The 144,179-nt window shown below is 37.6% G+C and overlaps 2 protein-coding genes and 1 long non-coding RNA gene across 30 annotated transcripts; all 3 read right to left on the minus strand.

Moving 5' to 3' along the window:
- Positions 1–23,128: 23,128 nt before the first annotated feature.
- Positions 23,129–44,902, minus strand: LOC107769226 (uncharacterized). 21 transcript variants are annotated; one of them, XM_075252302.1, is made up of 8 exons: positions 44,702–44,902; positions 34,349–34,470; positions 32,994–33,737; positions 32,802–32,874; positions 27,189–27,365; positions 25,981–26,157; positions 25,646–25,861; positions 24,767–25,564 (listed from the first exon to the last, which is right to left on the minus strand). In XM_075252302.1, exons 5-7 carry the CDS (start codon positions 27,363–27,365, stop codon positions 25,676–25,678), a joined length of 540 nt encoding a protein of 179 aa, XP_075108403.1. In that variant the 5' UTR covers positions 32,802–32,874; positions 32,994–33,737; positions 34,349–34,470; positions 44,702–44,902; the 3' UTR covers positions 24,767–25,564; positions 25,646–25,675. The 21 variants fall into 21 exon arrangements, 8 of the variants coding, with proteins under 8 accessions (XP_075108403.1, XP_075108399.1, XP_075108397.1 ...); XR_012708874.1 differs by lacking the exons at positions 24,767–25,564; positions 25,646–25,861; positions 32,802–32,874 and adding exons at positions 23,129–24,221; positions 24,318–24,694 and having other exon boundaries at positions 33,224–33,737; XR_012708873.1 differs by lacking the exons at positions 24,767–25,564; positions 25,646–25,861; positions 32,802–32,874 and adding exons at positions 23,129–24,221; positions 24,318–24,703 and having other exon boundaries at positions 33,224–33,737.
- A 2,147-nt stretch (positions 44,903–47,049) lies between these two features.
- Positions 47,050–93,667, minus strand: LOC107797340 (pentatricopeptide repeat-containing protein At1g10910, chloroplastic-like). Of its 6 annotated transcripts, none has more exons than XR_012708887.1 (10): positions 93,267–93,667; positions 92,659–92,743; positions 82,723–82,986; positions 82,217–82,519; positions 67,310–67,414; positions 52,311–52,410; positions 51,479–51,798; positions 50,303–50,479; positions 50,087–50,223; positions 47,050–47,823 (listed from the first exon to the last, which is right to left on the minus strand). XR_012708887.1 is itself a non-coding variant. In XM_075252305.1 (10 exons), the coding sequence occupies exons 2-10, from the start codon at positions 92,713–92,715 to the stop codon at positions 47,593–47,595; spliced, it is 1,686 nt and encodes a 561-aa protein (XP_075108406.1). In that variant the 5' UTR covers positions 92,716–92,743; positions 93,267–93,667; the 3' UTR covers positions 47,050–47,592. The 6 variants fall into 6 exon arrangements, 3 of the variants coding, with proteins under 3 accessions (XP_075108406.1, XP_075108405.1, XP_016475706.2); XM_075252305.1 differs by having other exon boundaries at positions 50,087–50,215; XM_075252304.1 differs by lacking the exon at positions 93,267–93,667 and adding an exon at positions 92,927–93,050 and having other exon boundaries at positions 50,087–50,215.
- Positions 93,668–136,271: 42,604 nt separating this feature from the next.
- LOC107795849 (uncharacterized) lies at positions 136,272–140,582 on the minus strand. Of its 3 annotated transcripts, none has more exons than XR_012708387.1 (4): positions 140,408–140,582; positions 139,061–139,301; positions 138,332–138,393; positions 136,272–138,071 (listed from the first exon to the last, which is right to left on the minus strand). It is a non-coding gene; the product is annotated as an uncharacterized LOC107795849 (long non-coding RNA). The 3 variants fall into 3 exon arrangements; XR_012708386.1 differs by having other exon boundaries at positions 136,272–136,511; positions 137,766–138,393; XR_012708385.1 differs by having other exon boundaries at positions 136,272–138,393.
- Between the last annotated feature and the right edge of the window lie 3,597 nt (positions 140,583–144,179).

A 144,179-nucleotide genomic window follows, 5' to 3' on the forward strand; every position in this document is an offset into this window, starting at 1 on the left:
ATAATATATAAATAGCCATAAGGCTCGTTGTGGCGTACAACCCGATCCATATACATATACAACCCTACGGCTCGTTGCGGCATGCAACCCGATCCCATAAATGTAATCAATATATCATGCTGCGACGTGCAACCCGTTCCCATAAAGTATAATATAACATGCTGCGGCGTGCAGCCCGATCCTATAAAGTATAATATAATATGTTGCGGCGTGCAGCCCAATCCCAAAATGTCACTCTCACTCAGGCCCTCGGCCTCACACTCAGTCATCAATCTCTCCAGTCTCACTCACGGGCTCACAATATCATGAAACTAGCACGACAACAATGATATGATGTATCAATAAATAATATCTGAGACTGAGATATGCTATGAATGCATGGATATGACGAAGTATAAAATATCAATAAAATCAGTGAGATGACAGCAAGAAACAACCACAATGGGTCCAAACAGTATCAGGATAATGCCTAAACATGATATCTAGCATGATTTATAGCTTAACTACTTTATCACATGGTGAAAATACGGATATCAACAAAGTAGGACCACTATACAGTGCCATGGAAATAACAGAGTCCCAACTCACATGGTGCACGCCCACACGTCCGTCACCTAGCATGTGCGTCACCTCAACACTAATCACATAACACGTATTTCAAAGTTTCATACCCTCAGCTCTAAGATTAGAAGAGTTACTTACCTCGAACAAGCCAATACTAATGCCGAGCAAGCCAAGCGATGCTGCAAAGATTCCATCACGCGCGTTCCGACCTCCGAACGACTCGAAGCTAACCAAAAACAACTCAAATACATCAAACAATGCTAAAGGAACCAATCCCGATCGAACAAGATCAAATCTTGAATCAAAAGCCCAAAACCGGCCAAAAGTCCAACCCGGACCCGCACCTCGGAACCTGATAAAATTTATAAAATTTAACAACCCATTCAATTACGAGTCCAACCATACTAGTTTCACTCAAATCCGACCCCAATTCGATGTTCAAAACTCAAAAATTCATATTATGAAACTTTAGGCCAAAACCCCCAATTTTCTCTTTAAAATTCACAATCCCATTACAAAAAACGAAGATAGATTCGTGAAATATAACCAAAACCCAGTAGAGAACACTTACCCCAATTCATATGGTGAAAATTACTTCAAGAATCGCCTCAATTCGAGCTCCATAGCTCCCAAAATGTAAAAATGGCTGAACCCCTCGAAATAGAGTACTTTATAATAACTGAGCGAATCAATGTATCGCGATCGCAGAAATACCTTCGCGATCGCGAAGAAGAAAATGCACTGCCCCTGAAAATACACTACACGATCGCAGAATAAACTATGCGACCGCGAAGCACAAACTGCTCAGTCTCAAAAAGAACCTATGCGAACGCAGCCCCAGGCTCGCGAATGCGATGAAGAAGACCCGAAGACCTGCCCAGCTCAGCTCTACAATGCAAACGCGTGCACACCTACGCGAACATTCTTCAACACAAAGCTACGCGATCGCTTATGGCCAATCGCGACCCTGAATAAGAAACATCCCATCTCCATTTTCTCTTTACGCAATCACATCAACTGATACGCGATCGCAAAGAACAATCCACGCACCAGAAAACCAGAACACACCAGCAAGGCCAAAATGGAGGAAAATAGTCCGAACACAATCCGAAACACGCCCGAATCCCTCGAGACCCCGTCCGAATATACCAACAAGTCCAACAATATAACACAGACCTATTCGAGGCCTCAAAACACACAAAACAATATCGAAACGACGAATCACATTTCAATTCGGATTCAATGAACTTTGAAACTTCAACTTCCACAACCGATTCCGAAACCTATCAAATCACATCCGATTGACCTCAAATTTTGCACGCAAGTCACATTCGACATTATGGATCTTTTCCAATTTCCGAAATCAGAATCCGACCCCGATATCAAAAAGTCCATTCCCGGTCAAACTTTTCAAAATTCCAACTTTCGCCATTTCAAGCCAAAATCAACCACGTACCTCCAAATCGAAATCCGGACGCTTTCCTAAATCTAAAATCACCCAACGAAGCTAACGGAACTATCAAAATTTTAATCCGAGGTCAAATGCTAAAAAGTAAAACTTGGTCAACTCTTTCGAATTTAAAGCTCCCTAGTTGAGAATCATTCTTCCAAATCAGTCCCGAATAGCCTGAAAACCAAAACCGACGATTCACACAAGTCAAAATACATCATACGGAACTACTCATGCCCGTAAACTATCGAGCGAAGTGCAAATACTCAAAACAACCGGTCGGGTCGTTATATTTAGCTTTTTTATTATTATGATTTTTATTCAATCTATGTTATGAACTTACCTGTATAACACAATATTATTTTCAAAATAAAAAAAAAGTCAGAAATAGTAATCAAGCATATAAGTTAATGACGTCCAATAATAAATAAATGAGCAGGATAAAACTTTAGATTAAAAATAATTTGCTTGTATGAGTAACTTTATTAATAGCAATCAATTCAAAAATATATATATACATTATTGAGAATAAAAAAGAGTGAGAACTTTATAAACATATACTCATGCAGGTAATATGAAAAATAATTAATAAAACTAAAGGTAGATTTTATAATAAATCCTAAAAGATTATCTATTTATCCTTTAAAGAAAATTTCAATATAATTTCATAAAATAATTTTATTAATAATAATTAAAAATCAAAATCTATATATACATATGGAATACGAGAGAAAGTAAACTTATACATACATATATGTAAGTACTTAATGCACATAATAATAAAATAATTATAAAAACAACAATAAATTTATGTAAAATTATTTATAAATTAGTTATATTATATATATATATATATATATATATATATATATATATATATATATATATATATATATATATATACACACACACACACACACACACACACACACATACATACACACGCACATATACATATTTTCTTAATGAACTTAATTTAAATATAAAATTATTTTTATTATAGATAAAATACTTAGATAAAAAATAAAATATCATATATAATATAAAAAGAGATTACATAGATAAGTTTTTAAAAATGTCAAGGGCAAAATAGACGTTGCCTGCGATAGGAGGAGAATGATGTTTCTTGTTCAAAGTTGGAGGAAAAATTTGATTTTTAAAGCGAAATTAAAAATATAAATGATTTACGTTTCACAAAAATCATAGTTTTATAATTGCGAAAAGGTATTTGACAATGACCAATACTAGTTCTGATTGTATCATTGACTTTAAAGTACTAACTAAATTAAGGATTTTTTTTTTCTATAGATACAAAATTAGGATAAAATTTATTCGCACTAACTGGATTTTTGGATTTTCAAAAAGTAGCTAGCAGAATTTTTACTATATATATATATATATATATATCCGATCAAAATGTATAACTTACATATAATTTGCATACAACTTATTTATTTCTTCCTATTTGAGTTTTAATATGAAATTCCAACTAAAACCTACTCTAATCTTCCTAAAACTCCCTAAAACCGAGATATAAGCTTTAAAAGATATTTACAATCGCTCATAACAACACCTAATCCGAACAAATAATAAATTCACAAAACCCGAATTTCAAATTCAAAGTTTTGAAGCCAACCCACATTACTGACTAACGGTGGATAATCATATTTCTTAGAGGTACTAAATACAACTTCATGAATGAGCAAAATAAAGGTTGCATTAATGATAAAGATCTCTAAGTAAACCGTTAAAAAAAGATTGAAATTTGGTCACGTAGATCTTCTATTTTGCCGGAATTCGTTGATTTCTCCGTACGAATTTACAATAAAAAAACTCCTGTTCGTTGTAAGATTACTGAAGAAAAGGTTGGTCATAAATTTGGAGAGTTTGCTTCTACACGGAAATGAAGACTTTCGAGAATAAATATTGGACCGGAAAGAAAAAAAGGAGAAAAGTAAAGTCTAAACTCATATGGCACTATTTTTAGTGATTGTCAATGAAGTTTAAGCTCCTTTCTTCACGTTTCACACCCCAAACAGAGTTAAATCTTTTTTAACTTCTCATACACGTATGGTGGAAAAACTAAGAAACCAATCAAATTTAAAAAGAATCGTAACAAAATTTAATCACATCAAGTCATGGTGTTCAATCAATGATGAACAAGCAGGACGAAACGTTAGAAGAGGATGACAAAAAATATATAGACAATGAAGAAAAAGAGGAAAAAGTATTGAATACTACTAATCGAAATCCATCGTAAGCTGGGTGGAATGCGAGAAAGAGGAGAGATGTCATGACCCAAAATTTACTAATGGCTAATAGCACCTAATACACTGGCTAGACGAAACAATCTCAAATCACTAAATAAAGCAATAGAATAGATATAGCAAGTCTAAACAGGTGCAGTAATATCATAGATAAGGTTGTCTTATAAACAAATACAAAACAACGCAACATCGCCGAATCTGGTATCATTGAGTACATGAGCTTCTAAGAGTAGTAAAATACGAGGGCCTGGAATAAGTACAATACTATCTGAATCAAATAATAGTAGATAGATGTGAATAAGGTGACTTCTAGGGCCTGCGGTCGAACAAGCAACACTATCTTGAGTAAACGGGATTAATAACTAAGCACCTTGCTGTGCTCCACTGGTACCAATGCTAGAATATGCACAAGAATGTGTAGAAGTATATTATGAGTACAACCAATCTAATGTACTTAGTAAGTATTAAATCTGACCTCAAAGAAGTAGTGACGAGACTCTGACCAACGTGATACTTACTTACATAATCAGATAATCAACAAGTATAAATAAAGAGAAGAAACAATTCTGAAGCAGTGAATAACATTAATATAAATCACAGCCAAGAAGATTACATGCATGTTTCACAGATATAATACTAAAAGCTTGTAACGACCCAACCGATCGTTTTGAGTATTACAACCCCGCTCTCCTATTTACTGCTCAATTTATACTTCACAGTCGTTTTAAGACTTACCGGGTTAGTTGGTCGGGTCCGGAAGGAATTCAGAGTGAAATGAGACACTTAGTCTCATAATTAAAAAATTAAGTTAGAAAAGTGGACCGGATATGGACCTATGAAGAAACGACCTCGGATTTGAATTCTGATAATTTTAATAGCTCCGTATGGTGATTTTGGACTAAGGAGCGTGTCCGAAAATTTTTTTGGAGGTCCATAGAGGAATTAGACTTGAAATGCCGAAAGTTGAATTTTTGGGAAGTTTGACCGAGGGGTTGACTTTTTAATATCGGGGTCGAAATCCGATTCTAAAAATTTTAATAGGTATGTTATGTCATTTATGACTTGTGTGCAAAATTTGAGATCAATCGGACGTGATTTGATAGGTTTTAGCATTATTTGTAGAAATTAAAAATTTTAAAGCTCAATAGGCTTGAATTGGGGCGTAATTCATGGTTTTAGCGTTGTTTGAGGTGATTTGAGAATTCGACTAAGTCCGTATGATATTTTAGGACTTGTTGATATATTTGGTTGAGGTCCCGAGAGCCTCGGGTGAGTTTCAGATGGTTAACAGATCAAAAAATTGAACTACAACAGCTACTGCAATTTTCTTCTGTTGGAAATTTCTTATGCCAGATCCAGGCCTAGAAAATCTCTCAGAATCGAGCCCAGAACCTGCCAGAATCGAGCCCAGGGTCGAGGGCCACAATCGAAGCCATGATCGAGCCCAGGGTCGAGGGCCACGGTCGAAGGCAGGGTCGAAGCCACGATCGAGGCCCAGGATCGAGGCCTAGGATCGAGGACCAGGATTGAGGGCCAGGATCGAGTCCCAGGATCTAGGCCTAGGATCGAGGACCTCGATCGAAGGCCAAGATCGAGGCAGAACCGAGGTTGTATGGGCAGAATTATAAAAATAGGGACTTCATCCTATTCCCCATTTTTGACAAATTGGAGCTTGAGGAGAGGCGATTTTTGATATATTTTCAAGGAAAACTTGAGGTAAGTCCTTTGTGATCATTTCTACTCCATAATATTGAATTATCATCGAATAATCCGACTAGATTACATGATTTTGAGGTATAAATCGGAGATTGGAACTTAGAAATTTGGAAATAAGATTTGTAGATTTGAGGGTCGAGTTGAGGTCAGAATTTGGCAAAATTGGTATGGGTAGACTCATGGTTAAATGGACTTTTGGATTTTATAACTTTTGTCGAGTTCCGAGATGTGGGCCCCACGAGCGATTTTTGAGCTAAAAATTTGGATTTTTATGGAAAATTAGCATTTTCTTATGGAATTATTTCCAATAAATTTTATAGACTGAAACGAATTATTTGTGACTAGATTCGAGGCATTCAGAGGACGATTTGTGAGGCAAAGGCATAGCAGAGTAAAGAATTTCACGCTCTGAGGTAAGTAACAGTTTTAAATCTGGTCCTGAGGGTATTAAACCCCGGATTTTGGTACCATGTGATTATTTTGGAGGTGACGCACATGCTAGGTGATGGGCGTGTGGGCGTTCACCGAGGGGATTGTGACTTGGTCCGTCTCGGGAAACTGTAAAGTCGAATAATTTGTTGTTAGCTATATGCTCTCTATGTGTTGATAAAAATTTGACTGTAAATCATGTAAGAAATCATGCTTAGGCTATGTGATAGTACTGTTGGGACCCACAAAGGTCGCGTACTTGTTGAATTACCTGCTAAATGCTATATGTACTCAGCCTCAGCTTTTACTTGCACATTTTATCTCAGTCTCTGTTATTATTATTGATACATCATATCATTGTTGTTTGGGCTGATTTTCTGATTATTAAGAGCCTGAGAGACTGGAGAGATTTATGACTGAGTGAGGCCGAGGGCCTTATTGTAAGATTGATACTATAGCACGTGAGTTGTCCGTGCAGCATGTGAGTTGGCCGTGCAGATTCTTATATTATACTATATCGCGTGAGTTGGCCGTGCAGATCCTTATATTATACTATAGCACGTGAGTTGGCCGTGCGGATCCAGATAGTTATATTATGGCACGTGAGTTGTCCGTGTTAATTATAGCACTTGGGCTGTAGGAGCCCCTCCGGAGTCTGTACACTCCCAGTGAGCTCGAGTACCCATTGAGAGTGAGCGATGAGGGCTGGGAGCCCAATGAGTGATGAGGGCTGGGAGTCCAGTGAGTGAATGTTGTCTTTAGAGGTTGTACTTGATTTCCATTTGTTGTTGCACTTAGTTGCTATCTGTCATTGCTGTAAAATCTCTGAAAGATTTTTATCTACGGATTACATGAAAAGGAACTGTATAGAAATTGATTTGACATTAAACTGCCAGATTTGATAGTATGTCTATTCTTTGTTGGAATTACTAGAAATGAACCATAACTGTGTAGCTCGTTTCTATCTTTAGTTCCTTATTTATTATTGTTACTTGTTGAGTTGGTTGTACTCATACTACACCCTGCACTTCGTGTGCAGATCCAGGTATTCTCGGACATAGCGGGTGTTGATCCTTTCGCGCAGTTGATTTTCAAGAGATTTTGAGGCAGCTGCCGTGTTCCGCAGACCTTGTCTCTCCTTATCTATCTCCTTGTTTACTGTATTTGGTCTCAGACTATTATAGACCATATTTTCCAGACTTGTATTCATATTAGATGCTCATGTACTCAGTGACACCGTGTTTTGGGAGTATTTATATTTGTACTTATGAGATTTACTTCCGCTAAAATTAATCATTATGTTTTCGTATTTAAAAGATTTGTGGTTTATTAAGATTGTCGGCTTGCCTAGTACTGAGATAGGCGCCATCATGACGGGCTAGGTTTTGGGTTGTGACAAGTTGGTATCAGAGCCTAGGTTACGTAGGTCTCACGAGTCATGAGCAGGTTTAGTAGAGTCTTGCGGATCGGTACGGAGACGTCTGTACTTATCTTCGAGAGGCTGCAGAACACTTAGGAAAATTTCCCTTCTTGTATTCTATCGTGCGGAATCGATTCAGCTGGAAACATATCTCTTTGAATTCTTTTCACGCACTTCGTATGAGCACGTGAGCGCTCGGTATCAGCTGTGAATTGCTAGGGTGTGATTCTATGAATGATGTTTGAGATGTATATTCCATGTTTTGGTGATGGGCCAGTCTGGAGGACTTGAGGCCAGGTTTAGACCGTAGCTTAGTAGCTTCAGTTGTAACCTGTACATTTAGACTCATATGTCCGGTAATGTCCCTATGAGTGGAATATGTGGCTCGATGAGCGGTGGAATGGCTTTGTGATGAGTATGATGTAACTGCGGGATGTGTTAAGACGATTTGAATGTTCTTTTATTCCAGCTCAGTATATGATTTTGAGACTGTGCACGGGTTGCTACGATGGCTATGCATTGTTATCATACAATATTGGTGTAATGGTAAGGTGCTCGTTATGTGTTGAGGCGGTGAATGGCTCGAAGAGAGGATTTATCAGTACATGATTAAGGGGTTCAGCAATTAATTCAAGCGGAGGAAAGGCAGTCAGACTATAGATGTCCAAGTTGGTTGTTAAAGTTATAAGACTTGGTATTTGCGAGCATGGTCGAATTTTTATTGTGATACTGTATCGCCGTCCTTGTTTGAACGCATTATGGTCCTCCGGTGTTACGGTGTTCCTGGATTTTGCCTTCGGGGCAGGGTGTTATGAAATGGTGCATGCGGGGCAGTTGCCAGAGATAGATGTGTGCAAAGGTTCAGAATCGAATGTGTATTTCTAATATTGATAGCTCGATAAAGATGATCTTCATAGAGGCTTAGAGTCGGTAACAATTTATTGGTTCAGGTGAGACAAAGATGCATTTTGATTTGATGCAACAGTTGGGTAGCAAAGTGTGAGGGAAGACATGATGGGAAGTGTTTCACGGTGGTTGAAGTACTAGCAGGTCAAGTAGGAGAAGTAGAGGTTGAGAAGTTACTTAAAGGAGATGGTTTAACCGAAGTAAGAGTGGCAGATTAGCATATGAATTATGTGGTAGGGTAGTCGCGTGCCTTGAGAAAGTGTAGAACGATTTGGAATCGTGATAGAATGTGATTTGTCCTACGGACTTTATTTGGAGTAAGGGTTACTGTACGAAGAAAGATTGAAGATGGCAGAAAGGATTTTGTTTGAAATAAAGAGGGATATGAAGATCTGATTATTGTTTCAGGTGCAATATGACTTGAGTTTGGAAGGTATTATTGAACTTTCAATTGATGTCAAAAGGGAAAGTGCAGACTTATACAAATGGTGGGTGAGCATTAGCTCAGGAGAATTTGCTGATTATGTAGTTGTTGCACCTAGTGTAACATCGTTGGAAGATGTCAGTAAGGAATTCCACATGTGGGTTATCTCCTGTGAGTGGTTAGCGGTGGCGTGATATTGATGAAACTTCTATGAGGAATATTACTTGCTACCTGGTAAGAGGTCGAGTACGTGACTGTAGCTGGTTATTCAGAATGTTCATGAAAATCTTAACAAAAGACTTCGAGAAGTTTGGCGGGTTAACGGTGCGAGATCTTGGTAATTGAGAAGGAGAAATCCTTACGGGTTCTAATTTTATATAATTGCAGTTTAAGGCTAAGTGGGGGAGCCTGCTATTGACAATTTGATTTCATGGTTATGTGTTAAATTTTTGTTTTGGTCGGAGGCATACATGTGGATCAGTTATGACTCGCAGAGATGGAGATCGAGGATGACTCGAGTAAGGAAATTCCTGAATATGGATTATAAGGCACTTTATAGGAATATGAAATGTTTGGAATGATTAAGTTGTTATTTTGAAGGATGTAGTGCATACGAAGTATGAATCTGGTTGGTCGTGTTAAGGTAGGGTTACTTATTTGAGTGTTGACTATGTTAAAGGAGCACATGTCTTTCGGCCCGTTTGGGGCGGAGTAAATTAGATTCGAGCAGAATGGATGACTATCGAGAGGGTTCTAATGGATTCAAAATGTATATGTGAAAATTGAATTTTTTTTTGAATTTGTATATCACTAGAATCAGTTACTTACATTGGATGGTATCGGGACGTGCGGTAATTTTGTTTGACTATAGATTCTATATTTTAGTATAAGAAAGGAAAGAGGAATAATTTTTAAATTTGCAAAAGGTATTTTCAGAGTGGGTATTTCGGTTGTGGTATTTATAGGGGTAATTATGATGTGGTGAGACTCCACAGATATTTTGGTGGCAATATTCTTGGGTTTGGTGACCTACGTGGTTTGGTCAAGTTAGAGGAATTTAGTTCTAATAGCTTGGTTATGTGTAGATGGATTTCAAAGTGTTCTTGATGGTTTCTACCATGGTTTGAACCGAATATTTTATACTGGTGTGGGAAACGTGTTGTGTATTGTGATTTCCTCCTGGAAGGAAGCAAGAGGAAGTTTTCTAATTAACCAGGTATATAATTTGCTGGTGACTCAGAGTTGATAATGGGATTCTTATGCTTGTCACATGATGGCATAATAGATGTGGTGTGTTGTGCGGGATTAGGATTTACATGTACAAGGTGACAGTTCAGTCTTGAAGAGAAGGTAACGAATGTTGGACAACATGGTCAGTTTCAAATATTTTGATGAATGTTATAACTGCTCGATAATTCCTGATAAGAGTACGCATTTCAGAAGGCGCGTTGTGTTTTGACTTATGGATATTCATCGGTATTGTAGTACTCACCTGGTTGATAGACTGTTGATATTCAAATTATTGCTATGTGGCATAGAAGAATTATGAAAGTATTCCTCATGGGATTATCGTGAATGGAAGATGTGTTAGTCATTTTAGTGCTGGAGTTGGGATGAATTACGGTGATTCATGTGTTCGATGAATTTGGAGACTGGGAGTTCTTAGAAGTATATTGTTTCGGGGTTGCAACCCTATTTGAGGTGACTATTTTATTTAAAACTCGGTGGAGGTACTAGTTGCGTTAATTATTTGTGATAGCTATGCGCTATGAGTGCACATATATGTGAGGTTTGAGCCCATGTGCGGTCAATAGAGCAAGTATTCATACTCGGAAGAATGTTGAGGCTATTATATGCCTAGAGTTGACTGTTAAGCGTAAAGTTATAACGTTTCATGTATTCGTACCTTTGTTGAGAACCATCTGGGCTATACTTGAGGTTACAAAGAAGATGATTCCCTAAATAAACGGGATAAAAAAAATTCCGATTTGAACTGTGATAGCAGACTTTGCACGTGCTTACACTATGGCGTGCTATTTCTACCAATCCAGGAGCATGGGAATCTTATTTCATTATCATATACAAGTGTACTTGTTTAATTGCTCCTGTATGATATGCTGGGACTGGAGACCTGTGACCATGCCAGGCGATTCATATTATTGGCACGTGAGTTGTCCGTGCCGTGTATGGGAATTCTATTTCTATAATAATTTATCTGATCTATTAATTTTCTTCCTCTACAATTGTGCACATATACCTACGGTTATCTTCTTCACGAAATTTGAGGAGTTGGTTGTAACATTGCGGTTGTGGTGGTGCTTGTTGAACTTGCAATACGGTTCTCTTCCTTAAGACATCTCCCATATTTGGGTACACAGATTGCGCACTTGTGGCTTGAGTTATATTGATGTGGCGTGTCTGTGGGATAGTTGTGTTTAATAATATAAGGTCATTGGACCTAGAATGGGTACTATCAGGCTTGATTATGGTATATTCGGGAGGATAATATTGAAAGTAGGCTTAAAAGAAGATTATGGTTATGGCTGGATACAACTTGTTCAGGCTTATACAGTGAGTAGATGTGAGGTTTGGGTCTTGAAAAGAATTCTGGATATTAGAAATTTGGCTCCATGGTTTTTGGGCTAAGGTTAAATTAATGATTTTCAGTTATGTTGTATGGTCAGGCCTATATAGAATAGGGTGACGTGAGATCACCCCGGGTATGTGCGTGGTAAGGCGGAATAGAGATTTGAAGGTTAAGAACAACTCTTGGCACGTTTGAGGACGAAGGTATGTTTATGTGGGGGAGAATGTAATGACCCGACCGGTCATTTTGAGTATTACAGCCCTGTTCCCCCATTTACTGCTCAATTTATTCTTCACAGTCATTTTAAGACTTACCGGGTTAGTTGGTTTGGGTCCGGAAGGAATTCGGAGTGAAATGAGACACTTAGTCTCATAATTGAAAAATTAAGTTAGAAAAGTGGACCGGATACGGACCTATGTGTAAACAACCTCGGATTTGAATTCTGATAATTCCAATAGATCCGTATGGTGATTTTGGACTTAGGAGTCCGGAAGAATTTTTGGAGGTCCATAGAGGAATTAGACTTGAAATGCCAAAAGTTGAATTTTTGGGAAGTTTGACCGAGGGGTTGACTTTTTGATATCGGGGTCGAAATCCGATTCTGAAATTAATAGCTATGTTATGTCATTTATGACTTGTGCGCAAAATTTGAGGTCAATCGGAATTAATTTGATAGGTTTCGGCGTTATTTGTAGAAATTAGAAATTTCGAAGTTCAATAGGCTTGAATTGGGGCGTAATTCATGGTTTTAACATTGTTTGAGGTGATTTGAGGATTCGACTAAGTTCGTATGATGTTTTAGGACTTGTTGGTATATTTGGTTGAGGTCCCGAGGGCCTCAGGTGAGTTTCGGATGGTTAACAGATCAAAAAATTGAACTATAACAACTGCTGGAATTTCCTTCTGTTGGAAATTTCTTCTGCCAGATTCTAGCCCAGAAATCTCTTTGAATCGAGCCCAGATCAAGCCCAGGGTCGAGGGAAACAATCGAAGCCATGATCGAGCCCAGGGTCGAGGGCCACGGTCGAAGGCAGGGTCGAAGGCACGATCGAGGGCCAGGATCGAGTCCTAGGATCGAGGGCCAGGATTGAGGCCTAGGATCGAGGGCTAGGATCGAGGCCTAGGATCGAGGACCTCGATCGAAGGCCAAGATCTAAGGCCAAGATCGAGGCAGAACCGAGGTTGTCTGGGCAGAATTATAAAAACAGGGACTTCGTCCCATTCGCCATTTTTGACAAATTGGAGCTTGAGGAGAGGCGATTTTTGATATATTTTCAAGGAAAACTTGAGGTAAGTCCTTTGTGATCATTTCTACTCCATAATATTGAATTATCATCGAATAATCCGACTAGATTACATGATTTTGAGGTGTAAATCGGAGATTGGAACTTAGAAATTTAGAAATAAGATTTGTAGATTTGAGGGTCGAGTTGAGGTCAGAATTTGGTAAAATTGGTATGGGTAGACTCTTGATTGAATGGACTTTTGGATTTTATAACTTTTGTCGAGTTCCGAGATGTGGGCCCCACGGCGATTTTTGAGCTAAAAATTCGGATTTTTATGGAAAATTAGCATTTTCTTATGGAATTATTTCCAATAAATTTTATTGACTGAAACGAATTATTTGTGACTAGATTCGAGGTATTCAGAGGCCGATTTGCGAGGCAAAGGCATAGCAGAGTAAAGAATTTCACGCTCAGAGGTAAGTAACAGTTTTAAATCTGGTCCTGAGGGTATTAAACCCCGGATTTTGGTATCATGTGATTATTTTGGAGGTGACGCACATGCTAGGTGATGGGCGTGTGGGCGTTCACCGAGGGGATTGTGACTTGGTCCGTCTCGGGAAACTGTAAAGTCGAATAATTTGTTGTTAGCTATATGCTCTCTATGTGTTGATAAAAATTTGACTGTAAATCATGTAAGAAATCATGCTTAGGCTATGTGATAGTACTGTTGGGACCCACAAAGGCAGCGTACTTGTTGAATTACCTGCTAAATGCTATTTGTACTCAGCCTCAGCTTTTACTTGCACATTTTATCTCAGTCTCTGTTGTTATTATTGATACATCATATCATTATTGTTTGGGCTAATTTCATGATTATTAAGAGCCCGAGAGACTGGAGAGATTTATGACTGAGTGAGGCCGAGGGCCTGATTGTGAGATATTGATACTATAGCACGTGAGTTGTCCGTGCAGCACGTGAGTTGGCCGTACAGATTCTTATATTACACTATAGCGCGTGAGTTGGCCGTACAGCAGGTGAGTTGGCCGTACTGATCCTTATATTATACTATAGCACGTGAGTTGGTCGTGCGGGTCCAGATAGTTATATTGTGGCATGTGAGTTGTCCGTGCAGATTATAGCGCTTGGGCTGTAGGAGCCCCTCCGGAGTCCTTACACCCCTAGTGAGCGCGGGTACCCATTGAGAGTGAGTGATGAGGGCTGGGAGCCCAGTGAGTGATTGTTGCCCTTAGAGGTTGTACTTGATTTTTATTTGTTGTTGCACTTAGTTGCTATCTGTCATTGCTGTGAAATCTCTTAAAGATTTTTATCTACGGATTACATGAACATGAACTGTATAAAAATTGATTGGACATTAAATTGCCAGATTTGATAGCATATCTATTCTTTGCTGGAATTACTGGAAATGAACCATAACTGTGTAGCTCATTTCTATCTTTAGTTCCTTATTTATTATTGTTACTTGCTGAGTTGGTTGTACTCATACTACACCCTGCACTTCGTGTGCAGAGCCAGGTATTTCTGGACATAGCGAGTGTTGATCCTTTCGCGCAGTTGATTTTCAGGAGATTTTGAGGTAGCTGCCGAGTTCCGCAGACCTTGTCTCTCCTTCTCTATCTCTTTGTTTACTGTATTTGGTCTCAGACTATTATAGACCATATTTTCTAGACTTGTATTCATATTAGATGCTCATGTACTCAGTGACACCGAGTTTTGGGAGTATTTATATTTGTACTTGTGAAATTTTCTTCCGCTGAAATTAATCATTATGTTTTTGTATTTAAAAGATATGTGGTTTATTGAGATTGTCGTCTTTCCTAGTACTGAGATAGGCGCCATCACGACGGGCTAGGTTTTGGGTCGTGACAAGTTTAATCCTTTCCCCGAGTCCATACAAGATTATGATGTTCATGAAATAGCAGGTAAATGAATGCTCCTACATGAATGCATGATGTATAATCTATACACACACTCAGCACACCTCGTGTGCCTGGCAGAAGTGTCTGTCATAATCACACATATTCGGTGCTTTATAGGTGCCTGACATAAATTTCCCTCACTAAGCACAAATTCATGTGTCTGAAACTCATAGGGCAAAGGTAAAATGGGTAATCACCTGACTCCGGAGGGATAGATCCATATCTAAGTGTCAGTATAATAAGAAAAAAATCAGTATCCTCAATCTGCTCATATATCTCAATGTGCAATCTATCTCACAGTATCATAACTATATCAATCCGCATGGAAAAGTACCATCCTGTCCTAACTCTGCTTATATAATAAATGTATGGTGCACAAAGATATAGAAATAAATATACGAATGTATGTTCATGATAATGAAGTTTGACTACGACTAAAGCAAACAACTCAATGCATCAAAAATGCGTCATCATGTCCAATTAAGGAACCATAAGCCTAGACATGATTTTTAACTTAATTATAAAGGCCACATAGTCACAATCAAGTAAACATGTGTCATGAAGGATGCATAATCAAACAAGGCATAAAGAAGCCTCAAACTACTCCACACATGACATAATCCTTGATTCGTATATATACGCTCGTCACCTTGCACATACACCACCCCAACTTAAGTAACACATAACAATCAGGTCCATTTTAGGTGAATTCCCTCTTAACAAGGAGAGCCTAGATACTTACCTCTTTCCAGAACTGCTTCAACCTTCCAAAACTGCCTTTTGTTTATAATCACCTCCAACCGGCTTCAATCTAGCCAAATAATACTCAATAAGATCAAATAAAATCATAGAAATCAATTCCAAATAATAAAACTTTAAACTTTTATCAATTCTCAAAAAGTTAACAAGAGTCAATTCGGGCTCGCATGATCAAAACCTGAGTCTAGGACTAGAGCCCGTTGACACATAACCTCAGGAGTCCAAATATGTATCTAGGTTCTAAATTCGAATCCAAATCGGTATTCAAAACCTCAAAATACTATCTCTTAAGTTGTAGATAAAAATTCTATTTTTTACTTTAAAATTCCATATTTTAGGTGTAGAAAATCCATGGAAAATCAAGATATATGATCAAAATGAAGTAGAAATTACTTACCCTCAAGAGTGTAGTGAAATCCCTCTTCAAAATCTCATCCTCTCGTTCTCCAAAACTCAAAAATATGAAAATGGGTGAATTCAGGAATTCTGGATTTAAAATGCCTCTGCCAACGAAATGTTCTTCGCGATCGCTGTCACTACCCACGTGATTGCGACTTACTACTAGCAAACCTTTGTGATAGCGGTCCAACCACACTCGATTGCAATGCACAAGCCATCCCACACCAGACTTATGTCACGACCCAAAATTCCACTTTAAGGATCATGATGACACCTAGTCCCTAGGACTAGGTACACCTAACACATGCTAAATTATTAACAAATTTAAACCATTTAAACATTAAACATAAACCAGTAAATGATATACATAGCTAAAAATGATCAATAGTTTTAAATTTCCCAAAACCGGTAGTAGGAGTCATAAAATCTACTGAGTACACTAAAATATCTGAATACAATACTGTTCCAGAATGAAAATAAATAGTAGTAATGAAAGACAATAGAAGGTGACTCCGAGGCCTACGAACGCACTGGCAGATATACCTTAAAGTCTTCGCAGCAAATCACAAGCAGCTAACTAACGTCCGGGATGCTCTGAGGTACCTGGATCTACACAAAAATGCGCAGAAGGGTAGTATGAGTACACCACAATAGTACCCAATAAGTATCAAGACTAACCTCAGTGGAGTAGTGACGAGGTTCAACTCAAGACACCTTCTAAACAATAACCTGTGCAAAAATATTAATATAAAGCTAACAACGGAAAAGCAATGTAAATAAATGGAAACAAAAGGGAAATCATGTGATAAACAACAAAATAATCAAGACACAGATAATATACAAGTGAAAGCAATTAAGGAAAAATAGTGATAGTTCTAATCATCAAACCATTCCGCCACAGGAATTACAACTAGAATCACCTCGAGGTACCACACCTCAACTATCACAAATCACGAATCATATACATATGATATCTCGTGCCTACATTATCGATCACAACTACACATACAACTCACGTGCCGATAACATCAATATCTTGGATCCACACGGACAACTCATGTGTTGCACGGACAACTCACATGCCAATAGTAACAATATCGCATATCCGCATGGATAACTCACGTGCCAAAAGTAACAATATCTCATATCCGCACGGACAACTCATGTGCTACCAGTCCAATCCACACACAGAAGGCATATGTGCAAGAATACATGCAGATGATTACTAAACATCAAGATTTATATTCCTGGACTGGTATAAATGACATGTTATAGTGTATGCTTGTGAAAGTGTACGATCACAGCTCAAATCAACAAGTAATATCAGAGACACCGAGTAGCACATTGAAAGTAACACAACAATTCACGTAATATGCATGACACATACAAGAAAGTCACATCACCACACAAATATCATCAATAACAGTGCCCCAGGCCATCACAAATCATCCCCGACATAGCACGCGCTGTCTCGCCGCATGCATAATAATAAAGTAAATGCCCGCCTTATCTCGCCACACGTGCATCAATAATTATCCCATCTTGTCTCGCCACATGCGCAAAACCAAATATATATATATATATATATATATATATATATATATATATATATATATATATATATATATATATATATATAGAGAGAGAGAGAGAGAGAGAGAGAGAGAGAGAGAGAGAGAGATAGCACGACAGAAACCTCGTGCAAACACCCGAACAATCCGTTCAACAAGTCCACAAGAGCCAAAATCACAACTATACAACAAATCAACTCGCATCACACATGCCCATATGCCACAACATTGCTAGAACAACAATACCAACATTACAACAAGGCATAGCCAACTACTCAACAATAACGTATACAAGAGTCTCAATAGCAACACAATGAAATAGGAGAATAAACTTAATAATGAAAGATATTCCATATAATAACAACTTCAATCTAATGCATATGAGAATAAACTCAACAATGAAAGATAGAACAAATAGTACAACTGACGAGCTCGAAACACTCACTTAAATTATGCTCGCTAGTCAAAGATAGTATAGTATAATATCGTATCCACAAGGATTGCAGTTAAACAGTATTTTCTTAGTTTCTAGCTTGATTGCTATCCAGGAGAATCAACAATTGAGATTTATATGATTAATAACTAAAATTAACTAAGAATGTAAAGCTATTGACTAATGACTATCGCAACAAAGGTAAACAAGGAAGTTATCAGTGGGAGAAAATATGGTTTTAATAAGATAGGTGCAAGATAATTATTTGGGATCTAACTCTAGATAATTCACTCCTAATGTTCAAGTGAGTCTCTCAAATTTGCTCAATTATTAGTTCAAACGTTCAACAAAACCTCCTCTCTCGATTAAGGTTTAGCCTCACAAGATGAACCAATTTAAGCATGTGAAGATATACAAGAATGCGTAATGGATTGGTCTTTAGGAGAGCCTCTCTTGATTATCCTCTTAATTAGGTTTAATCAATGATTCAACTAGCCTCTTTCGATTACTAAAAAAATTTAATGAACTCAACCAACAATATAATGCAAAGATATCACAAGTTATGCCTCTCTTGATTACATGAACAAGTGAATATATATGCAACAATTAAATCATCCAAAAACGCTTCAATACATAAAACTAGAGTTATAATCCACAAACAAATATCAATACACCAAATCCATCAAACTCTAAAGGGAAATACTCCATAGATATGGAGTAATTCATCACAAATATGTTTAAAGTAAAGAAAAACATAAAACAATCCAAACTCGGGTCTTGAGTGAGGATTGAATGATCATCTCCTTGTGTTTTTTCTTCTCCAACTCTTCCTTAGCCTCCCTAGGTCTCCAATGTGTAAAGAATCCAGAAAATAATATATTTTATATATTTATACCAAGTAGGGTCGGGCCCAGCCAAAATCACCTTCTCCTAGCCGAAATTGGATTTTCACTCTGTAAAATTTGCACAAGCATGCCGCATGGGGCGACGCGCCATGTAGGGCATTAGTGGAGAAATCCAGCGAGTATAAACAATAGTAAGGATTTGTTTGTGCGTTTTGACATCCATACTTGGTCCTCGACCCCCGAACGCGATCCCGGCTTAATCCCTTGGGCTTTTACTCAACCTTCAAAGCTCCAAATAGCTCGAATTCATTCTGTAACATCTACATAGCTCGGAATTACTCCTACAAGGCATAAAACACACAATAAGTACAAAACAGTAGAGATTAAAGCTCAAACATAATAAAAGTGCAGTAAATTGAAGTGCAATAAGTGACTAAAACATGAGATTATAGCCTACCATCAATAACTTCAATTAAATCATTTAAGAGTAAGTTCGACAACGAAAGATATAATGTGATATGACAAGTTCAATTAAATGCATATAAGAAATGTAATAGTCTAAACCAGTCAATTTTTATATATAAGACCTTGTACACACTCATCACCTCATGTACATGTCTTCCACATAATTAAAACAGTGCAATTAAGCCAAATCCTACGGGGTAGCTTCCCCCACATAAAGTTAGGCAAGATACTTACCTCAAAAGCCCTCAATTAATCTTGAAATGCCTTTCCTCTAAAATTCACCTCCACTCGGCCCAAATCTAACCAAAATCTACTTAATAATATCAAATAATGCAAGAGAAATCAATTCCAATAAATAAAGTTAAAATGTTAACACAGTTCCCCAAAAATCAGCAAAAGTCAACCCCGGGCTCGCCCGGTCAAAAGACTGTGTCCAAGGGTAGATCTTGACTACCCATAACCCTACGAGTCCATATATGTATTTTGTTTTCAAATGCGAGTTCAATTCAACTCTCAAATATCAATTTTTTATTTTTCAAAACATAGATAGAAATCCCCAAAATTTCTCTTCAAATCTCATGATTTAGATGTTAAATCTCATAGATAATCATGTAATATAATTGAAATTAAATCAAAATCACTTACCCAATAGTTGTGTGTGAAAGTACATCCTCAAAATCGCCTCCTACGAAGTCTAGGATTCCAAAATATGATAAAATGAAGCTAAGTCCCTCCTCAAAATCGCCGCATACCAAGTCTAGGGTTCCAAAATATGATAAAATGAAGCTAAGTCCCGTTTCCAGCACTTTTGTTCTGGTGCAGAAGTCGCAAATGCGACTGGGGTTCACAATTGTGAACCCTCGCAAATAAGTACATCCCACTGCAAATGCGACACCTGACAAGCCCAGGGAATGTCGCAAATGCGACACTGACTTCGCAAATGCGAAGTCTGCTCCCTTTTGCAAATGCGTCCATTTGGTCGCAAATGCGAAATACCTAGCAAAGGCCAACCTTCGCAATTGAGATCCAATTTTCGCAATTGCGATAGTTGAGATTCCTATGCAAACTTCGCAATTGCAATGCTGGTGCTCGAAATTGCAATAACTGCAGCACCAACACACCAGCAACCTGGAATGAGTTCAAACTAATCAGAAACACGTCTGAAACTCACCCGAACCCTCCGGGGTCTACACTAAACATCCACACAAGTCTAAAAATATCATACGAACTCACTTGCATGATCAAAATACCTAAATAACACCCAGAACTCCGAATCGAACATCAAAACTCATGAAATTTACAATGAAACTTAAGAACTTCTAAAAACACAACCACGCGTCTGATTCTTATCAAATCAACTCGGAATGACGCCAAACTTTGCAGACAAGTCATAAATGGAAAAACAGATCTATTTCAAGTCCCGAAATCAAAATTCAAACCCAATAGCCGATAAGTCAAATCATGGTTAAATAATTTCTAAGCCTTCAGATTTCCAACTTTTGGCAAAACAATTCAGATCCACTTAGGTACCTCCGAATACAATTTCAGACATACGCCTATGTTCAAAATCACCATCTGGACCTAATGGGACCATCAAAACTCTGACCCGAGATCAATTACATAAAATTTAAACTTGGTTAACTCTTCTAACTTAAGGTTTCAAAAATGAGAATCATGTTACACCCCATGTTTTTGTACGTAAAAGTACGTCGTAAGTCAATTGATGTAAGTTCAAAAATGAGATAATCTTTTAAAGTACATAAAGTAAGTTAATCATATTACCTTGTAGGTTACAAATAATTAAGATCATTAACTGCAAGAACCAAGAGGATTGGAAGGTTTAGAAGCTAAACGAATCAAAGAAAATAAGTTTTGTCGAAAGTCGGCAAGTTGGGAATGTTATAACCCATACTTTTGGGGTGAGACTAGGGTTCTTAAAATGATAAGAAGGTGATTTTATAAGTTATATTAGTTATATTATAGTTTTGTGCTAATTTTTGAAGTCAAGTGAGTTGTGAAACAAAAGGCGACGAAAGTCGTCACAAGTTACGTTCATAAACTATACTGAAATTTGGGTCTAATGTCACTTCATTTTACTACCAATATACTTGGAGTTATGGGGTTATCCACACACAAAATTGAATATTTACGAGTCTAGTTTCCAACGCATTAAACCGTTTGTCGATACAATATCAGAATAGAGATATATTCGCATATTTGGTAGACTGCGAAAGTAGCTCCCTTTGAGACCTACAAGTTCGGTTGAGAATTATATTGCTATATAAAGTGTTGGACTTCGTCTCCAAGCCTTATTTTCAATCCAAATCAGACCTAAAACTCTCTCTAGACATCCTTAAGACATCCTTAGGGTTTTGAAGCAATTCCATCGTACGAAACTCAAAATCAAGAGGCGAGCACATCAACACGATCCTTACGACATAGGTAAGACTTTTCCGTCCTCCTTTATCCTTATAACTCGAGGTTTGGAAAGAGATTTGTGGATAAGAAATTTTTTAACCTCTGTATATTAGCTATAAAAGCATAAGTAAGTGTTACACCCCACGTTTCCGTACGTGGAAGTACGCTTTAAGTAAATTAATGTAAGTTCGGGAATGAGATTATTTTGGGATTATAAGTATTACGTTATATCAAACAAGTAATAAGTAAATTCATGAAGGTGAGAGGGTAAGCAAATTGGAGAAGATGATTTTTGTCGAAGTGTGACATTTTGGGATAAAATACGGCCCGAGCTAAAATACCTCGTATTTATGAACTAGTGCCACACAAGGTACCACATTGCCATGATAGTAAGGTGTATAAAGTGTATTAAAAGTGAGTATCATTTTAAATAAATTGAGATAATTCTTAATTATGTGAATAATCGGGTAATTAATAATTTTTGGTGGGAGATTAATTAAGTAATTATAAAATTTTGGATAAGTTTGACCCCTCCTTAACGTGGCAGCCCATGTAGTGACTCTTAGGGGTCATTTGGTAGGAGATATAAGAATAGTGCTGAATAGAGTGTATTAGTAATGCTGGCATTAGTTATGCTGAGATTATTTTTTATCCACTGTTTGGTTTGGTGTATTAAAGCATTGCATAATATTTTAAAAATTAGGTGTTTACAAAAGTACCCTCTATAATTTTTAACTTTAGCTATAAAAATTAACTTTATAGATAACAGAACAAGAAAGGCTGGGGCTCTTTTAAGTGATCCATTAACCTATATGGATTAGTACAAAAATAATAATGCAAAAAAATAAATAAATTAGTACTATCAAAGAATCAAGCTATAACAAGTTTACTTTTGATGCTCCGTTTTCACAGTATGTTGCTCAATGAAGTAAATCTAGGTAAAGTTATGACGTTAATTCAAAGTTAGATGTTTCACACTCTTGGGCTACATTCTGTGCATAATAATCACTTGTTTGGAACGATAACATGGTCTGTCACATGGAATTCCCATTATTTACACAGATCATGTAATAGTAAAACTTTTCATTACTGAATTGAAGTTGGCGGCCTCTTTTTCTTTGACTTCCAACCTCCTCAAGCAAACAAGAATATATAGCTCTAAAATGGAGCAATCTGCATCAATAAATTGAGAATCATGTTTTTTTCAGCGATATATTCTTGGCGGTGGCTAAGTTGTGGAGAGAAATTCATCACTTCTTCCGTCACAAGCAACTTATCAAATTATAGAAAAATTACCAATGAAAAGTAAGATTGGAGAGAAACAAAAGAGAAATTAAAGAACTGTCATAACAGCTTTACATAATTACATCATAGAATCTCAAAGTTAAACGACTACAAAGAGTTTGATAAACATATGCATTTAACATTTACACTGGAGTAGAGCTATTTAATAAACATTAGTTACACAAAAAATCAAGCATCCTCCTGCCCACACCAATAACTAGAGGTATCAAACAATGGCACTACCGTCAAACTTTGAAGTTGTTAGCCAAGCAAAAAACTATCAAACTAGTGCCACCACTTATATCCACATGTTTACCATACTTTTAAAGTTTATCATTGACGAGCATCGACATCATTGTATGACGCTCAAATTCACCCATACGTTAAAACAATTCCATCTTTTTGTCATCATCACAGAGAATCATTGAAGCTTTGTTACGTTGCTCTATGGTGTATAACTCAAATACGGGAGATTCAAGGATAGAATATATCTGTCCACGAACATTGGATCGGTCACGATCCCCAATCTTTTCAATCAAGGCACCCATTCTTTTGTCTTGACTTTAAGTAAAGTTTTTCATAATTTCCATCATACCTTTGAGAAATGTCTCATTATCATCCTCTACTATTTTTTTTCTTTGCTTGCTTTTCTCTTTTTCGTTTACATTAGAAGAGGACCTTTTATCATACGCACCTTGTTTATGAGTTTGTTGGGATCCAGGATATTCATTTTCAGACGCTCCGGCACTAGGTCCAGTGGCATTTTCAGCTCCAGTAAATGCGCTAGGTCCAATGACATTTTCAGCTCCAGGAAATGAACTGGGTTCAGTGGTATTTTCAGCTTCAGTAAATGCACTATATCCAGTGGCATTTTCAGCTTCTCCAGTAAATACTTTAGGGCTATGATAAGCGTCAGCTTCTTCGTCTTCATCAATATTGATAGAAAATCCCAAACTCATATCATTACAAACTTTTGGAGCTTGACTCTTTTGAATTTCCTCAGAAGCATCTAGCGGCCCTTCTGCGAACTCTCCGGTTGCTCTATCCTTGCCAAAAATTTCCTCCCAATCCTCAAACATCGGCCATTTCTAGTATTCATATATTTGGCTAGTGGATCAATCTAGAAAATAATTTAAAAAATATAGCAATGTCATATTAGAAAAATACATATATGACGTAACAAAATTTTAATAATTTTAAGCAAAGTATTAGTTACCTTTATAAAGTCATCCCAAAATTTTGGATCGTCAACTATTATAGCTCCATCACTATATTGAAATCCCAAACCACTTCAATTTTTTAGCGAAGCTATACTTCCATAACTTCTCTTCCAATATTTTATTTTATTTTTGATATGTGGATCACCTTTCAATCCGCTTTTAGGATGTTGTTTGCGTATGTAGCGCTCTAACTCCATCAAGTGCCCCGGCCTAAAGGTTCCATTATCTTCTCTCCAACCCTTAACACACAACTCTTTCAACCCATCTAAAAGAGTGTGTTCTTCTTCTGGAATCCACATCCTTCGTGTTGAAGGTGTTGAGTTGCTTGATTTTTTTGACACCTTGTTTGAAGATGTTTGACTATTCATTTTGCCTGTAAAATCTTGTGAAATACATTACCAAGAAAATCAGGAAGAAGAACAAAACATTATAATAGCTTCAAAAAGATTTCAATATATCAGAGATGCATTTCTATATTAATATACTTTACAACGATAGAAGAATGAGCAATTAAGCTCACAAACGTCAACTGATTCAACTAGTCTTCATTATAGATTAAAACATACAATATCAAGAGATGTAGAAAGTACATAAGGATGTGCAATTAAGCTCACAAAAAAATTAGAAGTGTCTAGCAGCTATACAATTTATACCAGGCCAATTCAAAAGAGCTAATGAAGTCGAAAAAGTTTTATATAGCTAACAGGTTGTATTTTAGACCAATAAGCACTATACGGTGAAGTAGCACATGCCCAATGCTCTCAACTTCCATTTGAAACAGACAATTTTTTTTTTGTGATAATTGATCAATTGTTAGATCTTGCATTCCACATTGATTGAGCCAACTCATCCCTCCAAGTGGTCCACTCCTCGGACGATTCAACAACATCAATGTTTTGGTGTTGATACTCTATTTGTTCTTTCATATCAATGTCTAAGGGATCCACTTCCATCTCTCTGCAAATAAAGTTGTGAATCAAGCAACAAGCACTAATGATCCTGTTATGAACCTTAACTGAGTAGCACGAAGAGCTTCTAAGAATTCCCCAACGTCCTTTCAGCAGACCAAATGCCCTTTCAATAACATTACGAGCCCTAGCATGCCTCATATTGAAAAGCTCTTCTTTACATCGAAGCAATGGATTGTCACCTCTCCAATCCTTTAACCAATATCTATATCCTCGATAAGGTGAAAGAAAATCTTTTCCGTTCGTATATCCTCCATCGCACAAATAATAATTACCTATAATGTAGACATACAATTTAGTTACTTTCATATCTAATTCTTTTTGTGATGTAACTTGAAAGCATAGATATGGCATACCCTCGTGGATTTTCAAACCATTCCTTCTTGCTACAACATCTCGTAATACATGGCCGTCGGCAGCTGAACCTTCCCAACCAGGTAACACATTAGTAAAATTGAGGTTTCTATCCCAAACTCCCAATACATTAGTTTCTTCCTTGTCCTGTATCTTGGTTTGTACTGGGATGGAACTCTAATTTGTATATAAGTACCATCTAATGCACCTAAACAACCCTATAAGATAAATTATGGTGTTATCTCTAAATATAAAAATATCTTTGTAAAACTGTAAAAACTGCATTTAGTTAGTTTTATACATAAATTAGTAGATGCCAAACTGAATTTTTACCTACCTTAAACCATTTCCATCGATCTTCAATCTCATCCTCAAGCACCGGTTTAGGATCAACAAGTAACAATGGAGTTAGTTTGAGAATATCACTCAAACATTCATTGAAAGCCTGACTTACGCTCCACCCCGATTTAATATAATCAACCTTGATAGATCTATTCTTCTCATGATGAGCCATCTAAACAAACACAATTGCATATCATGAATACAATGATAATAGACTCATCCAATTAATGAAATCAATATTTTAACAAAATTTCGAAATTTGCCCTAAAAAGTCAACCCGGGCCCACGTCTCAGAATCAGGTAAAAATCACAAAATATGAACATCCATTCACTCACGAGTCCAACCATATAAGAAATACTCAAATCCGACCACCAAATCCCCTTTCAAAACTCGAAATCTTTATCGAAGAACTTCTAATTTTTCCCAATTTCAACCCCAAAAATCCAAAACTAAATGGAGAAAACAACTATAGATTAATGCAATAAAACCAAATTTGAGTAAGAAATCGTTACCCATAAGATTCCTCTGAAAATCCCTCGAAGAATCGTTTTCTCCCGAGCTCAAAATCATAAATGGAGTGAAAATGAAATAACCCTCGATTCCAACCCCTTTCTGCCCAGCGATCCTCGCACCTGCGCCTACCGCACATGCTGTCTAACTAGTCGCACCTGTAGAAGTCACTAACTCCCACAGCCTCTACAACTGTGAGTCTTCTGCGCATATGCGGGCATCGCAGATGAGGAACTTCCTCTCACCTGGGCAATGAAGGCCTTCCTTATAAGTTCTCGCTCGATCGAAAAGATATAACACATACGAAACCTTAGCTTCGCTGACTTTATGAGGTCTTATTCTTAAACCACTTCCCGTTCAGTTGCTGAAAGATAGAGATCAGGCTTTCTAAATGAGATTGAGTTCCACGAATATGCAGGCTAGAAAGATGCTATTTGCTGCTATTCTATCTATTTGTGAGGTTTCTATCCCAAACTCCCAATACATTAGTTTCTTCCTTGTCCTGTATCTTGGTTTGTACTGGGATGGAACTCTAATTTGTATATAAGTACCATCTAATGCACCTAAACAACCCTATAAGATAAATTATGGTGTTATCTCTAAATATAAAAATATCTTTGTAAAACTGTAAAAACTGCATTTAGTTAGTTTTATACATAAATTAGTAGATGCCAAACTGAATTTTTACCTACCTTAAACCATTTCCATCGATCTTCAATCTCATCCTCAAGCACCGGTTTAGGATCAACAAGTAACAATGGAGTTAGTTTGAGAATATCACTCAAACATTCATTGAAAGCCTGACTTACGCTCCACCCCGATTTAATATAATCAACCTTGATAGATCTATTCTTCTCATGATGAGCCATCTAAACAAACACAATTGCATATCATGAATACAATGATAATAGACTCATCCAATTAATGAAATCAATATTTTAACAAAATTTCGAAATTTGCCCTAAAAAGTCAACCCGGGCCCACGTCTCAGAATCAGGTAAAAATCACAAAATATGAACATCCATTCACTCACGAGTCCAACCATATAAGAAATACTCAAATCCGACCACCAAATCCCCTTTCAAAACTCGAAATCTTTATCGAAGAACTTCTAATTTTTCCCAATTTCAACCCCAAAAATCCAAAACTAAATGGAGAAAACAACTATAGATTAATGCAATAAAACCAAATTTGAGTAAGAAATCGTTACCCATAAGATTCCTCTGAAAATCCCTCGAAGAATCGTTTTCTCCCGAGCTCAAAATCATAAATGGAGTGAAAATGAAATAACCCTCGATTCCAACCCCTTTCTGCCCAGCGATCCTCGCACCTGCGCCTACCGCACATGCTGTCTAACTAGTCGCACCTGTAGAAGTCACTAACTCCCACAGCCTCTACAACTGTGAGTCTTCTGCGCATATGCGGGCATCGCAGATGAGGAACTTCCTCTCACCTGCGACCCCAGCCCAACTCTCAAATTCTCGCATCTACGCTTCCATCTCCGCACGTGCGAGTCCGCTGATGCGCACAAATTCACCGCACCTGCAGAGACTGCCAAGTTTAGCTCTTCCCGCACTTGCGCCTCATTCTTCGCACCTGCGACCATCGCACCTGCGACCATCGCACCTGCGCCTAGGGTCTGCAGCTGCGATTACACAAGAACTCAGACCTCCCCAAAACCATGGAAATCATCCGCAACTCGTTCGAAAAACACCCGGGGCCCTCGGGACCCCGTCCAAACACACCAACAAGTTCTATACCCTAACACGGACCCGCTCGAGGTCTCAAATCACATCAAACAACGTCGAAACTATGAATCGCACCATGAATCGAACTTATAAATTTCAAATCTTATAACTTCCAAAACCCGTGCCGAAACCTATCAAATCAACCCGGGATGACATCAAATTTTGCAGGCAAGTCCCAAATAACATAACAAAGCTGTTCCAACTCTCGAAATCGCATTCCGACCCCGATATCAAAAAGTCCACTTCCGGTTCAAATCTCCAAAAATTCGACTTTCGCCATTTCAAGCCTAAATCAGCTACAGACCTCGAATTTACAGTCCGGACACGCTTCTAAGTCCAAAATCACGCAAGGAGCTAATGGAACCGACGGAACTCCATTCCGGAATCGTCTTTACATAGTTCTGACTACGGTCAAAATCCTAAGACTTAAGCTTTCGTTTTAGGGACTAAGTATCTCAAATCACTCCGAATCATCCGGTAACTGAAATCAACCATGCACGCAAGTCAAGGCACATAATACGAAGATGCTCAGGGCCTTATGCCGCCGGATAGGACTTAAATTCTCAAAATGAATGGCCGGGTTGTTACATCCTATAGCCATGATTTCTAGGCGAACCATTGAGAGAGAGATATTAATGCAAACAGTCTTTATAACCCAAGTGATATCCTATAGGCATGCTGTCTATAGAAGTGAAACGGGCTAAGCAAACATCGGACGAACTCGATTTGAATCCTATAGTCATATTTTCAAGATATGTTACGAGTTGGAAGGATCAATACTAAGGTCCTATGTTACTATTTCTAAATGATCATGCAAGATTTAAACCTATAGGCATGGTGTCTAGCAATATATAAGAATAGAGCATGTTGAGCAAGTAGCAAATAAAGCATTTTTTGATCCTATAGGCATGTCTTCTATACATTAATGCAAGCATTTAGATCCTATGCGGCTAAGGAAAATTTAACTAATCCTTATGCAGTTGGGATTGATGAGGAAAGTAAGAAGGAGTCAACAATATAATGGGTTCGCAGGAGATTTGGCACAAGAAAGGAAGATATGAGGGATCTTAATGTCATATTTATCACTCATGTCAGAAGATTCCATCGCAAGCTTTTGAGGATTCTGAAGACAGTGGTGTTAATAATGAAGCTAATTCTGGTAAAGTCCTATGGAGTGATGAAATGGAGAAGATGGAGGGTAATACAACTACTAAAACTAGTCCTAGAAACAAGGAGTAAAGGGGCGGCGTAATGGAGAAACTGCAGCTAATTTGTAGCCCTAGTGCTACAGTAAACCCTCGGATTTCACAAACTATGGTTGAAACTGGCCAAGGCTCTACCAAGAAACAAGCAAAGCTATCACTTGGAGATGATGAAGGAGTAAATAAAGAACGAAATATCAGTGGTGATCCAGTAGTTGAGGCTTCAGCTAAGAAGAAAACCAATGGAATAGTAAACCCTAAGGGCATTGTCTAGGTTTTGGCCAAGGTTGGAGGTTATCCGGTGGAGTTTTCTGGTGATGATTAGGCTGGGGGTGATAATGTTGAGGTATTAAAGGATATTGTGGGGTCACACCATCAAACAATTGAAGGTAAGATGGGAACCCAATAGAACATTAATTCCTACAGTGTTTGCTACAGTAAACCCTAGCTTTGGTGATGTTTATGAGGTTCAATTCAAGGAGATCCAAGAGGCATTGGGAGGTAAGAAGCAGAGTTCTATGGTGTTGAAGGAGGCTACTAGACAGTCACATGATCAAATTTATCTCACCACAAGGTCCAGTATTCCTGAAACTGGGCAAAGTAACAATGCTATTCAAATTATGACTCTTGCATTTGATGATCCTGGAATCCTGGCTGGGAAAACTTTTAGTGGTACAAGTGGTATATTGGCTAAGGGAATTCTCAATAATAACAGGGGCTAAAATGCGTTGGGAATTATAGCCAAAATCATGAACCAAATCTTTTGGCTCTGTAGGTGGTGGATGATGGCAATGGTGAATAGAAAGACCTAGGTGAGGATATTGAGGAAGAATCAACGACTGCCAACTTTCAACAGGTAGCTACGGGTGGGGACATCTTATCCAGGAGTGTTGACACTAAAAAATGAACCGGGAAACATGCAAGGAAACAAAAGGAAAAGATAGTAACTGTAAGGGTGCAACCAAAGAGAAATGGGATCGCTATGACCAAATAATCCTATGGATAATGCTTTATTTTGGAATGTGAGGTCGATAAACACACAAAAAGCTTTCAATAGGTTACTTAACCTTCACAGAAAGTACAATTTTTATTTGATTGGGTTGATGGAGCCTTGGCAAGATATTAACAAGCTTGAAGAGTATAGAAGAAAGCTGGGTATTCATTCTGCTTATGCAAACATGAATGGCAAGATATGTGCATTTGTTGATGAGGATATTGATGTAGACATTATTATGGATATGGAACAAAAATGAATCTAAAGTTGTTTCATAGAAGTCTAGGGAAGGAATTGATTACTACACTTGTATATTCTAAATGTGATGCAATAGAGAGAATTGAACTGTGGGACTCTATGTATGATTTAGATTCCGACATAGAATCTCCTTGGCTTGTAGGAGGTGATTTCAATATCATCTTATCGTAGGAAGACAAGTATGGTGGCTTTCAAGTCTACCTGAGTGAAGTTGAAGACTTTGCTCATTGTGTTGACACATGTGCATTGTATGATCTTGGATTCAAAGGGAGTCTTTATACATGGTGGAATGGGAGGTCGGATATTTATTGCATATTCAAGAGGCTAGATAGGTTCTTGTCTAATCAACAATTCCAAGATTTATTCCCAGTTCTGGAGGTTGAGAATATGATCCAGTATGGGTCAGACCATGCTCCACTCTTATTATCATGTAATGTTAATAGTGTACAAGTAAGGAAATCATTCAAGCTTCTTAACTTCTGAACAAAGCACGATTCTTTCTTGAAAGTGGTTAAGGAAAATTGGCACTCTGGTTGTATTGGCAATCCATTCATAGTATTTCAAAATATGATGAAGAAGGTGAAGATAGCATTGGCAGCTTGGAGCAAAGAAATATTTGGTGATGTTTTCAAATAAATTGATGCCTTAGAAGATGTGATAAAAGTTCATCAAATTGAGTTTGAGCTTCATCCAACAGCTCAAAATAGAGCTAAATTGCACAAAGTGGAGGCTGATCTTACCAGGTACTACCACTTAGAAGATGAATTTTGGAGGCAAAATACAGGCATGCAGTGGTTCAAAGATAGAGATAGAAATACTAAATTCTTTCATGCTCATGTCAAAGGAAAGAGGAAGAGGCTACAGGTGTCCAGAATTCTTGATAATAATGGTAATTGGATTGATTCACAAGAAGAGATGGCTAAGGAGGCAGTGGATTTATTTCAAGCTCAATTCAATGAGGAGAGGATTCTAATAGATTTTGACATAGTGAACCATGTTCCTAAAATGGTCATTTATGAACAAAATTATAGACTGTGGGCAGAACCATTATTGGAGGAAGTCAAGCTTGCAGTTTTTGGCTTGAATGGAGATAGTGCCAGTGGACCTGATAGATTCACTGAATAGCTTTATCAATCTAGCTGGGATATTATTGGTGATGATGTGTTGAATATGGTTAGGGCATTCTTTTGTAGTGCTGAGCTGCCAAAATTCATTGCACACACAAATCTTGTGTTGTTACCTAAGAAGAAGAATGTTGCAACCTTCTCAGATATGAGGCCAATTAGTTTGAGCAATTTCTCAAACAAGATCATCTCTATGGTGATTCATGAGAGGTTGGTAGACTTTTTGCCTACTCTTATTTCTTCAAATCAAGCAGGCTTTGTAAAAGGAAGGAGTATTGTGGAGAACATCTTATTAACACAGGAGATTATCACTGACATAAGGAAGAGAGGCAAGCCATCCAATGTGGTGATAAAATTAGATATGGCCAAAGCATATGATAGGGTTTCATGGTTATTTTTGACAAAAGTGTTGAGACATATGGGATTTGGGGAAACATTCATTGATATGATATTCAGGTTAGTTTCAAACAATAGGTATTTAGTACTATTAAATGGTCATCCAAATGGTTTCTTCAAATCTTCAAGCAGTGTAAAGCAAGGAGATCCATTGTCTCCTACATTGTTTATATTGGCTGCAGAGGTGATTGGTAGGGCATTGAATGCTTTATTTGATAACCCTAATTTCATAGGGTTTGGAATGCCAAAATGGAGTTACAACATCAATTATCTCTCATATGCTGATGACACTATCATTTTCAGTTCTTCTCACTCTGGGGCAATCCAGTTGATCATGAATGTACTAGGGGAATATAATGTAGCTTTAGGTCAAAAAGTTAACAAGGAGAAGTCAGATTTTTATATGCATGAAAATGTTCCTGAAGAAGAAGGCAATACAGTACATATTATCACTGAATTTTAAAGGCATCAATCCCCCTTCACATATTTAGGCTGTCCAATATTCTACAGTAGGAGGCAGAAGGATTTTTATAAGTCCATCATATTCAAAGTACAAGAGAGGTTACAAACATGGAAAGGCAACCTGCTATCTATTGGAGGTAGGACTGTTTTAATCTCACATGTGCTTGAGAGCATGCAAATTCACCTCCTGCCAGCTGTGAACCCACCCTTAAATGTCATTACTCTATTGCATAAGATGTTTGCTAGGTTCTACTAGAGTAACCCTAGAAATGGTAGGGCAAGATATTGGCTGCTTGGGATTATTTGTGCTTACCTAAAGATGAGGGTGGTCTTGGTTTTAGATCCCTACATGATGTATCCAAAGCACTTTTTGCAAAGCTCTGGTGGAAATATAGAACTAAGTATACATTATGGTCTACATTCTTGAGGAATGAAGTTTTGGTACCTTGGAGAGATGGATCTCAAGTATGGAAGTAGATGCTTCAAATGAGAGATCAAGTGGACCATCAAATATGGTGGCAACTAAAAAGGGGTAATACTCACTTTTGGTACGACAACTGGTCTGGTCTTGGAGCTCTTTATCGTGCCTCTGGGCCATATCATTGGTGTGATGAATCCATAGTGCATGTAGATGAGGTTGTGGAGAATGGGGAATGGAATGATGTGCTACTAATGGAGCTACTGCTAGGTGAGATAGCTGATCATGTTCTTGAATCTATTGCACCACCTTCATGTGATTATTTGAATGATAGACCATGGTGGAAGCTTAAAACTAAGGGACAATTTATAGTAAAATCTGCTTGGCAATATACAAGGAGAAGAAGGCAAGAAAGCAAGCTATATAAGTTCATTTGGGTGAAAGGGTTGCCATTTAATGTTTCCTTATTTATGTGGAGATCGTGGAAAGCTAAATTGCCTCTAGATGGTTTCTTCTTAAGGCTAGGTTATTTTAGAACTTCCAAACGTTGGTGTTGTAGATTTCCAAAAGAAGAAACACTTCCCCACGTGTTTTTCAAGTCTCCAGTAGCCAGATTTCTTTGGAAATACATCTCTTCACCTGCAGGGATCAACATAGAAGGAAAACAATTAGTACATGTAATTAACGAATGGCGGAGAAGGCCAGTTAATAAAAGTTTGAAAGTTGTGTACTATGCCATACCATGTCTAATTGTATGGCATCTTTGGAAGAGAAGGAATTCAGGCATGCATGGGAAGAACATATCAATCAACATGTTCATTTTTCTAATCTCAAAGGATATACATATGCTGGTAAAGGTGAGAAGACCAAGTTTTTCAGGAGCCAAGTGACCAGATTTGTCATGCCCCGACCTTGGGGAGCATGGCCGGCACTCAACTGAGATATCCTATTCAAGAAAACCTACTCGATGCCTTCTATCCGACCTTACACATGAATAAAGTGAAGATGAATATCATGAATTAGACAATAGGAGGATGACATGTACCACACCAATTTCGTTACCATTAGATACTTCATTACAAATTTCCAAAATACATTACACATTCGTAGTTTTAGAAGTGGAAACATGTGTTACAAGTATATCATTTCAAGTTTGACTTACCCAAATCAAAATACAACTCACACTTTGTCTACGAAGACTCTACTTGAAACAAAAGAGGAATATGATGGTGCTGGAGCCATGTCTATACCTCAAAACACTATACATAAGGAACAAAAGGCACAAGACCCCGATATGAAGTGGGGCTCACCAAGTCAGCTGAGAAAAGGGTGTACCGCTATCACTGATTGATGCCGCCTACTGTGAAACCACCTGCATCCATTAAAGACGCAGAGCCCCCGGCAAAAGGGACGTTAGTACATATGGAATAATACTAGTATGTAAGACTAAACACCCTCTCAATTAATCGAGTAACAGTACAAGGAGAAACAAACATGGAATTAATGAAAGCCTCAAACAATGTTAAAGCGCCAAGTTAAGAGAAAAATAAAGTTTCAAGTAAATATCGATATTTTTAAGTTGGGAGATCTTTTATTCCGATACACCACCGTGCTATTAGCACGGAGTCCGATCTAAGCCAGATCGGCTAAGCCGTCTCACCCTAAGACATACAATCACAACACCTCCATGTCCGCGGCATGGCGTCAGATCTCGGCCCGATCGGCTAAGCCGTCTCACCACAATGCCATGTGGGTCGACATCACTTTCTGCTAGAAATCATCTCATCTCAATTAAGGGGAATAAATCTCAACACATCAGTCTCATCCCATTTTAGGGGAATAATCTCAACACATCGGTACGGTGATCTATCCCTCAATCACTCCTACACAGGCACGTATAGTTTCGGGGTTAGATTATTTCAACCTATCCTTCCTCGGTGACTAACGATACTCCCAAAATATTTGTTATATTTCATTATCTTTCACACATCCTTTCATTTCATTGGCACTATTGGCCACAAGTGTAGTTTTCATTCCTGGCACGATGGCCACATTATATATGTCATACTCTTTCACTTTCAAGCATCATCATAGGTTATCAACAATAAGAGAATTTGGAATCAAGACTTTAAATATGTATATGAGCAATAGGAGTCTTAAGCACATTGAGTTTTCTTTCCAAAATTAAGCATAATAAACATGCATTTGAAACATGAATTGAAGTCATAACATTTTGATACATAAACCATACTTAAATACATTGCCGAAGCAGAGCATAATCTGATAGGAGTAATTGAAACACATTTAGAGCATAAATGTTCTGACACAATGCTTATTTGGAATAATTGAATATATTAGGAATGACCCGGATCATGAGAAAATATAAACTTGGCCAACCATGCTTGAAATATACAAGGACATCATGGAATTTGATTCTATGAGAGAAGATTAGCCATTATAACTCTCTTGAGTTTTCCTTATGCTACTAAAACATTCCGGAAATCCTAGCGACTTCAATCTATTAGAGACATGACAAAGTTGAACTATAATTAGGAAGAGATTCATGGGTTCAGCTCACATAGGCATTTCATTAGGCACTAGGTATACAAATTTGACCACAAGTTTTTAGTGTAAGATTTCCTTCAACCCATAACCCATATCAATAAACAATTCATCCTGGGTAATTCAACAACTTCCAAGACCCATCTATCGATACATGCATGCCATATCTTCTTCTCCCCGACCCACTTAGACTCGAAACAAACTTGCATGGATGATGTAGGACAAGAACTTACCCGGATAGGTGGTGGCCTAGTGAGTGATTCCCTTGAATCTTCAAGATTGGGGCAAGGATTGATGAGCAAAGAACTTGGGGATTCCTCCTCTCTCTCTAAAGCACTCCCCTCTCTCTAAAATAGCCGTTTAAATTAGCCAAAATAACCCCCAAACTTGTTTAATAAAAATGGGGTCGGATAAACTTTCCTCAAACTTAACCCCCGAACCGGCTCTGTGATCGCAGACCGGACTGCAAAAAAAATATGCGGTCCGCAAAGTGAACAACAAACATTGTCCCAAAAACTGGGCTGGTCTAATCAAGTCTGCGGCCGTTTCGCGGCCCGCAGAACAGTTATGCGATCGTATAATGCACCGCAAAATCTACCTCCGAAATTTCAAATGCTGGACCTGCGATGGATATGTGGCCTGCGAAATGATTATGTGGTCGCATAATGGACCGAAAAAATGACCTCATGTAAGGCCACGTAAAGTTTCGCCTAGAACCCTGGGTTTCGTGGCGCCGGGGTAGGCTAATGTGTTTGAGGATTGTAGAAATTCTTCGGTTGTACAGTATGTCAGGGAGTTGAAAGAATGTTTTTGCAGAAGATGGCGTTTCTGCGGTCCACTATGTGACCACAAATCGTCCGCAGAATGCAACAAAACTTGAGTCAATTAGAGGCCCCCGGGACCTCAACTAAATACACCAACAAGTCCTAATACATACCATGGACCTACTCGAGGCCCCAAATCACACCTAACAACATCAAAACGACGAATCGCACCTCAATTCAAAATCAATGAACTTTGAAACTTTAACTTCCACAACCGATGCCGAAACCTATCAAATCACGTCCGATCGACCTCAAATTTTGCACACAAGTCACATTTCACATTTCGGACCAATTCCAATTTCCAGAATTGGATTCCGACCCCGATATCAAAAAGTTACCCCCCGGTCAAACTTTTCAAAAATTCAACTTTCGTCATTTGAAGCCTAATTCCACTGCGGACCTCCAAAAAAAAATTTGGACACGCTCCTAAGTCCAAAATTACCATACGGAGCTATTGGAATCATCAGAATTCAATTTCGAGGTCGTTTGCACATAAGTCGACATCCGGTCAACTCTTTCCAACTTAAGTTTTCCATTATGACACTAACTGTCTCATTTCACTCTGAAATCCTTCCGGACCCGAACTAACAATTCGATAGGTCATAATACAGTTATAAAGCACAAATAGAGCAGTAAATAGAGGAACGGGACTGTAATACTCAAAACGACCGGCCGGGTCGTTACACCCCCAAATAGTATTAGGCAAGATACTTACCTCAAAAGCCCTCAATAAATACTCTAAAAATGTTTTTCCTCTAAAATTTGCCTTCGCTCGGCCCAAATCTAAGCACAATCGACTTAATAACATCAAATAATGCAAGAGAAACCAATTCCAATAAATAAAGTTAAGATCTTTATACAATTCCCCAAAGTCAAAAGAAGTCAACCCCGGGCTTGCCCGGTCAAAACCTGAATCCAAGGGTAGATTTCAACTACCCATAAACCCACGAGTCCATATATGTGTTTTGTTTTCAAATCCGAGTCCAATTCGACTCTCAAATTTTTATTTTTCAAAACATAGACAAAAAATATCCCCAAAATTTCCCTTCAAATCTCATGATTTAGATGTTAAATCTCATATATAATCATGTAATATAATTAAAAATGGATCAAAATCACTTACCCAATAGTTGTATGTGAAAATCCCTCCTTAAAATCATCTTCTACCGAATCTAGGGTTCCAAAATATGATAAAATGAAGTTAAGTCCCGTTTCCAACCCTTTTGTTCAAGTGCAGAAGTCGCAAATGCGTCCCAAGGTTCGCAAATGCGAACCCTCGCAAATACGGATAATCCATCACAAATGCGGCGCCTGATGAGCCTAGAGAAAGTCGAAAATGCGACCCTGATTCGCAAATGCGAAGTCAGGCCCTTCGTAAAAGCGATCATTTGATCGCAATCGCAATCAAGCCTGCCCGGGTCCCCCATCGCCAAAGCGAACAAAATGTTCACAAATGCGAACTAGTCAGTCCCCAGCCCACCTCGCAAATGCGACCCACTCCTCACAAATGCGAGGCTTGACAATGTGAACAGTGTCTCACATTTGCGAGCCCTGCAAGATCTGCCCAGCACCAGCAACCATAAACATGGCCAAAACAATCTGAAACGCGTCTGAAACTTACCCGAGCCCTCAGGGCTCCACACCAAACATCCACACAAGTCTAAAAATTTCATACGAACTTGCTCGCGTAATCAAAACACCAAAATAACATCCTGAACCACGAATCTGACATCAAAACAATTGAAAATCACAATGAACTTCTGGAACTCCTCAAAATACAATCACGTGTCTGATTCCTATCAAACCAACTCGCAATGAAACCCAATTTGTAGAAGGGTCACAAATGACAAAATGAAAATATTCCAAGTCGTGAAACCAAATTTCATACCCGATAGCCATAAAGTCAACCTACGGTCAAACTTAAGGAAATCCCTAAACCTCAAATTGCCAACTTTCGGCAAAACAAGTCAAATCAACCTAGGGACCTCCGCATTCAATTCAGGGAATATGCTCAAGTCCAAAATCATAATACGAACCTATCGGAGCCATCAAAATACTGTTTTGGGGTCGTTTTTACAAAGGTCAAACCTCGGTCAACATTTTCAACTTAAGCTTCCTCCAAATCAATCCAGAATCACTCGAAAGCTAAAACCGATAATGCAAGCAAGTCATAATATACAATATGAATCAATTCAAGACCTTGAACCACTGAACGGAATGGTAAAGCTCAAAATGATAGTCGAGTTGTTACAATCTCGTTCGCAGGCCTTAGAGTCACTTTCTTATTTCTGGCGTATTGTTTCCATTTTTTGGACAGTGTTGTATTTTCTTTTAGAACAGTGTATATAGAAAATTCGAGAAGCTCATGTACTTGTGTCACCATATCTTGGATAGATTGCGTAGTTGTTGGTTTTAGACCTATCATGTTTATTTTACTTTCTTATTATCATGTTGTTAGTCGTAAATTACCTTTTCTTCAGTATTTTCATTGTGTTGGCTTTCCTAGCAAGGGATGTTAGGCGTCATCGTGGCCTGTGTTGGGATTTTGGGTCGTGACAATTTATAAGAGCAAATACTATTATTACGTGTTACTAATATTTTACTGAAACTAAGATGTATAAGATCAATAAAATTCTATCTGACCATGATTAGCATCATTTGATTTCCAAATTTGGTTTTAAGGGAGAGAGGTATAGATATATCATATATTCTTTCTACACATTTGCATACAATCTCACTTATACTTGTTCCTAGGGGATTTTCTACATCCTGAGACTGCATTCCACATTCGCAAATGATTTCAGTTATACTTCTCTCTTTTGGATTTTCCTCATCTTGACATTCCACTCAATCTTTCTTTTTTAACTCATCACAAGATTCTATAACATTTGTAAGCACAAAATAGTTAAGATTTGTTATGTTATTCAATTTTCCCAATTCTAATGCACATATCAGTTTCATCTTCTAGATGCACATATGAATAAAAGCTTCCATAATGATCTTCATTATCGTCACATTGATCATCAACTGCATCTTTGCTATTTAATGGAACACTAGGTTCTCTCTCTTTGTTCCTTTCATTTGGTTTCTCAAGAAGCTCTAATAAAGTATTAATCTTCGACTCTAGGTTTCTCTTTAAAGCCTGTGAGAAAGTATTTAAAATTAAAATTAGTATTATTAGCTGCTTATAAATTCAGGACAGTTAGTCCTGAATTTAAACTTAGATGCAAAAAAAACTCAGGACAGTTAGTCCTTAATTTAATGTTAGAAGCTCAAAACTTCAAGACAGTTATTCCTCAATTCCTAATTAGAAGCTTATAAGTTTAAGACACTTAGTCCTAAATTAAAAATTAGAAACTCAAAAATTCAAGATAGTTAGTTCTGAATTTAAATTTAGAATCTCAAAAATTCAGGACAATTAGTCCTGAATTTAAAATTAGAAGTTCAAAATCCAGGACAGTTAGTCCTCAATTCCTAATTAGCATCTTAGAAATTTATGACACTTAGTCCAGAATTCAGAATTAGCAGTAAAAAGTTCATGATAACATGTAAGCAAGAGTAACAAATTATTTTCATGTTACCTTGATGTCCTTTTGAATTCTTTTTCTGATAAAGTTATTTTTTGATGAATTTTAACACATTCTTCCAGCAAATCCTTTTTAAACTTCGTTGATAACCTCTAAATCAAAAACCATAAAACAGAAAAGTCTCTTAAGCAAAAATAAGCAAACAAAAAAACTAAATGTATTCAAAGACAGAAAACTTACTGTAACAATTTCATTAACTAAGCCTTCATCAAATTGTGTTGAAGGCAATGAACTTTCAACTCGAGATAATTGTGGATGCACACTAGTGGGCTCTACTACTTCATTAGAATAAACAAGTGGTACCATCTCGAGTATCTCAAATATCTATTTTATAAGAAAATAAAGTATGTATTTGTGACGATACAATAGGTCGTTTTGAGTACTAGCCTTTATTTCTGTATTTCAGGATCTCCCATAACTTCATTTGATGTTTCTTGATTTGCGTTCGTGGTTCGTATCTCTTTTTAGAAAGCTTTTACGTAAATGTTTGAAGAAAATGAGATTTTTGACTTAAAATGAGGCTAGAGTTGACCATGGTCAATATTTTTGATAAACGAACCCGGATCGATATTTTTGCAATTCCGGTAGGTTCATATTTTTGGTCTCGTACGCATGTTTGGTTGGGGTCCGGGGTGACCCGAGCGCATTTCGGCACATTATGTGAAAGATTGTGAAAATTGAGTTTTCAAGTTGAAATCTTGAGTTTTGAGGATCGATTCTTGTTATTTGGTGTTATTTTGATGATTTAAGGTAGCGAGCGAGTTTGTATGATATTATTACACTTGTGTGCATGTTCGGTTTGGAGCCCAAGGGGCTCGGGAGAGTTTCGGGTGAGTATCGGATGAGTTTGGATGGTTTTAGAACTGCTGGTGCTCAGCAGTTGCTGGTGCGACCTGCAAATCTCGCATTTGCGAGTTTCTCTTTTGCGGTCACGTGATCGCATTTGCAAAAGGCACTGGGACTGGGGAATTTCTCATTTGTAAAAAAGGGACCGCAATTGCGAAGGCTGGGAAATCACAAATGCGGCTAAACTCTCGCATTTGTGACTCTGGCAACTTTGGGGAAACTTCGCAAAAGCAAAGCTTAGTTCGCATTTGTGGAAGGAGGGACCTTCGCAAATGTGAAGGTTTTGTCGCATTTGCAACTTCTATGTATCTGATGTACTGTTCACATTTGCAACCAGTGTCTCGCATTTGCGAAAAAGTGTTCGCAAATGCGACATTTGCAGCTGGGTAAAAGATTGAGAAATTGGGACTTAGCTCATTTTACACCTTTTTTTCAACCCTAAGCTCTCTAGAGGTGATTGTTGAAGAACTTATTCTTCCCAAATTCATTGGTAAGCATCTCTAGTTACTTTTCAATCAGTTTCAATTACTTTTCATGAATTTTTAACATCAAATCTATGAATTTCATGGCAGAAATTAGGGGGTTTGGGAAGAATTTAGGGATTTTATAAAATTGAGATTTAGACCTCAAATTGAGGTCACATTTCGAAACAAATCACATAACCGGACTCGGGAGTGAATGGGTAATCGGGTTTTGAATTATTTGATCTATAATTGGCTAGATTTGATTGATTTGGAGGCTTGTTCAAAAGGCAAAGCCGTGGTTGATTGTTGATATGGTTGCGGAGTGAGGTAAGTGTCGTGGTTAACTTTGATTTTAGGAAATTAGGACTTGTTTGGTCTATTTGCTATATGAACTAAGTGTGGGGATAGCATATATGCAAGGTGACTAGTATATATATGTTGTCATGGGTTAAAACATGCGGGTGGAATTTGTCTTGTTTGTACCATGTTGATTCATTTACTATGCTTTCCATGTCTTAGCTAGATTGTTTATTCTTTAATTGTTCGCTTTCATGTTCATCTCTCAAGTTGAGATTGTTGTGATATTGAAAGTTGAATTTGCTTATTCTAGCACCATGGTTGAAGTTGAAATTTACTTCCCACCTTGCTTGATACTTTGGGTTATTATTATTGCTTGGTGAGGAAGAGTGAAAAGCACGAAGAGTGTTAACGTGCCATATTTTCATATTATTATCATTGATTGCGTGAATGTGAGGCTCAAATCACGGAGGGTGGTGTCGTGCACTTGATTGCTCTATTATTATCATGTGAGGATGAGAGTAAAAGCACGAATGGTGATGTCGTGCACATGCTTTATTCATTTATATTACATGGTAAAGATGAGAGTAAAAGCACGAAAAGTAATGCCGTGCAATTGCATTTATATTATATGGTGAGGATGAGGGTAAAAGCATGAAGGGTGCTGCCATGCAATTTGATGATTTCATTGCTTTTACTTGATACTTGGATTGTAACTTTCACTTGGCGATTTTGTTGCTTATTTAAGAAAGAGACATACTTGGTAATTCTGTACTTAATGTTCTTATTGTTGCCCCCTTTATATGTCCCTACCCCGTTATTACTTTTAATGCTTTACTTGTTATTTCTAATGTTTTATATATACATCTGCATAGGTTTTTAGTATGTGTCTTATCTTAGTTTCGTCACTACCTCGTCGGGGTTAGGCTCGACACTTACTGAGTATATTGGGTCGGTTGTGCTCATACTATACTTTTGTACTTCTTGTGCAGATTTTGATGTTGGTACCAACGGAGTCCCAAGAGGCGCTTAGCATATACCAGTTAGTGACTCGAGGTAGAGCTGCATCCCATTTGCATGCCTTAGAAGTCACTTTCCTATTTTATTGTATTATTTTTATTTTATTTCGGACAGTATTGTATTACTTTTGAAACCTTGTATTTAGATAGATCTAGATGCTCATGTACTTGTGACATTGGATCTTGGGGTGGTTTATGTTATGTTATTGACCAGTATCAATCTTTTATTGCTTTTCCTTCTCTTGAACTATATGTTGTGTTGGCTTTCCTGACATACGGTGTTAGGCGTCATCACGGCCCCGCGGTTGGGATTTCGGGTCGTGACAGTATTAGAACCAAAACACATATACAAAAGGATAGCCATTAATACTATTAACTTACTTTTTCGTTATGGAAGTAGTTTTTACAAGGGCTCTCTTAATGCGGAGATTTCATATCTAAATAACATAACATCCTAGGAAACTCGCATTCTCTGAATTTGACAAAGTCTTTTTTGCCTGGAAAGCTGGGAATAATTCCATTATCCAAACATAGAAGGCAAAAGGAAAGCCAAGTATAGTATAAGTGTCCTTCTCTTTCTCATTCTCATTGTCTGAAGTATTTTGTTTGGACTTCAAGCAACTTTTCAGTGAGTTGACTAACTTTTAAAAATAAAAAGAGCTCCAATGGAAAGAAGAGCAGAGTTGATCATCATCAATGATTTTCATTACCCGCTCAGATACATTTCTAGTCTTACGCTTACCCATCAACACATACTCAACAAAATAGATTGTTGCCAGCTTCATTACGTAGTCGTCGCTGCCTACAAATGATGCAAGTGTGTAAAATGGGCGAGTAGCAATAAAATGTCACAAATCCCCTAAATCAATTCTTTCCTTACTAGGGAAGTAAATTAGAAAGTCTATTCTCTCTTTCATTCAAAAAGTTGAAGTCTCCTGAAGAAGAACATTTCAACCCAGTAATTATATGGAAGGCTTCACTTATAAACTTCACTTCGTGATCAAAAACCTTAAAAGTCATTGAATTTATATCATTGCTTACAATTTCATAAATCAACATACAATGAATTAATTTGCCACATAATTTAACATTTTTCAGCCAGAAAAATTTTTCAAAAACACCCTCTCTCAATTTCTTCCATTACGCTTTCGACAAGAAATTTTTTATTGTTTCCTTATAATGAAAATCTCCTTTCGAATAACTATTCAGATTACGCCAATCGTCAAACTCGAAATATCGATCTCCTTCCATTACCACAATACTCAGAGCCTGTATTTATAACAAATTCAGTTCACCAATAAATAATATATTAAATATATCTACTAATCTACAAAGAAAGAAATAGCAGGTATACTTCGGAACTATTTTTCTATAATGTCTTGAATATTTAAAGTAAAAAACTAATATTCAGGACCTAATTTTAGTCTAATGTCTGAAAGTGCTAAGGTCATATCTCTGAACTTAGAATCAACAGAGAAGGAAATAGGAGGTAAACGACCATTTTTCTGAAATGTCCTGAATATTTAAAGTAAAAAACTAATATTACGAAACAAATGAGAGTGAGAAAAGATTATCAAAAAACTAGTAAGCAACAAACTCTAATCAGGCAATCGCCTAGTACACTTTGTTCCTTCTCACTCGGGTAATAGTACTTAAATCGATAAGCAATGAAATTTTTAATACCAACTCACATCAATATTTTATATATGGCTCCAGAAATTGCAGGGTCCTCCATCCTCTGATTAAACCTTAGTAAGGATGGAGTAAATTTTCGAGTTTTTTTTTTTAAATAAGGGATCTAAAAATGAAAATAAAAAAGGTTCAAAGATTGAATAGTTGATAACATTAGGATTCAAGTTCAGCATCATAAAAATCAGAATGTAATAAACAACCAAGTAGAGGAGGCACAATATAAGAACATGAAGCATGTAGTAGCTAGTGCCTAGAAAGTGAAAATCGAAGACGAAATCATGGGGAAAAAACAAGTTTAAACAGAAATTATACCTACGTATAGGACGTTGATGAAAATTGATGAAAACTTTTGTGATTTTTTGGAAAAATTTACTACTGCATATTGGGAAATCAAACGAGGTTCAGTCCTCTCTCCAGAAGGGAAGAAACGAGGGTTTTGATAATGAAAAGGGTTTGGAAAAGAAAAGAGACGAAGAAAGGATAAAAAATCTCTTAATATTAATTATAACAGATTAGTAGCTATTTTTGCTCAGCATTAAAATTGATAGCTAAACACTAAATAGCAGGTTAAAAACGGGCCACCTCACGTCATTTCCACAATAATAAGCCCTTCAAACTAGGCCCACATGCATAGGTCTATAACCATCTATTAAAGGGGTGATTTGCACAAACGTGACACTTTCACTAGTATTTAAATTTTGTTACCGTTTTGAGAGCTATGCAAAAAGGGCCTTATTTTAGCTGAATGAAATTTGTTTCGACTAAAACACCCTAAAACGCAACACTAATCTCTTTCATCACCCAAATTGAGCCAATATTCCACAGCTTTTTGGCTTTTATCTATGGCTGCTGCTATTGCCACTGCTAGTATTAATAAGCTTATCATGCGAATGACTATTAGCTTCTCCATTTCCGTCTTGTTTCTAAAAGAAATAGGAATTCTTAGGATTGATTAAAAGAAAGAAGATATATAAAGATTAGTTCTATAGAAAGATAAATCACCTATTGGAAAGTTATGTTTGCCACTTTGGTTGTCATATTAAATCTGAATAATAATACTTTTGGCTGGCCAAAAAACTAATAGCCCGCAAATGTATATATTTTGTATATTTGAATAAATATACATATAATATATGTAATAAGTATATTTTTATGTATTTGGGCTACCGCCTGTAATTATTTTTGGTTGTTGGGCCAAAAATAAAAATAGCCCAATCAGAAACACCCTTATCAATATCATTGATTGAGAAACGAGTTTATCAATCTTAATTAAATTTATTCCAACCAATAGTCGGAGACTTTGAGTGTTCAATTATTCACAAAATTCTACCAGGTTGGCATAGTTTTGTGTTTATTCTTTTTACCAATTTTGTTTAATTATTCATAAATTTTAATGATTTGCATGACTTTGCTAGTTCAATTGTTCACCAAACTCTATCATATTGACATGATTTTGGTGCTATATCTATTCTATCTATCTCGTTCACTGGTCACAGTTTATACTGGATTGTCATGACTTTGTGCTATATTCATTCTACCTATCTTATTCAATTATTCATAAATTCTACCGAATCGTCATAAATTTATGCTATATTCGATCCAGTTATCTTGTTGGATAACTCAAACTCTACCGACCTGCATGACTTTTGCTTGTCCAATTATCCACCAAATTAGCATAACTTAAAGTTATATGCATTCGACTTATCTGTCAAATTGTTCACAAATTCTACTCGATTAACATAATTTATATGTACTGTTCAATAAAGTGTTCTTCAAATTTGCAATTTAAAATTTTTAGCAAATCTACTCCAAATGATCTCAAATTTGAACAAAGCCTCCAAACACCAACTCAAATGATCCACAATCACCAATAAAACAGATCACTAAATCACTATTTGAAATAAAAATTTAAACACAAATAATCAGCACTTAAACGATTTTCACAATAATCAACCATTAACTTCAAATTTCAATCACCAAACCAAAAAAAAAAAAAACAAGATTAGCATAACTTTAAGTTATCTGCATTCGGCCTATCTATTAAATTGTATACAAATTCTACTCAATTAGCACAAATTTATCTGTGGTGTTCAACAAAGTATTTTTTAAATTTGCAATTCCAATTGAGACCTACTCTAAATGATCTCAAATACTAAACAAAACCTCCAAACAACAACACAAATGATCCCCTATCACCAATTTAGTCAAATAACACCAAATCAACAAAGACTCACTGTCTTCTTCAACACTTTCTAAGGACTAATAATGGAGTTTTAAGATTTTTAAAGCAAATCACTAAATCACTATTTGAAATAAAAATTTAAGCACAAATAATCAACACTCAAACGATTTTAACAATAATCAACCATTAAGTCCGAATTTCAATCACCAAACAAGAAATTCAAGCTTCTAAAATTTAAGAACTATGATGGTCTTAGTGAAAAACAAGAGTTGGAGAAGAAACATAAGAATGGACGGGTAAAAATGTCAATTATGTGTATATTAAACCAAAGAAGCCTACTTTCACAACAAAATCAAAAATGGGGATAAAAAATGAATACCAGTCCCTCGTGAGGGCAATCTGTGTAATTTCGTGCTAATAAAGCATATAAAAATAAGCTAAATAAGCCTTAAAATGTGCGACCATCATGTGTCACTTCTTATTGTGTATAAACCAAAGCTTAGCTTGCACAACAAAATCAAAAATGGGAACAAAAAATGAATATCAGTCCCTCATGAGGACAATCTGTGTAATTTCATGCTAATAAAGCATATAAAAATAAGCTAAATAAGCCTTAAAATGTGTTAATCATGTGTCACTTATTATGATAAGTTCCTAAAAGTTCAATTAAAAGAACATGGCCAATTCATCTCAAGTCAGCAAATGTCGGGCTTTTCTTGCTCGCAAGCCCAAAGCAAAACAATCTTGAATCTTCTTTCACGCTCCTTCATTGGTCCAAGGAGCTTCATGTCTCCTCCATTCATGGCTTCTTTGGTCTTCTTAACTCTAGTTCTTGTAATTGATCTCTTTGTTTGCAACTTGATCGAGCTGTCTCATATCACATTGCCATAGATGTCCTGAAGCTGAGACAATGGAAGCTGCTTCTGCAAATATAGGTTGCCTTAGCAACGTAATTACCAGCTTAAGACCTCAGAGCTCTCTATACAAAAAATTACTGCTCAACTTTGCTATCCAGTTTATGTTATCTTGCATTTTCCTTGCGAGGTTTCACCTTTTTTGACACCACAAGCTGCTTGGACAATGACTCAGCAATAAGTTGATGGCCAAACAAGTGAGAGTTCTTCAGAATCAAATTTCTTGTTGATGAATCAATAACATAGCCTTGACCAGACATCCACTCCAGTAACTGCAGAAGTAGTTCCTTCTTTTCTGGTTTTGGAACGTAGCGTGATATAGCCATATTAAATAATTCCTGAGAAGAGTGTTTCAAGAGAGGAGATTTTAGCATCTTTGCTAAAGTACGCTCCTATATAAATGCTAGAGTTATGTTTGCCTCCAAATTGACAACCAAAAAAAGCCAACAACCAAATTCTGCATGTCAAATAAGTGCCCGATACACAAGGTATAAGTCAGTGCAATCCAAATTCTTGACGTGGAAGAGAGGCTTGGTTTTTGCCTCTCTTTTCTTCTTTTCTCTCTTTCGGACAAAGACCGGCTAAGAAACAGAGTTGAATCAGTGAAATATCAAAAATCATAAAATAGAGTTTCTTCTTTCACTTAATAAAATAGGAATCGCCAGTCCATAGGAGTAGGTGAACACGTATATGGGACAGCGTTGTTTGAAATGCTCAGTGACAGTCTATCTGAAACAGGTTTGGCACCCATTGTGGTTTGCTCCTTTAACTTTTTAAAACTCAGATACTTGTATAAACCATTTTGGATGTTTGTATTTCTTCTATTGGACACCGACAGGACATCACCCTGCTTTGCAACGGGTCGTGTCTTCTCTGGTGGAACTTGGCTTCTCTGCTTTCTCAGGCTGGCCACCTACTTTGTCGTTCATTTTGAAAGTTAACAATCCACTACAATCAAGAGCGGATGATGTTAAAAATAATGAAGTAAGGTTGCTTGATGCCTATTTCGCATTAATCTTACGTAAAACTGAGTAACATTAGACAGATGTTATTACTTTTAATTTTATTAGTTTACATTTAGCCATTTCGTACTACGTTTTAAGATCTTGTCGGTACTATTTACGATATTTTCTTAATCTTCATTGAGATGCCGACAAACTGAATCTGTTTAGTTATTTATGTTTTAGTTCTATAGTTATTTATTTCTTATGGTAGATGCAGTGTTGTGAAAAGCGAGCGCTTCCTCGCTTAAAGCGAGAAGCGAAGCGAAGCGAGGCGAGGCGAGGCGAGCCATCGAACGCTTCTGTTAGCTGAAGCGTAGCAGGTTTAAAAAAGCGCTCGCTTCCCATTAAAAAGCGAGAAGCGCAGATGCGAAGCGATGCGTAAGAAGCGAGCGCTTCTCTGTATTACAGGGCTGCCAACCTATTTAATTAAAAAAACTGTTCTTTTTTTAAAACATCATCGACCAGCGGCAACAGAGAAAGAAAGAGGCGACCTAGGGTTCAAGTTTTCTACACTTTTCAACTTCAAGATCATCAAGTTTGGTCCAGGTATGTGATTTCTTCTTCTTCCTCCTCCTCCTCCTCCTCCTCCTTCTTCATTCACTATTTCAGCGTCCAAATAGCAGCGAAATGCTGGCGAATTTGTTTTTTATCCCTTCAGTTCTTCTTTCTCATTCTTCTCCTCCTCTTCTTCTTCATTTTCTTGCACTGTTTTTTCGTTTGAAATGCTGCCCAATTTTTTCGTTTCAGTTATACTTATACTGCCCTTCTTCTTATTTTAATATCCTTTATTCTTAGTTCTTATTGCCTTTCTTATGTGTTATGTAATTGTTCTTTTAATGGCCTTCTTCTTAGTTCTTATTTTTTCGTTTCAGTTGTTCTTATTTTAATTTTTTTTTTTTAAATTCCGCTTCATTTCAAAAAAGCGAGCGCTTCGCTTCTCGCTTCTCGCTTTAAGAGAAAAGGGGCATGTCGCTTTTCCTCGCTTCACGCTCTTCACAACACTGGGTAGATGAAGGAAACATAACAATGATAAATTTTGCCATGTTTGTGTTGTTCACCCTAATTTTTTAACATCCCGTGTCATTGCACGTTTATACATGCTCCTCAGGCTATGACAGATTTCTCGATACATAGAAAAATACATTCTCCAATACTAATGGCCTATAAACATATTTGCTTGAATACATCTTTTTTGTCATTTCAATACAATCTGGATTTCATCTTTATTTAGTTCTGTTATTTCAGTTTCTACGCTTCATAGCAGTAAAGTGTGGTGACCTTTCTCCTATGATGATCACTTATGAGAGAAGACATATGCAACATTCTCACCCCAACGAACTTAGGTTATGCCAACGAAGGCATGTTCCATGCTTCATACTAGAACCACACAAGCGAGCGCGGGAAAAAAAGAACCCAAACCTTAGTATAGTAATATCAAATAGGCACACACAATCTAAAACAGATTGATCAATCTTATTGCCAGAAAAGTTCGATGACCTTCTCAACACAATATTAGTTAAGTCCATGATACCTGATATTTTAAAGGACGATGCTTATCTAAACAATAATGATAGAGGCAAATTGAAACTTCTTGTACCTGATCAATCTTGTGGCCAGAGCTGTGCATGGCCTTCATCACATCATTGATTAAGTTTACATTGCCAGATCTCATGAAGTTGACAGCAAACCTTTTGATAGCCGGCCGGGAGATGAATCCTGCATTGTCCTGTATAGCTAGTGATTAAAATAGGATTCTTTATGAGAAACAGCAAAACACAGACGAAAATTGCAAGAAAAAGTAGGTATGGAGTACCTTGACAACTACATAAGCATCTTTGAGAAGGCGCCCAGCAATCAGAATGTGCAAAATCTTCTCATGAAGGGATTTGGATATGGTTCTTTTGCTATATCTCAGCATGTTATATACAGAAAATGCTTCTGAATGTGCATCTGTCTTACCAAGATGATAAATTAAAGAGGAACAAAGTCCCTGAAAAGGGAAAAAGTTAAACAAAGAGAGTGTTAGAACTACTGATAACATTTATGTCATATTTTTCATTATAATTACCAATGTATAGTTTAAAAAAAACTAGCACCTCATACAAATTTTTCAAGTCTCATCATTGATTCAATTATGTCTAAAGCTAAAGTGAAACTTCAGGCACAAATGGGGTTGAGAAGAACGGAGCAACCTAAATTTTTAGCTTTTCCAAGGTCGAAGAAAGAATACTTTAAAAAGAGAAAGAGGATCTAATTATTCTATTCAAAAAAGAAAAAAGAACAAATTCTTCTACTAGCTATCCAGTGATTATATTTTACTTGTGCATTAGCGCAAAATATAGGGGAACACATCACAAATTAACTAAAAACTGGACATCAGCAATTCGGGGTCACCAAAGTAGAGGCAGTTGAGACTGTTGCTATTAAAAAGGGCAGACCAATACACCAAGCTCCCGCTATGCGCGGGGTCCGGGAAAGGGCCGGACCACAAGGGTCTATTGTACGCAATGTTACCCTGCATTTCTGCAAGAGGCTGTTTCCACAAGGGTTTGTTGCTATGGGAAAACCAAAAAACAAAGAGAAATTTTGATGTCATGTATTCTTTGTGAAGTGCACAACAGAATTTATTCCAAATTCAGCCACTGCAACAAATTTTTCTGCTTGATGGTTGACCTAACCCTGATGCACTGCCGTTTAAATCATTTCTATAATTAGATGCCTCATTGAGCAACAATACAAGTTTACTTTTGACTCACATCAACCCACACAAACAAGCATCTGCAATTGAGCATATTGTTTTCTTAATCACTGGGCCACAAAAGCAGTTAAGAAAAAGTAGTTTAGGATGTTATCTTAATCTAGTGAGTCTGGGGTCTCTAGAATGCTAAACCGTGTACAGAATGCCAACAACAGTTAACCCTGCTATAAATGCCACTTTATTTCTTTTTATTGATTAAAAAAACAGTGAGAGTTTTTAACTTCTGCCTACCTCCTCTGGCTGGTGACCTTTTCTATGCATGTCCTCCATGGTACGATAAGCAAGCAAATATAGCTTCTCCTTGCAGAAATATCTTATAAGAATATTAAAGGTATTCCAATCAGGACTAATTGCAGAGTCATCCATCTTCTTCATCATGCTCATTACATTCTCTATTTCCCCTGCTCTGCAATAGGCAGAGAGCATTGCATTCAAAATAACTACATCATATTTGTCATATTTTTCTTCAAATTCAGAAGCTAATTTCTTTGCATCTTCGAGAAGCCCACTGCGGCAGAATGCTGAAATCATAATGCTATAGGAGTATCCATCTGCTCATTTATAACCAAAAGACCAAATCAAATAAATATAAATTACAAGAAAATTAACACAGAACGTAAAACTTTAATCCATGTGCAGGAACCCCTCAAATATAATAAAGTGAGGCAATGATAGTGCACAAGGAAACACATCGAGTAGGTAATCTCTAAGTTGATAGTGCAGGCAAACTAGGAAGAAGCAGCGCTTGTCGACACCCATTGTTTGAGAGCATAGAGAACCCGGGCAGACACCGGACTTAAAACATCGCAAAGTAATTTGACCAGCTTGAACATATGAAGAAGCATCAACATAATGTACTCAAACCAGCTAAAATACATCTCGGCTGCACAGATACATGAAGCAAAAGGCACCAAGTACACTCTGATCGAACTGACAAAAATTGAAGAGCTCAAGAATAAATTTTTACTCATTTCACTACTGAACCTCACAGTGAGTTTCCAACATATTTTATTAGAAATTTTAGAATGGCCAATAGCCTGTCCATAGTATGAAAGATGCATACCAGTTTTCACATGTTTTCCCATCATCTCATCAAATACTGATTTTGCTTCAAGAAGATGTCCAGACTTTACAAGGCCATCCATTAGGAGACAAAATGGCATCTGTAAGTAGCATTTTGTAAGCCATAGAACACTAAAAAGTACGACAAGAATTAAAGTACAGAGCAAACAATCTGGAAGTGAAAAACTTCAGGTATACCACTTTCAGCAGATTGGTGATAAAATCAGAAGACTTTCTCAACATTAGGATCCATAAAGTACACAAGAAGTCAGGAAAACATTTGGATCGAAAGATTTGTAACTTCAGAGCAATAAACAATGCTATCAATGCCATTATTTCAGGAAAATAAATTGCCGGAATATCACTGCTGGAATCTTCTGGACATAATTAAAGATGTAAATCAACTTCTAATATGCTGGAAATGTGAAGAAAAGTTGGTCGGACGATGAGAAATCTGAAAACTCTTATTACTATCAGTAGTAAATCGAGGTTAAAAAATTTCTAGAAAGCACCTGAGCAGAGTGGCAAGGCTCGATGGCTTCCCCATCAATTAGAAGATTGGAAAAAAGTTGGTCGTAGCGCAGAGAACTTCATCATAACACTCAGACAAGTGAATAGGTAGGTTCCGACCACAAAAATAAGTTGGAACTTGGATGGCTCACTTCGGAGCAAGCAGTCGACCTCCAGGAAGATGAGAACCTCGCCAAAAGGTGATTGAAAAGCTTTATGTCAACCTTTTAGTGAGAACCAATAATGAAAAAGTTTCTTCTCTGTGAAGGGACGTAACAACACATGAGATGTCCAATGGTGGGTACTGGTTATGCACGGCACTCACGGAAAACAAGGACTTGGCTGATTTAACAATTGCCGACGATGAAACTCCCTCACATTGCTGCATTCACGAATAAAATCTTTTTTTCTTTTTGACAAGGTAACATATTTGTATATATATAAAAACTGGAACTACACAAAGCAATGTAGTCCCACATAATTACAAGGTGGAATACACACTGACGCCCAAATCCATTACATCTACAAATAATCTAGCACCTCAAAAATAGACTCAGCATCCTGTAAGTATTCTCGTTTACAACAAAAATAAAAAGGGCTAAATAATTCATCTTCATCTTCTGCAAGGAACTTTGTTGTCTTCAAAACATCTTTGATTTCTCTCCTTCCAGATTGTCCACCAAATACAAGCTGGGGAAATCCTCCATCTCTCTTATTGGTTGGAAAGGCTGCCATCTGTATTCCAACATGCTAGCACATCTAGGATACTCCTTGGTCCACCTAATCCCCCTCAAATTAATGAAGATCATCCATAATTGATCTGTCATTCTACAGTGTAAAAAGAGATGATTGATTGTCTCCGCCTCTGCACCACATAAATAGCATCTAGAACATAAATGGAATCCCCTCGGGGTAAGATTGTCTTGAGTCCGTACAGCTTCTTTCGCCAGTAACCATGTGAAACAAGCAACTTTGAATGGGATCTTAACCTTCCATATCAATTTCCAGGGACAACAACCAATCTGATTATTGGAGAAGTTAACTCCTTATAAGTTGACATCACAGTAAACTTTCCTTGTGCACTCCCACCCCATAATAAGCTATCTACATTTGTAGACAACCCTGTGAATTGTTCTAGGGTATTGTAGAACTCTGCTAGCCTGTCAATCTCCCAGTCATTTAGAAACCTTCTGAAGCTAAGGTTCCATCCTGGATCACCCCAAACCTCTCTCACGGTTTCTTCCTGCTGCTGATTCAGACTGTAGATATCAGGGAAAAGTTGCTTCAAAGATCTTTGGCCTAGCCATTTATCGTCCCAAAAGGATGTTTTCACTCTATTTCCCTCTGATTTTGGATTTATTTCCAAATTTTGGCCATAATTTACTGATGGATTTCGACAGACCTACTCCATATGGACTATTCCCCTCTTTCGTAATCCACTTACCTTTCATTCCATATTTTATCCTAATAGTATCCCTCCACAGGGACTATTCTTCAGCAGCAAACCTCCATAACCATTTCATCATCAGGCTTTGATTCTTGAGAGCATCCAAACCTCTCTCACGGTTGCTTCCTGCTGCTGATTCATACGGTAGATATCAGGGAAAAGTTGCTTCAAAGATCTTTGGCCTAGCCATTTATCATCCCAAAAGGATGTTTTCACTCCATTTCCCTTTGATTTTGGATTTATTTCTAAATTGGCCATAATTTACTGATGGATTTCGACATACCTACTCCATCTGGACTATTCCCCTCTTTCGTAATCCACTTACCTTTCATTCCATATTTTATCCTAATAGTATTCCTCCACAGGGACTATTCTTCAGCAGCAAACCTCAAACAGGATGAGAATCACCCTCAGAACTTTCAATTATTCTGTATTAGCATCACAGAAAACTAATGTATCATTAGCATATTGTAAGTGTGATATCTCTAGACCCTGATTCACGCCCAGCATCAGTTCCAGCTGATTCACGTCCTGCACTTGACCTTGCTCCTACTGCGGACTTGTCTCCTCCTAGTCAACCGATTGCACTTCGGAAAGGTATAAGGATCACACTTAATCCTAATCCCAATTATGTCGGTTTAAGTTATCATCGTCTGTCATCGCCCCATTATGCTTTTGTATCTTCTTTGTCCTCTATTTCCATCCGTAAGTCTACAGGTGAAGCACTGTCTCATCCAGGATGGCGACAGGCTATGATTGACGAGATGTCTGCTTTACATACGAGTAGTACTTGGGAGCTTGTTCCTCTTTCTTCAGGTAAATCTATTGTTGGGTGTCGTTGGGTTTATGTAGTCAAAGTTAGTCGGGATGGTCAGGTTGATAGACTTAAGGCCCGTCTTGTTGCCAAAGAATATACTCAGATATTTGGGCTCAATTACAATGATACTTTCTCGCCCGTGGCTAAAATAGCTTCCGTCTGCCTTTTTCTATCCATGGTTGTTGTTCGTCATTGGCCTCTCTATCAGTTGGACATTACGGTGACCTTGAGCATGAAGTTTATATGGAGCAACCACCTGGTTTTATTGCTCAGGAAGAGTCTAGTGGCCTTGTATGTCGCGTGCACCGGTCACTTTATGGTCTAAAGCAGTCTCCTACAAGGCTGGTTTGGTAAGTTCAGCACAGTTATCCAAGAGTTTGGCATAACTCGTAGTGAAGCTGATCACTCTGTGTTTTATCGGTATTCTGCTTCAAATCTCTGTATTTATCTGGTCGTTTATGTTGATGATATTGTTATTACCGGTAATGATCAGGATGGTATTATTAAGTTGAAGCAACATTTCTTTCAGCACTTTCAGATAGGCGGCTGGTTGGTAAATTAAATTATCTCACAGTGACTAGACCTGACTTTTCCTTTCCTGTGAGTATTGTGAGTCAGTTTATGAATTCTCCATGTAATAGCCATTGGGATGCAGTTGTCTGCATTCTTCGGTATATAAAATCAGCTCCAGGCAAAGGTTTATTGTTTAAGAATCAAGGACATGAACAGATCGTTGGATACTCAGATGCTGATCAGGCAGGATCACCTTCTGATAGACGTTCTACGTCTAGATATTGTGTCTTAGTAGGAGGTAATTTGGTGTCTTGGAAGAGCCGGAAACAGAATGTGATTGCTCGGTCTAGTGCAGAAGCAGAATATCGAGCAATGGATATGGCGACATGTGAGCTAATTTGGATCAAACAGTTACTCAAGGAGTTGAAATTTGGTGAGATAAGCTAGATGGAACTTGAGTGTGATAATCAAGCCGCTCTTCATATTGCATCAAATCCAGTGTTTCATATGAGAACTAAACACATTGAGATTGACTGTCACTTTGTCAGAGAAAAGTTACTCGGGAGATATTGCTACAAAGTTTGTGAAGTCGAATGATTAACTTGCAGATATTTTCACCAAGTCCCTCACTGGTCCTCGTATTAGTTACATATGTAACAAGCTCGGTACATATAATTTATATGCATCATCTTGAAGGGGAGTGTTAGAATAGTTATGTGAATATATGTAATTAGTCCTAGTCCCGTATGTAATAGGAGTACGTTGTGTTATGTATACATATAAATAGGGCTCATTGTAACATAGAATTTTTAAGCAATAATATTTTCTCTCGTGCTTTCTCAGAAATATCAAATTTAGTTCTCCCTAAGTTGCTCGGACTCTTCACTTTGGGTGCCTCACCCATGTCGACAAGATGTGGGTGTGGGTGTGGATGCGGGTGTGGGTGAGGGATCACTACCGGATCTGGTCAACCGATTTTGGATACTTTGACCAAAATCAACGGAGAAATTCGGAACCGATACAATGATTTTTTAATTCAAAGCAAACGCTAGGTGAAATTGTAGAAGATGAAATACTTCGTATATAGAAATTTCTATGTCAGTCATTTTCCTTTTATCTCCTTCTCGGATTCTCCTCTCGATCAATATTTTCTCCTTCTCGGAATACCTTATAAGTTTTTCACATAATGTTTCATAATTTAGACATATTTTTATAACTCTGGTTTTAGATATTTGAATTACTTTTAGTCGAATCCCCTCACCCGTATCCATACCTCGATCCGTGCGCCCTAATCTAAAATTTGGATCACGAAGGATCTGCACTCGTATCGGACACCCGCACCCAAGTCCGAGCAACTTAGAGCTCACCAATCAGGATGAACTCGTGATATGCGCCTACCACACATCTCGTGTTGTACTACCTTTGTCGTGTAACAAAAGCCAGGGGGCTTCACGGGAACACACTTATTAAGTACTACTGTTTCTTTATTACTGAGAAGTAATTTTATTAATAAAACTTCAGTTTCACAATCTTATTGAGGCTGTACAAAAGTTTGCTGGATTTATGTCCTTTATAACTATAAGAATCCCAAGATATCCAGTCGTACATAAACATCAATAACAAAAGAAGCCTTACTCCATAGTTTCAGATTGGATACATACAGAAACATATTCCTCCTTTCTCTCAAAATATCTAGTGTCTCTCTAACGGAATAGTCTGCACAGCATGCATAAAAGGATGGTTTCCATATGAGCTTCTGTTTCTTCCTTAGCTTCTGACCCTACCAGCTGCACAATACTTGATTTAAGTTGCCTAGCATTACCCACTGATTACCATATAGGTTCAGGAACATGCACCAAATCTGCCAGACATACTTGCAATGTAATAATAAATGATGCACAGTTTCAGAGATTTCTTCCCATAGATAGCACCAATGGCATAATCTAAAGCTCCTCTTTTGTAAGTTTTCCTGTATCAAACAAGCTTCATGTGTAACAATCCAGCCAAAGCTTGTTATCTTTCTAACCTTCAAAAGAAAAAAAAAACTATCCAGTTGTTTTCCAAATCATCTTCCATGATCATTCAAAACCATTTCTAGGGTCATTCCTCACGAGTAACTGATAACTGAATTTCACCAAGAATGCACCGTCCTTGCTACCTATCAATTATAAAGTATCTTCCTATGTGGCTTCTAAAGTGGTTACCTCAATGATACAGATACTGAATTTCAGAGGAAGAAAAAGTTAACTAGGGCTAAGCTAAAGCTTAAAAGAGAAGAAACTAATGCAAGTAAGACAAAGGTTTTTCATTCATCTATACTATATTAAAAGCACGAAGGCCCTTAGCGAAATATTGTTCGACTTTTTTACCCTTTAAAAACAGATTTTACGCTAGACAAAATAGTAATTAAGTTATTTTTCTAATATTTTGGACTTTAAAGTTAGCTAAAATTTTGGTAATCAAAATCCCTCCTTATTTAAATTATGTAAAATCCCTAATATTTAGGAATTTAAACTCAAATTAAAATTTACTTATATAGACTACTAACGGAAGCTAGGAAGACAAAGAGAAAACATATTACACGTTGGAGCAAGTACAATCTTCTTCTATGTTTGACGTAAAAATTGAGAATTATACAGATGCATCTTTATAATTACAAATATTATATAACTAATTCAATTAAATTCATCATCTTTGCATGTTCAGAAGATACTAAATTCAGCTATTGTTTTAATGTATGCAACAATTTATTTTATTTGTATATATTTTATACTGATTGACGCGAAATACACATGCAATGCACTACACTAAAGCTAGTAGTCTCTAAAAATGGCAAACTCAGTAATAACTGGTAGGTAAATAACAAGCTCAACTCCCTTGTACACTTCCGGAATCATAGAGTACTACTTCCCACAGCTGCTCTATTTCTAAATCGTATCAGTACTCCCCCGTGAAAACCACCCTTGTCCTCAAGGGTGAGGAATCTAATCCATCCAGGATCAAATGGAAATTTTTATGAATCCCCAAAAACTAGAAGACTTTGAACCTTAGCTGCAATAGATCACAACTGTCCTTCAAAAGGCACTAGCTGCAAGCACTGAACAACAAATGGAAAGTTGGCAAAATTGTGTACCAATCTCCTTCAGCAATGTTGCTATACCAAATGGAATACAAGATTTCCTATCATTTTGACATGCTAACTTCAGCAACGAGAGAAGCAACCTCAACTTCTTGGTACTAGCATCATCAATTGTAGTTTCAGTATTGATCAAAACAATTGTCGGCTGGTGCTTTTGACAGTGATGAAGTCTAAGAAACTGAATTTTCAGATTCTCACAAGCAACGGCCATGAAATGCTCCTCTACTCCCACAGGTCCTATTTGTTCAAGAGCTTCTGCTGCATCTAAAACAGTTGCAGCCTCTCCCATGTCAAACTTCATTAGCTCAAGCAAACAACCAGGTCCAATCTCGATGTTGTACCCACCATTGTCAAAAACCAATCTGTTTCCAACCATTAATACTCCTTCCTCCACATTGGCTTGTACTTCTGAATGTGTTAATTGAACATTAAAACTACTCCATTTGATGTCTCCAACACAGTATTCAAGTACTATATTCTTGACTGCCTCCGCTTCTCTTCTCATCCCATTGTAGATCAAGCAAACAGACAATACCATCTTCAACTTCTTCAATAAGTGGATATCATCGCTATGTTCTTTCATAGTCATCAATAATTCATTTATGAAAGAAGATACAAAGGCCTATTTACTCAATTGAACAGCAAGTACTTCGTATTCCTTGTACAGATTTTCACCAACCATTGTCCCCAAGTAATCCAAAAAGCCAATTATCTTTGAATGATAAGTAGCTATGAGGATCATCATGCCCACCTCAAAACTCACTGTATGACTTATCCGTAAGCCCACATGAGTGATTAATACCCCAAGAACCTTCTGTGTTAAATAACCGGAGTACAAACCTTCAGTTGGAATGACAATTGACATGAAAGTGTGTTCACTATTATACAAGAATTGCGGCTGAACAGAAGAGTTAAGCACACAGCTTGTGTTAACCACCATACTTAGACAGTCCACTTGAACAAAAGAATCATATGCACCATGATAAGATTTAGTTGCATAGCAAGATGCACTGAATAGAAAACTATCATCATTGATAAGACCCTTTTCCTCCAACCTTCTTTTGGATTGTTCGCGCCGCCCGACATAGGTAACCCCATACACTGAGGTTACTATTATCTGCTTCACCAATGTGTTCTCAACTTGATTAGGTAATAGTTTGGCTAATAAAGCATTGAAATCAGTTGCATGGTCCTTAGTAATATTTCCTACGATAATAAGATGAACACTGAGAAATTTCGGTATAAACATATGCTGGCTGCTCTCCAACAACTAAGTTGACAGCTACTGCCACCATAACATCTCTTTCCAGAGATACATAGTATTCTAGGCCATTGCATGAACCATCCTTAGAAATTCCGGCCAACGAACATGAATAAACTATTTGGTCAAGCACATGAACCGAACGAAAGTCTGCAACCACTTCCCCATCAAGCCACCCTTGTCCTCAAGGGTGATATGTGAAAATGAAGAAATAACAACACCTGGATCGAATGGGATCTCAGAGAAGTTCCCAAACAATAAGATTCTTTGTAACACTGGAAGAACTTTAATGGTAATAGTTAGCAACTGTCCTCCTGAAAAAAATCGCTTCAAGTGTTGGTCAACAGAGCAATATTGACTAAAGTGTGCACCACTGCCCTTCCACTGCATCTTAATGTAAAATGAGGGGCAATGTAATTGGCAGACTAATTTCAACAACCAGACAAGTAAGCTCCACTCCTTAATTTCAGTATCACCAACAAATCCAAAAGAATGTAATTTCATATTTGGCCACTCCCATATTAGTAAAAGGGTTAAATTTGAAAAGTCAAAATGGGGGAAAGTGCTAACCTACTACCTTCATGCATTTCTTTATTAAGACATATATATATATATATATATATATATATATTAAGAGTGTAGAATTAGATGCCATATCAGCAGCAATTCGACCAATCACTGCTCTTGTTTTTCCTTTTATCGATGTCTTGGAGTAAGGGTTCCGCACATAATATTCTAAAAGTTCTTTGTATAGGTAAATGCTTCACTATCTATTGAGCATGTCCTGAAACACTCAGTAAGCATGATTCACGTGGCATAATCCTACGATAGCACATTTTGCAAGTTTTGCTTGCTCAATACCGCATTAGATATTGATATTTTATTAGGACTCGTATAATTAGTTATTTCAACCATAATTTCATTTTTCAAGTTTGTCTAGAAGATACCCGAAGAATGGAGATGAGTACGATGGTCCCGCTGTATAAGAACAAGGGTGATATCCAAAGTTGCAACAACTACCCAGGCATCAAGTTACTAAGCCATACTATGAAAGTCTGGGAGAGGGTGGTAGAGCTGAGGTTGAGGAGGAATGAGGAATTTCTGAAAACCAGTTTGGATTTATGCCAGGACGTTCGACTACGGAAGCTATTCATCTTGTTAGGAGGTTGATGGAGCAGTATAGGGAGAGGAAGAGGGATTTATATATGGTGTTCATCGACTTAGAGAAGGCTTACAGTAAAGTATCATGGTAAGTTCTGTGGATATGTTTGGAGGCTAGAGGTGTTCCTGTTGCTTACATTAGGGCTATTAAGGACATGTTTGATGAAGCTAAGACTCGAGTGAGGACCGCGGGAGGGGACTCGGAACACTTCTCGGTTATGATAGGGTTGCATCACGGATCAGCCCTCAATCCATTTCTATTTGCTTTGACGATCGACGCGCTGACGCGCCATATGCAAGGAGAGGTGCCGTGGTGCATGCTATTTGCAGATGACATTGTTCTGATTGACGAGACGCGAGGTGATGTTAATGAGAGGTTAGAGATTTGGAGGCAGACCCTGGAGTCTAAAGGTTTCAAGTTGAGCAGGACCAAGATAGAATACTTGGAGTGCAAGTTCAGTGGGACGACTCAGGTTATGGATGAAGAAGTGAGGCTTGACTCTCAAGTCATCCCTAGGAGAGAGTTTTAAATACCTTGGGTCAGTTATACAAGGGAATGGAGAGATCGACGAGGAAATTACACATCGTATTGGGGCGAGATGGATGAAATGTAGGCTCGCTTCAGGTGTTTTGTGTGATAAGAATGTGCCACCTAAACTTAAATGTAAGTTTTATAGAGCGGTGGTCAGACCGACTATGTTATATGGGCGGAGTGTTGGCTAGTCAAGAACTCCCATGTCCAAAAGATGAAGGTGGCTGAAATGAGTATGTTGAGATGGATGTGCGGCATACCAGGCTAGATAGAATTAAAAATGAAGTTATTCGGGACAAAGTGGGCGCGGCCCTTGTGGAGGACAAGATGCGGGAGGCGAGACTTAGATAGTTTGGGCATGTGAAGAGGAGAGGCACAGATGCACCGGTGAGGAGGTGTGAGAGGTTGGCTCTGGAGGGCCTAAGGAGAGGTAGAGGTAAGCCGAAGAAGTATTGGGGAAAGGTGATTAGACAAGATATGGCGTTGCTCCAGCTCACTGAGGACATGACCATGGATAGGAAGGTGTGGAGGTTGAGAATAAAGGTAAAGGGTTAGGATAGGTCGCCAAGCGTTGTCCTTGTCTGTAACAGTAGCTTTAGTACATGAGTTAGCGTTATTTATGTATTTTCGTATTCCTTGACTTCTGTGTTTACTTGTCGTTGCTTTCGTTCCAGCCTTCTGATTACAATACTCAGTTTTAGTTTTGAATCTTTGTATTTTTGCTTCGGTTTCTAATTGGTGTGGTTGCTGCTGCCCTACTTTTTATTTTTCCGAAGCCGAGGATCTTCCGGAAACAGCCACTCCGCCTTCTTGAAGGTAGGGGTAAGGTTTGCATACATACTACCTTCCCCATACCCCACTTCTGGGATTACACTAGGTTTGTTGTTGTTGTTGTTGGACACTCCCATATTACACTTTCTACAGTCTTCTTTATCAATTCACTTTGTCTCACTTCTTCATCAATCAATGAAGCTGTCAAAGTAGAGATGAGGGCAGAGTTGTTTAGTTCTTGCAATTTATGCACAGAAGCAATTGCAATAGAATTCCCAAATCCTTCCTTTGACAAAATAAAACTGCTAGAAAGATCCCATAATACCACATTGCACTCACTAGTAAACAATGAAGCACCCAGGTAGGCTGCTTGTAAAAAACAGAGGAACTAAAACTTATCCACCAAATGGTAGAATCTATATCAACAGACTCATACTTCACCAGCTCTTCTGACACCTCAAGATAGCCATTCTGCACATAAGAAGTCTCTGTAATCACCAAAGCCATCTCAAGATATCCAGTTCTCATATCGTCTATTCCAAAATGGGCAGAGAGTTGTACGTGACACCTAGGAATGCCAAATTAAACAGGTGATTCATCACTAAAAAGAGTTGGATTTAGAGCAACATAAAAATTGTCTTTTAGGAACTCAACTTTGATCAAATACTTCTCAACTGAATCCTGAAGCTCCCTATCTGCCTCAAGTAATGAAAAGAAATCATATCCTCCTCCTCTGAAGTTTTCTCACATATGGTCATAATAGAAAAACTATCAAGAGCAACAGCTTCGCGTTTCTTGGGATTCACACTCTGTTCAAAGAGCATTTCAAAATCATGTTCATTAACTACAACTATCCCTGAGTCAATATAATAAAGCTCACAGCCGCCTATTTGTCTTAGCTGCTCATGAGACATGGGAGTTAGGACCAAGGATTAATATTTAATTTCGCCACCTCAATAATGCAGAGTTAAATTGTTTCTCCACCTCTTGTAAATCATTTCACAAAACTTCTTTAAGAGTTTCACAATAAGCAGTTCAACAAGCCTCTTTTCCATGGGTAGAATTAAAGTTTGCTCAAGAACCTCATGACAGAAAAACGAAATTCCGAATTGTCTTATGCATCTATAGGAGTCACATTACAGACTCCACGTCTGATATACTCTCTCCATACTTCAACAATCTTCTCAATTTCAGATCTCAAATTAGCTTTCTCCCACTCTTCATTGCGCACATGAGTTTCTTGAGTTGGACAATTACTCTCTTCCAATTGTTTGGCTTTTTCTAGTGTGCTGTTATGATCTTCCTCAGCAAACTTGGTGCTTCTGTGCGTCCTCCCGATATCACCATTGATAGCATGAGAAATTTGATAATCCGGGTGACGTTTCAACAGATCCTCAATAAGAGGCAAAGCTCCAGCTTCAGTGTCGAGTGGTTTGTGCTTTGGAGTTACAATCGTTACGGATGAAGTGTCAGCCACGTTGACTTTGAGACTGTAATTATTTTTAAGTGGACTCACTGTTGACTCCAACAGCGTCTCAAGAACCGGACCCTCCACCCCATTTAGAGGTTCGACTCCTCCCGAGCTCCCTTTCTCCGGGGAAATTTCTGCTATACCGACAACCTTTGATATTTGTTCGGTGCCTGCCATTCTCGTCTTCTCTAATTGTCCCGTCTATCAGATTTCAGATACGGAAACAAATTTGTCAAAAGGGCTAGCTACCTCCATTCTAGCTTGTACAATTGAAACACCTGCATGTATCATTGCTTCATCAGAGAGAGAAGCTAATTTGTCTAAAGGCATCACTACTTCAATAATTGGCATTTCATCAAACACCTGGTGCTCAGGAGAGAAGTGTTGTTCCTTTTTTCATAACTCAAATTCTGCCAAACCTAACTCAGTAGGGATAACTTCTTCATTGTTTGCAATAGTGACACCGAGAAACAGAGTTTCAGGAGCACCAACCTCGTGAGAAGAGAAAAGACCAATTGTAAATCATGTGGTAGAAGGAAGTTGGGCAGAATTGTCTGCAAACCCACCATGGAAACCAGCTCCAACGTAATTTGGACTTGAACTGGAATTTGTATCGCAATAATGGTGCGCATATAGATCCTGATAAGAACCACCAATGTAATACTCGATGCCGCCATAGGAGTTTGGATATGCACTGTAATACTGATAGGCGTATGGATCCACACCACCAAACTTGACACAATGGGGGAGTATGGATTACGACTGAGATCAGCACTGTAATACTGATGGGAATTACACGTCGCGTAGGGAATCACGTTGGTGTGACTGATTTAAGCACTGCTTGTGAACTCCCATCGGCCAAAAATTAGGGGAAGCGGCAACGAACTCTGATTGCCGGTAAAGATTAGAAGGAAAAGGTTGGTAACCCACGAACAAATGTTGCTTTGGGTTTTCGAATTGAGAAGTGGGTGGTATGAAATTGTGGGTGTATGGTGGAGGGTTTTGCAATAGTGATGAGTATGGTGTTTGCGATGGGTTCTCTAGTTCCCATTTCAAGGTCGAGGTATTTAGAGACCCCAAATTCTCGCCACATGTGGGTAACTTCAAATTGCAGACAGAATTTATCAAATTTAGCTCCATTCTATCATAACTCTTGATAATATTTGATATTTGTGAATCGAATTTCTTCACAATTTCTCTTATCTTCTCCATATCTGTAAGGTCCCGTAAAATTTTCGCCAAGGAATTTAAGGTTTGGTGGAAACTTTTGCAGAAGGAGGCCATTCTGCAGTTAATTTTGCGACCGCAGATCCATTCTGCGGGCCGCATAACCATCGTGGAGTTGAGCAGAAAAATAGTTGAATTTTAAAGGTCGTTTTGCGGTCCATTATGCGATCGCATTTTCGTTTCGCGGTTCGCACTTCCGACGCAGATTTGGCATGAAGAATTTCGGAGGGTGATTCTGCGGTCCATTTCGCGGCCGCATAACTGGTCTGAGGATTGCAGACCTGCAGCAGACTTGACCAGGCCAGCCCAATTTTTGGGGCCGTTTTTGCGGGCCATTTTGCGGGCCGCATACCTGTTCTGCGGTCCACCCTGCGACCACAGAATTGAGTTCGGAGGGTCCTTTTTTTATTTTTATAACCCGACCCCATTTTGATTAAAAGCCTTTGGGGCTCGTTTTGAAAGCAAAAACCTAATGTTTTAGAGAGAAGGGAGTATCTTAGAGAGAGAGAGAGAGAGAGAGAGAGGGAGAAGACCTAACAATTCTAATCATCCATTCTTGCCCCAATCTTTAAGAATCAAGGAAGCCATTCACTAGACCATCATCTATCTGGGCAAGTCCTTCTCCTAAGCTTTCATGCAAGAGGTTATGGGTATAAGTATGTTGTGAGGTTGGAGATAGGCCATGCATGTGCCGATAGGAGGTAGTATGTGGGTTTGTTGAACTATTTCGGGTAGTTTCTTGTTGAAATTAGTTGAGGGAGGAAGGGATTACCATTGTAGAGCTTTGTAGTCGATTTTGCATAGTAGGTGTTTGACGAAATTCCCAAGAGAGTTATATCATGAGAATCCTTCCAATTAATATTCGATTTTTCCCTATCTTCTTATAGATTGAAATTGCTAGAAGTATTGGGACGTAGTAATCTAAGGAAAGCAAGCAAGGTATGTTGGCTAAACTTTTCTCTTAGATCGAATTCCATGATGTCCCGTAAGTTTCAAGTATGGTTGGCCCAGGTTCCTAAATCCCATGTTACAAGTTGTTCCTAATATATTCAGTTATCCCAAATAAGCATTGTGTCGGAAATTATATGCTCAAAATGTGTTTCAATTGCTCCTATCACATTATGCTCTCCTTCGCGAATGTGTTCAAGTATGGCTTATGTATTAAAATATTATGACTTCAATTTGTGTTTCAAATGAAAGTTTATTAAGCTTAATTTGGAAGGAAAACTCAGTGTGCTTAGGGCTCATATTGCTCATATACATATTTGAAGTCTTGATTCCAAAAGCTCTTATTGTTGATAACCTATGAGGATGTTTGGAAGTGAAAGAAGTGAGAGGGAGATATAAAATGTGGGCATGGTTGTTGTAACTAGTGCATATGATTTGAATCTATGTTTCAATCGTAAATCACCATAATCTCCTTTGTAAGAGTTTCCAATGTGTTTTGAGTTCTTATTTACCCATGAGTTGAAACTGTGTATTGCCCTTTGGGAAAAAGTATTTCAAGAATAAGTGGTGTATCACTCGTTTATGATTTTAACTTGTGCTTCAATTGGTAGTCATTTTGCTCCATTCTTTGGAAAGAAACTCATTGTGTTTAAAGCCTTCATTACTAATGAACTTAAAGTTATGATTTCCGGAATATTCTATATGTTGATGTTTATGATGATAATCCTTGAAAGTAAAGAAATGAAAGTGTGGAATATGAGATACGGCCACCGTGCCTTGAATGAAGAATCATATGAATGGCCAAGAGAGCCAATGAAATAATGATGTTGTGAGTGGTTGAAAGTACTAATGAAGCTATACATGGTATGAACGGTTATGAGATGAACCGAGAGGGCACCCGCATCCTCTTCAGGCGTGGCCTCGACAACCTGGCAGTTCTTCTATCTCCACTTTTGGGGCGGGAGTGCTATGTCGCTTCCTCAACCAATTCAATTGTGTCACTCTTGAGATTGGTTGTTTACACCAATCACTGACAATAGCCAAGGATCTGTGTGACAGGGCCTGAAGGTGTATACTTCTTCTATACGAGCTTATCACTTTATGCCAATAAACTTCTAAAAAATTATACCACCAAGTAGAATACTAAATGAAATGTTTGGGAAGTTTTTTGAAACACATGAAATCCTAAAGCAAGAAGGTTACCTCATCCTTAGCATAGCCAAAAGCTTCTAACTCCTTTAATAGTTCCTTTGACTTCTCAAACAAACCTCCTTTCACGTATACCTTCAACAAAGTTGTGTAGACTACCTGCAAACACATCATGAGCAGCATAATGAGTTTTTAAAGAAAATTTTGAGCGCTAGAAGTGACAATTCGGAATTTAAAATGGAAAGATGAATTAAGTTGCCAAAAACAGTTTGATTCTAGGCATATTGCAGTCTGCAGTGGAACAAAAAATACTAATCTTAAACTTGTCAAAAAAATTCATTTAGACACCACAACAAAGGTCATGACAGCCACCTAAAGTATGCGCAAAATGTGCTTATTAGAAGACATGACATGGCAAATGTGTGACTTTCACCCAAAATCAAGCCCATGTTGCTGGAAAGATTTAAAGTTTTTCCCTGGAAAAATGAATTTCCAGCCATTTCCCAAACAACTGCATTTTTGCAACCATCTTTCTCAACGCACTTTCTTCCTCCTCTTCTGTGAGGCTCACACCAGATTCAGACCCTATAATCATCATCTTCTTCTTCTAATACTTGTGAGGGATCATGCAATTAAATGTGATTTTCTAAGTGTATTACTCCAATGATTTCGTAAGCATTCATGTTTATTTAATTAATATACTTTAAATGAAAATTTCACATGCACGTTTATTCAATAAGAACTATTGTACTTCCGAGTTAACCATTTGATTTCAAACTTAATTTTTTGGACCTAAACATCAATATTCAAGTATCACTTAATGAACTCCAAACACTTGCAATTAGTTTTACTATCCAACAACATTTTGTTTCCTTTTTTCTCAAATTTCAACAAAATGGTGAAAATTGAACTAAAACTAATTTTCTCCAAAATTCAAGCTTCTATTTAGAGATGTTATCTTTCCACATTATTAATCGACTTTAGACATTAATTTTACTTCTTTAAAGTGGGGACTCGCTTTTAAGAAATTAGTGTCTATTACTCTTTTGGAGACCATCAATAACCAACTTGAGCATATAAGAAAATATTTATTTCCGAGTATAATATATTGAGCAAGTTTTATTTAACAAAACCCTCCATCCAATTTAGGGTTATGTGTGTATCCCAAAGTTTTGGCATTCAAAGAGGAATTAAAAATCCAAATATACTAATATTGTCAACTAAAGTAAATTTTCATTTTTGAATCATAGTTTCCTTTATGCTCCCTTAGTTAGTTTTTTTTTTTTTTTTTTTTTTTTGCTATCTATTTTTCTAGGATTTTCTCAGAGATACAAACACAATATAATACGTAGTCAAACTTAATCATCTCTACTAATATTTTGAATGAATTTCAAAAAAAGATATGTCATAGCTATTCCTTCCTCCACTGTTATATTTTTTTCCTAGCCTCTACTCTTTTTGGGAAATCTAACAATAAAGTTCTATTCCTTCTTTCATTTCATCAATGTTTCAACCTTTATATTTTTTTCTTACGGGAAAGGTCCAAATATCCCCTTGAACTATGCGAAACTGAGAGGATTTGCTCGCCGTTGATACTTTGGCACAAACATGACCTTGTCGTCCAATACTTGCTCCAAATATGCCCTTATTTTAAACAGCCCTATATGGACATATTTGGTCCCACGAACAGCATATTTGGCCCAATAAAGTTCTTAAGCTTTTATGTTATCTAGTTATCTTGTTTGGTTCATGACAATGTGATGGAAGTTTGGAATGAAAATTTCCCTCAAATCGATTGTTTTCCTTCCGTGAACCTTAAATAGGAACAAAGAGAAGCAAAGTGTAAAAAAGCCTAAACCATTTGTGGAACACCTATATCAATAAACGTCTGAACGGCCTCATATGCCTCAAAACACCACTAAATAGCCACTCTCGGCATCACAATCATAAAAACTAATACAATACACAAGTCTAGCCACCATAGGCAATAAATAAATCAACTGCATCAATCAAATTTGCCGAATCTCAACTCAATACCAAAAAATAAATTACTTACTCGCTCCATACAAACAAAACATGATACACTTGTTTTGGGAACAAAGAAAAGCATGGTTTAGGAACAAAGAGAAGCAAAGTGTATAAAAACCTAAACCATTTGTTGGAAGAGAAACCTCTCAAATTGGCCGGCCATTGTATAGGTTACTCTTCCAACAAAATGGTTTAGGTTTTTCTACATTTTGCTTTTCTTTGCTCGTATGTTATTACAAACCAAATAAGATAACTCAATAACATAAAATTTTAGACATTTTAGTGGGTCACATATGCCCTCAAAGTATGCATTTGGGACCAAATATTCCCTTCTTATATGGCCATTTAAAATAAGGGCATATTTAGAGTAAATAATGGACGACGGGGACATGTTTGTACCAAAGTATTAACAACGGGCAAATACACTCAATTTTGCATAGTTCAAGGGCATTATTTGGACCTTTTCTGTTTTTCTTATACAATTCATCGTTTTCTTTTTGTCAGTAAATGCTTAATGTTATAAAATTCTTTTTTGGCATGGAATCGTGAAGCCAAGGAATTACTTGGTACCAGAAGTAGCTTACATTCACATCATAAAATTTAGAGCGGCAAATTTGGAAGTTGCCCTTTAAATTAATTAATACTATATTAAAAGTACGAAGGTCTTTAGCGAAATGTAGTTCGCCTTTTTTACCATTAATAAGTAAATTTTATATTGGATAAAATTATAATTATAAACACAAAAATTCAGCAATAACTATTACAATGTCATGGGATGAAAAAGGAGAAATAGAAGAATATATGGCAGCAATTAATTTTAAAATTGCCGTTGGATAAAAATAAGGAAAAAAGAACAAGAATGATGCTACTTTATGTTTAGGATTCTTCCCAATTAATGTCAATTTAGGAACAATTACTGTCAATTAAGGTTTAGAATTCATTTCCAGAATTGTCAAAGGAAAAAGTGAAGAACGCGTTTAGGATTCTGCAATTAATGTCGCTTTAGGTTTGAAATTCAAAAATTAATATCACTTTAGGATTCAGTACTCGATCCTCCCTTTTTTATTTTCTAGAATTTTAAAAGCAAAAACATTTAGAATAAGGTGTTGTACACTTCTATAAAAGAAGACATTGTTCCACTTGGTTTTTCATAAACTCTTGGTACTTGCTTATAATTTGAGGTAAATTTTCTAACCTTTATACTTTTCTTTAAGTAATGTAATATATAATAATAGAGTATTGATAGACAATTGCAAATTAAAAGTTGTCAATTGTGGTTTCTGTTTATGTTGTCTCATGTACGATTATCAGTTTACAATTGATGTATTTATAAATTTTGTACAAGTTGTTTGGATTATTGCATTCGGTAATAGAAAATTGGTTAGGCACTCTAACTCACATCAATTAAAGATTTTATTATTTCAAGATTATCTTTGCCCAATGTTTTATAATTATAATCTATACTAGGTCAAGTTGTGAAAAAATTATATTCAATCACCTCTTTTAATATACACGATTTAGAATTTGTGTTATTTAAGAGTAGACATTGGCAATTGTCATCCTTGCATCTAGCAGAATTTTGACAGGTTCATCGATTCATGTATAAATTATCTAATTTAATGAATTTAAGTTTTATCAGTTAATCCGTATAACTTGATGCATCGTGATAGAACATTCTACGCGTGCTTATTGTTGACAAGTTAACTTTAATTGATGTAATTGTGTGTAGATATTTTTATTTTTGTGAGTGAATAAATTTTAAACCAAAGCTATGGAAAACTATTCAAAATAAAGCGTACTGCTCAGTTTGATGTTAAAGGAAGAATTTGTTCTTTATTCGGGGATCAAGTTAATCAGTTGCGTAGCCTAAAAAAAAATTTATGTTCACAAAATATTATTAGTTTTTATTTCCTTTATCATCATGAAACAAGTACATTGAACATTACTTTTAACGTTATCTTTGAAGCAAATTTGTCATTTACATAATTTTGTAGTACAATTTGACTTTATTACTATCTTTATTTGGTATTAATATGTAAATTTGTAAATAAAACTCTGTTTAGATGGAAAAAATCGTTGTATGATACAACAACATCATCAACAACAACAGACCCAGTGTAATCCCACAAGTGGGCTCTAGGTAAAGTAGTATGTACGCAGACCTTACCCCTACTTTCAAGAAGGCAGAGAGGTTGTTTCCGGAAGACCCTCGGCTTAGAAAAAATAAAAAGAAGGGCAGCAACAACCACACCAATTAGAAACCGAAGCAAAAATACAAAGATACAAAACTAAAACTGAGTATTGTAATCAGAAGGATGGAACGAAAGCAACGACAAGTAAACACAGAAGTCAAGGAATACGAAAATACATAAATAACGCCAACTCATGTACTAAAGCTATTGTTACAGACAGAGACAACGCTAGGCGACCTATCCTAACCCTTTATCTTGTTACAGACAGAGACAACGCTAGGCGACCTATCCACACCTTCCTATCCATGGTCATGTCCTCAGTGAGCTGGAGCAATGCCATATCTTGTCTAATCACCTCTCCCCAATACTTCTTCGGCCTACCTCTACCTCTCCTTAGGCCCTCCAGGGCCAATCTCTCACACCTCCTCACCGGTGCATCTGTACCTCTCCTCTTCACATGCCCAAACCATCTAAGTCTCGTCTCCCGCATCTTGTCCTCCACAGGGGCCACGCCCACCTTGTGCCAAATAACTTCATTTTTAGTTTTATCCAACCTGTTATGCCCACACATCCATCTCAATATCCTCATTTCAGCCACCTTCATCTTTTGGATATGGGAATTCTTGACTGGCCAACACTCCGCCCCATATAACATAGTCGATCAGACCACTACTCTATAAAACTTACCTTTAAGGTTAGGTGGCACATTCTTATCACACAAAACACCTGAAGCGAGCCTCCATTTCATCCATCCCGCCCCAATACGATGTGTAACATCCTCGTCGATCTATCCATTCCCTTGTATAACTGACCCAAGGTATTTAAAACTCTCTCTCCTAAGGATGACTTGAGAGTCAGGCCTCACTTCTTCGTCCACAACCTGAGTTGTCCCACTGAACTTGCACTCCAAGTATTCTATCTTGGTCCTGCTCAACTTGAAACCTTTAGACTCCAGGGTCTGCCTCCAAATCTCTAACCTCTCATTAACACCGCCTCGCGTCTCGTCAATCAGAACAATGTCATCAGCAAATAGCATGCACCACGGCACCTCTCCTTGCATGTGGTGCGTCGGCGCGTCGATCGCCAAAGCAAATAGAAATGGACTGAGGGTTGAACCCTGATGCAACCCTATCATAACCGGGAAGCGTTCCGAGTCCCCTCTCACTGTCCTCACTCGAGTCTTAGCTTCATCAAACATGTCCTAAATAGCCCTAATGTAAGCAACAGGAACACCTCTAGTCTCCAAACATCATCACAAACCTACCTTGGTACTTTATCGTAAGCCTTCTCTAAGTCGATGAACAACATATGTAAATCTTTCTTCCTCTCTCTCAAAATAGTAAAAAGCGAGCGCTTTCTCGCTTAAAGCGAGAAGCGAGGGCTGATCCGTGATGCAAATAGAAATGGACTGAGGGTTGATCCGTGATGCAACCCTATCATAACCGGGAAGTGTTCTGAGTCCCCTCCCGCGGTCCTCACTCGAGTCTTAGCTTCATCAAACATGTCCTTAATAGCCCTAATGTAAGCAACAGGAACACCTCTGGCCTCCAAACATCTCCACAAACCTACCTTGGTACTTTATAGTAAGCCTTCTCTAAGTCGATGAACACCATATGTAAATCTTTCTTCCTCTCCCTCGGGATAGTAAAAAGCGAGCGCTTCCTCGCTTAAAGCGAGAAGCGAAGCGAGGCAAGGTATCTGGCGCTTCTGTTAGCTGAAGCGTAGCAGATTTACAAAAGCGCTCGCTTTCCCTGAAAAAGCGAGAAGCGATGAAGCGATGCGAAGCGTAAGAAGCGAGTGCTTCTACTTATAATTGGGTTGCCAACGTATTTAATTGAAAAAGCTATTTTTTTTTAAAACACAATCGAGCAGCAGCAACAGAGAGAAATAGGCGACCTAGGGTTTAAGTTTTCTACACTTTTCAACTTCAAGATCATCAAGTTTGGTCCCAGGTATTTGATTTCTTCTTCCTCTTCCTCATTCTCCTACTTCTTCTTCTTCTTCTTCTTTTTCTTTTTCTTTCATTGTTTCAGCGTCCAAATAGCATCGAAATGCTGGCAAAATTTTTTTTTTCCCTTCAGTTCTTCTTTTTCATTCTTCTCCTCTTCTTCTTCTTCATTTTGTTGTACTGTTTCAGTGATAAAAAGATTGAAATGCTGCCCATTTTTTCTTACAGTTACATGTGTTGTCTATGCAGTATTTATTTTAATATATTTTTTAAAATTTCGCTTCATTTCAAAAAAGCGAGTGCTTCGCTTCTCGCTACTCGCTTTAAGGGGCTTGTCGCTTTTCCTCGCTTCACGCTCTTCACAACACTGCTCTCCCTATACTGCTCCATCAACCTCCTAACAAGATGAATAGCTTCCATAGTCGAACGTTCTGGCATAAATCCAAACTGGTTTTCACTTATCCTCCTCAAACTCAGCTCTACCACCCTCTCCCAGACTTTCATAGTATGGCTTAGTAACTTGATGCCTCGGTAGTTGTTGCAACTTTGTATATCACCCTTGTTCTTATACAGTGGGACCATCGTACGCATCTCCATTCTTCGGGCATATTCTAGACAAACTTGAAAAATGAAATTATGGTTGAAATAACTAATTATACAAGTCCTTATAAAATATCAATATATAGTGCGGTATTGAGCAAGCAAAACTTGCAAAACGTACTATCGTGGGATTATGCCATGTGAACCATGCTTACTGAGTGTTTCGGGACATGCTCAATAGATAGTGAAGCATTTACCTATACAAAGAACTTTTAGAATATTATGTGCGGAACCCTTACTCCAAGACATCGATAAAAGGAAAAACAAGAGCAGTGATTGGTCGAATTGCTGCTGATAAAATCTAATATATATATATATATATATATATATATATATATATATATATATATATATGGGTCAATCTAACCTACTACATGAAGGTAGTAGGTTAGCACTTTCCCCCATTTTTGATTTTTCAAATTTAACCCTCTAAGCACATGCTAACACATTAAATATAAGGACATTTTTGTCTCTCCACTGAATCTTTCTTCTCACTCTACATTTTGCTGCCAGATTGTACTTGCAAAACCCAACCATTTTCTTGCCCATCTCCACCTCCGACCAAGTGCAGCAATTTATTTCCTTTTGTTAGTTTACAGATATGTATAGTGTAGTCTTGTCCCACATTGGAAGAGGTGTATTATCTCCTTGTAGTGTATAGCTATAAATAGGGACCTCTTGTATTGTATTTATCATCCAATATCAATAACATATTTTCTCCCGTACTTTCTCACATGGTATCAGAGCATTAGTGAGAAAAGATCGTTGTGCGTCATTCCAGCGTTAACCGGGAAGAAAAAACTTAGTCATCGTTCAATTTTTCCGGTGACCTAAGGCTTGTCTAAGTGAAAGTCACTTTCTGTCGGTGTTGTGCTAAAACCAACACCACCACGAGGTAGATCACCCTCCGACGACCAACCCCTGAAATTTTATCCGGCAGAAAAACCGCCACGCTCCTCCACGCGCCGGCAACAACTTTTCCGGCGAGGGTTCCGGCCATTTTTTCGCGAAGCTTATTCAGGACAGTGTGCTCTCCTCAAAATTCCGAGCCTAGCCATCTAACTCAAATCAAATTCCGACCACTTTTATATTTTTCCGGCGTGAACAGTGACATTTCCGGCCATTGTTTGAAAACATTTCTTCAGGACAGCTTGCTCCCAAAGGAATTCCGAGTCTATCCATCCTGGTTACGACAAATTCCGACAACTTTGGAATTTTCCGGCGTGAATAGTGTTTTCGGCACAAAATAGTGTTCTGTTTTCCTGCTGTAAACAATGATTTTCAAGCTATTTCTTCAGTTTTCTCACAGGAGTTACTTATTTCCACTATTTCAAGTTAACCCTACTACAACAAATTGTAGCGACATGGGAGCCGATGCTTTGAATAGTCGGATGGTTTCTTTAGCAGAGTATATTGAGTTCCTTCAGTATAAAGCATGTAAGCAGACATCTTCTGAGATAGCTTCTATTGTTCAAACAGGTAATAGCGTGACTTGTTTCTCCCAATCTTCATCCTCTCAGTCTTGGGTCATTGATTCAGGTGCATCAGATCATATTTCTGGTAACAAATCTCTTTTCACTACTATTTCGCATTCTCAATCTCTTCCAAAAGTCACAATGGCCACTGGGTCTCAAACCATGGCAACTGCAATAGGTCAAGCAAGCCCACTTCCTTCCTTACCTTTAGATTCAGTCCTTTATGTTCCCAATAGTCCTTTTAATCTCATAATTGTTAGTCGCTTAGCCAAATCACTTAAATACGCTGTTTTATTTCTTGATGACCATGTTTTTATACAGAAACGCAGTACAGGGCGGATCATTGGTACCGGGCGTGAATCAAACGGACTTTATTACCTTATCCTTGTTAAATCACATGGACTCACATCTTGTCTTCCTTCTACAACTTGTCTTGTTACTGATTCACCAGATTTATTTGGGACATCCCAGTTTGTCAAAACTTCAGAAAATGGTATCTGGTTTATCTCACTTGTCAGCTCTAGAGTGTGAGTCATGTCAGCTCGGTAAGCATACCCAATCCCATTTCCCTCGGCGTCTTGATAATCGAGCAGAGTCACCTTCCACGCTGAAATTCAAAATCAATTTGGGGTTTCTGTTCGCACATTTCGTAGTGATAATGCCCGAGAGTATTTGTCTTCCCCATTTCAGCAATTTATGAAATCTCATGGGATTATTCATCAAACATATTGTCCGTACACATCTCAACAAAATGGGGTAGCTGAAAAAAAGAATAGACATCTTATTGAAACTGCTCGTACCCTGCTCATACAATCTCATGCTCCGTTGCGTTTTTTGGGGGATGCAGTTCTTACATCTTGCTATCTTATTAATCGTATGCCATCTTCAGCTATCCAGAACCAAGTTCCATTCTCTGTCATGTTTCCCCACTTACCTTTGTTCTCTCTTCCACCCCGTATCTTTGGAAGCACTTGTTTTGTCCATAACCTTACTCCAGGAACAGATAAGTTAGCTCCTCGTGCTCTTAAGTGCGTATTTCTGGGTTTCTCGAGAACACAAAAAGGGTATCGATGCTACTCTCCTGACCTCCAGCGGTACCTTATGTCGGCTGATATTACCTTCTTTGAAACCCAATCATACTTCATAGGTTCAGGTCATCACTTAGATATTTCTGAGGTACTACCAGTTTCATCTTTTGGAGATTCAGTCACTCCAGCTCCACCACCACCTACAGCTCCAGTTGTAGCTCCACCACCTATAGCTCCAGTTCCACCACCTACAGCTCCAGTTCCACCACCTATAGCTCCGGTTGTAGCTCCACCACCTATAGCTCCAGTTCCTCCACATAATCCAGTTCAACCTTCTGCAGCTCCACCACTCTTGACTTATCATCGTCGTCCACATCCAGCATTAGGCCCAAGTGATTCACGCCCCGCATCAGATTCTGCACCTACTGCGGACTTGTCTCCTCTTAGTCAACCAATTGCACTCCGCAAAGGTGTACGATCCATACTTAATCCTAATCCCCACTATGTCGGTTTAAGTTATCATCGTCTGTCGTCACCTCATTATGCTTTTATATCTTCTTTGTCCACTGTTTCTATCCTTAAGTCTACAGGTGAGGCACTATCTCATCCAGGATGGCGACATGTTATGATTGACGAGATGTCTTCTTTACATGCGAGTGGCACTTGGGAGCTTGTTCCTTTTCCTGCAGGTAAGTCTACTGTTGGTTGTCGTTGGGTTTATGCAGTCAAAGTCGGCCCGAATGGCCAGGTTGATCGGCTTAAGGCTCATCTTGTTGCAAAAGGATATACTCAAATTTTTGGGCTTGATTATAGTGATACTTTCTCTCCCGTGGCTAAAGTAGCATATGTTCGTCTCTTTTTGTCCATGATTGTTGTACGTCATTGGCCTCTTTATCAGTTAGACATTAAGAATGCTTTTCTCCACGGTGATCTTGAGGAAGAAGTTTATATGGAGCAACCACCTGGTTTTGTTGCTCGGGGGAGTTTAATGGTTGTGTGTGCAGATTGCGCAGGTCACTATATGGTTTGAAACAGTCCACTAGAGCTTGGTTTGGTAAGTTCAGCACAATTATTCAGGAGTTCGGCATGACTCGTAGTGAGGTTGATCACTCTGTGTTTTATCCGCATTCTGCTCCTAATCTGTGTATTTATCTAGTGGTTTATGTTGATGATATTGTTATTACTGGTAATGATCAGGATGGTATTACTAATCTGAAGCAACATCTCTTTCAGCACTTCCAGACTAAGGATCTGGGCAGATTGAAGTATTTTCTAGGTATTGAAGTCGCTCAGTCTAGCTCAGGTATTGTTATTTCACAGCGGAAGTATGCCTTAGACATTCTTGAGGAGACTGGAATGATGGGTTGCAGACCTATTGACTCTCCTATGGATCCGAATGCTAAGCTTCTGCCTGGACAGGGGAGCCTCTTAGAGACCCTACGAGATATAGGAGGTTGGTTGGCAAATTGAATTACCTCACAGTGACTAGACCTGACATTTCTTTTCCGGTGAGTGTTGTAAGTCAGTTTATGGTTTCTCCCTGTGATAGTCACTGGGATGCAGTTGTTCGCATTCTTCGGTATATAAAGTCAGCTCCAGGCAAAGGATTACTATTCGAGGATCGAGGCCACGAGCAGATTGTTGGGTACACAGATGCTTATTGGGCAAGATCACCTTTTGATAGATGTTCTACGTCTGGATATTGTGTTCTAGTAGGAAGTAATTTGGTCTCGTGGAAGAGCAAGAAACAGAATGTAGTTGCTCGATCTAGCGCCGAAGCCGAATATTGGGTCATGGCTATGGCGACGTGTGAGTTAGTGTGGGTCAAGCAGTTGCTCAAGGAGTTAAAGTTCGGAGAAATCAGCAAGATGGAACTAGTGTGTGATAACCAAGCTGCTCTTCATATTGCGTCAAATCCGGTGTTCCATGAGAGAACTAAACACATTGAGATCGACTGTCACTTTGTCAGAGAAAAAATACTTTCAGGAGATATTGTTACAAAGTTTGTAAAGTCGAATGATCAACTAGCAGATATTTTCACTAAGTCTGTTACTGGTTCTCGTATTAGTTACATGTCTAACAAGCTCGGTACATATGATGTGTATGCACCGGCTTGAGGGGGAGTGTTAGTTTACAGTTATGTATAGCGTAGTCTTGTCCCACATTGGAAGAGGAGTAATATCTCCTTGTAGTGTATAGCTATAAATAGGGACCTCTTCTATTGTATTTATCATCCAATATCAATAACATATTTTATCCCGTGCTTTCTCACACCTTTCTTTATTATGTTTTTCTCTTCCTCCACCATATCTATCTCCATCTTCAAAACTCTATCTTTGCACCCAAAATTTGATGAAAACCCACTATCTGTTTGTTTGAAAAAGATGATTTTTTTGCTGTGGGGAAGGACCTAAAAATGCTAAGCATTTTTTAGTTGTGGACTTTAGGTTTTAGTAAAGGTGACAAACGGGTGGGCCGGGCCGGTCCGAGTCGAGAAAAAAAGTGACCGGTCGGTCACCAATCCGGGCTGGGTTCCGGGTTCGACAAACCGGGCTTAACGGGTCCGGCCCCATCCGGTCAAAAAAGGAACCGGAACGGTTCCGGGCCTATCGGTCCGGGCCGGGCCAGTTTTGTGTATAAATTTTTTTTTATATAGATTTTGTATAACTAAAGTAAAAATATAAAACAAAAAAATAATCCTATCACCACCCTGCCACCAACTCCAACTCCAACACGATTGAAGAAGTTTGCGATTCCTCACTGTGTTCAAAAACATTTTTCTAAATTCTCTTATAATTAGGGATATTCTAATTCAGTAACCATAATTAGCAGGTGTTTTGCACTTTCAAGGAAAAAAATAGCTTAAAATATAAAGATAAGCGTGCTTTGTCTTGGATTGGACATATCTTTATGACTTTATGGGGACATGCACCTTTAAAAAAGCTAAGCTTACTAAAGTTTGAACATTATTTAAGTAATACAGACACTACTTCTTGGACAGGACTATTGAGTTTAAAATCATTTTACAAAAACATAATAATATAAACAATATAGTAATTATGGCGTGGTCGATGCTTAAATGGTTAAAATAATTAAACAGCCAAACCGGTCTGTGTCGGTCCGTGGCGGGCCGGTTAACCGATACCCATATGACTAGACCATAACGGGTCGTACTAGTCCGGTTAACCGGTACCAAAAATTTACCCGGCAAAGTCCGGTCCCCGTCCCAACCCAACCCTGCCCAGCCCCTTACTACCGGGCCGGTCCGATCCGGTCCATAACCGGTCTGGGCCGGTCCGGAACCGGGTCAAACCGGCCCGTTAAACACCTTTAGGTTTTAGGCCCCATAGCATTCTGAGCCCTGGGTTCCGAAGGAAAGATAGGGAGAAGGGGAAGGTTAGCAAGATCTTATATATATATACACACACACGTTCAGCCTGTGTGTAAATTTATCTAACTTAAAATAATTTTTTTATTTTGAAAAAAATACATCAATCATGTTACTAAAAAGTATGGATCCTTCAAACGGGTTATGTAATAGTACAAGAATGATATGTAGAGGTTTTGACAACAATTTCATACATGCAAAAATAATAATGGGCCAAAGTGCTTCCACGCATGTGTTTATTCCCAAAGTTCAACTTTCGCCTCCAGAAAATGAAGGATACTCTTTTGAATTCATTAGAAAATCATTTTCGGTATAATTATACTTTTCGATGACAATAAAATAAAGTACAGGGTTAAATGATCACTAATGTTGAACTGTACTTGCTGCAATACACTTTTCATACGGACAACTATATGTTGCAATTTCAAGGGGAATATCAATGGCAACAACAAGGGTTTTCATCAAGGCAGAGCCACTGAAATAATAGAAAGAAATACACCAAGAACATCGTCTACATAGAGATATTAGGACAGATACAACAATACAACATATCAACATCTCATATAATAAGATATTTTTAATAAAAGAATATATAACTAACTTACCTAAAATCTTTATTGTTGCAAGTTCAAAAGATATCAATTACTTTGAATTCAACTATTGTGCGCGTAAATGTAGTGACATTAATTTTTTCCGTTTAAATGAACACTGCATCTTTGCTATTACGCATAACAACAACAACCCAGTAAAATCCCACAAGTGGGGTCTGGGGAGGGTAATGTGTACGCAGACCTTACCCCTACCCCGAAGGAGTAGAGAGTTTGCTATTATGCATAATTCATTCTTTTTTTATTTTTTTACACTATTTTATTAATAGACACATAATACACGTGCAATGCACGTACACTAAAACTAGTGATTCTAAAAGAGTAAAAAAGTGAGTATAAAGAATTTTCGATCTTTTTGCTTCATTTGTCATTACCGCACCAAAAAAGTTCTCGGGAACACAAATTATTACTCCTTAGGCAATTGATTGAGAAAAATCATTGACGGCAGTGTTAGGTAAAGAGTAAAACGGTTAAAAGTCAACAAGCCCATCTATATGCTATCACACTTCACACCTATAAAAAAATATCATGTATGAAGTAAAAATAATTACTTTTAAAATTTTGGTGACCGTAGTTTACTTCAGTTTCAAGTAGCAAAGTAGAACAATTAGATTCACTCACGCTAATTAAGGGAAAAAGAAGAAATTGAATGGTCCTAAATGCTACATTTCTATATATAGTACTTGCATAATAATATTACAATCTGAGGCCTAACTTGAATTCAGCTTTGCTTTACAAAAAATTTCCATGTATAACTTTCCTGATTTATACTCTAAGTTATCTAGCAGAAAACAATTGAAAGCTCCTTGACTTACTTAATTCGTTATTACTATCTTTCCATGGTAAATAAAATAGTACTCGTTACTATTATTGCAAATGTAAAAGAGCTAGTACAGTACGCACAAGGACACTTAAATGCGCCTCTGAAAAGGCTGGAGATGCTGAATAAGGTGCCAAATGAAAACTAAAGAGGGACCATTTTTCAGAAAGTTGTGTATATCTCCAGAGGATAGGGACGAAATTAAACAAAAATCTTCTGGATTTTTCGTCCATAACGGTAAAAGTACACCCACAACACCTAAAATACACTGTGGCGTTAAAGCAGATAACGCATAAAATACAAAACGTGTCCCCCAGGTCGGCAAGGAGGACGACGGGAAGCTCCTGAATGTTTGAAACTGTCCCTTATATAATAGTACTAATTTTCAAATGCCGCCATAAATAGCATTTTTTTTCAAAGCTATGCCAGATTAGTGGATTCTCATCCAAATCGGATTAATGAAATCACTCAACTCTATCCCTGACACTTATACATAGATCCTCCTAAAATTTGTAAACTCCACTGTAACCCAAATTGCAAGAAAGAAAATTCATACATAAAAAACTTCAAGAACAAAGATTTAAAACCAAACAATTATTTATAAGGAACTCAGTAGGTAGAAACAACCAACCAACTCAACAAATGAACACAAACTCACCATCCAACAAGCAAGAACTTAAAAACCCGCAATGGTAAAAACAACCGGCAAATCATATCCTAAACCACAAAAAAAAGGTAACAATAGCATTACGGTTTTTTCTCAAATGGTGCTCTCTAATCTGCTATCTTGAAACCACTAAACATACCTAATAAAACAAAGATGCAGATATTGATAGTTTATTTCCTTCACTGGTAAGAGAGCATAGAGACATACCTTATTTAATACTAAACCTGCAGATCTCATTTCTTCAATCAATGCTTCAGCCTTCTCGTAATTTCCATCAACCGAATAAGCATTAAGCAAAGAGCTACAGTGGTAGACATTAGGAGACTGGCCTTCAGCTTTCATCTTCTGAAAGTACTTTTCAGCTTCATTGCACTCTTTATGTGAAGCACATACCGAAAGAAGCGACCCATAAGTCACACTATCCATTAGCAGTCCATTAGACATCAGCTCCTGAACCAGCTCTAGTGCTTTACAGTATCCATCTTTTACTTTGGCACAGCCTGCAAGAAGCTAAAACGTGGTAGATGAAAGTTTAAAAGGGGTTAACAACAAATTATATTGTAGCTTTTGTAATCAACAAGTTTAATAGGCAGCACATTGCGCAGTTCTATGTTTTTATTGCCAATTCTAAGATTCAACAATCAAAACCTATTTAACACGACTAGGTGACTCTTAACTGCTAGGAGTGGGATTTACAATCTGAAGCAGCATACCGTGCTATATGTGACAACATCTGGTACTAAACCATCTCGCTTCATTTGAGTAAACAGTTTGAGACTGCTCTCAGATTTTCCGTTCTTAACTAGACAACTAAGAAGCGCATTACAGACTGAGACATTAATCTTTGTTGACCTATCTTTGATGCTTTTGTACATTTCTAAAGCCTCAACAGAACTGAGGCTATTTCCCATTAGCTTTACATAACTGCTGTAAGATGCAACATTGATCTTCTGATTTTGCTGCATCCAATCAAACACCTGAGAAGCAGAAACGAAGGTCAAACTCCTGGTAATAACACAAATTCATGTAAGGAAAGATCAGATGCCAAATCTGAAAGATTTCATGGTAATTTAAACTTAAAGGATAAATAATATTCTGACGACAACAACAACAACAATATACACAGTGAAATCTCACAAGTGGGGTCTAGGGAGAGCAATGTGTACACAGCCTTACCCCTACCTTTGTGAAGGTAGAGAGGTTGTTTCCGATAAACCCTCGGCTCAAGGAAAGCAAAATCCCAGCAATCATTAAAAGGACAAACAAAGCAGTAACAACAGCAAGAAAAATAGCATAACTGAAGCAAAGAACTGATAGATAATAATGGAAAAACTACGAACTGAGAAAGTAAGGGGTAATACTAATGCTACCGGTATGAAGAAGAGAAACGCACGACTACTTATGAACCTACTACATTAATTTTCGACCTCCACATCCTCCTATCAAGGGTCATGTCCTCAGTAAGCTGAAGATGTGTCGTGTCCTGTCTAACCACCTCAGTGTTATAAATAGCGCTCGCCTCAGCACTAATAGCGTGAGGCGAGGCGATGCGAGCAGCCTGCGCTATTTTGGCTCTGTTGCGTTGCGATTGTAAAAGGCGAGCGCCTCTGCCTGTGTAGCGAGAGGCGCTGTGTAGCGAGAGGCGAGTTGTGGCGTCGTTTTTTGAAAAAAAGAAAAAAAAAGGCACAGATATTTATAAAAAAGACCAGCGACTTAAAACATTGAGGCTTGCAGTGATTTCACGTTTCTTTTTTCTTCAACCTTCAAACAACAGAGCAGCCAAATCCACCCAGCCCAAGTAAACTTCTTTCTTCTTTCTCCTTTCTTCTTTCTCCTTTCTTTCTTTCTTCCTTTTCCTTCTTCTTCTCTTCTTCTTTCTATTTTTTTTTGCTCTGTTTTTTGTCGAGCAACAGTGCAGAACAGAGAGTCTATTGCTCTGTTTTTTTTTAGTTTTTCTTCTTCTTCTGATCCTCTCTTCTTCTTTCTATTTTTTTTGCTCTGTTTTTTGTCGAGCAACAGTGCAGCAAAAAACAGAACAGAGAGTATGTTTATGTTCTGTTTTTTTTTTTTCGTCTTTCTTCTTCTTCTTCTGATCTTCTCTTCTTTTTTTTTTGGGCTCTGTTTTTGATTGAGCAGCAGTACTGCACCCTGTTTTTGCAGAGGCAGAGGCAGAGAATTTCTAACTTCAAACCTGAAATTTCCTCCTTTTTCAGTTATAGAGTAGAATTAATTGCATATTGTGAATTGATATATTTATTAATATATTATTGTTATTGAGTTTTTAGTTATATATATAATATTTTATTTTTTTGTATAAATTGTCGCTTCACATCAAAAAGGCGAGTGCTTCGCTGCGTGCCTCTCGCCTCAGTGAAGCGGGCCCTCGTCGCTGTTTGTCGCCACACGCTATCCAAAACACTGAACCACTTCTCCCCAATACTTCTTCGGTCTACCTCTGCCTCTCCTAAGACCCACCATTGCCAACCTCTCACACCTCCTTACTGGGCATCTGGGCATCTCCTCTTCACATGCCTGAATCATCTCAACCTCGCTTCCCGCATCTTGTCCTTCACAGAGGCCACTCCCACCTTGTCCTAGATATCCACATTCCTAATCATATCTCTCCTAGTATGCTCACACATCCACCTCAGCATCCTCATTTCCGATACTTTCATCTTCTGGATCTGAGAGTTCTTGACTGGCCAATACTCCGTCGCATACAACATAGTCAGTGGAATCACCACTCTATTAAACTTACCTTTAAGTCTTGGTGGCATATGTTTTCGAATCACCACTCTATAAAACTTACCTTTAAGTCTTGATAGCACCTTCTTATCACACAAGACCCCGGATGCGAGTCTCCATTTCATCCATCCCGCTCCAATACGATGTGTGACGTCAGCATCAATCTCCCCATTACCTTGGATTATAGACCAAAGATACTTTAAACTTCCTCTCTTGGGGATGACTTATGTATCAAGCCTCACTTCCACGTCAGCCTCATGCGTCACGTCACTGAAGTTGCACTCCAAATATTCTGTTTTAGTTCTGCTCAACCGAAAATCTTTAGACTCTCGTGTCCGTCTCCAAATCACTAGCCTATCATTAACCTCGCCTCGCATCTCGTCAATCAATACTACGTCATCTGCAAATAGCATGCACCATGACACCTCCCCTTGGATGTGGCGCGTCAGTACGTCCATCACCAGAGCAAACAAAAAGGGCTGAGTGTCGACCCCTAGTGCAACCCCATCATGACTGGAAAGTGTCCCAGTCTCGTCCCACTGTCCTTACTCGGGTCTTGGCTACAACGTACATGTTCTTAATCGCCCTAATGTATGCGACAAGTACATCCTCTAGCCTCCAAACATCTGCACAAAACCTCTTTTGGGACTGTCATATGCTTTTTCTAGGTCAATGAACATCATATGTAAGTTTTTTTTCCTCTCCTTATACTGCTCCGCCAATCTTCTTACAAGGTGAATGACTTCTACAGTCGAACATCCCGGCATAAAATCGAACTGGTTCTCGAAAATTAACATACTCCTCACTTTCATCTCCATCACCCTCTCCCAAACTTTCATGGTGTGACTTAGCAGCTTGATACCCATATAGTTGTTCCAATTTGGATATCAACCTTATTCTTGTACAACATAATCATTGTACTCCACCTCTATTCCTCAGGCATATTTGCCGTCCTAAAAATGACATAAAACAACTCAATAAGGCACTCCAAACGTGTCATGTCCGCGCTCTTCCAAAATTCCATTGGGATCTCGTTTGACCCAATCGCTCTTCCCATGTGCATCATACGCATAGCCCTCTCAACCTCCTCAACCTAATACGCCAAAAATACCCAAAATCACGACGACAATCTGAGTGCTCCAAATCGCCCAGCACAATACTCATGTCCCCCTCTTCATTCAGGAGTTTATGGAAGTAGAGTTTATGGAAGTATGTCTACCATCTTCTTCTAATGTGTGCCTCTTCCACTAATACTTTGTCTTCCTCGTCCTTGATACACTTTACTTGGTCCAGGTCCCGAGTCCTCTTTTCTCTCGCCTTGGCTAACCTGTATAGCTTTTTATCCCCGTATTTGTTCTCAAGTTCAACATACAGGCGTTCAAATGCTGTTATCTTTGCTACCATAACCGCTAACTTTGCCTCCTTCTTCGTCGTCTTATACTCCACCCTATTTGCCTTTTTCTCCTTCTCCTTGCTTTCCACTAACTTCGCATAAGCAACCTTCTTGGCTTCCACTTCCCCTTGTACCTCTCCGTTCCACCACCAATCCCCTTGGTGTTGCCTTTTTCTCCTTCTCCTTGCTTTCCACTAACTTCGCATAAGCAACCTTCTTGGCTTCCACTTCCCCTTGTACCTCTCCGTTCCACCACCAATCCCCTTGGTGTCTACTAAAGCTACCCCTCGAGACCCCAGCATTTTTCTAGTTGCTTCCCTAATACAACTAGTTGTCCAATCCCACATACTGTTTGCATCCCCACTGCTCCCCCACGCCCATTGCCCTCGACTTCTCCCCCATGTCCTAAGCATTGGCGGTAGTCAAACTACCCCACTTGATCCTAACCCTGTCATACACAACCCGCTTTTTCCTTTTCCTTTTAATTTGTAAATTCATTACCAAGAGCTTATATTGGGTTGTAAGATTCTCACTCGGTAAAACTTTGCAATCCTTACAAAGAACTTTATCACACCTCCTAAAGAGTAAGGAGTCTATCTAGGTCTTAGCCACCGAACTACAGAAGGTTACTAAGTGCTCCTCCTTCTTCGGGAAACTTGAATTAGCTATCACCATCTCAAGAGTTTCCACGAAATCCAAAAGGAAGACTCCTCTTTTGTTTCTATCCCATAGCCATAACCTCCATGCACCACGTTATAACCTCCTGAAGTTGTTCCGATATGGCCATTAAAATCTCCTCCTACGAATAGCTTCCCGGTGAATGGTACGCCTCTCACAACCTCGTCCAAATCTTCCCCAAAACATTTTTTCACCTCCTCCTCCAAACCCACTTGGGGTGCATATGCACTAATAATGCTCAAAGTAAACCCCCAACGACTATCTTAATCGCCATTATCCTATCGTTTACCCTCCTAACTTCTACCACCTGCTCCTTGAGTTCCTCATCAACTAAAATGCCTACTCCATTACTATTCCTCGAGCCTCCTAAGTACCATAATTTAAACTCGTTCACATCCCGTGCCTTAGTTCCTACACATTTGGTTTCCTGGACACAAGTTATATTGATCTTCCTCTTCTTGAGAATCTTCACCAACTCTATAGACTTTCCCGTTAATGTCCCTATGTTCTAAGGCCCAATTCTCAGTCTAGAGGTTTCCTTAACCCCGCTACAACCCTTATCCCTCGCCCCCCGCCCTAAACGAGGACATGACCTTAGTCTACCACCACTCACTAGCGCCACTAAAACATGTGTACGTTAATAATATGTACACAAAAAAGGCACGAAAACAAGTAGCGGTTTAAAAGTTAAAGACAGACAGACAAGTCGAACTAAAAAATCAAAAATCGCTAATTCTAGACGAGCAAGCAATTACAGCCAAGCTAAGCAGATTATAACAAAACAAGAGAGAGAAACATAGAACCCGGAAAGCGTGGCAGTGGGTCTCCGAAAAGCTCACCAGAAGAACTGGTCACGTCAGAACTGACCGGAAAGGGTGCAGATCAGGTCGATTTGGTGTCACTCTTATTTTGTCGTATTCTTGGATGTCTATCACTATCAAATGTTGCTTATGCTTTTATTTTTGTTAATATTTTGTTGTTATTGTTGTTTTTCCATGACTCTTTTCATATACTAAGTTGCTCGGACTCGAGTGCGGGTATGTTGCGACTTTGTTGGACTGAGCCGGGAGTCTATCCGAAACAGCATCTCTATCTGCACAAAGTAGGGGTAAGGTTGCGTACACATTATCCTCCCAAACTACACCTGTGAGATTACACTGGGCTTCTTGTTGTTTTTAATAAATCTCTTTTCTCTTCTATTTCCTATTCTCATTTTCTTCTTGTTTGTCACATTGCCAATGTTTCACAAACCACGGCAATCGGAGTAGGCCAAGTTATCCTATTTCCCTTTATGACTTTAAACTCAGTTTTATGTTCCTAGTTGTCATACATTAGTCGCTTGTCTCAGCACTTAATTGTTCACTTAATTGTTCACTTAATTGTTCAGTAACCTTTCTTAATCACTTAGTTGTTATGCACGATAGGTTATGGGAAGATCATTGGTACCGAGCGTAAGTCAAATTGAATTTAGTACCTTAACTCTTTAAGGTCACTCACAGCCCAACCTATTAATAACTCTCCAAAGTTACTTCGTAAACAATTAGACATCCGAATCTATTTAAGCTTCAAAAAATAGAACCTATTTGTCTCACATGTCTACTTTAGTTTATAAATCATGTAAACTTGGTAAGCATACTCGTTTATTCTTCCCTCGTTGTCCTGATATTGAAAAAAGTCTCCTTTTCACCTTAGTCCATTCAAATTTTTGGAGTCCTAGTCGAGTTAGTTCTACTCTTGGATTCCATTACTTTGTCAACTTCTTGATGAATATTTAAGTTGTACATATTTTCTTAATGAAAGATCGTTGTAAGTCGATTCCTAGTTTTCATATCAGTTTGGGTTTTCGTTTGCACTTTTACTAGTGATAATGCACAAGAACTTTTGTCCTCTCAATTTCAGAAATTTTTGCAGTCAATGGGATTATTCATCAAACATCTTATTCTTATACCTCTCAACAAAATGGGGACCTGAGAGGAAGAATAGTTTCCGGGCTTCCACTTGATAATCCCCAAGGCACTCTGCTGCTTGGATTGCCTTAGGTAACGTGTCTACCCTTTGTCTTTGCAACTCCATGCGGGCATAAGGTTTCAACCCTTCCAGGAAGGTGAAGAGTTTGTCTTTGTCCCCCATGTCGCGGATGTTCAGCATGAGCGCAGAGAATTCCCGCACGTAATCCCGCACTGATTTGGTCTGGCGGAGCTCCCGTAGCTTTCTCCTAGCATTGTACTCTAACATTTTCGGGGAAGAAGTGTAGGCGTATGGCTGCCTTCAGTTCTGCCCATGTCTCGAGGGCATCTTCACCCGCCTTGATGGCTTCGTATTTCACCTGCCACCAGAGTTTGGCATCACCCTGAAGATACATGGCAGCAGTTGCTACCTTCTTAGCTTCTTCTAGGCCCCCCACGGCATCGAAGTATTGTTCGATGTCGAAGATGAAGTTTTCCACTTCTTTGGCATTCCGAGCTCCACTGTATGGCTTTGGCTCGGGAATTTTCAGTTTTCGGGCCACAGGGGCAAGGTTCACAATACCCCCGATTTGGTTTCCACCTCCTCGAAGCGGGCCTTGTAAAGCAGCATTGACAACGTTGAGCTGGCCTGTCAAGTTGTCTATAGTTTGTTGCATAGCAGTCACCATGTCTGCCTCTTGTGCCCTGTTGGCTAAATCCTCGGCGCGCTCCTGTTGGAGAACCTCAAATTTACCAAAACTTTCGGCTGCCTCTGTGGCTGTCGTTTGCCGGTCTCCTTCAGAGTCGCGACTGATGTTTTCTATGTCAACTTCGGCCTGGATCAGTCTGCGGTCCAGGTCGTCCAACCTCTGCACTAGGCTGGTCTTTAGGTCAGGCACCATTTCCACGATGGGCCGTAATGCGTCAACCGTTCCCTCAAGGGTCGCGATGCGATCCCCATAATTCACCATGGTCAGAAATGGTGGTAATTGCAATGTAATCCCCCGTCCGATGTCGAGCCTAGGCCCTGATACCAACTGTTACGCGGCGCCTTCCTGAAGTTCCTTGGAAGGGCGACGTAAGGCTAAGCAACCGATGTCAGTGCGATTGCTGTCCGCCAACTGAGGTCCCCTCCGTACGCTAGACTAGATTGTCAGTGCCGTATGGGAAAACCAATGTCGTGATCAATTGAAAGAGAGAGCAGAAAAGAGAATTGAGAATGAAAGAAAGCTTGATTGCATTGAATGAAAGCTATTACATTAAAACAACGCGGTGTCGGGGGGGAGAGACACCAGTACAGAGAATTGTTTGCTTGCTTGAAAGTTTGATTGATTGGTCCCCCTTAATAATGCTTAAAAAAAATAAACCAAAGTTACATGACTAAACCTATGAAAGCTGGAAAATCACACTTAAAGAAAATGCAGTAAAACTACTCTATATTTACAATGAAAAGGACTTAGTCTTCTACAAAGCAGAAACAAGTCTGTTGGCAGCAACTTTGTCTTTAGCATCAGGGTCTGCGCGCGCGGCGCTGTTGGAATCTGCCTGTGGCTGGGCGCTGGCGATGGCTATCGGTGGGGCGACAGAGGCACATGCGCGCTTGTCACTTGGAGCTGCCGAGACCACGGGGCCGACCGTGGCGACGGACGTTGCGAAGCTTGCCAGGACGCCACGGGGCGCGTCCAAGGGGTCATGGGGCATGGCTGGAAAGCCGCCCATGACATGTCACATGCTTTCGACAAGTTTGCTAGCACGGCCAATATGTTACAACCATTGTGGTCTACCGTAACTCATGCAAGAACAGGAAGGCCAAGAATCTAAGAAATTCAAGAAGTCCAAGAATCTATTCAAGAATATGATTTCTTTTCCTTGAAGATTAGGATTTCTTATTTCCCGTTTCCTAGTAATTTGATTCTTGTTTTAGTAGGATTATATTTGTAGTTCTAATCAACCTAGGATTGTTAGTTGTTATCCCTTCTTACTAGAATTCTTCTTCCTATTTTAGTTAAATAGGTTTTTCTTAACCTTATTCTTGTTCTAGCTTGATTAGGATTAGTTTTCCTTAACCTTATCAATTTTACTCATTGTAAGGCCTATTTAAAGAGCTCAATATGCTGAAAATAAAAAGGGGTGATTAGTTTCTTTGAGCATTAGCTTCAAAAACGTGAATGACTTTTTTGTTTCCTTTTCTTCGCTTATTCAATGCTTCTTGCAATCTTGTGGGATTGAGGAACGTGTGGGTAAAGTTTTTTCATCTTACATTCTTCTAACGTGATTTTAAAGAACACTTTGTGAAAAACTTTAGTAGGATGCTTTTGTTTTTCTCTCTTTTTTGTGCTTGAGAGGTACAAAACCTTGAAAGTACATCAATTTGGTATCAGAGCACAAGTTCCAAGTTCCGAGTCTTGATTTGCTATTATTCATCATGTCGCTAGAGAAGCAAATAGCAAGTTTGGGATCCTCTTCAATCGATCTAAAATTTAAATTTCAAAACTAAAAACTATGGTCCTTGAACGAGATAATGAAGAAATTAAAGTGCATCTAAATGGCTTGAAGGAATCAATGGTTAGTTGATCGCTTAGTGCTTCAAAATAAGCCACCAAATCCATCACAAAGCCTACAACCTCCACCACCACTACCTCACCACCACATAACATACCAATGCTACTGCCACATCTACCACATCAATATCCTCACCAATTCAACTTCGTAGAGCAAGATATATTGAGCAGACTAAAGAGGTTGAAGCCGACCAAGACATGAGAGTACCAAGGCACCATATGCCCAATATGATATGACAAATATTTAGATAATCAAGAGAAAGAGGACGAAACTGATGAAAACCATTATCAGAGAGACAAGGAACATGCACTAGATCCACAAGGTGAGGGTTTTACTACCAAAGTTCTATGACAATCCATTGGAGTATCCAACGATGTGTCATTGACTTTCTTCCTTTCAGAGATGCTAAATACAATATTGACTTGATTGTTGACTTTATCGTTCCAAACAAGGTAGCATATTGCGTTAATTACTAACTCCACAAAAATATGCAAGAACAAGAGGAAGGATTACCTAAAAAAGAATGGATAATAGAGAGTTTGAGGTATATTGGAGAAACAAGATGTCTTCATGATATAAATATATACTACTATCATCAAAGTGATTATTAATGTACAAGCGTTGCAATTGATGCATTCCCAAGAAGAGCATTGAACTCCATGCTTAATTCAAAGCTAGACATGGAATTGGTTAAGTTTTATGCAGTTCTAACACCAATAACTTCATATCGTAAGTTGAAGTTTGATAGTCAATACAGAGAGATTACACTGGGAAGACTTGGTAAAAAGTTAAAACTTGAAAAGTGGGATTTAGTTAAACCAAATGCTAAGTTTTCTTACAATGTGAAGAAGTTTTATGATAAGCTAGTAAAATGTAACTTAAAACCTAGTGAACATTAGGTCCCCATTTTTCACTATAGCAAAATCTTGCGTTGTCTATGGAAGCCGTTAGACTCGAGGACGAGTCTTTTCAACCAGGGAAGAATGATGCAAGATCAAGAAGCCCAAAAATATAAGAAATTCAAGAAGTACAAGAATATAAAAAAAATTATAGCCACAAAAATGTCATGGCATGTTCCAGACCACACAAGTTTCAAAAGTTTTATAGTTACATAAGTGTTATGCATGTTTAAGATCACAAGTTTTAAAAGTTTTCATATTTTTTCTTAAATTTCATGTCGAATCAAACTTTACCACACAAATTGGAACCAAGGGAGAACCAGATACTACTGATTGCCTTACCATCAGAAAGACTGTAAAAACATTGGAAACTCAAAGCATAATTATTAACAAAATAAGAGAACTTGATAGGTTTGCTAACAGAACCTGAGAAAGCTCCTGTCGTCTACTTAGCTTCCCAAAATATCGCAAAATCACATTCATATCCTGTACTTTAAGCGTCTCACCAAGCCTGAAAAGCCGTTAATACAATTAGATGCATAAAATTAGAAACTCTTTCTCGATTCCCAGTTAAGATTTCAACTGAACATCTCAAGTGTCGTTCTAAAGGACGGACAAAATGTTGCAAATACCCAGAAAATGGGTACCTGACATTTCACCGTCAAAGCACATACAAGAACCAACAGCCACTTACATAAGTTACAGAGAGAAATATTTTCATGTTTTGACGTTTTGTGTCAAATTAAAGGTGACTATAATGTCTGTCGGACAATTGAAACAAGTGAGACTAAAATTGAAAGAGAGAGAATAAAAGTGAATATTTATAGTAGAAAATGACTCCCACCCATAAGTGATGGACTTATAATTTCTCCATTTTCCGTCATACACCCTTATTTTTTTTATTTTTTTTTTAATGGTAACAACAGATGACCCCGCTTGACCAACGAGCTGACTTTAACAGTTGTCATACACCCCTAATTCAAGCCCAAAAAAAAAACTTAATTCAAGTTCAAGCCCCAAAAAAAACCCCAAACCTTGGAAGAGCAGAACCCAAGTCAGACGACTCCTGAATCTGAAGAATTGCCGACTGTCTATCAGTAAAGAAAACAGGAAACTGATTTGAAGAATTAGGAGAGACATAATCTGTGAGTGCGTTCTGAAATTCGCCTGCCTCAGTCCGGGGAATAGAATCGGTTGTTATCTACGTTGCCGCAGAGGTCGAAGACTGTAACTTGAACTTGTGAATGTTGGGTCTCTTTCTACTGGAAGTTGGAAAAGAAGAAGTAGAAGAAGAAGAAGAGAACAAAGGTGATGAAAGAGCCATTATAGAATGAAACATAGAGGAAATCTCCATAGTTTGCTGACTACCCACAGGCCCCTCCTATTGTATTGAAAAGGGGAAAAAAAGATCTGCGCCTTTTTTGGATAATTTCACAAGCCTTCGTCGAAGTTTGGCTTTGTAACATTTATAAGCTTGTAAAATCTGCTTATTTTGAGAATTATTTTTCTCAAAAGCAAAGTATTTTTGGTTAGAAGCATTTTTTGTTTGGCTAATTAATTTAAAAAGTATTTTTGAGCAATAATTAGTATTTAGCCAAATTTTTGAAAACTACTTCTAAGTATATTTTTCTCAAAAGTGCTTCTTAGAAAAGTATTTTTGGAGATAAACTATTTTTTTCTACTTCTCAAAAACTGTTTCTGCTTCTCCTCAAACGCACTTTTTTCCTTCCAAAAACTTGGCCAAACGCCTCAAGTGCTTTTGGCCCAAAAAAATCACTTTTGGCCCAAAAATAAGCTTGGCCAAACAGGCTATTAATATCATTGTAATTTATCATATTACACTTACCTCTTGTAGAGGAAAAATTCTCTACAGTTAAAAATCATAAAGTAAATTTATAATTGCGAGGAATATAAAAAAAATAAGAATTTATATCTATCTATATTCATATCTATCTATCTATATCTATATCTATATTTATCTTCTATACTATATTAAAAGCACGAAGGTCCTTAGCGAAATGTTGTTCGCCTTTTTTACCCTTTTAAAATAGAGGTAACAATGGATAATATAGTCATTTAATTATTCCCCTAATATTTAGCACTTTTAAGTCAACTAAAATTTTTGCTTATTAAAGTTTTCCTTATTTAAACTACTACATAGGAAATCATAATATTTAGGGAATTAAAATAAATCAATTGAACAAAATGTTTATAGATTTTTCTTTTTCTTATACGTGCATACAAACTAATTAGAAACGTACATATCAAATTTCATTAAGCATTTTATGGTTCCATTAAATGCGTACTTTTATCCCAAATTAAATGATAAAACTATCGTATATACATCAAAATCTATATAATTATTTTCTTGAAAAATATACTTATGTCATTAAAGTGTAGTCTATATTTTGACTACCCATTATCTTTAACTCATTCTCACCATCTAAAATTATGAATACTATGAAAAATTTAAAAATCAAATTTTAAAATAATGTGAACGAAATATATGAAAAAGTAATAAAAACATAAATATATAGCTCACTATAGTCTGGAAATAACATAAACATAATCATAATCATTGGAAACAATTACTGTTATTTTAAAATATGTAGAATTTTAAATCAGTTAAAATTTTGATTATTAAATTTTTTATTTGAATTATGTAGAAAAATCTAATAATTAAAAGTTTAAATAAATAAAGATTTTACCTTAGATAAATTCTTTCCTTATTTGGTCAAATCTCTACATGTCACGACCCAAACCGATGGGCCGCGACGGGCACCCGGTACCTTACTCAATCGAGTACCAACATAACATATCTTTTCGTATCATACTATCATAGATAACTGAGCCGAAGAGGCTGCCGTGAGATAAGTAGAATACAACATGTAATACCAACTTATACATAAGATATATGGGCCTCTAAGACCAAAATAGCCACTCGTACACTGAATATAGGCCGACAAGGCCATGCAATCTTTTACGTACATGATATCTATCTACAAGCCTCTAAGAATACATAATTGTCATAAAGGTCGGGACAGAGCCCCGACATACCAAACAATACACATCTAAATCGTACTAACCAAAAAAGCAACTCCGGAGCAAATGGAGCGCACCAACATTTTTCGCTGAGCTAATAGCCTACTTAGAGGACCTCGACCTGTCTATCGGGACCTGCAGGCATGAAACGTAGCGTCCCCAGGTAAAAGGGACGTCAGTATAAATAATGTACCGAGTATGTAAGGAATAAAAATCAGTAAGTAATAGACATGAGAGAAACATGGAGTAAAAGACTCGACATATACGTCTGCATAGCTCTGTGAATCATTTCATTTTTATAATGTCATGCATATGCGTATAAATATCATACCATGCATAGGTATATGCGTTCATAACATCATCAAGCCTCTGAGGGCATCCATCATATCATTTCGGCCACTGTGGGCAAATCATCAACGTATACCATCTGATCAGGTGGTGGTGCGTATATAACGCCGTAACCTTTTTCCATATCCCATATACATATATATACATATATACGCGTATATAACGACATCTGGTCATGAGTCAATGTAAATGAATGCAATGCATGATAAGTACGTCAATAAAATCTTTCGAAGTGTCATAAGACCATTATGCCTCTGATTAATAAGATTTCTCGGAATGTCATAAAAATAATAAGCCTGTCGGATAGACTTTAACAAATACATATTTTTCTGAGACCCATGAACAGAAGATATAATAATAATTCATATGGGGAATCAATAATATAGACACCCCTAATATTTCTATGAATAGTCATTTATGAAAATTGTGCATTTTCTCCTTTAGTTCGTGTCGCATAGATCGTGCCAAAAAGAATGAAGGGATAGCCTTAACATACCTGGAGTAGGGAAAAATCCGTCTAATATTTTTGAGAAAGATTGCACCGTACTTCCCTTTGCAAAATCTCACGTTGATGTTCTGATCATTGCAAATCACGCATGCAATTTCTCTGCAACGTGATGCTTCATCTTCTAATCTTAAATGGGGATAAGAAAACATTATCTTGCATTGTTAAGGTGAATGTATTTTGGCAATTCACGTGTAGAAGGCTAAAGAAAATGTTAATCCTTGTCATGCTCTAATAATGTAACACCTTTCTACATATTGTGTGAGTCACTTAGTGGCTTTTCTTAACAAATTTATAGGCTGCCATGTTAAAGGTAAGATCTCTCAAACTTATCCAACTTTTGTCATATATTGTAATGACTAAAAGAGTCATTCATGGGATTTAGGGGGTGCTGCCACGTGAGTACCCCCTCACTTATCCAATTATCCACCCCTTTTCTTAATCAATCCATTAATTCTCTTACTAGTCCAATAATTAACCAATTACCCACATAATTAAGAATTATCTCAAATTACATAAAATACTACTTACTTTTAATATACTTTATACACCTTACTATCATAATCATATGATACCTTGTATGGTACTAGTCCATAAATATCGGGTATTATCGCTCGACCCGTATTTTATCCCAAATCGATAACCTTTAACGAAACTCATTTTCTTCTATTTGCTAACCTTCTCTCCTTCACGAATTTACTCTAATCATGTGTTTGAAATAGCATAATGCATATGATCTCAATAAGATCTCATTCCCGAACTTACGTCGATTAACTTACGACGAAACTTTAACACACGAAAATACGGTATGTAGTATCTCATTTCCGAGCTTCCATCAATTTACTTATTGCGTACTTTCACGTACGAAAACATGAGGTGTAACAACAATATAACTATAACACATTGCATGTTAATCTTAATATTCAGAAGTTCAAAATCAACTTAAATTTTATATATTGAATATTTGTATAATATTTAAAAATTACGGTCAGTAATTATTTCAACATGCAAAATCATAAAGAAAAATGTATTCTAAATGAGTAGAATTTACTCAATAATGACAGGATATCATACACACAATAATTATTTTTCTATTAATATTACATACTTGAAGCAATAAGAATGAAATGGTAAAAGATAAAAATATATTCTAAATGTGATGTCATTAATTATTTCTTTTTTGTTTCTCATAAATGTTCCAACAAATGACATCTCCATATATTATTATTATATATTATGTTATTGTTTTTATAAATTATTAATTAAATATTAGTCATCTTTAAAGTTTATAATGCCACTTATCAATTTGTATTATTTGAAAAAATATCATAATAAAAGTATTTTTTTACTTGTTTGTTTCTATATTAGGAAAAAAATTAACAATAATTTTTATTAGTTATCCTTATTATTCTTTGAAGATTTCCATTTGCATGATTTCTCTACTAAATGGGATCAACATTTCTAATTTTAGAAAGTTATCTAATTTATTTTTATTTTATAATTCAATTATATTATTTAATAATATTTAATTTATGTAATTTTTTAAGAAAATCTTATTCATTGACATGGAAAACACGCACAAAGCGCGTACCCTAAGACTAGTACTATATTAAAAGTACGAAAGCCCTTAACGAAATATCTTTCGTCTTTTTTACCCTCTAAAAATTGATTTTACGTTGGACAAAATTATAATTTAAGTTTTTCTCTAATTTTTAGGAGTTCTAATTTAACTAAAATTTTAGTTTAAAATCTATTCCTTATATGAATATATAAAAAGTCCTACATTTTAAAATCAATTAAAACTTTACTTTATATAAACACTTTCCAAGCAAGGTAACGTAACCTTCAATGTTTATTTTTTCTAATATTAATTTTCAGAATAAAGAAATAATGAAAAAGAAATGAAAAGGGAAAGAAGTACATAAAGAAAAGGATTTGCGTTTTTTAACTCCTCGGGGATTCCGCTTTTAACTCCTTTTTCAGTATTAATGGTTAAAATAACTAAAAATCAAAATTAATAAAATATGTTTATAATTGAACTAAACAAATGAGTTATATTAGTATGGCAACTTAGTCAAACTATATCTTTCTTATAATAAATATATTAAATGTATTGTTATAAAAAATTTAGAATAAAGGAGGTAAACATCGTAAGCACGGAGGATATTAGTGTTATAAACTCAAACTTGGAGGATGTCTCTAGAATTATCTCTCTTGTTTATTAAATTTTTTTGTTATTTAAACTATGTAGGAAGTCTTAATAATTAGAAATTTAAAATTTATTAACTTTAATTACTTAAAAATAATATAAATTATTTTCTTGTTTAAACAATATATTATAAGTGAAGTTCCTTCCATGTTATCTTCTTAAACTATATATGAACTTTAATATATTTTTATTTTATATTTGAACTACTTTTCTACTCAAATAATATTTTTGATTCATTAGTGTTTGTATAACATTTGAAATAACACTCAAAATTAAAATAAATAACTAAGAAAATATTTAAGAATATAAAAGAGAGAGGGAGAGGGAGAGGGAGGGGGAGGGGGAGATAATTTTTAGTGGATAAAATTATATTATAATTAAACTAGCTAAATGAGATCAACATTTGTCATTTTCAGGAACTTATATTTTTTTAACTTTTACTTTATAACTCAAACACATTGTTCAATAGTATTAATGTAAATTCTAAAACTATGTACTCATTAACATGGGGATCCTAAAACTAGTATCTATATCTATATCTATACTATATTAAAAGCACGAAGGTCTTTAGCAAAATGTAGTTCATCTTTTTTACCCTTTCAAAATAAATTTCACATTGAATAAAATTGTCATTTCACTTATCTTCCTAATATTTAGGACTTTTACATCAATTAAAATTCTATTTATTATATCTTTCCTCGTTTAAAGTCTTAAAAACTAAATTTAAAAATAAATAAAGAGTTTACCTTATATAATGATTCACTTTAATTATGATAAACTAGCTATAACCATAGAAAAGGTAATAGAAAGCCGAAAATTACCGTAAATTAACGTTTCCAAATTTTATTTTTACTAGCCGACTAGGAGTACTTAATTTTGTTGGACCAAAATCAGTACTAATAACGTTGCATATTCAGCTACTAAGTTTTTGAGTATCGAAGAGTTGTTCTTACCAAAGTATTTATCGACTTTTAAATTTATCAAATTAGACACTAGACAAAATAGTTATTGAATTTTTTTTCTAACAAATAAGATTTTATTTATTAAATCTTTATTTTTACGGTTGTGATGTTCTAATATTAAGGACTTAATATCATTTAAGATTTGACCATTAAAATAGTGAAAATTAAATAGTAAGGGCTCTTAGAATCTTTGTGACATTATTCATTCATTATCACAAATCTATCTCTCTATTTATATATTGAAATTAGCAGTAAATTGTACTCTAATTTATAAGATCGTTTAAATTATAACTTTCTACATATTTTTTAAAATCTATGCTTATTTAAGTAATATAAGAAGTCAAATAATATTACTCATGTAATTTTTTAAAATTTATTCCGATCGATAAGGATTTACGCGCAACGTATGTCCTCTAAAACTAATAAGTAAAAAAGGAGAGAGAGACGATATTTTATTAATAGTGTATTCTTAAGACATAATCTGTTGTAACATAAGAAGAAGAATATGGTGGTAATCGGGATCTCGTATCAACATATGTGCTTAAGAGTTAGGAAGTTTGGGATCTCCCTTCTATAATAATAATAAAAAAAATGATTACATATAATATTTTTAAGTGTATAAGAGGACGTGTCCATTATTAGAATGCCTCTACAAAGAGATAAGCGCTTTTATTTATGTTGGACTAAGTCCTCATTTATTTGTACTTAACAGATCAAATCTTAATTATTCAGATTTAAAATATTAAGTGCATTTATTTTCAAAGTGTGAATCTTAATCATTCAGATCTTAATCATTAAGTGTATTTATTTTTTTTAACTTCACAACCAATTAATGGGTCTGAATAGGTATGTATGATTAAGATCTATAACAAAGACTTAATTTCATTAAGATGCTATCATTCATATTTATTACTAATTGCTGTCACCGCCTACTATTATTAACTACTACCACCACCACCATCCTCAACCATAGCAGCCACCACTAGCATCCTCAACCATAACCACACACTCACCCACCTCATTTACCACGACCAACCACCTCATCACCATCAATAACCATAGCCGGCACCGCCCACTATTATGAACTACCACCACCCACCATCACCTCCCTCAATCACAACCACAACAACCACCACCATCCATCATTATTAACTATCACCACCCACCAACTCAATCATAATCTCTATCGCTACCAATCACCACTAGCTACTGCTCATAACCACCACCATCAACCAAAAATACCACCAACCACCACCTATAGTCGACACTCACAAGTACCTCAGTTAGTCATCACCACCACCAACTACTATATATATATATATCTATATATTAATAGAATACTAGATTAATTATTATTTTATTTGAATTTTATGTTTATTAATTTTTAAATAAAGATAAATTGTATATATTCAGACATGAAAAAACAAACAGTCTTAATCATTTAGTATTCAAATTTTAATGCATATCTTAATATTCAGATGTGTATTCAGATGCAGATGTCTTAATTTTAATACACATCTTGATATTCAGATTTAAACGTCTTAATCTTTAAAAAAATGAGGCCTAAGAGTCTGTTTGGTCAAGCTGCCAAAAGTTACTTATTTTGAAAAGTACTTTTGTTCAAAAGTGTTTTTTGAAAAAGTACTTTTAAAAAGTAGCAATTTGTGTTTGGCCAATTCATTTGGGTAGTACTTTTTGTAAGCAAAAGTACTTTCTGACGACAACAACAACAACAATATACACAATGAAATCTCACAAGTGGGGTCTAGGGAGAGCAATGTGTACACAACCTTACCCCTACCTTTGTGAAGGTAGAGATGTTGTTTCCGATAGACCCTCGGCTCAAGAAAAGCAAAATTCCAGCAATCATTAAAAAGACAAACAAAGCAGTAACAACAGCAAGAAAAATAGCATAACTGAAGCAAAGAACTGATAGATAATAATGGAAAAACTATGAACTGAGAAAGTAGGGGGTAATACTAATGCTACCGGTACGAATAAGAGAAACGCACGACTACTTATGAACCTACTACATTAATCTTCGACCTCCACACCCTCCTATCAAGGGTCATGTCCTCAGTAAGCTGAAGATGTGTCGTGTCCTGTCTAACCACCTCAGTGTTATAAATAGTGCTCGACTCAGCACTAATAGCGTGAGGCGAGGCGATGCGAGCAGCCTGCGCTATTTTGGCTCTGTTGCGTTGCGATTGTAAAAGGCGAGCGCCTCTTAATATATATTCAGACATGAAAAAATAAACAGTCTTAATCATTTAGTATTCAAATTTTAATGCATATCTTAATATTCAGATGTGTATTCAGATGCAGATGTCTTAATCTTAATACACATTTTGATATTCAGATTTAAACGTCTTAATCTTTAAAAAAAAATGAGGCCTAAGAGTCTATTTGGTCAAGCTGCCAAAAGTTACTTATTTTGAAAAGTACTTTTGTTCAAAAGTATTTTTTGAAAAAGTACTTTTAAAAAGTAGCAATTTGTGTTTGGCCAATTCATTTGGTTAGAAGCATTTTTTGTTTGGCTAATTAATTTTAAAAGTACTTTTGAGCAGTAATTAGTATTTGGCCAAGCTTTTGAAAACTGCTTCTAAGTGTATTTTTCTCAAAAGTGCTTCTCAGTAAAGTATTTTTGGAGAGAAACTACTTTTTTTTGGTTCTCAAAAACTGTTTCCGCTTCTCCTCAAACGCACTTTTTTTCCTTCCAAAAACTTGGCCAAACGCCTCAAGTTTTGGCCAAAAGTGCTTTTGGCCCAAAAAAATCACTTTTGGTCCAAAAATAAGCTTGGCCAAACAGGCTATTAATATCATTGTAATTTATCATATTACACTTACCTCTTGTAGAGGAAAAATTCTCTACAGTTAAAAATCATAAAGTAAATTTATAATTGCGAGGAATATAAAAAAAATAAGAATTTATATCTATCTATATTCATATCTATCTATCTATCTATATCTATATCTATATTTATCTTCTATACTATATTAAAAGCACGAAGGTCCTTAGCGAAATGTTGTTCGTCTTTTTTACCCTTTTAAAGTAGAGGTTACAGTGGATAATATAGTCATTTAATTATTCCCCTAATATTTAGCACTTTTAAGTTAACTAAAATTTTTCTTATTAAAGTTTTCCTTATTTAAACTACTACATAGGAAATCATAATATTTAGGGCATTAAAATAAATCAATTGAACAAATTGTTTATAGATTTTTCTTTTTCTTATACGTGCATACAAACTAATTAGAAACGTACATATCAAATTTCATTAAGCATTCTATGGTTCCATTAAATGCGTACTTTTATCCCAAATTAAATGATAAAACTATCGTATATACATCAAAATCTATATAATTATTTTCTTGAAAAATATACTTATGTCATTAAAGTGTAGTCTATATTTTGACTACCCATTATCTTTAACTCATTCTCACCATCTAAAATTATGAATACTATGAAAAATTTAAAAATCAAATTTTAAAATAATGTGGACGAAATATATGAAAAAGTAATAAAAACATAAATATATAGATCACTATAGTCTGGAAATAACATAAACATAATCATAATCATTGAAAACAATTACTGTTATTTTAAAATATGTAGAATTTTAAATCAGTTAAAATTTTGATTATTAAATTTTTCATTTGAATTATGTAGAAAAATCTAATAATTAAAAGTTTAAATAAATAAATATTTTACCTTAAATAAATTCTTTCCTTATTTGGACTATGTAACTGTCACGACCCAAACCAATAGGCCGCGACGGGCACCCGGTACCTTACTCAACCGAGTACCAACATAACATATCTTTTCGTATCATACTATCATAGATAACTGAGCCGGATAGGCTGCCGTGAGATAAGTAGAATACAACATGTAATACCAACTTATACATAAGATATATGGGCCTCTAAGACCAAAATAGCCACTCGTACACTGAATATAGGCCGACAAGGCCATGCAATCTTTTACGTACATGATATCTATCTACAAGCCTCTAAGAATACATAATTGTCATAAAGGTCGGGACAGAGCCCCGCCATACCAAACAATACACATCTAAATCGTACTAACCAAAAAAGCAACTCCGGAGCAAATGGAGCGCACCAACATTTTCCGCTGAGCTAATAGCCTACTTAGAGGACCTCGACCTGTCTATCGGGACATGTGAGCATGAAACGCAGCGTCCCCAAGTAAAAGGGACGTCAGTATAAATAATGTACCGAGTATGTAAGGAATAAAAATCAGTAAGTAATAGACATGGGAGAAACATGGAGTAAAAGACTCGACATATACGTCTGCATAGCTCTGTTACTCATTTTATTTTTATAATGTCATGCATATGCGTATAAATGTCATACCATGCATAGGTATATGCGTTCATAACATCATCAAGCCTCCGAGGGCATCCATCATATCATTTCGGCCACTGTGGGCAAATCATCAACGTATACCAGCTGATCAGGTGGTGGTGCGTATATAACGCCGTAACCTTTTTCCATATCCCATATACATATATATATACATATCCCATATACATATATATACATATATACGCGTATATAACGACATCTGGTCATGAGTCAATGTAAATGAATGCAATGCATGATAAGTACGTCAATAAAATCTTTCGAAGTGTCATAAGACCATTATGCCTCTGATTAATAAGATTTCTCAGAATGTCATAAAAATAATAAGCCTGTCGGATAGACTTTATCAAATACATATTTTTTTGGGACCCATGAATAGAAGATATAATAATAATTCATATGGGGAATCAAGAATATAGACACCCCTAATATTTCTATGAATAGTCATTTATGGAAATTGTGCATTTTCTCCTTTAGTTCGTGTCGCATAGATCGTGCCAAAAAGAAAGAAGTGATAGCCTTAACATACCTGGAGTAGGAAAAAATCCGTCTGATATTTTTGAGAAAGATTGCACCGTACTTCCCTTTGCAAAATCTCACGTTGATGTTCTAATCATTGCAAATCACGCATGCAATCTCTCTGCAACGTGATGCTTCATCTTCTAGTCTTAAACGAGGGTAAGAAAACATTATCTTGCATTATTAAGGTGAATGTATTTTTGCAATTCACGTGTAGAAGGCTAAAGAAAATGTTAATCCTTGTCATGCTCTAATAGTGTAACACCTTTCCACATCTCGTGTGAGTCACTTAGTGGCTTTTCTTAACAAATTCATGGACTGCCACGTTAAAGGTAAGATCTCTCAAACTTATCCAACTTTTATCACATATTGTAATGACTAAAAGAGTCATTCATGGGATTTAGGGGGTGCTGCCACGTGAGTGCCCCTCACTTATCCAATTATCCACCCCTTTTTTTAATCAATCCATTAATTCCCTTACTAGTCCAATAATTAACCAATTACCCACATAATTAAGAATTATCTCAAATTACATAAAATACTACTTACTTTTAATATACTTTATACACCTTACTATCATAATCATATGGTACCTTGTATGGTACTATTCCATAAATATCGGGTATTATCGCTCGGCCCGTATTTTATCACAAATCGACAACCTTCAACGAAACTCATTTTCTTCTATTTGCTTATCTTCTCTCCTTCACGAATTTACTCTCATCATGTGTGTTGAAATAGCATAATGCATATGATCTCAATAAGATCTCATCCCCGAACTTACGTCGATTAACTTACGACGAAACTTTAACACACAAAAATACGGGATATAGTATCTCATTTTCGAGCTTCCATCAATTTACTTATGGCGTACTTTCACGTACGAAAACATGAGGTGTAACAACAATATAACTATAACACATTGCATGTTAATCTTAATATTCAGAAGTTCAAAATCAACTTAAATTTTATATATTGAATATTTGTATAATATTTAAAAATTACGGTCAGTAATTATTTCAACATGCAAAATCATAAAGAAAAATGTATTCTAAATGAGTAGAATTTACTCAATAATGGCAGGATATCATACACACAATAATTATTTTTCTATTAATATTACATACTTGAAGCAATAAGAATGAAATGGTAAAAGATAAAAATATATTCTAAATGTGATGTCATTAATTATTTCTTTTTTGTTTCTCATAAATGTTCCAACAAATGACATCTCCATATATTATTATTATATATTATTATTATATATTATGTTATTGTTTTTATAAATTATTAATTAAATATTAGTCATCTTTAAAGTTTATAATGCCACTTATCAATTTGTATTATTTGAAAAAATATCATAATAAAAGTATTTTTTTACTTGTTTGTTTCTATATTAGGAAAAAAATTAACAATAATTTTTATTAGTTATCCTTATTATTCTTTGAAGATTTTCATTTGCATGATTTCTCTACTAAATGGGATCAACATTTCTAATTTTAGAAAGTTATCTAATTTATTTTTATTTTATAATTCAATTATATTATTTAATAATATTTAATTTATGTAATTTTTTAAGAAAATCTTATTCATTGACATGGAAAACACGCACAAAGCGCGTACCCTAAGACTAGTACTATATTAAAAGTACGAAAGCCCTTAATGAAATATCTTTCGTCTTTTTTACTCTCTAAAAATTGATTTTACGTTGGACAAAATTATAATTTAGGTTTTTCTCTAATTTTTAGGAGTTCTAATTTAACTAAAATTTTAGTTTAAAATCTATTCCTTATATGAATATATAGAAAGTCCTACATTTTAAAATCGATTAAAACTTTACTTTATATAAGCACTTTCCAAGCAAGGTAACGTAACCTTCAATGTTTATTTTTTCTAATATTAATTTTCTGAATAAAGAAATAATGAAAAAGAAATGAAAAGGGAAAGAAGTACATAAAGAAAAGGATTTGCGTTTTTTAACTCCTGGGGGATTCCGCTTTTAACTCCTTTTTCAGTATTAATGGTTAAAATAACTAAAAATCAAAATTAATAAAATATGTTTATAATTGAACTAAACAAATGAGTATATTAGTATGGCAACTTAGTCAAACTATATCTTTCTTATAATAAATATATTAAATGTATTGTTATAAAAAATTTAGAATAAAGGAGGTAAACATCGTAAGCACGGAGGATATTAGTGTTATAAACTCAAACTTGGAGGATGTCTCTAGAATTATCTCTCTTGTTTATTAAATTTTTTTGTTATTTAAACTATGTAGGAAGTCTTAATAATTAGAAATTTAAAATTTATTAACTTTAATTACTTAAAAATAATATAAATTATTTTCTTGTTTAAACAATATATTATAAGTGAAGTTCCTTCCATGTTATCTTCTTAAACTATATATGAACTTTAATATATTTTTATTTTATATTTGAACTACTTTTCTACTCAAATAATATTTTTGATTCATTAGTGTTTGTATAACATTTGAAATAACACTCAAAATTAAAATAAATAACTAAGAAAATATTTAAGAATATAAAAGAGAGAGGGAGAGGGAGAGGGAGAGGGAGGGGGAGGGGGAGATAATTTTTAGTGGATAAAATTATATTATAATTAAACTAGCTAAATGAGATCAACATTTGTCATTTTCATGAACTTATATTTTTTTAACTTTTACTTTATAACTCAAACACATTGTTCAATAGTATTAATGTAAATTCTAAAACTATGTACTCATTAACATGGGGATCCTAAAACTAGTATCTATATCTATATCTATACTATATTAAAAGCACGAAGGTCTTTAGCGAAATGTAGTTCATCTTTTTTACCCTTTCAAAATAAATTTTTCATTGAATAAAATTGTCATTTCACTTATCTTCCTAATATTTAGGACTTTTACATCAATTAAAATTCTATTTATTATATCTTTCCTCGTTTAAAGTCTTAAAAACTAAATTTAAAAATAAATAAAGAGTTTACCTTATATAATGATTCACTTTAATTATGATAAACTAGCTATAACCATAGAAAAGGCAATAGAAAGCCGAAAATTACCGTAAATTAACGTTTCCAAATTTTATTTTTACTAGCCGACTAGGAGTACTTAATTTTGTTGGACCAAAATCAGTACTAATAACGTTGCATATTCAGCTACTAAGTTTTTGAGTATCGAAGAGTTGTTCTTACCAAAGTATTTATCGACTTTTAAATTTATTAAATTAGACACTAGACAAAATAGTTATTGAATTTTTTTTCTAACAAATAAGATTTTATTTATTAAATCTTTATTTTTACGGTTGTGATGTTCTAATATTAAGGACTTAATATCATTTAAGATTTGACCATTAAAATAGTGAAAATTAAATAGTAAGGGCTCTTAGAATCTTTGTGACATTATTCATTCATTATCACAAATCTATCTCTCTATTTATATATTGAAATTAGCAGTAAATTGTACTCTAATTTATAAGATCGTTTAAATTATAACTTTCTACATATTTTTTAAAATTTATGCTTATTTAAGTAATATAAGAAGTCAAATAATATTACTCATGTAATTTTTTAAAATTTATTCCGATCGACAAGGATTTACAATAATATTACTCATGTAATTTTTTAAAATTTATTCCGATTGACAAGGATTTACGCGCAACGTATGTCCTCTAAAACTAATAAGTAAAAAAGGAGAGAGAGACGATATTTTATTAATAGTGTATTCTTAAGACATAATCTGTTGTAACATAAGAAGAAGAATATGGTGGTAATCGGGATCTCGTATCAACATATGTGCTTAAGAGTTAGGAAGTTTGGGATCTCCCTTCTATAATAATAATAAAAAAAATGATTACATGTAATATTTTTAAGTGTATAAGAGGACGTGTCCATTATTAGAATGCCTCTACAAAGAGATAAGCGCTTTTATTTATGTTGGACTAAGTCCTCATTTGTTTGCACTTAACAGACCAAATCTTAATTATTCAGATTTTAAATATTAAGTGCGTTTATTTTCAAAGTGTGAATCTTAATCATTCAGATCTTAATCATTAAGTGTATTTATTTTTTTAACTTCACAACCAATTAATGGGTCTGAATAGGTATGTATGATTAAGATCTATAACAAAGACTTAATTTCATTAAGATTCTATCATTCATATTTATTACTAATTGCTGTCACCGCCTACTATTATTATCTACTACCACCACCACCATCCTCAACCATAGCAGCCACCACTAGCATCCTCAACCATAACCACACACTCACCCACCTCATTTACCACGACCAACCACCTCATCACTATCAATAACCATAGCCGGCACCGCCCACTATTATGAACTACCACCACCCACCATCACCTCCCTCAATCACAACCACAACAACCACCACCATCCATCATTATTAACTATCACCACCCACCAACTCAATCATAATCTCTATCGCTACCAATCACCACTAGCTACTGCTCATAACCACCACCATCAACCAAAAATACCACCAACCACCACCTATAGTCGACACTCACAAGTACCTCAGTTAGTCATCACCACCACCAACTACTATATATATATATATCTATATAAATATATATTAATAGAATACTAGATTAATTATTATTTTATTTGAATTTTATGTTTATTAATTTTTAAATAAAGATAAATTGTATATATTCAGACATGAAAAAACAAACAGTCTTAATCATTTAGTATTCAAATTTTAATGCATATCTTAATATTCAGATGTGTATTCAGATGCAGATGTCTTAATTTTAATACACATCTTGATATTCAGATTTAAACGTCTTAATCTTTAAAAAAATGAGGCCTAAGAGTCTGTTTGGTCAAGCTGCCAAAAGTTACTTATTTTGAAAAGTACTTTTGTTCAAAAGTGTTTTTTGAAAAACTACTTTTAAAAAGTAGCAATTTGTGTTTGGCCAATTCATTTGGGCAGTACTTTTTGTTTGCAAATTGTGTTTGGTCAATCTTTGCAAAAAGTACTTTTGAGTTTCAAATTACGAAAAAGGACAATAAAGATTTAGTTTGTAATTAGTATTGTTTAAAAAGAGCCATGAATTTAAATACTTATTATAAAGAAATTCAATTAAAATATAAAATATAAAGTACAATATAAATTAAAAAAATTAATTAATATAAAATATAGTTATTCCAAAGAAACAAGATTGGGTACCTGGTATTACTTATTATTTACATGATGATTTAAATATATCAAAATACATCATTCAATATAAATTATAAACATACTCCTATAAATTACTATATAAAAGAAAATATCTATTATAATGGAGAGAATATTCCAAAGAGGAATAGGACAAAGAGAAAAAAAAAATAATGGAAATAAAAACGAGAAGAAAGGTATGGTGGAAAAAAAGGAAAAAAAATTATATTAATAAAGGATAATTTGAAAAATATAAATTTACTATATATTTATCTTGAACAAATTAATTTTCTACTTCTGTTTCTGCTTCTTGGAAGAAGGTAGAATTTGTAGTTTCTTTTCAAAAGCAGAAAAGTTACTTTTGCTGCTACTCAAAACTACTTTTTCACCTGGCCAAACATTTCAAAATTTTCAAGAAGTATTTTTTGAGCAAAAAACGTACTTTTAACCGCCAAGAAACTTGGCCAAACAAGCTTTAAAAGTCCAACTATCGACTGCTTTAGCGGGCAGTGATTGAGATCAATGTGGAGCATTATCCCTTGATGTGAGGACGCAGACTCTTTATTTATTGAATAGTAATCATTATCCCAAAGAATAAGGGAATGACTCTTTAAACAAATATGTTGTTAGTAGTATGCTCTAGAGTATATGATGGCAATAGGAATCCTTTCATGTATTTAACACTTATTTAACTTCTGGTGTTCTGTATCATTTAGTACTTATATTAATTCATTTGTTTGTATAAAGTCTTAAACTATAAAATGAAGTCTATAGTACTGGAACACAGTGCAGAGAAAATCAAGAGAGAGTTCACAATGTGAGATTCTTATGTCATGCAAATATGTAAACACCACAACTATCTCTAGTCATTGTAAGATTGGACATTCTTAATGCGGATAGACTAATACATGTTATGCTTCTTGATTTGATCAAGTAGTAGTTCTCGCAGGTTATGAACATGGATCGGCTCTCGGTGACTAAACTTAACCGAGCAAACCTTCTTATCTCTATATCCTTTTTTCTATTCTTATCATGTAGTGCAAGCAGAGGCGGATCCACCTTAGATCATATGGTGCACGTGCACCCATTCTCTTTGGCTTTAAGAGTAGATCTTTCGTACAATTTTTTTGAAATGCTGGTTCTATATTGTAGTGTGAACCCATGGTGAAAAACAGGCACTAGGTCCCTTCTCTTTTTCCCTCCGACGCTAGGTGCCTTAACGTGTATACGGTCAAAATCGGGCATACTCGATTTCGTTGGCAGGGGAGTTGCCTCGAGGGTAACCTCATAATAGATCGGGCTCGAGCTCGAAGATAGAACATCACGCCTGGAGATCGAAGTGTTCATTGAGATCGAGGCCAACAACAATCGAGATCAAGTATGACTGACTTCGAGTAAGGCGTAATAACGGAATGATGAGATATCAGTAACCGGTCGAAGATCACGACGAAAATCCCGGAACAGATCAAATCAAAGCGGTTATTAGTGCCAGTCATGGGATCTACTTCCGTTATTAGAGTTGTACCTTATTTAGGATTCCTCTATTATATAAAGAGGGATCCCATTCACTTGTAAATGGCACAATTATTATTCACTGATAAGAATATACACATACAATGCTTTCTTTGTTTTACTTACTGTTCATCGTTGTTTGTTCCATCCTCTATTGTTCTTATTAACTAACCTCGAGACTATCTCAAATCGAGATCGAGGCATTGTTTTCAGACCGGTTTGATTTATTTTATTGTCCAATTTATCTCTTTAGTTTGTTGTTTATCAATTGGTACTGATTTAAATCACATATCCTTAAAACCATAAGTTTAGTTGTTACTCAATTTTTAGGGTAAACAGATATATAGTAAAGTATTTTTCAGAATATGATTTGACTTGATTTCTTCTCATACGTAAGCCAAGGGTCTTTTTAACTTGATTTCTTCTCATACAGGTCTTGGAGATAATGTCGTCATGAGGCCGCCTCCCCCCGGGGAAGAGGAAGTCCCGAAGCCGCCATTCCGTTTGCCGATGTAGTCCAAACTCTACGAGATGAAGACGAGGAGAGAGAAGATGACGACTGCCTGCTGGTGGCTCGGAAGAGGGAAGGCATCGAAGCTTTGAGAACTGCTGAGCCGGTGACGGTCGAGGAGGCTCAGCCGCAGACCGAGGTGATCTTGGAGGAAGGTCCGAGCAGAGTCCTCGAGTCATCGGGTATTGATGATGCCTCCTGCCGTGATGAGCAACCGGCGGGTGTGCCCGGAGGGTCTAGTTTTGAGGCCCTTCAAAGAGAAGAGAATGCCCCAAGTGACTCGCTCGGGGCAATTAACATTGATGATTTGCCGCTCGGTCCCACGTTCTCTGAGGGGCAGTTTCGGGATGCCCGGTCCATGGGGACCTCTGATGTGGGGACGACCCCCGAAGGGGATGATATATTTCGCGGCTTCTTCGCGGGGGTCGATGATGTTTCCGACCTTGGCGCATCACTCATTTTTTATGAGGCTCAGCAGATTCTGAACCAAGTGAGTTTTAGCCCATGTTACCATGCTTGCATTTGTTCTTATTTCTCTAAGTCTGATTTTCTTTCTTTCTGTACAGGCTAGGGCGCTCCATCGAGAAGCTTCCTCCAAATACCGAGCTGAGCTGGCCTGATGTGAGGCTGATCTCAAAAAGCTTACAGAGGAGAGAGACGCCCTCAAATTCCTCTATGTGTAAAAAGAAGAGGAGATCATGAGTATTCGAGTCGAGCTGACAAGAGCTCATCAAGATCAGACCGAGCTCATTGAACGGGTAATGTAAATTTTTGGGAGCTTGTTATGTATTAACTTGACATTGGCGACTAACACTTTGATCCTGCAAGTTCAGCAGAAGGCTGAATTGGTTGAGCAGCTTCGTGAGGAGGCCAAGATGAAAGAGGCAGAGACTTTGGGATGGAAGTAGAACATGGACCGTCTCGCCTCGTAGAAAGATGCAGTTTGGGCCCAACTGTCTTTGGTTGAGTGTCAACTCCAAAGTGTGAAGGAGGAGAACTTGGACCGAGCCTAGAAGGTTGAAGAGCTCGAGACTCGGTTGGCTGCTGATCTTTCAAGGGCCACATTCGAGGTAGAGGCGCTTGTGGCCTCCTACCGAGCCGACGTTGAAGCCGCTAACACTCGGGCAAAGGAAATTTCTGACGCTGTTGAGGTTAGATTGTCCCGTGTTGCCGAGCATGCTAGGCGCCAGTCTCGGAGAGAGACTCTTGAGGAGGTACATGCTCGTGGCTTCGACCTCACAACTGATATCGAGAGTGCGAAGGTTTTGGAGGACGAGGCCAGAGCTTTGCTTTCCGATGATGAAGACTCTGCGAGTGGATCCGAGAACGGAGGAGATGAAGATGAAGCTCCCAAAGATGCGGCTCCCGAGGCTGACTAGGCACTTAGGAAATACTTTGTGTAAGACCCTGTGTGGTCTTTGTAAATACTTTGCATATATGAAAGATTCCTTTTCTTTCCGTTTTGTCTTCGATTTCTAATAAATTCTATTTTGCCTTTGCCTTGTGAAAGCTTTGTTGCAATCGGGTTGTTGTAGCTTCTATAATCGAGTGAGCAGTAGCTCGAACTCAGAGTAGAACAAACTCTTAGGTTTTTTAGTTAAGCGAGGGCGAGTCCCCGAGCTCAACAATATGTTCGGAATTTTGATTTCGGATGACTTGATCAAAGCCGTAATCGTACTGTTTTTACAGCCGAGTTCGAGTAAGTTTCGAACTCATAGTAATATACCCCTTAAGGTTTTATATCAAATAATGATGAATCCTCGAGCTATATTCAAGTCAGTTTTATTTAAGCTCGGAATAGTGGAACCCTTAGGTCCGAATTGAGTGAGAACAAAATCTCGAACTCTAAGTTTTATTTCCCCTTTTTCGGCTTATAAGACTTAGTATAAAATTTCTTTATGTCTTAACACGTATTCTTTACCCATTGGGTTCTTGAGGGTTCGATGTCGATTGAAACCCTTTTGCTTTTTGTGTCTTAGCACGTTTGTGTTAAGATAATTTGATACCTCTTAAGGTTTTTCGAGGGCTGATTTCGTCGAAGCCCTTTTGATTACTTGCTGAGGGTAGCCTTTTTTTAACCGGTTTTTCAAAAAATTCGAAGGCTTATTTTTATTGCGGGATTCGGACATCTCCGAGCTGCCTTAATTTTGCTATAGCCTTTGGGTATGCCTCTTGGGCTTATTTCCCAATAACACTTCGAACTTGTTCGAAGTGTTAGTCCCCGAGAGTGATGTCCTTGGCCTATAGATCGAGGGGTGCATCTTTGAGTTCTTATGAATTTGAGTTTAGATTACTCGAATATGTCGATTGTCGACGGCAGTCTCCGAGTGTACGAGGTATATTTGCACTTGGCCCTTGAGCCATTTCTCACAAAATCATAAGTATGGAGCTTGTATAGTAGAAAATTTTCTTTGAGACACAAGATGTTTGATATAGAAAGAATGCTTCTTTGTATAATTTATACATGCGTACATGTTTTGCCATCGGGGCTCGACTAATCTATACGGACACGGTTCATTCGACCGTTTGGCCCATTACAAAGTTTCTCTATCGAGACCCTTTGACACGAAGTATTTTCCTCGAAAGTGTAACATCCGAGGGTAATGCCCCCCAGTATTCGAGGTTGATTGTAAAGAAGCCTTGGATACTGTTTAATTGTCCCCAGGTAGCACATAAGTGTTGCCTCGTTAAAAACCTCGCCGGGAAAACCAACCTGGGACAAAAACCGATCTAAGAAAAAAAGAGTGCAACGCGTGCTTTAAAACCTGAGGTCTCGATGTCTTCGATCGAACACCTGCGGTGAGGTAGTGTCGAATATATAAATGAAAAAAGGGAATAAAGTCATACCTTAGCAATAATACCGTCTGAGAAGCGATATGTTCCAATTATTTGGCAGTTGTTCGCCATCCATCGTGCCGAGCTTATAAGATCCCTTTCCAACGATGTCGAGGACTTGGTCGGGTCCCTCCTAATTTGGGCCGAGCTTCCCTTCATTAGGATCTCGAGTGTTGATGGTGACTTTCCTCAGGACTAAGTCCCCGACTCTGAAGTGGCGAAGGTTGGTTCTCCTATTGTAGTATCTTTCGATTCATTACTTTTGTGCAACCATTTGAACGAGTGCGACTTCTCATTTTTCATCCAATAATTCGAGGCTAGTATTCATAGCCTTATGATTTGACTCTTCTGTTGTATGTCGAAACCTGGCACTGGGTTCCCCGACTTCGACTGGAATCAAGGCTTCGGAGCCATATACTAAGGAGAATGGGGTTGCCCCCGTACTGGACTTTGATGTTGTTCGATATGCCCAAAGGACTTCGGGTAGAATTTCTCTCCATTTTCCCTTAGCGTTGTTCAACCTTTTCTTTAGGTTTTGAATGATAGTCTTGTTCGTCGATTTGGCCTGTCCGTTCCCACTAGGGTGATACGGTGTTGATAATATCCTTTTTATTTTGTGATCTTCGAGGAATTTCGTCACTTTGCTGCCGATAAATTATTTTTCATTGTCATACACTGTTTTGGTGGGTATCCCAAATCGACATACGATATGATACCAGATGAAGTATATAACCTCTTTCTCTCTCACTTTCTCGAACGCATGTGCTTCAATCCATTTAGAGAAATAGTCAGTCATAAATAAAATGAACTTAGCTTTACCTGGGGCCGATGGCAGAGGGCCGACGATATCTATTCACCATTTCATAAATGGCCATGGGGATAGGACTGAATGAAGTTGTTCTCCGGGCTGATGGATCATCGGCGCAAACCTTTGAAATTTATCACATTTTCAAACAAACTCCTTAGTGTCTTTTTCCATGCTATCCCAGTAGTATCCTGCTCTAATGATTTTGTGAACCAGTGATTCGGCACCGGAGTGGTTTTCACAAGTGCCTTCATGGACCTCTCGTAGAATATAATCGGTGTTTCTTGGTCCTAAGCATATTGCCAATGGTCCATCGAATGTCCTACTGTATAATGTTCCATCTTCAGCCAATGTGAATCTAGCAACTTTGGTTTGTAGGGGCCTCGACTCTTTAGGGTCCGATGGAAGCTTTTCGTTCTTCAAGTATTCAATATATTTATTCCTCCAATCCCAGGTTAAGCTTGTAGAGTTTATCTCGGCATGACCTTCCTCCATCACGGATCTCGAGAGTTGAACGACAACCCCCGAGCTGATCTCATCTTTCTTGACCGATGACCCCAAATTTGCATGTGCATTGGCCTTACTGTTTTGTTCTCGAGGTACATGTTGTAAAGTCCATTCTTTGAAACGGTGCAAAGTTACCTGCAGTTTGTCCAAATACCTTTGCATTCTATCCTCTCGAACTTCGAAGGTTTTGTTTACTTGGTTTACCACCAGTAAAGAGTCACACTTGGCTTCAATGACTTCTGCTCCCAAGCTTTTAGCTAGCTCGAGACCTGCAATCATGGCCTCGTACTCGGCCTCATTGTTAGTTAACCTAGAAGTTTTGATAAATTTCCTAATGGTGCTACCCGTGGGCGGCTTCAAAAAGATTCCTAGCCCGGACCCCTTCACATTCGAAGTACCATCTGTGAAGAGGGTCCATACCCCCGATGATGTACCCGATTTTAACATTAGTTCCTTTTCAACTTCGAGTACGAGGGTTGGCGTGAAATCGGCCACGAAGTCCGCTAAAATTTGAGACTTGATGGCCGTCCGGGGTTGATATTCGATATCGTACCCACTGAGTTCGACAGCCCATTTGGCCAATCGGCCCGATAGTTCGGGCTTGTGCAAAATATTACGAAGTGGGTAAGTGGTTAATACGCATATGGGGTGACATTGAAAGTGTGGTCTTAACTTTCTAGAGGCGCTTATCAGTGCAAGTGCTAATTTCTCCAAGTGTGGATATCTAGGTTCTGCTTCTCCTAAAGTTTGACTTACATAATAAACGGGAATTGCGTACCTTGCTCTTCTCGAACTAGGACACCACTTACCGCGATTTTTGATACTGCCAAGTACAAGTAAAGTTTCTCATCTACCTTTGGAGTGTGAAGCAGTGGTGGGCTCGATAGGTATCACTTCAATTCCTATAATGCCTGTTGGCATTCCGGGGTCCTGGCGAAATCATTCTTCTTTTTGAGTAGAGAGAAAAATCTGTGGCTTCGATCCGATGACCTCAAAATGAATCAGCCTAAGGCAGCTATCAGTCCAGTTAGCCTCTGCATGGCTTTTACATTATCCACGACGGTGATGTCTTTGATGGCCTTGATTTTATTGGGGTTGATCTCGATCCCCCGATTCGATACCATGAAGCCAAGGAACTTGCCCGAACCGACACCGAAAGCACATTTCTCGGGGTTGAGCTTCATGTTGTATTTCCTTAAAATCTCGAACGTTTCCTGCAAATGAGCCAAATGGTCCTCTGCGCGCAGGGACTTAACTAGTATGTCATCAATATAAACTTCTATTGATTTACCTATTTGTTCTTCGAATATTTTATTTACTAGGCGTTGGTAAGTAGCTCCTGCATTTTTTAGCCCGAAGGGCATTACACTATAATAATATGTTCCATACTTAGTGATAAATGAAGTCGTTTCTCGGTCCTCCGGGTTCATTTGGATTTAATTGTACCCGGAATAGGCATCGAGAAAAGTAAGGATCTTGTGGCCAGCCGTGGCATCGATCATGCGATCGATGTTAGGCAGTGGAGAAGAATCTTTGGGGCACGCCTTGTTTAAATCCTTATAATCTACACACATTCTAAGTTTGTTCCCTTTTTTAGGAACTACAACTATATTGGCTAACCATTCGGGATATTTTACCTCCCGAATGGACCCTATTTTGAGAAGTTTAGTTACCTCGTCCTTTATGAATGCGTGCTTTATCTCGGACTGGGGTCTTCTCTTTTGCTTCACCGGTTTGAACCTAGGGTCCAGGCTTAGCCGATGCGTTGTTATCTCCGGTGGGATCCCTGTCATGTCTAAAAGGGACCAAGCAAAACAATCTATGTTATCAATAAGAAATTGAATAAGCTTTTTCCTGAGTTTGGGGGTTAATCACGTTTCCAGGTATACCTTTCGCTCGGGCAGGTACTCGATCAATATAACCTGTTCCAGCTCTTCGACCGTTGATTTGGTGGCGTCAGAATCTTTGGGAACAATAAAAGTTCGAGGGGTCAGCAAATCCTCCTCTTCTTGCTCTATCTCCTACTTCCCCGATTCGGTCGAGGCTGGTGGCTGTGATTGCTATTTGACTTCCTGTTTACCTTTGATGCTCGACATTTCCGAGGTTGATAGTGTCGATATCGGTGTTACCTCATCGACCACAAATATTTCCTTTGCAGCATGCTGCTCCCCATATACTGTTTTTACACCGTCCGACATGGGGAATTTCATCATTTGGTGGAGAGTCGAAGGGACTGCCCTCATATTGTGGATCCATGGCCTTCCTAGCAAGGCATTGTACCTCATGTCGCCCTCGATTACGTGGAACTTGGTATCTTGAATGGTTCTAGCCACGTTCACCGGTAGAATAATCTCCCCTTTAGTTGTTTCACTGGCCTTATTGAAACCGTTTAAGACCCGAGCTGCGGGCACGATTTGATTTTGTAGGCCGAGCTGCTCCACGGCCCTCGATCGGATGATATTCGCCGAGCTACCTGGATCCACTAAAACACACTTAACTTGAACTTTATTTAATAAGATAGAAATTACCAGAGCGTCGTTGTGGGGCTGAGAAATGCCTTTTGCTTCTTCGTTGTTGAATGATAAAGTGCCTTCGGGCACATAATCTCGGGTTCATTGTTCCCCAGTGATTGATACCTTAGTGCGTTTGAATATGGGTCCCTGTGGAATGTCGACCCCACCGACGATCATATGAATGACATGTTGGGGTTCCTCCTGTTCATTTTTCCTGTTGGCGTCCCTTTCTCTGAAATGATTCTTGGCTCTATCGCTGAGGAAATCTCGAAGGTGGCCCTCATTGAATAGACGGGCTACCTCCTCCCTTAATTGCCTGCAATCCTCGGTCTTGTGACCATGCGTGCCATGATACTTGCACATCAAATTTGGGTTTCTTTGGGAAGGATCGATTTGTATGGGTCTGGGCCACCTAGTATCTCTGATCCTTCCGATTGCCGATAAAATGCCTGATGCATCGATGCTAAAGTTATATTCCGATAACCGAGGTGCCTCTGTAGAATCGACATACTTGTCAAAACCACTTTTGCTCATAAGTCTCTGAGAATTCTGTCCTCGATCACTTCTTCGATCGTTCCAGGCGGAATTGTGTCCTGAACCATTGTTCCTTCGATCTGCGGTATATGGTTGATATCGGTCTTTGTTCAACCTTGTCTCCCTATCGACGTCCCTATGGTTTTTAACTGCCGACTTATTTGGATGTACTGAACCGGAAGGGGCTCCTAATTGGTCATCCTCGACCATGATCTTCGATTGATATCGATTGTGCACATCTTCCCAAGTTACAGCTGGATACTCAATCAAATTTTATTTCAACTGACGTGATGCTATCGAACTCCGCTCGTTCAACCCTTGGGTGAAAGCTTGAACGATCCAATCATCTGTGACCGGTGGCAACTCCATGCGTTTCATTTGAAATTGGGACACGAACTCCCTCAACATTTCATTATCCCTTTGTCTTACCTTGAAAAGGTTCGATTTCCTCGTTGCGACCTTTATGGCCCCGGCGTGTGCCTTTACGAAAGAATCTGCTAACATGGCAAATGAGTCAATGGAATTTGGTGGCAGGTTGTGATACCAAATCATTGCTCCCTTCGAAAGGGTCTCTCCGAATTTTTTCAACAGCACTGATTCGATTTCATCATCTTCTAAATCGTTACCCTTGATGGCGCATGTATATGAAGTAACATGCTCGTTGGGATAGGTGGTCCCATTATATTTGGGTATGTCTGGCATACGAAACTTCTTTGGAATAGGCTTCGGAGCCGCACTTGGAGGAAACGACTTTTGTACAAACTTCTTCGAATCCATCCCTTTCAAGATTGGCGGTGCCCCCGGTATCTGATCAACTCGAGAGTTGTATGTCTCCACTTGTTTATCGTTGGCTTCTATTCTCTTCTCCCCTGATTCATTTCTTTTGGTGAGCTCCTCGAGCATTTTCATTACCGCAGGATTAGTCCCCGATTCGTTACCATTCAACCTTTCCGGTACTAGCTCGGTACGACGAGTAATTTCCGGCTCGACCCTATTCGGAGCTCTATATTGATTTTGTTACTGAGCAATAGCGGTTTGCTGAGCCTGAAGCATCTCGAATATCACTTGGAGACTGACTCCTTCTTCTCCTCCGCCCTTTGTTCCTTGGCCACCAGATCGGCCTTCTCTACGTACACTCACATCGAGATCTGCGCCTAGGTCCGCATTTAGAGCAACATGCGAAATGACATCGACTGGGTTTGCAACCGGTGCTCCCCCGAGATTAGCCTGTGGCACCTCGACTCCTGGAGCAATCACATTTTCATTTTCACCGTGGAATCCGAGGCCATTGTCACCGTGTGTGGATGCGTTTTGTGAGTTTGACATGTTTTAACCTGAAAGCAAAGATACTTGACAAGAACAAGCATAAAATAGTGTGTTTTACCAGAATTTGTACTGAACAATCACTATTATCCTTAGCCCCACGGTGGGCGCCAAACTGTTTAACCTAAAAATTGAGTAACAATTAAACTTATATTATGGTTTTAAGGATATATGATTTAAACTAGTACCAATTGATAAACACCGAATTAAAGAGATAAATTGGATAATAAAATAAATCAAACCGGTCTGCAAATAATGCCTCGACCTCGATTTGAGATAGTCTCAAGGTTAGTTAATAAGAATAGTAGAGGATGGAACAAACAGCGATGAACAGTAAGTAAAACAAAGAAAGCAACATATGTGTATAATCTTATCAGTGAATAATAGTTGTTCCCTTTACAAGTGAATGGGATCCCTCTTTATATAATAGAGGAATCCTAAATAAGGTACAACTCTAATAACGGAAGTAGATCCCATGATTGGCACTAATAACCGCTTTGATTTGATATGTTCCAGGATTTCCGCCGTGATCTTTGACCGGTTACTGATATCTCGCCATTCCGTTATTACGCCTTACTCGAAGTCAGTCATGCTTGATCTCGATTGTTGCTGGCCTCGATCTCAATGAACACTTCGATCTCCAGGCGTGATGTTCTATCTTCGAGCTCGAGCCCGATCTATTATGAGGTTACCCTCGAGGCAACTCCCCTGCCAACGAAATCGGGTATGCCCGATTTCGATCGTATACAATATCTTTTTATTCTGAAACTACAAAACAGTTTGCAAAAATAAAATTATTCAATGCAATAGAATCTCTAAGAAAATGATGGAAAACAACCATAACCCATACTTTGTAAACCTGTCTAAATAATCATAAAGTTTCTTGTAACAACGTGACATGTCGTTTTTAGTTATAGAACCCTATTTTCCTATTTGATATTTTCTGTAGGTTCATTTGATGATTTATGACTTGCGAGCATGAGAGATTTGGTTCTGAGAGGTTCGAGAATGAATTGGAATACTTAGTTCCTATTTTGAAGCCTTAAATTAAAAGAGTTGGTCAATATTTGACTTTTGGATAAACGGACTTAGAATTGAATTTTGTTAGTTCCGATAGGTTCGTATTGTGATTTTGGGCTTGGTCATATGATTGGAATTAGTTTTGGATATTCCTGAAAGGTTTTGGCATCTTTTGTCAAAAATTGGCATTTTGAAGGATTTTAGAGTTCATAAGTTTGACCAATAAACTTATGCTAAGGTACTTCTTGGACACAGAGGTTTTCGAGATCTATTGGTGTTATCGGATTTAGATTGGTTCTTCGAGCTTGTGAATAGGTTCATACAGTAAAGTTAGACTTGTGTGCAAAGTTTAGTTGCAATCCGAGGTGCCTAGGTATGATTTGGACACTTGAGTTGCATACTAGTTAAGTTTAAGAATTCGATATGATCACAGTCAAATAGTGGACTTAACGAGATTGGATTTATGATTTGAAATTTCCAAAAGGTTTATATGATGATTTTGAGCTTGTCCACAAGTTTTGGTTAGATTCCGATGAGTTTCGGATGAGTTTGGGTTGTGTTGCACATGTATTTGATGTTTCAACGTTGTTTCTTTGAGCATGAATAGTACCATATTAATGAAATGAGCTCTAAATTATATTTTAATTGAACCATTAAATATGTATCATGATTACGGAACCATAGCAATAACAATCGTTGAATTATGAGGTCGTATGAGGGAGTTATGTCCATTTTAGTATCGAAACAAATTGTTGGTGCTGGTGCACCGCAGATGCGGAAAGGGGTCCAAGGTGCAAAAAATGACATCATAGGTGCTGAAATGATGCAGGTGCAAAGTGGGGCCCGCAGGTGCAAAGGCCCTGAGTGGTTTAAAAATCTGACTTCGTTTCATTTATTCTAAATCGATTTCCAGGTGTTCTAGAGCTCGAATTTGGGTGATGTTCATGGCGTTCTTCTCGTTTCGATATGGGGTCGATATCTAACCTCAATTTTTGTATTTCAACATGATTACGCTTGTTCATTAGTGAATTAATCTATGTTTTGATTGGGGATTTGAAGGATTTAGCACTAAAACTTAAGAGGATGAAATTTATGGATTTAAAGGTCAATTTTAAGTCGTTTTGGGATGAAATTTCAGATATGAGTTCCCTAAGGGATGAGTAACCTGATTTTAGACGAAATTTTCGTTTTTTACCTCAGGGACTGGGGTTAACGTTTGAGTGGACTTTTCTAAATTCACTAAAGATTAAAGCTTTTTGATTTGAGATTGCTTCCTAAAGCATTATTTGACCTTGTTGAGTATTATTTGGCTATATTGAAACCATTTGGAGGTGATTTTTAATTTTTAAAAGAAAGCGGTATTTGAAGGTTAAAGCTAGCCTAGAAATAAGTAAGTCTCTTGTCTAGCCTTGTTAAGAGGGAAGTTTTTCCCAAAGGTGATTTATGTGCTATTTATTGATTGATTTGGGAGCTATGTATATACGAGGTGACGAGCGTATATGTGTGCGCTTGGATTTGACCATGTCCGAATAGACATAGGACTACACCATGCCTTGTTTAGGCTATGTGAATTAATTACACATACTTTATTAAACTTAATGAATACGAGGCGAATCTTAATCATTATAGAAACCATGCTTAGACCTATGACTTGATTATTTGGGCTTGATAAAGTGCTTTGCTATGTGGAGCTTTATGATTAGCCGTAACCTTGTACATGTCTTATTTGATTTATAATTTCGTGACTATGTGGCTATTATTATGCATGTTAGAGACCATGTCTAGGCTTTATTATTCGTTGATTGGGCATGATGATCTATATTTGCTATGTTGAGCCAAATGATTAGCCGTAATCATACACTACATTCATGAGCATATCCGCATATTTATTATTGACATCCTGATCATCACATATATTATCTCATGTGCATATGGACACGTCATGAAGTATGGATACATGGCATAGATTGAGATGTTAGCACCACTAGTATGATGAGCAGATTTATGATATCATACATATATATTATTTCATGAGCATATGCATACATGCCTGCATATGGTTCGCTTATACGGACTAGGACTATGTCATGCGAGTTGTACGTGCAAGTGAAATTGATTATATGATATAAGATTGAGCCATAGATATGATACATGATTGAGCCATAGAGCTATTACACGCTTGGATTCGAATCCGTCTTCACGATCCAAAATCCATCAATGGTCGTGATGGCACCTATCGCACCAGCTAGGTGGACTAATAATCTCAAATCACTAAATAAAACCAATAGCATAGATATAACAATTCTAAACAACTGTAGAAATATCATTGATAAAGCTAAGTCTTATAACCAAGTACAAAAGGACACAACATCCCCAAATCTGGGTCACTAAGTACATGAGCTTCAAAGAATAGCAAAATACAAGGCCTGAAATAAGTACAGTATTGCCTAAATCAAATGACAGTAAATAGATATGAAGAAGGTGATCAAGGGCCTACGATTGAGCAAGCAACACTACCTTGAGTCTCCGAAATCAATAGCTAGGCACCCTATTGTGCTTCACTTGTACCAATGCGTGAATTTTCACAAGAATATACATAAGTGTAGCATGAGTACAACCGATCCAATATACTTAGTAAGTATTAAGTCTAACCTCAAAGAAGTAGTGACGAGGCTTTGACCAGCATGACACTTACTTTCATAATCAGATAATCACAAGTATAAATAAAGAGAAAGAACAGTTTTGAAGCTATGAATATGTCACGCCCCGAACTCGGGGAGCGCGACCGGCGCTCAACCGAGATAATCCGGTCGAGCAAGCCTGCCAGATTGCATTCTACCCAACTCACCCATAAATAGAGAGAAGATATATATATATATATTCCCAAAATATATATACAAAATTATATTTTGAAATGGGACGTGTGATACAAATACAACATATCTAGTTGACTCTTCCAACACCACAATACAACCCACACTATGTCTACGGAGCCTCTAAGTACAATCGAAGAGTAATATGGAAGTGCCGGCGACAAGGCCCCGGCTATACCTCAAAACACAAGGTACAACATCAAGTGATATCAGGCCCGGAACAAAGTAGGCCTCACCAAGACCTGCTAAATAGAGAGTGACTGCTAACGAGGACCAAAGCTGCCCGCTGATGAACTACCTGCATCCATTGAAGATGCAGCGCTCCCGGCAAAAGGGACGTTAGTACATATGAAATGGTACTAGTATGTAAAGCTAAATGTCCTCTTTCGAAATAGAATGCCAATATAAAAAAAGGGGAAAATCATGGAAACAGCAAGCAACAATCAATGATATCCAAATGCCAAGTTTAAAACATAACAATTTTCGAAATACGGATATTAATATATATTTTTGGTTGGGAGACCATTAGCACCGATATAGATATACCACAATGTATTTAGCACGGAGTCCGATCACGGACCGATCGGCTAGGTCGTCTTATCCGAAGATATCAACCACAATCACAATTTTAATTTCAATTTCCAGCACAATCACCACCATGTGTGCGGCATGGCATCCGATCACGACCTGACCGGCTAAGCCATCTCACCACAGAGCCGTGTGGATCGACATCACCCTTTTCTAGCAATTAACTCATCCCAATGAAGGGGAATATTCTCATCACATAAATCGCATCCCAAATAAGGGGAATAATCATAATGCACACCTACACCGGCACGTGTAGTTTCGGGGTTAGGTTATTTTAACCTACCCTTCCTCGGTGACTAACGATACTCCCAAAAATATTTTATTTTGCACACAAGGGAAACAAAAGTGCAAATACATTTTATATTCACCCTATTATCTTTCACACTATAAATAGCTTTATTACTACTTTCAACCATTCACGACATCATTATTTCCTTGGCTCGCTTGGCCATACTCATGATTATTCATTCATGGCATGTTGGCCATATTTTATATTCCACATTTTTCATTTCTTGGCTTTCCATGATCATCATCACAAACATAAACATATAGAATATTTCGGAAATTATAATTTTATGTTCATCAGTAGTGGAGGCTTTAAACATATTAGATCGCTTTCCAAAGTATGGTGCACAATGACTTGTAATTAAAACACAAGTTAAAAATCATAAACGAGTAATACACTGTATCTTTTCAAATATTCCTTCACAAAAGGCAACACACAATTTCAACTCTTGAGTATGTAAGAACTCAAATCATATTGGAAATATTTATAAAGGAGCGGATGGTGATTTACGATTTACACACAACTTCAAATCAAATGTACTAGTTACTGCAATCATGGCCAGGTTTTATATTTCACTCTTACTTCTTTCATTTCCAAACATAGTCATAGTTTATCAACAATAAAGGCATTGGGAAGTAGAAATTCGATGAGTATATGAGTTTTAAGCACATTAGGTTTCCTTTCCAAGTCAAGCATAATGAACTTTCATTTGAAACATGAATCGAAGTTATAACATTTTAATACCTAAACCTTACTTGAACACATTCCTAAAGGAGATCATGATGAGATAAGAGCAACTGGAACACGTTTTGATTATATACATCTTTCAACACAATGCTTACTTGGGATATTTGGATTTATTAGGAACAACTCGGAACATGGGAATTAAAAACTTGGGCCAATCATACTTGAAACTTACGGGAACATCATGGAATTCTATTTTAAGAGAGAAGTTTAGCTAACATACCTGAAATTCGCCCTTAATAATACTACGATGTTCCACCACACTAAACAACTTCAATCTATTGTAGTGAGACTCTTGAAAATTCTAACTTGTAGTGTTCTTGACCAATTTGGGAATTTGAATGGAAATCTTGGTTCATGGGAGGGATGTATAGGACGAATTCCCCTTGATAGAGCAAGCCCTAGCACAAAGAAATGACTTAGACACTCTCTCTCCCCGACATTGAGGGTATTTATAGGGCTCCTACGTGCACGGCCGCACACCTGGGCAAGTGACCGTGCATCTGGCCGCGCACACGAGGTAGAAACCCCCCATATATGCGCGGTTGCGCATCTGGGTGCGCATATGGCATAGGTCTGGTAAAATGGCCATAACATTCTGTATACATATCCAAATGACAAACGGTTTGATGTGTTGGAAACTAGACTCAAAATTAATTTGATAGGTATATCACCACCTAAATCTTTATATTTTGAAGGCGGCATTTGTTTCAATTTGGGTCTGATGCTAATTGAGATATCCTTTCCACTTAATGTATCCAACTTGTTCCACACAAATTCTTGCCATTCACAAAACTCTTTAGTACGTTCCAACACACCATAAACATACATTTTCATTTCAAAATGATGTGGCTCTATCCCGTAGGTCTCCTTTAATACTCGAATACGTTATGCCTAAATACCGCTGGCACACATTAAAATCTTAAATCATTAGGAAATTTTAACGGGGCCTTACATTCTCCCCCGCTTAGGATCATTCATCCTCAAATGAGGGTTAGAGTCCGCCATAGACACCCAATGTGACTTAAATCTTTATCCACACACCAAAAGCTCCATAATTTGGCTAACTCCCCAAAATTTCAAAAATATCGGCAAAGTTTCCCCTGTAATTGGGCCTATCCACCTGCCAGAGAATCACCAAAACCACCCTAACAACACATCCACAGCTCGACAAAGCATCACAATATATATTAGCAGCACTAATCTCAATATTACAGGCATTATATTATCAAAAGTGATATCTGGAAATGAGCTACACATATTTAAATTATAACACATAGAAAGTACCTTTCGAACCGCAACTATTTGTTTATACAAACAAGTGGATTTTTCTTTCCACTACACCCTCGATTTTTGACCTCCTCAAGTCACAAACTTCGCCGTAGCACTTTAACAGAGGCAATCTCAACTTCCGGACTTATCTAACAAGGATGATAATTTGGTGCCTCTCATAAGCCAATTATCCATCAACTTTACCTTTATTAACCATTCACATAATATCTCCATGGAGAAAATCTGGAGAATAACCCATTCACTTTCTTCAACTCTAAATCTCTATGTCGAACATCCGAATTAAACTTGTGGCGACCTTCAAACCCCTCCTCCTCCTCCTTATTCCACGATGTGTTTGAAAGAATATGACCATAGAGTTTCCTATCCAATATGTTTGATCATGGAATGATGCTTCTTCTTTGACATTTTTGAAACTACAATTCTCTAGAGATCTACTACAAATAGGAACAACGAGGTCCGAGTTTGAGATGGAATTGTTCAAGAATCTGCCAATGTGCTGAGCAGGGGCATTTCAAGAGGTTATATCCTAAGAGATATGAAGGTTACTAGCAATAGCGCTGACATGGTTAATCATTGTGATGATATCATTGATTCGACAAATAAGGCATAGGGTTAACTAGTACACATTGATACTGTGGGAACCATGTACATGATCCTGAGATATAAAAGAAGTGAGTCATTTTAGACATGTGATATATGGGAGGCATGATCGGGAGGATAAAGACGTTAGCATCAGTTATTTCTGGAAGATGATGAGCTATGAAAGGGATAGTAGCAATTGTTTTATTCCATATGTGCCCTGTTCGGCAATAGTAAGCCTTAAGGAGAAATAGCCAAGTACGTGACACCAGTTGCCTCCTTGAGTGTAGGAAAAATCAGTTTAGCTCGAAATGAGAAGATTCTTGCACCAGGAATGTGATAGAGGTTTCAAAAATACATGAAGTTGCATTACGCTCTTAATAGTAATTGACACAAGGAATCTACGCCCCAAGCTCATGAGGTTGAAAAAGTGATTGAGCACTTGTGAGGTTATTACTCTGGCAACTTAATCCTTTCTGATAGTTGGTCCTATATGAGAGGACTAGAGACACGATATGCTTGTCCTTCAAATTAATATGTTCATGATATATGCCAAAATCTGAAACATTCACCTGAAGTGGGGAGAGAAACGTCGCGGTAAGACTACTTAACTTCAACCATACACGAGTGAAACCATGTATCTAGGACATCCTAATATTGAGATGAAATCCTGCATTGGCTAGAGAGGTTCTAATGGTTAATAGGATGTTCCGGGGAGAAAGGCAAATGATAAACCCCTATCCACCCAGGGACATGGAAATTTTAAGAACAGTAAACTCTCCGCACATGACAACGGCATAGTAAATAATTCTAGAAGTCGAGTGTTAAGATAACAGAACCCAGGGATGCACTATAGAATAATCATGGAAGGTTTGCAAACGTTTATAATAAGTTCGCCATGGATTTTATGACTTGAAAAGTACCCATATACTACCGAAGGAGGGGAAAACCATGAGAAACAGACATGATGCTATGATAACCCTAAAAGTGCATTCGGTCTTGACAGAGAGCCTATTAAGGATCCTTTTGAGAAAGGAGGTGCTACAACGACATGTGGAAGAAAGCTGTCTCACATGGTTATCCAACAAGTATCAGGAAACTAGCACAATGAATTTACTAACTAAGTAACACAATCAGAACATGTGGTAAAGGTGTAAAGAGAAAATAAACACTTGTTGTGAGCCAAACATGTTTATGCTACAATAACTCTCAAACTGCAATACCAGGCTACGTCATGGGTGACTACAATTCTAGGAACAAGGTGAGTTACTTACTGCGGAATGATCTAAGTCGACATGAAAGTTATACTGAGTTGGGAAAACAGAAGATCTTCCTACGATGAATTTGTGAGGATCTCAAATTTCGGAAAAACCTTATGCGGACAATCGACTCTTTGATCGACATGCACACATATGATAGGTGCCGAGATTTGCTCTTATGTTACTAGACAGTGGAAAGGATTCATGATAATTTGTTCACAAAGGGAATAAAGTGACTGTTCCAACCATGTGAGCCACATACGCAAGAGAGAGGGAGAATGGCTCAAGAAAGATCCCAACACCAGGCTGCTTCACATTAGATTCGATGCCATGTAGGTAAATATTACGATGGTGCATGCACAAGTAAGCATATGTTATTCTTTTGAATCAAAAGGTTATGTAAGAAATTCATCAGGTATAGTCCCTTGTTGAGGATTTGGGGAAGCAAGTGGGAAGTATTAACCTAGGGTTATAACTCATTTCGAGGAAATCATCATAGAACTCAATTCCTCAAGAGTTTGTAAATAAGAGAATTGTGATAAAGAGGCTTCACGAATAATGCGTCTCGTTCAAAAAGTAGGTACATGCAATGTTTTGTGATCCAATGACTTGTTAAGACCATATTTATGTAGTCCCTTCAATGCAGATGTACATATACAATAAGGAAAATTATGCGGTGTTCATAATGATGTACTAAGGAGTGACTTAATTGGTGACTTTAGGTTGACCGGACAATGCCTTAACTGATGCCCCTCGACTCCGCACCCATAACATACATTAGTACCATAGTGACATACCCCCGAATGACATCTCCAACACTTCTCACAACAAGGATGAGGTCTGCTAAACTGACTCGCCCCACTGACCTTATTTTTACCCTTTTTGCATACATCATAAGCATCCCCCCTTATCCTTCCTCCAGGCCCCCATGGTGGGAGTAACAATCTCTGTACCGGTTTGTTGTGTAGGCCTTTGAAATTGTCCAAATCTGCCACCCCTAACACGCTGCTGAGCATACTCACAACATGACACCAAATGTTCTTTCTCGCATATCGGGCAAGCCGGGCTAGGTGTACCCAACCTAGGGCATTTGTTCTTCTTGTGCCCCCTCTTTCCACAACCAAAACATATTTCAAGAGTCATCCAACATGTCTCAAAGTGGTGCTTCTTACAAATCAAACAATTAGGCTTATTGGTACCAACAACCCTCTTCCGTTTCTTAGGTGTTCTCACCACATGATCCGGCGGCGCGGTGACATTAATAGGAACAAGGGCACTTCCCCTAGCAACAAGTTCTTCCAATCCCTCCACGGCTCGACACATTCTTCAAACAAACTCTTGTGCAATCTCCCCCAGATTCAATGGCGGGGTCATTCCCTCCTCGTTGCTTCGAACTCGTGGATTACAGATCTGAAAAATGAGACATGACGAGGAAATTAGCTCCCTATCTTGAGCTCTATCGCATGATCTGGAGTATCAAAGAAGGGTGTTATTCCTAAATGCCCAACTAGCCTCCTAATTATAGATGTGGTCGACAACACACATATAAGAAGGACTCTACTAGACACGACTCCGAGAAATTCTAGGACACTTTAAAACCTTAGGCTCTAATACCAAGTTTGTCACACCCCGACCTCGGGGAGCGCGACCGACGCTCAACTGAGATAACCCGGCCGAGCAAGCTTGCTGGATGGACTTCTACCCAACTCGCCCATAAATAAAGAGAAGATTAAACATTGATAGGATTTCATGAACAATTCTAATTCCATCACCAACAGTTACTTCATTCATAATTCCCAAAATATATATACAAAATTATATTTTGAAATGGGATGTGTGATACAAATACAACATATCTAATTGAATCTTCCAACACAACAATACAACCCACACTATGTCTATGGAACCTCTAAGTACAATCAAAGAGTAATATGGAAGTGCCGGCGACAAGGCCCCGACTATACCTCAAAACACAAGGTACAACATCAAGTGACATCGGGCTCGGAACAAAGTAGGGCTCACCAAGACCTGGTGAATAGAGAGTAACTGCTAACGAGGACCAAAGTTGCTGCTGATGAACCACCTGCATCCATTGAAGATGCAGTGCTCCCGGCAAAAGGGACGTTAGTACATATGAAATAGTACTAGTATGTAAAGCTAAATGTCCTCTTTCAAAATACAATGCCAATATAACAAAGGGGAAAAACCATGGAAACAGCAAGCAACAATCAATGATATCCAAATGCCAAGTTTAAAACATAACAATTTTTAAAATACGGATATTAATATATATTTTTGGATGGGAGACCATTAGCACCGATATAGATATACCACCGTGTATTTAGCAAGGAGTCCGATCACGGCCCGATTAGCTAGGCCGTCTTATCGAAGACATCAACCACAATCACAATTTTAATTTCAATTTCCAGCACAATCACCAACATGTGTGCGGCATGGCGTCCGATCACGACCAATAGTGAGACTCTTGAAAATCCCCCTAAACAACTTCAATCTCTTGTAGTGAGACTCTTGAAAATCCCAACTTGTAGTGTTCTTGATCAATTTGGGGATTTGAATGGAAATCTTAGTTCATGGGAGGGAAGTATAGGACGGATTCCCCTTGATAAAGTAAGCCCTAGCTCAAAGAAATGACTTAGCCACTCTCTCTCCCCGACCTTGGGGGTATTTATAAGGCTCCTACATGTGCGGCGACGCACCTGGGCAAGTGACCGCATAACTGGCCACGCACACGAGGCAGAAACCCCCTATATATGTGCGGTTGCGCATCTGGGTGCGCATATGGCATAGGTCTGGTAAAATGGCCATAACATTCTGTATACATATCCAAATGACAAACGGTTTATGTGTTGGAAACTAGACTCAAAGGGCTTTAATTTGATAGGTATATCACCACCTAAGTCTTTATATTTTAGGAGCGACATTTGTTTGAATTTGGGTCCGATGCTAATTGAGACATCCTTTCCACTTAATGTATCCAACTTGTTCCACACAAATTCTTGCCATTCACAAAACTCCTTAGTACGTTCCAACACACCTTAAATATATATTTTCATTTCAAAATGATGTGGCTCTATCCCATAGGTCTCCTTTAATACTCGAATACATTATTCCCAAATTCCGCTGGCGCACATTAAAATCTTAAATTATTAGGAAATTTTAACGGGGCCTTATAGAATATCAGTAATAAGAATCACAGTTGGGAAAGATAATAAGCATTATTCACAGATATAATGCTCAAAGCTAAATCCTCTCACCGAGTACACATAAGATAAGTGTGTACACGAAGTAGTAGGTAAAATGATACTATTACATAAAGGCACGATGTATAATCCATACATACTCAGCACACCCTGTGTGCCTGGCACAAGTGCCCCTCACAATCACACATACTCAACACTATATGGGTGCCTAGAATAAATGTCCCTCACTAAGCACAACTCTATGTGCCTGCCCTCACAGGGCCCAATGTAACATGGGTGATTACCTAATTACGGAGGGACGAATCCATATCTAAGCGCTACCATCACAACATGCAACCAGATCCACAATAAACTCAATAGCTTAGAAATTAGTCATCAATCCGCTCATATGTCTCAATGTGCAAAAGTATCTCACAATATCATAACTATACCAATTCGCACGGAAAAATACCATTGTGCTAACTCAGATCATATGATATATGTATGATGCACAAAGACATAGAAATAAATATGCGGATGTATGTTCATGACAATGAAGTATGATTACGGCTAAAGCAAACAACTCAATAGATCAAGAATGCATTATCATGTCCAATTTAGAAACAATGAGCCTAGATATGATCTCTAACATAATTATAAAGCCCACGTAGTCACGCAATTAAATAAAGCATGTGCCATGAAGGGTACATAATAAACAAGGCATAAAGAAGCCTAAACTACCCTAAACATGCTAAATCCCTGGTCTTCATTCATGGGTCATGTATTATACCGTTTGTTTATATTATGGTCCCTTTTTGAGGTATAGACGGGGCCTTGTTGCCGGCTCCATCTTTACTCTCTTTTGTATCTTTAGAAGCTCTGTAGACACTATGTGGGTTGTATATGGGTGTTGGGAATGTTAAACAAGTTATGTTGTGTTTGATCACTTGTTCCACTTGAACTATAAGAAATGTGTATTTTGAGACTTAAAGGCGCAATGACTAATGAAATGATTTAGGATTGTATGAATGAGATTCCTACTGTATAATTAATGAAATCACGTCTTTTCTTGATCATGGGTTGATTGGGTAGAAAGTATCTAACATGCTTGCTCGGCCGGGTTCACACGGTTGAGCGCCAGTCACGCTTCCCGAGGATGGGGCGTGACACTCCCACAGTCCACAACCAAAGGAATAGAGTGTCTCCCAGGCATAAACTCTCTCATTAGCGACAATACCAGAATCTCCATATACGATTTCAATCTCTAACAATCAAATGACTAACACGTCACACCTATACAATCTTCCCGTGGGATATACTCCCACAACCTTCTGCCCCAGGTAGCAAAATCAGCACATCCATGGCTATCAACCATACAATTCCAGTAATGCATTTCATAAACCCGCAATTTAATACACAACGCCTCATCCACAAAACACCATTCTCAGCCGACACTAAAATAGCGCCAGCATGCTCTGAACATCTGGAATCCTCCCCTGCTCCTCCGAGCTTGTGGCATTCCCATCAAAACCAAACCGCATCCTTGATCCTCAACTTCCATTTTCCATACTGCTCACTACACCTACCATGCCGCTACGCGAGAGTACAAGAACTACATCATAACCAATGAAACATCAATAGAATAAACACTTCATCGGCTAGACCCTTTCATTTAACTCATTTCAGAAGAACAATTGCAACACACAACCAATTTCCCATAACCATAGAAAATGCAAACTTCAAGTATTTGGTCTAAATCGCGATAACTCTTCTAGGATCCATTTACGCATAACAAGGCCATCAAAATCAAATACCTCCAAATCAATCAAATTACGGTGGTTGTCATGCCCGCACGTACAGCCACAAATCACATGTATAGCCTTAACACATAGAAGGAACTGATCATTTCCACAACCATGCTGATTCAAACTATTACTAATTGACTCAACTTCTTACTCCTGACTTACCTTTGAAATAATAGTTCGATTCAAACACATAACGGACCTCAAACAACACTCATCCCGAGTGATCCCAAATCACGAGACCACATCACCCCAACACCCATCAGCCATCTCATACCCTCCTCATGTACTCAATAGTATCTCCAACTGATACACCCATTCTGAAAGACCTCCTGCAAATCTGAAGTTGTTTCCTCCATCTCTTTAACATCACACTGCAGACTCGGTGACATTCATAGAAATACTCTAAGTATCTTTCACACTTTGCTGCAAAACTAATTCCTTAGCCACATGATGAACACGAAAATCCACCGCACTTTACTCCTTGAACCCACTAGAACCATTGTTGAGATTCACCCACTCTGGCCTAGTCCCGAGTATATAACCAAACACTGGTGCTCCGTTAGCACATGAACACTTCCAAAGAAGCAATCTGATTAATTTGTTTCCTTGTACATCACATCCACAAGAAGCATAAACTCTGAGTCACCCCAAAATCTGCACATGAATCGATAAGGCAAAATATAGCACACATTCTTCAAGTTCTTTGCCTGAATTAGCCTTGATGTTTTCTTTCCATATTCATAACTAATCTACCAATGTACCGATAACCGGATACTGCCAAGGCACACAACCATGTGACCCAAATGTAGATGGTGGGCTCCCCCACTTAGCTTTAAGCTACAATCACATAAATCTAGAACCCGCAATGACTCATCCTTCTCAATTACCATGATCTCGCACCGTTAACCCGCCAAATTTCTCGTAATCTCTTGTTAAAATTTTCATAAACATTTCGAATTATCAACCACAATCGCACATTCGACCTTCAGACAATCGTACCATCTTCTTCAAGCGATCCAAGCTCACATCACAGTACATGCCTCCCGCTGGGGAGAAAGTAGAACTCTTCGTAAGAACTTCATCAAAAATCACGCAAACGCTAGCCTGCTCACAGGAGATAGACCACCTGTGTAATTCCATATCGACATCTTCTAGTGACATTGCCCTAGTTACAACTACCACGAAATCAGTAAACCCTCTTGTGCCCATACTCGTCCACCAGTTGTAAGAGTCTATTCATTACCCATTAGCATCAACTGAAGGTCCAACTATATGTTCCAAAACTCGAAGTCATGTTGCATCCCAAAATGATAATCAATCTTTCACACCCCTCTCTATTCCAAGAAAACTGCTTTTCGTCATATTCAAACTTCCTCAGTACAGTAGTCACCATCCCAAATGAAATTCATAGACTTAGTTATTGTCCACCAAGATCCCCAAATTGCTCTAAACTTTCTCAAAGCATGTGGCTATCCTACCACAGAATTCATACGCTACTCTGACACTCCCACTTTGGTTAAACCATCTCCTTAAGCAACTGCTCGGTCTTTGATGTTCATACTTGACCTTCTAGGTTTTCAACCACCGCGAGACTCCTCCCACCATGTCCTTCCTCCTGCTTTGTTGCCAAAATACTGCCTCAAATCATAATCCATCTTTGTAGCACCCGCACGGATAAATTGCCACCAACTCTGAGACTCCATAAAGCTCATCTCCCTCGAGCCATCAACATTAGAAGCACCGATTTGACTCTGAAGCTGCCATACACCGCCATCTCTAATAACCGTTGCTTAGGCACCGCTCCACAACACCCTGCCCCGAAGGCAAATCACAGGAGACCCTAACACCGATAGGCCTTAATGCATTCCAACAAGGATGACAACACCATACTACAAATGAAATTTTCACCACGTTCGAAAATATCAAGTCTCGCTACTCTGTCAACCAAGGCCTGAACATCCATAGTCCAATTGCCTTTCCTTCGCCGAAATTAAATGTCGAACCTCTAAACCCTGACCCGAATAATCCTCCCTTCAAGTAATTCACTATCGCGACACAAAAATGAGCAACCTACCATTCACACCAACACTGCACGATAACAACGCATGAATCTCATAATACACTGTGCATAGCCACGAAACTGTAGGAAACACTAACATTGGGCTGAAACAAGTAAACACCCTTCCACAAGACGACGATAATAGCCCGCCCGAATATGCAGGGAAAAATATCCTACACCACATTTGCAGTACTACTACCACTCCTCGATGCTCAATTGATAACAAGCACTCATCATCGCATAAGAATGAGTAGGAAGAAAATGAAGGCATAAGCTTAAATGGAATCAGATCGCACGACGAGGAATCAAGAAGGAAAGTGCTCCTAACAACAATGTAGCCTCTCGAAGATAAGTACAGACGTCTACGTACCGATCCGCAAGACTCTACTAGACTCGCTCATGACTCTTGAGACCCAAGTGAACCTAAAACTTTGATACCAAGCTGTCACGACATAAAACCAACTATAGGTCGTGATGGCACCCAACTTCGTCGTTAGGCAAGCCAACAGTGAACTATCACGTAAGTTGTCCACTTTATTACTTTCAAAATCACAAATTTTATTAAGTAAAGAAATTTACGCATTTAAAATCATGGGTACATGCATAATTCGTAAGGCATAAAAATAAAAGGTGATAATAATATGCAAATCCATAAACATCAACTAGGATACCCCAAAATCCGGTGTCACAAATGCATGATTATTTACTAAGGAGTACAATAATACAACATCTGTCTGGAATGAAAATTAGACAGGACAAAGTAAGTAATACGATGGAGACTCTGTGTGCTGCGGTACGTAGCGTAGAAAGTAGCTCACCATAAAGTCCCCTCAGCAGTTGTGCATGCGCGCCAAGATGGCCACCAAATGAACCTGTCAGATTCTGCACATTTGGTGCAAAAGTATAGCATGAGTACGTAAATCAATGCGCCCCCAGTAAGTATCTAGCCTAACCCCGAAGAAGTAGTGACGAGGGATTGACATCGACACTTACTAGTGGTCCATTAAATCAGTATGATAATTCGTAAACATATATGAAGCACAACAATAATAATGAGGTAAAACTATAACTCACATAGTCCTCCAACATTTCTTTTGGCGATATAAATCTCTCAAATCTCATTTACTAGCTCAACAGATTCAAAAATATCAAGTGCAAATCTCAAACGGATAAGGAATACCATATAAATGTCAGGCCTAAATAACGGGGGAATCTCATGAATATCCGAACTGCTAGCGGTATCACGCACGATTATGACAAGGTTGTACGCCCCGATCCAGAGTGGTGTGTACACTGCCGAGGGTCGACCGACGCGAACCAGAGATGCATCTCAATATACTGTCGAGGCGTTCGGCCCGATCCACAGGAAATGAATAAACTTATCGAATTACGAGCCACGTGCTTACAACACAGGTGCAGGAACACAAAGTAAACATGACTTTTATCGTTTATGAAATATCTCGCCAAATAACTCAAGGTGATAAAGCTCGGCCTAATATATTCCCAAATTAATTTTAATTATAAATTCAATTAATTAAGCTAGAAAATTGACTTCAAATAATTCATATATTATATGATAAAGTCATAAGTATACCCGGACATAAACATGCTTTTAGTTACGTACGGACTCTCGTCAGCTCGTGCGTACGTAGCACCCACAACTAGCAGCACATAATAATTTTAATACATACGGGATAGTTTCTCCCTCACAAAGTTAGATAAGAGACTTACCTCGCTCTGAAGTTCAAATAACCGGTTCCAATGCCTTTCTAACTTCTCAATTTAAAGCCAAATGATCCGAAACTAGTCAATCAACATGCAAACCAATAAAAATATACTCCAACACTCATAATTAATTATTTTAAAACAATTCTCAACTCTGCTCGAAAAGTCAACAAAATCAACCCTCGAGCCCACGTTCCCGGATTTCGAAATTTCTTGAAGATAATCATTACCCATAACACCACGAAGTTAAATATATAATTTATTCCTAATTCCATGTCCAATTTCGTGGTCAAAATCCAAAAATATCACACTCTAGTTTTCTACCAAAATTCCACAATTTCCATAACTTTTCATGTTTTAAATCCACATATAATCCATTTATTCAACTCACAATGAGTAGAAATCTCTTACCTCGAGATTAATGATGAAAATGGCTCTTCCAAATCATCCGAAAATTGCCCAAGCAAGAGGGAAATGAGTTGAAAATGAGAAAATCTTGACCTAGCAAGGTTATAATCTGCCCAGACGCCCTTCTTTGCGAACGTGACAAGTCCCTCGCATTCGCGAATCACAACCAGCTTCTGCTCCCAAATCCTTAGCAGGCCTAACCATCGCGAACTGTCACGTCCAAAACTACCCCCTAGATGTGACTGGCACCCAGCTAACACTACTCGCCAGGCAAACCAATTCCTGTACTCTTAACCTTTTATATAAGCACTGAGAGAAACATGTAAAAGTCCAAACGCATTAAATATTACTAAATACGAAATAATTATCCAACTAAAATTATAATTTATTTATAATTTCTAATGAGCACTCAAACAATGAATCTCTAACCCAAATCCCATACTAAGACCATGGAGTATCTAACAGAGTAATAGAAGTTTAACCGACGGGCATGCAAATCCGAAAGAAATAATAAACATAAGATAGGTAGAGCTGAAATATCGGCCTCCACGAATAATGCGGCAGCTCACCTCAGCAACAGAATCCACTCAACGAACTCGTTAGCCACTAGCCTCGTCCCCAGCAACAGTATCTGCATGAACATGCAGGTAAGGAGTGAGTTATACATAAATATAACCCAGTAAGATCCTTGATCCGCCACTTTGAATACCCCTGGAACAAGTGTTAGAAAATACAAACAGACAACGAGCACAGAAATAATATACACAGAAATTCTTTCACCATATAATTACTTTATAAGGTCAAACAATTGTTCAACAATACTATATATATCTCAACACAATCTACACTAAGGACTTATCATTAACGGTAGTGCACGAAATTAAGCAAATACCCTAACGAGTCCACGACAGCACACACAATGCCCCAAATCTACCACGGCGGCATCCACAATGCCCCAAATCTACCACGGCGGCATAGACAATATCCCAAATATATTACGGCAGCGAAGAAATAATTTTTAACGCCCCAACGCCATAGCACGAGGCTATGCCACACTACACCACAAATCACTTATTAAATAATTTTAATTTTTTACAAAATAATATATATATATATATATATATATATATATATATATATATATATATATATATATATATATATATATGTGTGTGTGTGTGTGTGCACCGATTCTGCCAAGCGCACGCTCGTCCCAACACATGGACCAGGTAGAAAAAAGACATACTTTCAAAACAGGTTTTGAAAAAGCCAGCATCAAAACTTAAAGTCTTACTTACCTTGCTAATTAAAAGTTCCCAATCTTGCAGCGTCCAACAAACCAACCAAACGGTCTCCAATGGCCTTAATCTTGCTATCACAGTTGAGTTTTAACTTGCAAGAATATTTCATTCTTTCTAGCGCTCTAAGTTCACGCCACCAACGATTTCAAGAGAATCCCTGCCACTGCCGAAAAGCCCTCTACACTGTAGTGAATTTCCCTTCCCATAATCTATTAGCTCCTCTTGTGCGCTGCAATTCCTACAGGACAGCAGCTCGTAATTCTTCGTTGCATACCAAAACGGGATTAAAACAAGACTTAATTCTTGTGAGAGATTATTTAAGAAACCTTCCATCAAGAGTCATCATTTATAACCAAAGTGATTGCTTAATATAGACTTATTTCATCACGTGGCCATACCTATACACAGGGGCGGAGCTAGAGTGCAGCCAACGGGTTCGGCCGAACCCAATAGTTTTGGTTCGAATTCTGTATTTGTCTTAAAAAATTTATTGAATGTGTATAAATTATTAATTTAGAACCCAGTAACTTAAAACGATTAGAATTCCAAACCCATAAGCTTGAAATTCTAACTCCGCCTCTGCCTATACAACATCATTAAAAGGCTGCCAATACGAAGAAGATTGTCTCCTTTCGAAAGAACAATTAAAAGCTTAATATTTCCCACTTTAAAATATCCTTTAAAACCCTTAGGTCCAGCCGTCATTCACACTTTTGGTGGGTTTATTTCATTAAATTGCTAATTGAGTAAGAATTTACTCAAAACCTATTTCTCTCTTAATATATTCTACAAAAATAATACCAAGAAATCAACTGGGTCCGTACTTTATTTTTATAGCTTTTGCGGCTGCAATTCTAACGAGGTATCCAAGTATCCCTAACCTCACTTTCACAGTGCAAATAATTCTTTTGGACTTCGGCCCAGCTCTTCTTATTCCCTTTCTTTTATAATTAAAACAAAATGTCTTGCAAAATTTTTGAGTCATTACAAGTTTTCTGATGCTAAAAAAACTTGCCTGTAAGAAATCACTTAAACTTAGTATTGGGAGGAGACAATAGACAAGCTTAAGATGGTCTACAAAGTATAGCACTTATGATACAGATGCTCTTCTTGGATAGCAAAATAGATTTTGAAATTAGTTTGTTGGGCAATTATGGCAAACTAGCTGCTGATGATGGATAATATAAAATTCAACAGATTATAATCTGAATCTAAAAGTGTACTTAATAACCTGGTATCGGACAGTACGTACTATGGAATCTGTCACCATTATACAAAGAGCTAATAAGAATATCTCCCTTATATTAATACAAGAAATATAGCTATAGGTATTAGAATTAATACCTTGCTATTACTGTTGCGTTGGATGAATATTTCACTCTCGCTAGCTTTCAAGTTCTCGCCACCAAATAGTTACGAAAATCCCTAATGCCGTTGTCAACTCTCTTAGCCCTATAAATTTTGTTGCCTCTACATAATAGCAAAACAAGAATATTTTAATACCCTAATGCCATCTAGAACGTTGGCAGCAATTGAGATGGGTTGACCCAGTTAGTTACTTTTATTATCCAAGGCCCATAATTATTTATCAATCATATGTTAAATTGGACTATTAGAAAAAGAAAAAAAAACTAGTGTACTATCTTATATATTAGGGTAAATTCTCTTCCACTAATTTAGTATTTGACCCAATAATTACAAAATAAATTCAGTCTCCAATTTCATAATTAATAAATATATAATAATATTATTATTTTCAGGTTATTATTTTAACGCGGAACCATCCTCGTGAACACGTAGGCCAAGGCTCCCAGGCCCAGTTTCTCTTACGCGAACGCGACCAGGCCATAGCGAACGCGGAGCACAACTGCCCAAACTTTCGCGAATGTGACTGCCCTATCGTGAACCCATTGAACAAAAAGGCCTCCACCCCAAATCCTTCTTCGCGAACGCGTCTCTACCTCTGCGTTCGCGAAGGACAAAACTAGCAACAGCAAACCAGCAATAATAAATCATCCAAACTTGGTCTGAAGCCATCCCGAAATACACCCGAGGCCCCGGGGACCCCATCCAATCACACCAACCAGTCCCAAGACATGACACAAACCTGCTCGAGGCCTCAAATCATACTAAATAATATCCAAACTACGAATCGACGATCAAAACCCTTCTTTCAACTTTCAAACTTCGCCGAACGCGTCCGAATCCCACTTAGACATTCCGAAATGACGCCAACTAGAACTTGAAAAGAATATCTCAACTCCTATCTTGGTTCTTCAACCCTTAGGTTTTCCTTCAACTAGAACTTGAAAAGAAGAGAAAATCATTTAGGGTTTTGTGTTGATTTTTTGGGAGACGTTTGCAGGGGCTTATCTCTGATTTTTTTGCTCTGTAATGAGTGTAATATATGAAGGAAATAATTCCTTAAAATGGCTATTTGGCCAACCCAAACTAGCCCCTTTTTGGACATATTTCGTCCTTTCGTTTAAGCAAGTAGGTGACACACCTACTTGTCACCGTAGTCTGTGCAGTCTCGCAAAAAACGCAAATATCTCTTTACTCCGATGTCGTATCGACAAAAGATTTAATGTGTTAGAAACTAAACTCGTAGATATTAATTTTCTAGGTGGAGTATCCCATAATTCCAAGTATCTTGGGATAAAATCTTCGATACATTTGACCATATTTTCAGCATATTATGAATGTAACTTGTGATGACCTTTGCCAACTTTTGTTCCACAACTCGCTTGACTTTAAAACATAACACACTACTATCATAAGACTAAAATAACCTCTTTATCATGTTAATCACCCTAGTCTCACCCCAAAAGTACATGTTATAACATTCCCAAGTTGTCGACTTTCGACGAAACTTATTTTCTTCAATTCGTTTAGCTTCTAAGACTTCCAACCCTCTTGGTACTTGTTATTCATTATCTTAAATATTTGTAACCTCCAAGGTAACATGATTAACTTACTTTATATACTTTCAAAGATGACCTCATTTCCGAGCTTACATCAAATGACTTACGACATACTCTAACGTACGAAAAAATGGGGTGTAATAGCAATGCAACCCAAACCAATCGGAAACTCACCCGAGCCCCTTAGGACCCTGTCCGAACATACCAATAAGTCCCAAAACATAATATAGACTTGCTTGAGGTCTCAAATCCCACATAACAATATCAAAACCACGAATCGCACCTCAAATCAAACTTAATGAACTTTTGAACTTTCAACTTCCAAAACTCGTGCCGAACCTTATCAAATCAACTCGGAATGACCTCAAATTTTGCACACAAGTTCCAAATGACATATCGAATCTATTCCAACTCCCGGAATAACAAATCCAAACCCGATAACATCGAAGTCAACTCCCGATCAAACCTATGAACTTTCCAAACCTTCAAAATTGCCAACTTTTACCAAATAGTACCACAACCTTCTAGAAGCATCAAAATGCAAATCTGGGCATACACCCAAGTCCAAAATCACCATCCAAACCTAACGGAACCATCAAAACTCCGATCTGAGGTCAAATACATAAAAAGTCAAACTTGGTCAACTCTTTCAACTTAAAACTTCTAAAATGAGAATTATTCTTCCAAATCAAATTTGAATCACCCGAAAACCAAAACCGATTATTCATGTAAGTCATAATACATCCTACGAAGCTACTCATGCACTCGAACCTTCCCACATATGCCATGTGGGTTGACTTTTCCAATCTATAATTGTTACCAGTTTCATCCCAATTAAGGGGAATAATATCACAATTTCTCCAATATTTCAATTTCATCCCAAATAAGGGGAATAATCACAATTCACCCCTACACCGTTACGTGTAGTTTCAGGTGTGGGCCTTATGACCCACCCTTCCTCGGTTTTGCTAATGATGCTCCCAAAAATATTTTTAATTTGATTTGCACATAAGGTAACATAAATACAACTGTACTCACCTTAACACTTTTCACATTGTATAAATTCTTATTAGTATTTCCATACACTAACAACAACAATATTTCCTTGGCTCATTTGGCCATTCACAAGATTCTTTATTCCCGGCACGGTGGCCATATTTCATGTTCCACACTTTCACCTCTTTCAATTTCAAAGATCACCATCAAATATCAACATATAGAATATTTCAACAACCATATAACTCAAATTTATTAGTAATGGAAACTTTAAACACAAAAGGTTTCTTCCCAAATAGTGGGGCATACCGACCAGCAATACAAGCATACATCCAAATCATAAGCAATCAATACACCATTTATTCTTGCAATACTCCTTCCTAGAAATGACAATATACAATTTCAACACTTGAGTATGTAAGAACTTGAATCACACTGGATATATTTTTAAAGCAAAGCATTAGTTAACGCAGCCACTTATGGCATGAATTGAGTACAAAAGCTTTTAGGCAATTCTATTTTCGAAATAATTTTTAAACAATTGAGTCGAGGATCATTTCATATTCTTTATCGCATTCTCTCAAATCATTTGCACTACTAGCCACAATCATAACTTAAATTCTTGGCACGTTGGCCACACACTATACCCCCAATTCAATTATTTCATTTCCAACCATCTTCATAGATTATCAACAATAAGAGCTCGGCCCAAAAGTGAAGTGGCCGCAGAAGATGAGATCCGACCCGAACACCAGATAGTCAAACGCCCTCTGCAAATTCCACCAGGAACAGGGTCACAAAATCAAGGACCGCATCGCTTTAAGGCAAGAGGTCGTGAATATGCTTCACCAAGGACATCTGAAAGAACTTTTGAGCGACCGAGGAAGGGCAAACTTTGCTCGAGGACGCGAACAACACCAAGATCCACCAAAACCGCATTCTCCAGCTCGAACCATCCAAATGATCAAAGGAGGGGGCGACGACGCGTCAATCAACATCGTAAAATTCACGACCACCCACAAGTTGAAATGGTCAATCACTCACGAAAGGTACGACGAACTCGAAGAAAGTATTATCTTTGATAAGTCAGATACCTACGGTTTGGTCTTTCTTCACTATGATGCCCTTGTTATTACTTTATGCATTTTAGATACCGATGTGAAACGTATTATGGTCGATGATGGAAGCGACGCGTG

Source organism: Nicotiana tabacum, chromosome 4 (genome assembly GCF_000715075.1).
Source record: "Nicotiana tabacum cultivar K326 chromosome 4, ASM71507v2, whole genome shotgun sequence".
Taxonomy (NCBI): domain Eukaryota; kingdom Viridiplantae; phylum Streptophyta; class Magnoliopsida; order Solanales; family Solanaceae; genus Nicotiana; species Nicotiana tabacum.

Excerpts from the sequence above, each read along its gene's own strand:
- LOC107769226 (XM_075252298.1), bottom strand. The coding sequence starts at position 33,307 with ATGCACTATGGATTCATCACACCAATGATATGGCCCAGAGGCACGATA. Across the intron at positions 27,366-33,223 it reads GACCAGTTGTCGTACCAAAA|ATGGCTCATCATGAGAAGAA; the intron begins GTGAGTATTACC and ends GTGTTTGTTTAG. Across the intron at positions 25,862-25,980 it reads ATCGATGGAAATGGTTTAAG|GGTTGTTTAGGTGCATTAGA; the intron begins GTAGGTAAAAAT and ends TTTATCTTATAG.
- LOC107797340 (XM_075252304.1), bottom strand. Across the intron at positions 82,520-82,722 it reads ATGTTGTCACATATAGCACG|CTTCTTGCAGGCTGTGCCAA; the intron begins GTATGCTGCTTC and ends ACCACGTTTTAG. Across the intron at positions 52,411-67,309 it reads TTGGCTATGCTAAGGATGAG|ATGCCATTTTGTCTCCTAAT; the intron begins GTAACCTTCTTG and ends TGCTACTTACAG.